Genomic DNA, 144,179 nt, shown 5'->3' with positions numbered 1-144,179 from the left:
GTGTGCAGAGCTATGTCGATCGGAAGACATTAAAATTCTAGAGCTAGAAGGAGACATTGGGGTACTCCTTAAAAACCATAACGTTTACCAATCTACTTTTGCAGGTACAAGCAAAGGAGTTAGGAAAAACACAAATATGAACCTAAACAAGCTATTTGATAAACCATATATTCCAAATACATCAAAAGATCCCATGTTTATACCCCCACAAATTACCACATACAGAGATAGTTTAAACCAAGACAAAAAGACCTACAACTACACAATCCAAATATATATAGAAAATATCTACAATTTACAAACCTTTTTAAATACTAACCCCAGAGCTATAAACATCTAAGAACCAGATACAAAGTATATAACCCAAAGATTGACCGGATACAATAAGCTAATTGCTTTACCTAAAACCAAACCAAGTCTAGTTAAAACTTGTTATGAATATGGACTACTCAGTACTGTATATACCTCTAACGAAAATGAGATATCCACTATACCGGAAACATATGAAGCATTTAGCATTTTTAAAATAATAACCAAAGGTACCTTATTTTTTATAAAAATTTACACGCAGCAGAGATATTATATGATGAAGTTAAAAAACCCATACAAGTTGTAAAGATAGGAATGATACGAGATATGATTATACCACAAGATATTATTCCACAACCAGAAATACCTAGAATTGAGATACCAAAATTTTATGCGAATAAGAGGATTATCGGACTATCTACAATTTTGCAAGAGCTAGCAAACACATACGCAACCAAAATTTCATATGGAGTTATTATTCAAGAAATCATGTACTAATATATTCAAATTCAAAGGAATTACGAGAAACAGATATGGAAACTATTAGGCAATGGATTCTGACGTTGCTCAAACCAGATACAGAACCTATCGCCAGAGCTATCAGAGAAAAATTTATTTCAGAAGAATTAGTAACCAGATATTGCAAGACAATTGGACATAAATATCCAGATCCTAAATGTTCAAAATGTAATGGAGGAGATAATGATATCCCAGAAGTTCAGCTAGAATAGAAGAAAAATCAACCAAGAAGATAAGAACGCCAGCTGGAAGATACAAGATAAGAAGCAATAATGGAGATATGGAAAAGCAGCAGATACAACAAAGAGAAGATATCAACGGAGTAATAATAGAAGACAAGCTATAAAATTGTGAAAGCGACATGTAAACTTTCACAATTTGCTTTACGTATATTATTGGAATCTTTTGTATAGGTTTTTGACTATTATTAGTCTAGGAATTAATAACTTTTGTCTTATTAGAAGACTTTTGTAAAGTAAAGTAGATTAGGTAGATAATTTTTTAAAAGACTTTTTAGAAACGTGTAAAAATAGGAATACTCTTGTAAAGTTTCAGTCTATAAATAAGATGAACCGAAGGCATTGCAAAGTAAGCCTTCATGAGTTGAAGCACAAATACTCTCTCTTATCCACAACAAATATTTTGCTTAGTTATTAAAAAATAGGTATATTTTAATGACAAAAGATATGGAGGAACAAAGCTTAGAAATATCAAACCTACCCAAACACGTATATTTATTTATGATTATGAATAGTTAAATTCATAATTTCCAACAATCATGGTATGATAAAATAAATTCATGTTGGTTACTTTATAGTAGAATTATTAGAAGAATAATATGTTAAGAAGTTTATTAGAAAAGTGGAAAAGGAGAAAAATCCCTAAGAACTATGCCATCCTAAAGGTGAAACCAATGAGGCAAGAAGCCGTGGTGGGGAGTAACCAGAGTAGAGGTGCTGTTTAAGGGAAAAGTATCCAGATTACCATGCTAATAGTGACCAAAGAACATGTTATTTAAGGATAATCTAGTATATAGTAATCTAAGATGACCATATTTTGTTATGTATATGATTGAAGGGAATATTTTAAAAATAGCAATTTTATGAAAATGAATAATTATTTATCTGATGTAATGGTAGATAAATTTAAAATACTTATTTTGTATGTGATTAAGGATATAGGAATAATAGATATAAGAAAAAATCATATTAGAAAAAATATTCGGTAAAGATTATATAGCTAGAATAAATTACATACCACACATACCTAATTACTCGTATAAATACTTACGTACACATCAACTATGATAAATCACATATATCTAGAATTTTGGAAAAAAGATATGAAAAAAAAAACAAATTTAGACAAATACATGGAAACTAACGATATAAAATATATAGAATTCCTTAATGAAAATATGCAAGAATTACTTAGACTAAAACAAACAACTAGAAAATATTATGAAAAAGCATTTAATCGAACTTAAATGACAGCTGATATTAAAATACTTGTTTTATATATACTTAGAAATATAGAAATTATAGACATAAAGAAAATAATATGGGAAAAATTACAAGATTATGAAGAGGAAGAATTATTAAATAGTATAGAAAACTTACACATATATTATGAGCATCAATATTACTTAGATTCAGATGGATACTATTCAGAATAAATAAATGTTAGAATATATAAAAAAAAAAATTAGAGAAAGGCAAAATTGGATATATGAAGAAGTTAATTATAGAAATCAACTTGAAATAGAAAAAAGACAACTAGAAGAAAAATTACTTAAAATGAAATTAACTTTAGAAAAAGAAGATACAGATAATGATTTATTTAATATATACAAAAAATTATTTAATACAAATGGAAAATTACCTATACATGAACAACAAATACTAGTTAATCAGATAAAGAACATAAACCTACGCATTGAATATAGCAAAGTTAGAATAAAATACTACACAGAAATTGCTAAAATTTCAATAGGATAAATTAATAAACTACACAAATTAATGAATACATCTTATGAAAAGAATAAATCATTAAAAGATATCGAAACTAAACTATATAGTTTATACCTAGAATACAAAAGATTATATAGTACTAACGAAGATCCTAAAACATTAGATAATTTAATTACGATAATATCCAATTTAGAATATGAATTAATAAAACATCTTAAGTCAAGAAGATAAAAATGAAAATTAAACCAACTAATAATATACACTTAATAATCTACTTAAAAATAAATACTTATTACTTAAAAACTATTTATTTCCTAGTAAAGTTACCGTGCCTAATCCGCACCCCCTATAAGAGATGATTTGCCATTATTCAGTTTGGCTGTTACCCAAATTGATAGGAACATTGTTGGTTCTTCAAGTAATGAAGTGGTGGGTTTTATTCCGGGTACTTTTGATAATATTTTTAAAAAATTTTGCGAAAATAGATCAAATCACTATAATAATCCCACAAAGATGAAGAAGATTTGAAAAGATTTTGTTGCTCGAACTGGCAAATAGACAGGCAAAGCAGTGAGGAAGAGATATAGAGAAGATGCTGAGTTCCCCCTCAGACGTGGTAAAAAATCTTCTAAATTTACAATTGATACATATGATATTTTAATAAGATTTGAATATATTTGATAATTTTGTTACATGACACTTTTTATACATTTTTATTGTTGGTAATTTTGTCCTATTTAAGTTATTTTGATAATTTATCGTTTGTGGTGATAGTTGTTACATTTGATACATTTTCAAGTATGTTATTTGAATTCTTGATTTCAAGAAGATTTGATACATTTGAAACATCTACTTTATACATTTGATACATCTGTTTTATATTTTTTCTGTCCAACAGTCAAGCAGCACACTACATGTATTAGAATTAAATTTTAATATTTTTTTCTGAAATAATTAATCAAAATTAACTAATAATTAGATACATATATATATTTATCAAGGACTGTGGACTCTTTGCTGCTTATACTGAATATCTAAGTGACGGAATTGGAATACCTACTTACTGCATTTTTTAAAATCAGATATGCATCGCTCTTATGGGAATATGAATTGAACAGAGCAATGAATAGATTTATTAGCAACAATCAAGACCTGTCTAAGTCTAAACATACATATATTCATTCAAACAAATAGTATTTGAGGAGTTGTGTTACTGATGGTTATGGTTATGATAGTTATATTTTGATGTTCACTTCATTTTTAGTTGTTTAGTACTGTTAGGATTATGATGATGGAATTTTGGCTACTTTTGTTCTTGTTTTCTTTATTTGTTACACAATATGGTGTTTTGTCACTTTTTTGTTTCACAATTAAATGCTGTTTTGCCATCACAATTAATGTCAATTGTTACTTTGTTTACTATTATATGTTTTGTAGCTTTATATGTATTATTATGTTGTAATATATATACATACATGCATATATATATATATATATATATATATATATATGTATGTATATAACATATTTTTTTAATTTATCAGTAACTTCAATATTATATATGTATCATATGTATCACTGCACTTTATGTTAACAAGTTACTTAACTTGTAGCATTGGATAATTTTCGACATTAATATTGCATTCCATTCAGTTAAATGACTGATAAGCAACTTTGCAGTTCATCATTTCATTTGTTACTGATATGCATCAAATATATGTTTCAAAAAAAAATCAAACATATGCATAAAAAAATGTATTAAAGTTCTTTAATTGCAATCATATGTACCGAAATAATATGTGTCAAAAAAATGTATCGAAGTTCTTTAACTGAAATCAGATGTATCAAAAATATGTATTAAACATTAGTTTCATTAAACTACAATTTAATAGAATAAATCAATATAAATCATTAACTAATGAACTGATATGTATCAAACACATGTATTAAACATACACATAGCATAACAACAAATTGTAGATAATAAAATACATATTTTTCATCAAGCTATTTAAACATAAAGATAGTATAACATTGTAGACAACTATCATTTGTAAATTAAAATATTATTGAGAAATTAAAACTTTAAATAGTATTCATAACAAGAAATTTCATATAAATTTCAAAGAAACCAAAACACCCTAATGTCGTAGCAAAACAAAAATAGTCAACATTGACACGATGAAGAAAATAAAAAGTAAGATGAAGAATTTGTGTAAAGATTTTAATTTTCAATGGAGTTTGATTTGAACAGATGAATGTTTTAATTTTCTATTGATTTTTACATTTTTTATGATTTCATTTTTGACGAAACGTGATTTACAATCCCCATTTAAGGAGATTTTGTTATTTTCTTATTTAGATAACAATTTTTTTTTCAAATGTATCAAAACACATATGTATCAAGGCTAGATATATGTATCAAAAAATAACAAAAGTGCTATATTTTGTAATTAGAAAAAGTTGTGTTAAAAATAGTTATTAACACCTCACAATGTGAATTAGATAAATTGAAAAATTGAGTTGTGGAAATACTAAGATTTTTAAGATGATTATTTTTTTGGTCCAACTTCTTTCATTTCAATACAATGTATTATTATTTATTAACCTGTTAAATCAAAACAAAAATTAAGATTGTTTATAGTTATCTTTCTATGCTCTTTTATCTTTGAAACGATTCGTCCGGATACGTATACTAGTAATATTTAATATTTAAAAAATAATACCCCCTCCATATATTTAACAGAAATAATTACCCCCTTATGCAATATTTTTTGTTGAGAATGTTTTAATGAATAATTTTCTTTCTTTGTTTTTTCTAGAATTAAAATATGAAAATATTTAACTTTTATCATTATTCCATTTATGTTTTCATTAAATAATATTTTTTTTTAGGATATAATAGTTACTTAGAATAATGTGTTAATAAATTTCAAGCTTTGTGGACAGACTCGTGACAACAAAAAATTTAAGTTTCCTTTGAGTTTGCATACATGATAAAACAAAAATATGTCACTGAAGATGGAATCATGTCCTTAAGTTTTGCATTATGTTGGTTGATTAATAGTCTAAATTATGATGTATTGTGAAGTAATTTTTAATCAATTTCTCAAAAAATTAAGATCTTTGATACTTATATTTATTTAAGGCTTCTTTTTTTTCTTTAATTATAAGCCATCACCAAGGTAACCTTGGTGTTGGGGGTTAGGCTTTGACCCCTATCATATCCATTTTTTTGAAGAGCATACAAAAGGAGGGAGACATGTACCTTACCTCAATAGAACAAGAGGAAGCTTGTTACCAAGATAACAATCTTCAAGGAAGAATTTAGCCTACACAATGACTCTTCCATAATTACACAAAAGACAAATTGACTTAGCTTACAAAGAAATTATCTTTATCAATCTCCTTCTAATACTAGAAAGTTGACATTTATCTAGTTGAAAGGATATCTTCACCTCTTTTGGAAGGTGTTGAAAAGAATAGTAGAAGGTACCCATTCAACTTGATGATGCCATTTTTTCAAAAGATCGGCCACTTAATTAGCCTCTCTAAAATAGTGGTGTATATGAGTATTATCAATGTTGCGCCTAATATCCCTAATGATATTTTTGAGTTTGATGGTGGAATTGTTCTCATTTTTTATCATATCCAAGATAACCAATGAATCCATTTCTATGTCCAAGTTGTTGATATTTTTCTGTTTGCACCATTGTATCGTATATCTAACAGTTTAGGCTTCTACCTAATTGTTGCTATCATAAAAAATATTAATTGAATAAGCCATAACAAGATCTTATTTTGCATCCTTAATGATACCCCCAGTACCATCTCTATGGTCATTGCTTAAGAAACTACCATCACTATTAAGTTAAAATCTTCCTTCAATAGGGTCTGGTCCAAGTTACAATTTTGCAGTTTACCACAGGCTCCACTCTCTATAATTTAATAGATAATTTAGAGGATTTGTGCTCATGTCTATTACCCAACGTTCTACAAAATAATTTTCATATGTAATTAGTTGCATTTTCTTCAATAAAGACATGTTACATAGTTTCATTCACGGGATCATTACAAAAGTAGCATGTTGAAGTTGTTTTTCTTCTTTATCTGTCAAATTTTCTCACTACGTCATTGAAGGAAAGTTTCTTAAAAAGAAGTCTCCAAGTTAGAAATGATATGATGCCATACATGATTGACCTCTATATTTCTTGTCTTGGTATGTCTAACCCGATTTCAAGTTGCATATTTGTCAAAGTTTCCATCTTGTGTGAGCTTTCAATAAGCATAATCTTTTTTGTCAAGTTGTCCAATATGTATGCCATTGATTTGTTGCATCATATATTCTGGTAACATATTTTTTAGTCTGATCAGATCCCATATACCATGCATAATATAATCCTTGATCTTAGCTCTTGGGTTTATAATATTGTCAGGGTATAAAGTAGGTAGGGGCCCTTTCTCAGTCTAATTATCCTACCAGATACTGCATTCACCTTTACTAATTCTCCAAATAATTTAGGTTATACCTTTTATTTGCATTTACAAGAGATTTTCATATGTGAGAATTACTAGAGTGTCATTTCCTGGCAATAGTGCGAGCTCTAATACAATATTTTGAAATCATAAAATTAGCCCAAAGTGAAGGTTGAGTTCTATATCTTCACCACCCTTTGATAGCCAAAGTGCAAGAAATGTCATGCATATTTCTAATACTAATACCTTCCTCTTCTTTAGGATAATAGGAGTTTATCACAGGACCTCCAGTGATACTTAAATCTATCGCCATTAGAACCCCAAAAAAATCTAGCAAAGTGTTTTTGAATAAGATTAATAGTACACTTGGGGAGTTAATGAAAGTGAGAATGTAAGTAGGAAGAGCTAGCATAACACTCTTGATCAGTACCACTTTGCCTCCATAAGTAAGCATTTTACCCTACCATCTATTCACCTTTTAACAATTTTGGTGAGTATGTTATTAAAGTAGCAAATCTTCTTCTTTCCTACATAGATAGGACAATCCAAGTACATGAAAGAAAATGATTTTTCCATGAAAATTGTACATTTTCTTAGCCTTTTGATCCTATAAGCACATGTCTTTGTGTTAGTCAAGAAAAAACTTAAAATAGGATTTACTTTTTGCCCAGGGGACTTCTCATATAACCTTATTTATTTCATAATCAACCTAACAGATTTACTATCACCACTTTTGAAAATAACAATATTATTTGCATAGGCTAGATAATTTTTGAGTGGTCTTCTATTGCTCATAGTAAAAGGAGTGAAATCATTATTATTTAAAATATTATTAAGACTTCTTGAAATAACATCAGCAACTAGAATAAATAAAGAAAGAAATAAGGGATCACCTTGCTTAAGTCCCTAAGTTGAAGAGAAAAAACCATTTCTTAGTTGAAGAAAAAAACATTCCAGGATCCATTAATCAGTATAGAGTACCATACATTTGAAATAAGATTACTTATAAGATTAATCCAGTAATCAAGGAAACCAAATTTTCTCATAATATCTTTTAGAAAATTCCATAAAAGTCAATCATAAGCTTTAACCATGTCTAGTTTGAGGACAAAATTACCACCACTGTTAGTTTTGAAAATGTTACGAACTATGTTTGTGCTAACATGACATTCTCTATGATAAGCTTACTAGAAACAAAACAATTTTGGTCAATAAAGGTCAGTCTAGGAAGTAAATGATTAAGCCTTCTAGAAATAATTTTAAAATTATTTTGTTTGAAAAGTTACTGGACTAATAGATCTCTAGTAAAACACCCTGGTTTCTAGACCTTAGAAAATTTCTTTGATTTTGGTTTCAGGAAACGTTACGACTTTGGATAATGAGTTATACACTTAGGTACGGGTAGTACGGTCCAGTCATATACTGACCAGTGTTGGTTGGTGAAATGGATTTTGGTTACAGAAATGGGTACAACTTGGTGGTACAAGTCATACTGATGGATATGGGTCATTTGGTTCTTTCACTTAATCTTAGACTTGGTAAATTAAATTGGATCTGAGTATGAGTGGCTTACCATAAGCGGTAATCTATGGTACGAGTCATACCTAGGACTCATATGGTGGTCAGTGATCAAACCTTCTAGGTTCTATTATGCCAGGGGTAAGATTTATGGGTACTAGTCATATACTTGAATACGACTTTAGTTTAGGTATGTTGCACCTTGGACAGTGTTGGGTGCAAGGAGGGAAAGCCTAGGGTACGAGAGGTGGGTACCACTCGTATAGGATTGGTAGGATTCATAAGAGTCAGTCGTACCCTATGACGGGAATTTAATGCAGTTTAAGTAAGGAAAATTTGGTCATTTATCCACTTATCCTAATAAGGTCCCATGACTTATATTGCTCTTTGGAGGTTATTTGCCCAATTATTCTATTCTTAAACACTTGGAAAACACTCGTAAATCCTCTCTAGAGTTCTTGGGAAAAGAAAGCTAGGGTTTCATCTTAAGGAGTAAATTGGGGCTTGTCTTGGTGATTTCTCGCCATCATCATTTTTGTTTAAGGCATGTTCTCTTCCCTTATTAATATTTCCAACTAAAGGAATGGTTTTATACCATGTTCTTATAATTTGAATGTTGTATGATTTGGGTTTTCAAATATGATTAGGGGTTTGGTTATAAATGCTTGGATATGGTTTTCCCATGTTTTTAATTATACTTTTATATGCACTAATAGTGGTTTTGGATAATTGGTTACATGGAAATGGTTCTTTGGTAATGTACTTTGGTTTTGTAAATACTATGCCCCCAATGTGTTTGATAAAATGCCTTTAATAATGTTTTCACTATAATATTAGTTTTTCAATGGAACTTATGCAAGGTTTAGACCTGGTAATGGAACCCTAAATGATATGAATGGTTTAAATAGTTTTAAATGGATTGGAAAGGCCTTGGTGGCTATGATTTTGGTTAATTAGAAATCATGTGGGGTACATCGTGGCTATGATTTTGGTTGAACGATGTGACTTTTCTTAGTCATATTATTTTTAGCGAGGGAGTCATCGTGGATTCACAAAAGGTAGTTGTGGTTAAAAGGTTGCCTAGACCCATGACTCCAACCAATATTCAGAGCTTTTGGGTTTGGCTGGGTATTATTGATAACTCTAAACTTACCCGACAATTTAAGTGGAAGGCGATTTTCATCAATATATTAACCCAATTTTTTAGTTGGGATCGAATCCATGAGGAACAATGTGAGTGGCGATTAAATTAGTTTGAAATGATAGATACTAGCGAAATTCAAACCAATAGTATAAGAACATAAAAATGGAGGGTTTGAAAGGTATCACGCTTATTTCTTTTTGTTTTTTTCGAGTACATATTCGGGGCTATGAATACTTCGAGTCTAAACAATTAGGCACTGATCTTGGTACTATGCTTTCCTAGGGGAAAAATTGCATGGAGACATGATAATTTAGTGCATGTTATAATTGATGATGATGTGGTAGGCTAGGTTGTAAGTCCTTGGTGTTAGTTTTTCAACATAGCCTCAAAGATTTCACTCATTGACTCTTCCAAGTACCTAACGAGTGTGTCCAATAAAGTCACCCAATACCTCAATTAGGAATCCCTATTTCTAGGATGATACCCAAGGAATAGTCAACTTCACATTCTCTCTTAAGTCTAAGATAGTGAAAATTTAGCAAACTATGCCAACAATTATCTACTATTGCTTTTGTTCCCACATCTCTCTTTCAAGGATGATGTTGGTTCCTAATATTCATCCAAACCCTTCTTTAGAAGATAGATTGAGCTTTCAAGAGCTTTGGATTTTCACCCACAAACCTATTTGAGTATTTGGGCTTCTCACCCATAAATCCCAACCAATTTAATCAAGCAACAATAGAACCCATCAATCAACACATTAACATATGCACAAATAAATAAAAACCCACATGCAATTGCACCCTATTCTAGCATAATCTTAAGAGGAAAATCTATCTACTCATAAGATAAATAAATAAGGATTTTACCTAAAATCTCTAATGATTTGATTTGACAAAATCTAAGTGAATGTTACTTCAAACTATGAGATCCAACAAATCTTCAATAGAAGTTCAATAATTCTTCACTTGGAAGTGACTCCAAAGTATTCCTCACCCAAAATTTATGCAATATTGTCTTCTAAGAAAATGGAGGATATAACCCTAGAACAATGTCTCAAAATTAGGGAAGATGGAATATATCCAGTAATAGGGCTTGAGTCTTTTTTTGTCAAATTTGGGATCGGCCACGTGCATTTACATTTCTTCCCATGGACTGCCTTTTTTCACTAGGCCGTGATCGCATAGGCTTGGCCGCGACTACGGTTACTGTGACCATGATTATCTCATGCGACTGTGGCAGGTTTACCTTATTGATTGACCGTGATTTCGGCCCTCATACATGACTGCGGTAACTGAGATTGTGTCTTCTCCAGGTCTTCAGCTGCACTTCTTTGCTTCCTTTTGATTATTTTTAGCTCCAACCCACATATTTCTATCTCATCAATTATGTGCCTGCAAAATGTGGATATGGGTGCATTCAATCACAATTATGTCTCATTTATTCATTCAAAACATGGTAATGTGCATGAATGTTGAGTGCAAATGAGTGGTAAAATCACCACTCATCAACACCCCCATCTTAAAGCTTTGTTTGTCCTCAAGAAACACTACCCTTTATCATGAGACATTATACTTTTATGCCCAATTTTCATTCCTCAAAGATCACAATGACTTAAGCTTAGTCACTACCACAAGTCGCTCATTGCACATAGGCTAAGCTATTCTTACTACACCCCTCATCATAAAATGTAATATCTAAGGATGCACAAGCCTTTAAAGAGAAACCAATATACAACAACCAATACTCTAAAAGTGACTCACTTCTAATCAAAACTAAGTTATACTCCATTTGCCTCATTGCTCAAAAGATGACAAAATCACCGACCTCAACTCATTCACATGCTTCCTCATAAGAAAAAAAATTTCCACACACCAAGCTACCAAATATGCAAAAAGAAATTTAAGTGCAAAAACTCTCTCCCTTATAAAATAACTCTCTATGTCAACAAGTGTCATACCATAGGCTTGCCCCTATTTTTAATCATCATTGCAAAGAAAGTAAATGGTTGAAGATCCCAAAGGACTTTTTGATCTTGTAATGTAGGTTCGGGTTAGGGTGGGATAACATTTGGGAACAACATATCTACACCCTTCCTTGAACATCTACATAGAACTATTTAATCCATTTTTTTTACTATGGGCCACTCCTGTTTGATCTTTTCTCTTTTTATATGCCTATTTTTTGCTTCATTTGTTCACCCACTTTCTTCTATATCTTTTTCTTACACTTTCATACAATTCTTTCCTTTGTTGGACCCTTTCTTTTTTCTATTAGTGCTTGTGAGTTTAGGCATTTCACTAAAAACTTTATGACCCCAAACTTACTTTTATCAATCTTCACCACCCCCAACTTACACTTTTAGCCTCAAGTTGCATTTTCAAGTTCAAGTAGGGTATGGTTCAAAAGAGGTACAAAAATAAGGGTTCATGGCTTGTAATGTGTGTGCCAAAGAAAGGTCCAAAGGCTCAAAGTGTGTAACTAGGGATTACACTTATTCATGGGTAGGATTTTAAGGCTAGAGTGGGCTTCCAATGTCACATAGATAGCCTAAGATCATTTCTCCAACCAAATATAATCAAAATTAGACTTGAAAGACTAATGAGGTAAGTTCTAGATAACACAAGTATACAAGAGATGAATGCAAATAGCTCCCCACACATGGCATGCAAAATTCACCAAGGAGGCTCAATTGCCCCTCCCGTTAGATACAAAATTGGAGTATCTATCCCTATTGACAAATCAAACATATGTGGAGTCACAAAAAGAGAAAGAGATTTGTTACAAGGCTGTTCACACCCATAACTTTGATTTTTGAAAAATTTTTGGATGGAGGGTTTGTTTGTTTTGCATTTGCACCACACTCAATTTGTTAACTTATGGCTACAACCAAAGCTTTAGCCTCATATTTTGGCTTGATATGGGCAAACCAATCATATGGCTACCCATACTTTTCCTGCGGTGCACAATGGGATCCTAAATTTACAATATCACCGGTACTCAAACTTCCCTTGCATGAGTGACTTAGATGCCATGGGTACGTAGAATTCCCCTGCATCTATGGATCAAAACCCAAACATGACGCTTTACCCTTAAGAATATTGTCACTTAATCTATCATAGAGCAAGGCTCGTCATGTATCTTCATAATCAAAATAAAACTAAAGTAAAAAAGAAAAATTAAAAATAAAACTACATCATAATCTATGAAAACATGGGTACCATCAGAGTACCCAAATATAGCATCCCAAAAACACAAAACAAAACATCATCCAACATACAAATATCCAGGAACATATGAAAATAATACAAATTCGGGGACACCCTCAATTACTAGGCTAGCAGTGTCCCAACTGGATAATCAATAAAGCATAGGCAAAATGTAAGGGTCCTCTCTTAATCTACATCAGGTTCTACTCTCTCCCACTGACTCTACACTATCACCACCAGTATCATCAGCTAACCAATCTACAAGGGCCTCATCATTACTCTTCACCCGAGGGGAAGGCAATCTATCATGGGGTTTTAGGACCTTCTATAGGACCTTTACTCCTTTCCATATCTTGCTAAAGAATTTGTCCCTCTTTTTCTCCCTCTTCTTTATATTCTTATGGGAGTCCATGAGGTCCCTATGTGATCTGGCTAAGGCTGAGTAGGCTCTCTCCAACATGGCAACAATGTCTTTCTGCTTTCTTTACTTCTCACGGTATATGTCATAATCTGATCGAGTCATATATGAGTGGTGATCAGTGGAGGAATCTCTTGGTCCTTGAGGTAATTTGGAGTAAATTAGGGCTTGTCTTGGTGAATTCTCTCCATCATCATTTTGGTTTAAGGCATGTTCTCTTCCCCCATTGTTAGTTCTAACTAAAGGCATAGTTTTATACAATGTTTTTTCTGATTTGAATGTTGTATCATTTTGGGTTTTCAAATATGATTTGGGGGTTTTGGTTATAAATGTTTAGTTATGGTTTTCCCATGTTTTAATTTTGTTTTTATTTGCATTAATAGTGGTTTGGGATAATTGGTTGCATGGGAATGGTTCTTTGGTAATGAACTTTGGTCTTGGAAATAGTACGCCCCCAATGTGTTTGATAAAATGCCTTTAATAATGGTTTCACTATAATATTGGTTTTTTCAATGGAACTTATGCATGGTTTAAACCTAGTAATGGAACCCTAAATGATATGAATGGTTTAAATTATTTTAAATAGATTGGAAAGGCCTTGGTGGCCATGGTTTTAGTTAATTGGAAATTATATGGGGTACATGGAAATCCCTTAAGGATAGGCTAAGGACAATACTTGCAAGTTATAATCGGTATGACTATACCACTATCTAATAGCCTTGGATAATAAATGGTTAATAGTTTGGTTGGTTATTTGGTAATGGTTTTAATTGGGCTTAAAAAAGAAATGTGTAGCAAAGTCGTGGAAGGTGGAGGTCCCAGGGGGATCTAAATTGGAAACTTTTATTTGCCGATGTGAGGTTTGGTCCTAATGACTGTGTGCATGATGTCACACTATATATTTTGGGGGATGTACTAGTCATCCCAGGTTTTCTTCCCTGGTCATGTGGATTTACGCACTAGGGCCCTTACAGCAGGAGGAGCTGAACCCATATAGCGTGTGGGTGGTTTAGGACGACAAAGCTACATTGCCTAGGTAATGGTTTTAATGGTATGCTATCCCGGCATAGTTATATCTATATATATATATGGTTGTGTGTCTATGGATGGTTTTTTCTTGGTTCTATAAATGGCATTATTTTATCCTTATCTTGAGTTTATGCTAGCATTCACTTGCTAAACCATCTTTGGGCATTGTATCCCCACGTGATGTAGGAACCGGCCTTTCCACTCCTCCTGCTTAGCGATTCAAACTTCGGAGTCAGCATTTGGATTGAAGTGGTGATCTTCCATCATTCTGAAAAGCTCTATTTTATGGATTTTATTTCATATTTTGACTTATTTATGGACTTTGGTTTTGGCTATGGTTGAAGGCATATCCCAACCAGATTTTGGTAATTTTTTTGGTAGAGGCTTGGTGGTAATGCTATGGGGTGGAATGGGAGGGGTTGGTAGTGGTGTCAGCCTTAACATTGGTTTTGGTATTGGGGCTGATACCAGTTAGTGATATTGTTAGGTGTTCCATCATATTTCATTTTAGGATTAATCATATTATAGTTGGATCTCATTTGATTATGGCCTGGTTTATGGCCCTTGGTTTGTCTTGGTGGTTTTGATGGTACGGTTTGGTGGACGGGATGATTTGGTAGGGATGGTCTAGGAATACTATCCTAAAGTCAATCCTTGTCTAGTTATGTTATCTTGTTATATGTTAGAAATTCAGCCAATTCAGGGCAGACGACTAAAGGCTGAGATTAGTAATGGGGGTGGCTTCTAATCCCGGTTGGTCCTGGGACGCAATTACGACAAGGCCCCCAGGTCGGGTTGGGTCGAGTTATCAAGTCTGAAGAAGAAGCAACATTATCAAATTTAGGAATTAGTGCCAAACAATTATGAGTACAAAGTTTTGTGCGACTTTTACCATTGAAGAAATAACAAACAAAATCAGTAACATCATTTTTAATAATAGTCCAACAAACCTGAAAAAAATTACATTATAACCATCAGGTCCTGCTGCACTTGTTGAGCTCATTACTGGACATTGCCTCTCTAATTTCTTCTTTATCAGGCATCTTTCTAAGTTCTTCATTATTCTCAGCATTGACCAATAAAGGTATATAATTCATTAAAAATTGGTCTGTGGAAGGTTGCTGTAGTATCACGTATTTCCCTAGCCTAGATTAACTCTTAGTATATGAGTGATCTAATATAATTTTTTTTAAATACTCAGTATTTTTCAGTTTATAGCCTGCCATTGTGTAGAAAATTGAATTAGCTTTCCAACGATATAAAATTCGCCTAAATTCGATAACCAGGTAAGAAGCTATGGCTATTTTAAAATTTTTAGTTTTTAAACTCCATCATTCATGCCAATAGCGCATTGCGGGGTATTTCTAAATGGCAAATATCATTTTCCAGTGAACCAATGTAATACCACCACATCGCGCCACCGGCCAATTTACAAATTGTCACTTTTCTAGTATTGCTCCGCGATAATGGCGCATTGTGGCAAGGCCCAGTTTTCCATCCAGTGAGGCACCACAATGGCGCTGCATCGTGCCACCAGCCTAGTTCCCAGTTTTCCACTTTCCAGTGAGCCGGTGCAATTGTACCGCTTCGCGTCGGGGTGAAAAATCGGGATTCCCAGCATCCGTTATTTATTTTCGAGGGTTGTTTGGTCAATTGTCAAAACCCCTAATCAGCCTAAACACGGGATTTATACCCTAAATAACCTAATACCTTATTATTCATTCACTTTTCTCATGATTTAAAATATTCTCTCAAGAGGCAAAAACCCTAGCTTCAAGAATCAAGGTCAATCCTCAAGAAATCCTCCAAGAACCTTCAAGAACTCTTCTTCTCAGGTATGTTAGGTGTTCATTCATGGATCCCTTTCACCTATGAAGTCCAAAAACCCTTTTTAAACATACAAGATCTCAGATTCAAGATTTTCATGTTTGAATTAGATTTAATTCATGTTCATCATATTAGTTGGGTTTCAATCCATGATTTAATTGTAAGTTTCATAAAAATTGAATAGCATGTGTGATGAATATGTTATTATCTTGATAAACCATTTAATTTTCAAATTGATTAATGTATCATGATGATCATGTATTGGCCATTATCATATAAGTAATCCATGCTCCCCAAGTGTTTGCTAAACTGCCTATGTGATGTAAATAGTGGAATCATGACATGTTATTATGTGGCCCTAATCATGTACAAGCTTATGTCCTACAAGTGTTTGACGAAATGCTTATGTGATTTGACTAGTAAAAGCATAACATATTAATATATGATCCCATTCATGCACAAGTTCATGTATATCAAGTGTTTGACAAAATATCTAAATGAGTGCATTGTTAGCAAGCAAGTATTGTTATGCCTTTATGATTATATTATGTCTTTCTTTTTATGCTATCGAGCCCTGGGGGTATTTTATACCCAATAATTTTGCTGTGTACCTAGAGCCAGTGTCAGTTATAGAATAGTATCAGTTATGTCCCAATCAGTAGAATCCAGTCAGTTACAGAACTCAGGAAAATTCAAAAAACTCAGTATCAGTCCAGTCCAGTTTCATATACTAAGCTCAGTGTCTTTTAGTTGGGAGTATGATTTCACACCAAGCGAGTGCAGGGATGACGGCTTCCTCGTCAAAGAGGCAGAGTTGTTAGTAGCAGTCCCTGTACTCCAGAACTACGTAGCCAGCGCAGGATGAGGAGTCACCCATCAAACTAGGCTTGACTACCTCCCAGGGTTCACCCGTTAGATTAGGCTTGGCTCCGCCCAGGTGTCACTTTTTAGTTAGGCTTGGCATCCTGGTATTTCCAGTATTAGTACCCATGGAACGGTATTAGCACCCTTCTAATTGAGGTTACAGGTTGGACCCCTATCAGTTCAAATTTGGGGCATGTCAGTTAGGTGATTACCTCTCATAGTTTCTGTTTCAATCTTAGTTTAGAATTCAGTTCAGTTCTACAGAATCAGGACTATCAGACACAGTCACTTAGTATTAATAATTTAGTTATCAGTTACTCAGTTATTAGAACTTAGTACTTAGCTTCAGAAAAACTCAGTTATAGTATACATATATGCATTGTATTACATACTCAGTATTTACAGTAGTTTCAATTATCCATGTACTCTTATATTCAGTTACTCTATATCATTCAGTCTGTTATTGTTCATGCATATGAACCCTTGTATTCATCCTTACCTTATCTACCAGACCATTACATTCCACATATTGACGTATACTCTTTCTTTGTGCTATGATGTCTCATATCATAGGTTTGGATGCTCAGGTTCCTAACTGTGCTTAGGCAGATCCATTCAGTAATCACAGATTTAGTAATGATTCCTCATCTATTAAGGATGTGCTTTTATTTTAGTATTTTAGTTTATCAGTAGTTCAGTAGTTGGAGTTAGTTGGAGGTTTGTCCCATCAACTCCCTATTCAGACAGTTCAGTTAGGGACTTTCAAACTAAACCAGTTCAGACAGTGTTTAGTTTTCATATGTTTCTACCAGATGTTATTATTTATTAGTATTTAGATTTTTAACCTTATGGAAATTTATCTTAATTCCATAGTTATTTTAGTATTATTATTCAGTGCTCACAGCAGATATCAGTTATGGGTTAGCTTGTGGTCCCTCAGGACTGTAAGCATTGTGTAACGCTCAGGGTGTACTCTCGGGGCATTAAAAACTTAGTATCAGAGCCTAAGGTTCAACAGTGTCCTAGGGAGTTTGAAAGTAGCGTCAAGTAGAGTCTTGGGCATGGGTGTGTAGCGCACCACACTTATGGACAAGAAGATATGAGATATTTTAGGAAAAGTTTTCCTTCTTTCAGTATTCATGTTGTGCGAGTGAACATGAGCTCAAGTTAAACTCTTAATCTAATGTTTTTCTTCCTTCTGATTATAGAACATGCCTCCCAAAAAGACTAACAAAAGGAGAATCAAAAATTAGTCAGCATCTCATCCCGTTCAGGCAGATCCCCTGCACGAGCATGTCTCCCATGCAGAATTCAGAGTTGCATTCACTACTTTAGCCAATTCCATCGAAGCACAAAATAAATGGCCAGCTATTGTTCAGGCCAACCCAGTGGCCAATACTGCTGCATCCAGGATTCATGACTTCATCCGAATGAATCCTCCCCTATTCTCAGGATCTAAGTCATAAGAGCATCCATAAGAGTTCTTCGATCAGGTTCAGAAAGTCATAGATATTATGGGAGTGACTTCTACTGAGAGTGTTGAGTTAGCTACCTATCAATTACAAGATATAGCTCATATGTTGTTTAAGGAGTGGAAGGTAGACAGGGTCATAGATGCAGAGCCTATAGAGTGGGAAGATTTTGCTTCTACTTTTCTAGATAAATTCTTTCCCTTAGAGCTGAGAGAAGCCAAGGTGTTAGAGTTCATCAATCTTAGGCAAGGCAGTATAAATGTAAAAGAGTATTCCTTAAGTTTATCCAGCTTCTAGGTATGCTCCCATATAATAGAAAATAGTAGGTCCAGAATGAGCAAGTTCGTGTTTGGGGTGACAGATAGTGCAGTTAAAGAGTGCAGAACTGTGATGTTGATTAAAAAGAAGGACATATCTAGACTTATGGTCTATGCTCAATAGATTGAGGAGCAAAATCTTAAGAAGAATGAGGCAGAGAATAAAATAACTAGAATACGTAGTTTTAATTTCATTCAGCCTAAGTCAGAGGGCAGTAACCAATCCAAGTTTTGGCCAAAGTTTTTAGTTCCAGCTCCATCCTTAGCTAGTGCTCCAGTACCAAAATTCAGGAATGATAGTCATGATAGGGCGGCAGGATTTAAAACCCAGGGTAGTGCAAGCAGTGTTCGTACCCATCTGCTTTGCGAAGAATATGGTAGACATCATCTAGGCATGAGTAGAGTTGGCAGTGATGTATTTTTTGGATGTGGTAAGACAGTCCATAGGATGCGGGAGTGTAGAGTAATAGATCAGAATGGAAGGGATTTGAGCCAATAGGGTAAGTACAATCGTCCTTCAGCTCAGTCCAGTTGCTCGAATCAGCAGGGTGCCACTTCCAGTTCTGCCAGTGGGCAACGCCCAAATAGGTTTTATGCACTACAGTTCAGACAAGACAATAAAGTTCTCCTGATGTGATCACTGGTACGTTATAGATCTTTCATTCACTTATTCATACCTTATTAGATCCAGGAGCTTCTCTATTTCTTATAACTCCTTGCATAGAATTCAACTTTAGGTTGGACTAGAAATCTTAATAGAACCTTTCTTAGTGCCTAACGCAGTAGGTAAATCATTTCTAAGTAGACGAGTATATAGAAATTGCTCGATTATAGTATTTTAGAAAATCCCTTCAGTTAATTTCAGTAATAGAGACATTCCATTACAGTTTCTTAATGAACCCATCTTTGAATAAAGGGGTATTACCTAAGTTTCAATTGATTTAAGTTTGAATCTCTAGATTGAAATAGTAGAAAGAGAAGTTGAGAATTCTAAGTTACTCAGTTTCCTCATGTTCCTCAGTCAGTCCTTACCTCAGATGCATAGTACTCTATAGTTTTAGTCCAGTTATTCAGGTTAAGTTCAATTCAATCTTACATGACCAGTATCTAGCTATCAGTCATCCAGTTAATCAAATAATTTAGTATGTTTACGCATTCATGATCAATACCCATGTGAATATTTTCAGTAGCCCCAAGTAAAATGCGGTATTGAAGTAGAAATTATAGTTAAGGGAATAGTTGAGAAATGTCGCTACGATGGCAAGCTAGTAATTTTAGTGCATGAATCTTGGTAACTCTATCTTAGATGATGTTTTGTAGGCCTCGCCCATATTAAAAAATTATAGCCAATAAGTGATTTATTATTCATATGTCATATTCATACCATGCTAAGATTTCCTTACTCCTTAAAGTCAGTAGAACTCTATAGAAAGAGTGTCAAGGAATGGTCCAAATAAGTATGAGTTAGTTCGTAAAGCCAGTAATTCAATTTAGCTGTCAGGCGGACAAGTTCCTACATCTTCCCCATCTTTCCACCAGTCGTACTATCCAAAAATTAATAAATATGACTACTCCAAGATAGAGAATCCTAGTGATTACGAATTCAGCTCAGTTCATGTATCATGCCTTAGTTTCATATCCTAAATATTCAATCACGATTCATTTGATAGGTGACCCATGCATCGTCTTAGCTTTTCCTCAGTATCTCAGCCATGTCAGAATTCTTCAAGGGACATAATTTCCTAAGGGAAAAATCCGCTATAACCACCAAACTTTTATGTCCTAAACCTTCCAGTTTCTCTTCACGTAACGAATCCAGCTTGGAGTAGTGGATACTCATAAGTTGACCCTCAAGTTCCAATATTAGTCGTAAGCCATGTATTCAGGGGTTCAGTTTAGTTCATGATATTCATTTCATATATCATGCTTCAAATTCAGTCATATTCTCATGTTCCCATTCATGTATGTTCAGTAAATAATCTCAGGTTCATCAGGATTCCCAGTTTAAGGTAGCAGCCTTCCTTATATTTACTCAATTTCCTTATATTCTCAGTAAACTTGGTATCCCTTACTATTACATAACCAGTCATGCATTCTTGAATCAGTTTAGTCATGTATTCCATGCATCAGATATGTATATTCAGTATGAAAAGTCAGCTTGTCAGTAGTTCAGTCATGTATTCCATGCATTAGATATGCATATTCAGTGTGTAAACTCAGTATATCAGTATTTCTCAGCTTAATCAGTCTCATTTAAGGGTGAGTATTCCCAAGGGGAAGATATTGTAATACCCTATATTTTCCTATCCTAGATTAACTTTCAGTACATGAGTAATCCAATATAAAATTTTCTAAATACTTAGTATTTTTTAGTTTAGAGTTTGCCATTGTGTAGGAAATTAAATTAGCTTTCCAATGATATAAAATTTGCCTAAATTCGATAACCGGGTAAGAAGTTATGGCTATTTTAAGTTTCAATCATTAAACGTCATCATTCAGGCCAGTAGCGAATCACGGATTATGTCTAAATGGCAATTTTCATTTTCCAGTGAGCCAACATGATACCACCGCGTCGCGCCACCAGCTAATTTCCCAATTGTAATTTTTCCAGTATTTCTCCGCAATATTAGCGCATTGCTCCAAGGCCTAATTTCTTATCCAATGAGGCACCGCGATGGTGCCGCATCACTCCACCAGCCCAGTTCCCAGTTGTCTACTTTCTAGTGAGTCGGCGTGATTGTACCGCGTTGCATAGAGGTGAAAAATTGAGATTCCTAACTTTTATTATTTAATTTCAGGGGCTGTTTGGTTAATTCTCAAAATCCCTAATCATCCTAAACAAGGTATTTATACCTTAAATAACCTAATACCTCATTATTCACTCATTTTTCTAAAGATTTAAAACATTCTCTCTCAAGAGGCAAAAACCCTAGCTTCAAGAATCAAGGTCAATCCTCAAGAAATCCTCTAAGAACCATCAAGAACTCTTCTTCTCAGGTATGTTAGGTGTTTATTCATGGGTCCCTTTCACCCATGAAGTCCAAGAACCCTTTTTAAACATACAAGGTCTCAGATTCATGATTTCCATGTTTGAATTAGATTTAATTTATTTTCATGATATTAGTTGGGTTTCAATCCATGATTTAATTGCAAGTTTCATAGGAATTGAATAACATGCGTGATGAATATGTGATTATCTTGATAAACCCTTGTATTTACAAATAAATTAATGTATCATGATGATTATATGTTGTCCATTATCATGTAAGTAATCCATGCTCCCCAAGTATTTTCTAAATTGCATATGTGATGTGAATAGTGCAATCATGACATGTTATTATGTGGTCCCAATCATGTAAAAGATTATGCCCTACAAGTGTTTGATAAAATGCTTATGTTATTTGACTAGTGAAAGCATGACATATTAATATGTGATCCCATTCATGCATAAGTTCATATATATCAAGTGTTTGACAAAGTGTCTAAATGAGTGTATTATTAGCAAGAAAGTATTGTTATGCCTTTATTATCATGTTGTGTCTTTCTTTTTACGCTATCGATTCCTGGGGGTATTTTATACCCAATAATTTATTTTGTACCTATAGCCAGTGTCAGTTACAGAATAGTATCAGTCATATCTCAATCAGTAGAATCCAGTCAATTACAGAACTCAAGAAACTCAAAAAACTCAGTATCAGTCTAGTCCAGTTTCATATACTCAGTTTAGCATCTTTCAGTTAGGAGTAGGATTTAGCACCGAGCAAGTGCAGGGATGACAACTTCCCCATCAAGAAGGCAGAGTCATTAGTAGCAGTCCCTGTACTCCAGAACAGTGTAGCCAGTTCAGGATAAGGAGTCACCCGTCAGATTAGGCTTGACTACCTCCCAGGGTCACCCGTTAGATTAGTCTTGGCTCTGCCCATGTGTTACCCGTCAGTTAGGCTTGGTATCCTAGTTTTTCCAGTGTTAGTACCCATGGCATAGTATTAGCACCCTTCCAACTGGGGTCACAGGTTAGACCCCTATCATCTTAGATTTGGGGCATATCGGTTAGATGATTACCTCCTACAGTCTCTGTTTCAGTCTCAGTTTAGAATTCAGTTCAGTTCTATAGAATCAGGACTGTCAGACATAGTCACTCAGTATCAGTAATTCAGTTATCAGTAACTTCAGATATCAGTTACTCAGTTATCAGAACTTACTACTTAGCTTCAAAAAATCTCAATTATAGTATACATATATGCATAGTATTACATACTCAGTATTATAGTAGTTTTAGTTATCCATATACTCTCATATTCAGTTACTCTATATCATTCAGCCAGTTATTATTCATGCATATGAACCTTTGCATTCAGCCTTATCTCATCTAGCATACCAGTACATTCCACGTACTGATGCATACTCTTTCTTTGCACTATGATGTCTCATATCATAGCTTCGGACACTCAAGTTCCCGATCGTGCTTAGGCATTCATAGATTTAGTAATGAGTTCTCATCTATCAAGGATATACTTTTTTTTTAGTTTATCCGTAGTTCAAAAGTTGGAGTTAGTTGGGGGCTTGTCCCATCTACTCCCTATTCAGACAGTTCTGTTAGAGGCTTTCAAACTAGACCAGTTCAGATAGTGTTTACTTTTTAGATGTTTCTACCAGATGTTATTATTTATCAGTATTTAGATTTTGAACCTTATGGCAGTTCAATTTAATTCTGTATTTATTTTAGTATTATTATTCAGTGCTCATAGCAGATATCAGTGATGGGTTAGCTTGTAGTCCCTTGAGACTGTAAGAACTGTGTGATGCCCAAGGTGTACTCTCGGGGCGTTACAGTTGCTCCATGTTGAACATGCTTTTGATATGCTTGATAGCAGCCTTTGCAATTTTTTCCTCTCCTTTCACCCACTTACCTTTATGATTTTTGATCCTGTGGGTACTTAACTTATTCCTTTTGACCCTCAGTATTCTATGAAAGAACTTATTATGGCAGTCACCATCCTCAAACTATTTCGTATGAGCTTTCTATCAGTAGGTTAAGTTTTGTATATTGAGCTATCTAACATATCCAACATGTCCCTTGTTAAGATCTTCCTTAACTTTTTCAGTGTTGTGCAGTAAGTTCCTTAAGTTCTTGGATTTTATCTTCCCAAAACCATACTCGATCATGGACATCTCCAATGGATTCTCTAGGCCACTGACCCAGTCTCTTATTGATAATTTTGCACTTACTTTGTAATCTCTACATACATTCCCAGTTATATCAATGTTCCATAATTCCTAGACAATACCAAGGAAGTTCTTGTGCTCTGTCCAAAAATTAAGGAACCTAAAATATTTAATATCATTCTTCTATTCAGTGTGACATTTCACAAGTAGAGGTCTATGATCAGAGCTAGTTATCACCAAATGTTTGACAGTATTGATGAAATTTTTTTTATCCGTTGATCATTAATTAAAACTATATCAAGTCTCTTTCAAATTCTCTTGCTTGTCCTTCTATTATTACACTAAGTAAACTTAGGACCTATGAATCCCACATCAGTCATCCCATATGTTTCCATGGTGCTAATGAAATCAAAACATCTTTCTTCTCTATGAATTTTGCCGCCCAGCTTTTCCTCTAGATCCATGATGTTATTGAAGTCTCCTCTAATACAGCATGATCCAGTAATTGTATTGTTAAGACTTTCCAAGTTATCCTATAAATCTATCCTCTCCTCGGGGGGCATTTAGCATAGATAGAGATAATAATAGTGTCATACATGCTCTTGTCAGTATATTGAATAGTCAAATGCTTCTCTTTATTAGCTAATACCTTGATATCATCTTAGTGGATCCATAAACACCAAATCTTGCCATTGGTATTGTCGAAACAGTGTTGAAACCCCAAAAAACTTTTATATGCTTTGATCTTGTCCACATTGACAAAAGGCTCCATAATTTCTACAAAACCACTTTGTTAATTTTGATAAGAAGTTTGAGTCTATGTATGGCCTTCTTGTACCTAACCCCTCTAATATTCCAGAAGATAGCACTAATCATAGAATACAAGTGATGGGGCTATTTGTTTATGATCTCTTCCTTTGGTAGATGATTTGAATATTTCCATGGTCTTTCTATTCTTTTCTTTGTGATAGATTCTTACTCTTTTCTGTTTTATGTCTTCTTTATTGTTTTGATTGTCTTTTTGTTCATTGCTTTGTTGAGGAATCTATGAGTTCTCTAAATTTTTGTCTCACTCATTTGTTCTATAGAAGTTGTCAATAGCTTCTTCTATCTGGATACCACTAAAATTATTAGGATCAGGTGGTTTTGTGGGCTGGTAAATAGACTGATCCACTTTAATATCCACAACCAATTGAATACCTTTTAGATTATTCAGTATTGTAGCTAAACTGATAGATGTTTCAATATTGTTCACCTCACACATATTATTTGTACGTTGTTAATAAACATCATTATCCTTACTATTTGGGGATTAGAAAGTCTAACATTTTCCTCACTACTAATTTCTTCCCCATGGGAATTGACAATTCTATCTTATTTGGTGCCTTTTTTTCATTCCACAATAGCATTGGTGTCTTCTAAGAAAATGTCATTACAATAAGATGTGTTAACCTGTTATTCATTTCTTTTGGTCTTTATTCTTTTCATATGCGGAATAGCATTTTTGAAAGACACCTTATTTTTCTTATTCAACATTTTTTTCTTAAAATTCTTCTTTTTATTTTGGTTACTGTTGGCAGATATTCTCTCCACAATAGAAAGAACCTCATCAACCTTGGTATTATTCTCCATAATAGGCTTGTTTTGGTTAGGTTCAACCAGGTAATCATCCTAATCATGCTTGGCATTTTCATTAAAACTTTTTTCATCAATCATGTTGTTCCCTTCAGACTGTTCTTCATTATTCAAATTCCCTTTTTCAACCCTTTCTTTTCAGCAATTCTTATCTTTTTCAACACCTTACAGTTAACCTTGTTATGTCCTAATTTCTCATAGTGTATTCAATATTTTGACATGTTCTCATACTCAATTTTTGGGGCATATTTTTTGAGAGGAGAGTTTTCATCTTTAATTCCCACCCATATACTATCAGGATGTTTCTTTAATACATTAACCTCTACTATGACCTTAGACATACTTAGTCTAGTCTGAATATTAATAGACGTATCGAGAACTAAAGAAGTACCTATTTGTATCACAACCTATTTGACGTATTTCTAGGTATGTATATGATAAGGAATAGAGAGAAGTAACATCGAGCAATAGGTAGATCTTTATCAAGTTTAAAGTCAGGTGTCCATTTCTGTAACCACATTGCATTCCTTCAATTTCTGTGACTCTCTTAAACTAAACTATATTGAAATTATCTTCATTGGTGAAATTTAGAAACATGTTGTAATTATCGAATACTCCAATCTTTGTTTGTCCATTCACATGGAAGAGCTCTTTGAATTTGAATCTAATTTTCTCAATTTAAGATATTGACTTTTGGAAATTTTCGACGATAGTGAGCCTAAATTCATCAGCCATAACTCTATAGTAATCCTTTGCCTTGAAAATAATGGTCAGCATCCCTCTATGGGTGGTTTGCCTTACCAAAATTGGTTCTCTGAGCTGCCGAGTTCCATTGATTTGTAGTTTTGAGGAAGTACCAACTGTATTAGCATATGAGGGTAAATTTGGATTATTAGGAGTTATGGAATTGATAGGCGGGAATTGTTCCTGGTCATGAATGGTTATGGGATCTCCATCCGATGGTACCATTCGGCATATCACATCAAAGATATAGTGGAGTTGTTGACAATGTATTCTAATAGGTCTTTGTACGGAAAGATTTTAAGAGAGAGAATTTTTTACTCGACTTTTTATCTCACTTATAAGACTACACTAGGTAATTCAATCCCTTTTGATCTAACCCACATCAAAAATCTTTCGAATGAAGAACAATAAAAATGTGAAATCTTATGTTTAAGGCATCTTTGTTTTGTAACAATTGAATGTACATGTTCATTGAGTTTGTATCTGTGTTATGGAGAATAAATCAAAAAAGAAATACTTTCTCTCTATTCTAGAACGACTATTAACGGTCAAATTTAGCCCATTTGATCCATGCTCAACCTTTATGAAGTCATTGAGAGGCCAGCTTCCAACGCATCCAATGAAGGATCTTGTAGGGATGGTACAAGCACTAGTAATGGTGAAAATCGGGAAAAACTCACATATGCTAACACCTGATAAGAAAAGGAAAAGATTATTACTATAAAAACCATGCACAATGATATTCCGACAATTATTTTCAAGGCTTTAGATTACTATGGTATTATGGTTGAAGAATGTATATACATTTTGGTGGGTCGATTTCTAAAGGCAAGACCACAGATTTATAAAATTAGGTAGAAATTCAAAGAGATGGTAAAGCTCAAAGGATCCTCTAAAATTGGAGTCTTCGACAACCACAATGTCTTCAAAGACTTGACAAATAAGGAAGATTTTAATAACGTATGTTTCCAAAGGGTGATTAAAATAGAAGGATTGCAGATGTGGCTACAAAAATGATCTCTAGATTTCAAGCCAGAGAAAGATCTTCCTATTGCTCCAATGTGGGTTCTCTTACCTGGTTTTCCTTTTCACAAACATACTTGGCACTATATAAAACAATTGCTAGTGCAGTAGGAACACCACTCACACTGTATGCTACTACTAGCTCTAGAACTAGTCCAAGTATGGACAATATACATGTAGAAGTTGACCTGCTAAAACCTTTACCATAACAACAGTGGGTAGCGCTAGAGTCTAAGGACTCACCTCTTAAAGGATATTTTCTGAATTTGGAATACGAAGGTAACCCAAAGTACTACAAATACTGCAAACAATTGAGACACAATACCACTAATTAAAAGGTACTGGAGAAAAGAAGAATGATTTGGAGAAAAATATGAATATTGTGGAGGGGAAAAAATTCATAGAAAAGAGAAGACTTGAAGATCAAAGAAAAACTATGATTTCTACCAATCACACCGACATAGGACAAGCACGGGAGACTCATGAATCAAGTGCCCCCAAAAGCTTGTGAAATGTATCGATAAGAATGTGCACCAAGAATCAAATGTAGTAAGATATAAATAGAAAAAGAAGAAAGAACAGAAACACAAAAAAAATGCCATGAAGAAAAGTAAGATTCTCCTAAAAAATATATCTCTATAGGAATTTGGGGGAAAACATAAAAATTCAAACCATGTTATTAAGGTTGTGAAAGATTTTGTTTTGGACACTAAGGCAGAGTTAACATCATTCAAATCCAGGACATATGAAATAATGAAAAAAGGATATGCTAACACAGAGTGGTTCAACAAAGGTAAGAAAGACTGTGGAGGATAAGGTGAGTAATTTTTGTCAAGATGGTGATAGTAATCATAATCGAGAAAAGACTAGAAGATAGAGGAAGGGAAGATTTCATCTCCCATAGAGAATTCTCAACCTTGCCTCCCTTCTATGTGAAAAATAAAAAATTGTCATGACCCGAACTAGGGCCTGTCCATGATGGATATCCCAAGTCCACCAAAGACCAGAGACCACCCCCTTTGCCAAGCCAATACAAAACATAACATCTAGCAGTGGCTTAATTCCAAACATACAACAAGATAGGAAAGTAATAAACTCAACGAAATCTAAGAATGTCAACAATAATACTCAATCCACAGTAATATCTACAAAGCCTCTACTAAATTGTAAACAATCTAAGTCCGTACATTCCCTCGACCTGACAATGACAATGACAATTATAATGTTAATGTGAACACTTTAGTTTTAGTTTATGAAAGAAAACCGATGGAATGATCAAGTCTTTCGGAGAATGGAGCTCACTAGTTCACCAAAAATGATTGACGAACTGAACTGATCTATCTAACACTACGCAGGAAAGTAGACTTGCCTTCGAGACCTGCATCGCATGGGAATACATCGTACTGATATAGTTAGTGGGTTGAACATGTAACTCAGGGATAAGGATAAGGTAATGACAATTCAAAATATAGCTCAACTTAATGTACATGGTCACATACATGTATGTATATAAATATACTTATATAAAATGCTAGGATATGGAACAAGGCTTAGCATGTATTTTAAAAATCTTAATCTTGGTTGTGTAGCATAACCGTCATAATAAGGCACCCACAGGCTATATGGGTCTAGCTCTCCCCCAACTGAAAGGGCTCTGTATGAAGCCGTACGAATCAGAGGATAATCATATGTACATATGCACCATAGGGGACTCGAACCTCCTTGCATATATCAAAGGTGACTAAAGCACCTAGTTATTTAACATGGGGGACTTGAACCACCCAATCAACTAATAAGGGGGACTCAAACCACCCAGTCAATTAGACCCTCACATCGATAACCGCAGTTTATAGTAATGGTCCTTCGAGACCTCCACTTTCATGACCCGACTACACATCCCTTTTTTAATCCCAATTAAAACACTTTTCACATATTCTTATTCATTAAACCACCATACACCTTTAGGCATACACTGTTGGTATCATCACACCAACTACACGTGCAAGGTAACATCATCATGCCATTTCAATGTCATTAACTTGGGAAAAATAACTCCCTATTTTCATTAATACAAGGTGGGGAAACACCGAATCCCTTTGTTCATTAAATCAAACCATCATATTTTAATAACCTTTTTACATCATGTAATTATTCCAAAAGTAGTGTATTCTAACTATACACATACTTAGAACCATTTACAAAAAATTAGGTTGAGGTTATTACCAATTCAATTGTCAATATTCATAAAATTTGGGAAAACTAAAGCCCCCTAGTTTATTCACCATGACCATGCACCCCATAAGTTTAAAACCATGTATAAAGCATGAACAATGCATAATAACTCATGGAAAATAATTTAAGAAACATTCATTCCAAAACCCTCAACCCATATCAAACCCTATGTTCAAATACAAATAAATAATAATATAATTTCACGCTTTAAGTAAACCAATTTTAAGGGTAGAGTAACATGCCTGAAATATCAAGAACTATAAAGAGAATTTTCCGTTGGAAACTCTAATTGATCAACTTTCAAGAAACCCTAAATATCTTGACCTTGGATAATTTAGAGAGTTTGAGAGGGGGTTTATGATTGATAAGGTTGTAAATAAGGGCCCCAAGTTGTTATATGTACGTGGGGTCTAAGTGGGTAAAGATAAAATATACAAAGTGCCCTTAATTAAAAGTTAAAAAATTATCAAAGTTACTACGGGACACTATACGACTCATAAGGATACATTATGACTCGTCACTACAAGTCGTAGTCAAGATAGTAACTGAAGGACCCTTCTCTGGTGACCCTATAATCCACACAATGTGACTCATTAGGAGACTCTATGACTCTTAGGGTCCTAGCTGTAACTAGGATAGAAACGCTTAGGGTACATACTAGCTTGGCTGTTGATGGGACCATACGACTCATTTAGACTCTTTACAACTCATTAGGATCCACTCATTATCAGGACAGTAACTTAGGCTTGTAATACCCCACACTTTTCCTAGCTTAAATTCGTTCCTAGAATGTTAAGAAATATCTTCCAAAATGAAGAATATTTATTTCGTGTGGAATTTTACAGATTTAGACAACCCATTGTGTGGAAAATTGAATAAGTTTTCCATCGATACCAAATTCACCCAAATTTGATACTCAGTTGAGGAGTTAGAGCATTTATTAAGTTGATAGTGTGCCACCTGGGCACTTCGCGCATCGCGGAGGTGGGTAAAATGATGATTTTCAAATTCTAATGGCCCTCCTCAATAGTCATGCATCGCGGAGAAGCCTAAATTCCTAATTTTCTCATTCTAGTTGACCGACGCAATATTGGTGCATCACGAAGAGAGCCAATTTCCCAGTTGTCGATTTCTAGTAGCCCAACGCGATGTTGGCGCATCGCGCCAGTGGTCAAAATGGAAAAACTATAGGGCACCACAATAGTTCTGTGTCACAGAGAAAGCCCAGTTTTCATTCATCATTTTCTAGTGAGCCATCGCGATAGTTACGTATCGTGGTGGCCAGCCAAATCGAGAAAATATACGTTTTCCAGTTCCATCTAAGAGTTTAAAAGGGATATTTTGGACAATTTCCAAGGCCCCAATCCGTCCAAAACACAAGATTAATCATATTCAAAGCACTTTGTGCTCATTATTCATCATTCTCTTCAAAAGCAAAACCCTAGAGCTCTAAAACCTCTTCTCCAATAAATCAAAATCCTCCATTGATTCTCTAAGAAAGCTTAAGATTGAGGATTTCCAAGGCTAGATAATCAAGAATCCATCTCCAAGAACTCAATTAGGAATTAATAATTCAAGTTTCTATATCTAATCATCTATCAATGTATGTGGGCTTTATGAACAAGGATCTTCTTCCATCCTTGTGCCCAAAACCAAGCTTTTACATTAAATTCATATGATTTTGAATGATATTACATGAGTTTTGCTTTAGGGTTCATACCCATTATTGTTATTTGCAAATTTATGACTTTCTGGGATATTTCAAAGATGAATTGCATGTCTATTTTCATACTTTCGTCCCTATTGTAGTAAATTACATATTTTGAGATGAATCATCATTGTTTTCATTATCAAGCATGATTATTATGATGTTTTGACATAAGATTGAAGCATGGGTTGTTACTCCAAGATTGAATATTATTATTTTAAGAAAGATGATGTTGTAAGAATCTTATTATCAGATTATTTACAGTTTTTCAGTAAAACTTTGATTTTTAATCATCGAATTAGATATGGAATCCACTTTTTAGATTATTATAGATTACAAAATTCAGATCAGCTTTATTTACAGATTTTATTAGATAAATGCATAATTGGTTTTAGATAAACCCTTATGCTAGTTTTAAAGTGAATTTACAATGAGATAGTGTAGCAAATTAAAGGGAGTAGTATTTAGTACCGAGTTGGGTATGATTCCAAGGTCTCATACCCCAAAACTACATATCACCATAGATTTGAGATTTCAGGTCCCACAGTGGGATGAGATAGTGATTACTTAAGTTGAGGTTATACTCCATGGAAAGAGTATAACACCTCTCCCCAACATGAGGTTTCTTTCTTAAAAGGACGAGATATTGGAATCTATGTAGCTCGCATGGTTTATGTCGGTTAGAATAACCTCTCTTGCAAAATAGTTTTTCCCTAATAGTAAAGCCTAACATAAAAGATTTATAAAAAATCTTTTAGAAAACTAAGTGTAAAGGCTCACAAAGTTTACTCAGATTATGCTTTATAGAAAGATAACAATTACAGACTTCAGATTTTAAATTTTAGATTTCAGAAGTGAGCTCTTTCTACACTTAGATAGTATGATTTACAAACAGAATACAAATATAGCTTTCAGAACTAATTGTTATGACTTACTAGATTTATAAAGTATGATTGATTTATTATTCATGATCTCAATATTGTAGATATTCTAGCTTATGTGAGTCATTTACATTTAGCATGCATTGTTTTATAAATCATGATGATGAGATGATGTTTTACTTATGCATTTCACCCCTATATACTCAGTACATCCTCAAAGTACTGATCCACATATATGTCTATGTGCTATAATGTCTCATAATATAGGTTCAGGTGCTCAGCATCAGCAGCGTGAGTAGTTCGAGCATCTTCATCTACATACTACAGTTGGTGAGTCCTCATAGGTCGGGGAATTGTTCACTCAGATTTTATATCTTATCAGTTTATGTAATTTAGTATTCTTTTCAGACAGTTCGTGTTAGCTGAGGGTTTGTCCCAGTGACTCTCTAGATGTTAGTAGTAGAGGCTAGTCAGACTACTGGTTGTGATTCAGCTTATTCAGTATTGATGTTTCATACATTATATTCAAATTATTCTTAGTTATTTCAGACAGTTTCCGTATTCAATATGACTTTTATGTATCTATTACCTTGATTATAAGATTTATATCTAGTAGAAGGCAGACAGGATTAGCTTAAGGCTACTCGTAGTCTTGAGCATCGTGTGACGTCTTTGGATCATATTTTGGGGCGTTACAAGGCTACCTTCACTGGACACCCTACAATTGGGGTTCTATGACCCATACAATGATACATTACGACTCGTAAGAAGAGTCATAGTCTGGACAGTGAGTTTAAAACTCAAAAAATTTTCAGGGACTAAAATTTGGAGTATTTTAAAAATCCATTAAAATTTTTATTGAACTCAAATATGAAGAAGGCAATTAAAGAAAAAATGGAGGTGACATGAAAGTAAATAATACTAAAAAGAAGGGATTAAGGAAACTTGTGGAAGCAAGGAAATTCAAGAGGAGGAAAAACAATATCCTAATAGCAATGATGAGGATGTTCAAAACTTTAATTAGGAATAAGATCAAAGAAAAAGAAAGAAATCTCAATCTAATACAGAAGAACAAAATGATGAAAAAAACAACAAAATGGAACAAAGAAGAGTCTTGACTAATTCCTTTTCTTTAGAGTCTAGAGGAAGAAATAAAATCAGAAATAAGGACAAACCTAATGGGATGAAGTCTGCAAAAAATAAGAAAAAAAAACAAAGACAAAGTGCCCCACCCCCTAAAATATCCTATGTTTAACACTATATTTTGGAATATTATAGGGTGAGGTCTATAAAATCCATTCATAGATTGAAAGTACATGTGAATAATAGAGCTACTTTTGTAGCAATATCAGAACCCTTCTTCCATCATAGCAAAATGAGGGCTATAAAAATTATCTTGATTTTCATCAGTGTATAACTAATAACAATGGTCAAATTTAGTGTTTTGGGAAAAATTATGATTATTTTTAAATTAAAGAAAACATATATCAACAAATTACCATCAAGTTTTAAAATAATCCCAGTGACACTGGCAATTTTGTGACAGTTGTATATGCCAAGTGCACTACCTTGGAGAGAATTTATCTTTGGGAAAGTACCAATGGTATGAGAAATACTATTAATGGTTCTTGGTGTATATGGGGTCACTTCAATGTTATTATGGACCAAGATAAAAAACTTGGGGGTAAACCTCACAAAACTTACAGTAACATGTAATTTAGAACTTATTTAGATAATCATAGTTTAACTGCGATATACAGGTCCAAAACATATGATGCAATGATTGAATTTCTTATAAGAGAGTTTGGAAGAGGTTGGATAGAGTTTTCGTTAATAATGACTGGACTCTCAAATTCTAAAATAATATTGTTGAACACCTACCTAGAATATGTTCTGATCATAGGCCCTTCTTTTAAAATTTAGTAAATATCAGAAAGAATATACCAGATTCTTGGGCTACTCAATATAATTTTATGGATATTATGAGTGAAGTATGGAAGAAGGAGGTAAAAGGTAATTCCATAGGGATTCTCAAGAATTAGAGGAGACATCTTAGTATATGGTCCTAACAGATCATTAGTGATATCAATGAGGATGTAAAGGAGTAGGATCCTAAGATAAAACTTTTTGAGAATTAGTATATGAGTAATTGCAATAGTCATAGTAGAGAAGAGCTAAATAAAGGTTATGATAAGTATGTCAGGTGACATAATATGCAGGATAATATAACACAAAACTCATATAAACTGCATCAAATATGGTGATAAAATACTAGGTATTTTCAGAGTGTTCTGAAGAATAAGAGGAGAGACTTCAGATTCATCATATCAAAGATCATAGTGATGAATAGATCCAGGGTAATGATGATATTCCAAAAGTTTCTATCAAACATTTTGAGAAACAATTCAACCTTAATCATAATTATAGGATCAATAGATTTTTAAATCTTATTCCTAGAGTGGTTACTGATGATAATAATACTTGGCTCACAAGAATGCTATCAAGGATGAAATTGAATAAGTTGTTTTTGATATGAGTAGTATGAGGTTTGTTTGTCCTAATAGCTTCAATAGAAAATTTTTCCGGGTTTGCTGGAATATTATATAGGAAAAGCTTGTGAATTTTGTTGAGAAATTCTTCAAAGGTAAGAATCTGACCAAGTTTTTAAATCATACTTGTCTTGCTCTCATTCTTAATATTGATAATCCTTGTCCTTTTTTGATCTTATGCCTATTAGCCTTAGTAATTTAACTAAAAATATTTTGTCTAAGATCATGGCTAATAGGCTCAATCCTGTTTTTCTAGTCTTATTTCTGAAAAACAAGGTGGATTTATCTCTAGTAGGCTTATCATAGACAATGTGATGATAGCTGAAGAGATTATCCATAATATTTCCATGAAAAACTTTAGGGGTAATGCTGCGATAAAACTTGACATGGCAAAAGCATATAACAAACTTTCTTGGAATTTCTTGAAGAAAGTTTTAAGAAGGCTTGGTTTTAATAATGTTTTGATTGATCTTATCTAGAGATCCATCTCCAATGTATGGTATTCTGTGATCATCAATGGGACTAGGCATGTTTTCTTCACTTAATCACATAATTAAAAATATAGAGATCCAATTACTCATGCACTTTTTGTTATTGCTACAGAGGTTCTTATAAAATCTCTTAACAGTCTCCTAGATTATCCAAATTTTATTCCTTTTTTTCATGCACAGAAATGGTCGTCTGACCACTCATTTGGTCTATGCTAATAACGTTGTCATCTTTAGTAGTGGAAAACATAAATCTATCAACTTAGTCATGAAGCAATTTAGAAAATATGATAGTATTTTTGGGCAAATGGTAATGCTTCCAAGAGTTATTTTGTCACTAGTCCCAATCCTTGTGCTCATAGAATAAACATGTTGATGTGCACCGGTTTCATGGAAAAATATTTTTCCTTCACTTATCTAGGTGGCCTATCTACACTAATAGAAAAAGGGTAAGCTATTTTGATAGAATAGTTACAAAAATCTTCAATAGATTGAATGGGTGGCAAGGCAAAATGCTCTCTTACGAGGGTAGAGAGGTTCTCATAAAGAGCGTTCGTTAAGCTCTTCCTGTACATATTCCTAGTGCTATATACCCTCTAAAGAAGATTCTTGAACTCATTGCTAAACATCTTGGAAACTTCTTTTGGGGTACTATTAATAGCAAAAAGAAATACCATTGGTGCTTTTGGGCAAGCTTTGTTTCCCCAAAGATGAATCTGGGATTGGTACAAGATTTAATAAAGTCATTTCTACCACTCTTGATTTAAATATATGGTGGAGATTTAGATTTTCTAATACCCAGTGGAAATAATTTCTAATAGTCAACTATTGTGATAAAAAGCATCCTGTGATGAAGAAATGGATTTCCAGAAACTCTAAACCTTAGAAACACCTCTTTAGGATAGTGTCACGACCCAAGACTAACCCCTAGTCATAACACGGATCTTGAAACCAAAAGTGATCCTAAGTTAACCCATGAACTAGCATATTGCTTGAGCAACTAATTTTAAATTGTATAAAAACTAAATTTACTGAGCAGAAACATGATCATAAGAAGGTTTGAATAAATAAAATACTTATAAAGTTTACAACATGATAAAACTGAAGAAAGAAACTTGAATTACATATCATGACTCTGACTAACTATCTATAAAGCCTCTACTATACTAGCTGTAGATAGTTGGGACATGCCTCCAACTACCACTAATCAATACATATGAATAATAAAAATACAACATAGTACATGAACTACAAATGACTGGAGTTCTCAAAATAGGAGAACTCATCACTTGTAGGATGAAGACTGGGAACTGTATGACGCTGGGTATGAGCTATATGGTACCTCCATTATGAAGGATGTAGCCACAAACTCATATATGTGGTCAGTATATTGGAATGTAATGAGTATATGGAGACATGGACTAAATTATGAAAATATTTAAAACATTTTTTAAGACTGGGGACATAAGTTATTTGCTCAAAACATATATTTAAAACATGGCTATACGTTAAATTGTAAGTCATAGTTAATCTAAAAACAAATTTGTAAGTTGGGAAATGGTAAAACATGAATACTGTATGTAGATCTCATGTAAAGATTAACATACTGTAAAATTTAACTGAGGATCATGTATGGATACCGATTATAAAAACATGAACATGTAAAATTGAGAATGCAAGACCAAGCATAAAAATGTACAAACATGATTTGAATAACTAGATAACTGAAATCTGAATAATTGAATAGCTGATGTCTGAATACTTGGTCATGTAAACATGAACTGACACACTCTAAATACTATAATGAGACTATAGTAGAAAACTATAACTGATATGGCACAGTCTGAGCTACCGAGGTCTAAGCTGTAACCCTAGTTGGAATGGTGTTGGTACCTTACTAGGGGTAACAACACATAGCTGACGATATGGATCCATAAGGCTGATGTCCCGAAGGACGAGAGTGACATGCCTAACTAACCGGGGACCCCTCAAAATCTATGGTGATTCCATAGGTTTGGAACATAGGTACTATTACTAACGATTCATACCTAACTATTAGGGGAGCCACCATCCCTACATTCACTCAGTGCTAGGAGTTACTCCCAACTAAATGACACTATTATTATTATCGATTTAATATGATATGATATGGTACTGTACTGATAAATGCCCAGCATAAACATAATAATTTGAATCTGATGGTAAAATCATGGTCTGACAGGCTTATTACTTAGAAATAGAAACATGTGAAACACATAGGTATCGGGTGTTCATAACCCTCCTGCACTGAATGATCAAAAAATATGATAACCAAGTTTAAAACAGTGGTGTGATATCATAGTTCAAAGACCCAAAACATAAGTCATTTCAATAATTGGGTGAAATATATGAACTTGAATATGGGGATGAGTTAAACTTGAGAAAACAACATATTCACATGATTTAACTTATAACTCGAAGATTTTGCATGGAATCACTTGAATAGAACATGAGTAATTGAAGTTTAAATCATGAAATAAACTAGTTTACATGGGAACACATGTTGACATGTCTTGAATTCACATTACTAAGAAAAACATAGATAAAAATTCATAAGTTGCATGAATAATTTTATAAAATAGGATAAAATTCATACTTTTAAACCAAAAAAGGGTTTTTTGGCTCAATGGGTGGAAGAAACCCATTGATGAATACCCACATACCTCAATTACTTAAATCGTTAAAGAAAACTTGGACTTGGAGCTTAAAGACTTGAATTCTTGGAGACAAAGTTGAATTGAATTTCTTGTTCTTGGGAAGAGAGGCTTGAATTGCTCGTTCTTGGAAAGGGAGAGGGTTTCTACATGAGTAATTTTGAGGATAATGGGAAAATAATACCCTTTTGAGTAATATAAGTCGTGTTTTGAATAACTAGGGTTAAGGGTAAAGGACCAAATCACCCCTTGGCCCTTTTAATCATGAAGCTGGAAACACAATGCCACCACATCATGGATCCTATCTCGGGGAATAGTGTAGCACCCAAAATCTTATACCCAGAATGATACACGGTGCTCATAACCCCAAAGGACCATAAGCTAATCCATGACTAATATTTGTACCTGTACACTACATAATATGACATAATAATGCAGAAACATAAACTGAAAAGCCATAAGGTTCAATACTGAACGTGATCTGAACAATACATCTGTGTGAGGTAATAAAATACCCAAAACTAAACTGAACATACTGAATTCTGAAACATGATAGTCTAGAAAGCCTCTAACTGAGTGACCTATCTGAGTAAAGAGTTGATAGGATATATCCCCAACTAACTCCAACTAATAAACTGATTAATGAGATAATAGGGAAATAATCATGTCCTTGAAAGATGAGGACTCGCTTCTAACTCTGTCTACAGATATCTAGAATCTATTGTTGCTCTGGAGCTTGTGTCTTTAAACCTATGGTATAAGACTCCATAGCACAAATACGTCAGTACTTTGAATGTACTGGTATGCATGTAAGGTAGGCTGAATGCATGGGGTTCATATGCATAAACAATAATAATAACTGACTAGCTATCATGAGCGTGAGAATACATGCATAAGACATAAAAACTGACACTAATACTGTGATAACATGATTATTGAATCTGAATATAACTAATAACATGAGTGACTGTATCTAACAGTTCTGAATCTGATGGAACTATCTGAGTTTCGTACTGTATCTGAGTTGACTGTATCTAACAGTCCTAAAATCTGAAGAACTATCTGAGTTCTATTACTGAGACTGATTGACTGTATCTGATAGTCATGATTCTGTAACATGAAACTGTGGAAAGTAGTTATCTAACATACATGCCCCTAATACGCCATTATGGTTGAGTTAGGGTCTAATCTGTAACCCTAATTGGAAGGGTGTCAATACTATACCACCGGTAAAGACAAGCTGTGGGCGACCTTTATCTGATAGCGTTCCCTATACAAGAATGGTGGGTCCCTTATCTGATAGTGCTTATCCACATCATCAACCCTCATCGACAGTGTTAATGTCTCAACCTATGCTGGCTACATAGTTCTGGAACACTAGGATAACTGCTAAAGATCACACCCTCATCTGATAGAGTGTGTTCCCATCCTTGGGTTCACTTGGTGCTAATTTCTACTCCCATCTGAATGGACACTGAACATGATTTACTGAACTGAACATGAGCTAAATTTTTGAATTTCCATTTTCTGATGGAATACTACTAATATCTGACCGCTGACTGAGGTCATGAGATCATGGAGATTTTATGAGTTATAAGACTGTCTGAAGTCTAAGGATCATAGCTTGACTGAGAGTATCGTGAAAACATGACATGGCTCTAGGCATACAGCTAGTGTTTCAGGTACGAGTATCCCCAGTACTCGATGGAAGGAAAACTGACCCATCATAACTTACTTGGACATATAGCTAACATCATAATCCATAATACATTTATAGAAGCATTTCATCAAAACATTTGATAGGCATAACTTGTACATACATGGGGATTTCACGGTATCATGCAAGTTAGGCATTTTTCCTTCATCTAGGCATTTAATCAAACATATTGTAGGCATGGTACATGTAAACATCATTGTACAATAATTAAACATCATGGTTTAATTCTAATTTCATCATTCAAGGGTTTAGTCATAGGTTTGCATGAATCTATATCTATAATAATTTAACCCACATAGAATTTATCACCCAACATGGAGTAGAATTTAATTTCTCATTATCCACATGAACAAGAGAAGCCCAATCATGAAATTCATAAGAAAATCCATAAACTTGAATTTAGAAAAGGGATTCTTGGGCTTCAAAGATGAAAGGAGTCCATGAATGAACACTATGCATACCTTAATTCGTAATTTTGAGAAGATTAACGGTGAAACCTTCTTGAAATTAGATCTTCTATGAAAACCCTAGCTTGTTCTTGAGAGAAACTAGTATATTTTAGGTAAAAAGTGGTTGAATCACATGTTAAAGGGCTTAAATAGGGGTGGGAAGTGGACCCTTTTAACCCTAGATGCGTCATTTAATTTCAATAAAATTTTCCCAAACTGAAACCCTATCGTGATGTGGCACTATCGCATCATGTCAGTGGAATTTAATAATTGGAAAAATGAGGGATGGCGCGACGCGGATCCATCACGTTTCCCCTTCTTTTGTGTCCTGGAACTTTGGTGTGACGCGGAGGAAATTGTGCTAAGACACTGTAAAAGGATAATTCAAAATTTAGGCTCTAGCGTGATGCGCCATAATCACGGACCCCTACTGGAATTTGCCAAATGCCATTTTCCTCTTGTGGAGAAGCACACCACTGACTAATATGGCACTTTTTTACGATAGGAACTTGAAATAGTCGTAACTTCTGACCTGGTTATCGGATTTGGGTGAATCATATATCAATGGAAAGCTTATTGAATTTCCCACATGACAAAAAGTGAAAATCTTGGTTATTCCTCATGAAATAACCATCATTCAATTTAGAAGTTAATATTAGATATTCTTGAGATGAAATTAGCTAGGAAAAGTATGAGGTATTACAATATCTCCTCCTTGAGATCATTCTTCCTCGAATAAGATGGACTGAGAGGGGGAGAAAAGACAACTAGCGTACATGATAAACATGAATAGCTAGAACATGATCTCATGACTAACACGGCTGATGAACTAAACATATAATACTGAACATGCATATCTGAAGCATATGTAACTAATTCATAAATGCATGACTGAGTGTTCTGAAGAACTAAGTTTCTCATAATGAGAATGCATGTCTGATGTATAATTACATAACTGTAATGATACGTACGTGCATGAATGAATATGCAATGGTTCTTGACACCAAGTTTCTAATGGGAACATGAGCATAAAGCTGCATACCAAGTTTATGATGAACACCAAACATGAAGCTGAGTAAGCTTACAGAGAACTGTTACCATGAGCTTGATTTGAGTTAGCGAAGAAGAGGTGAGGATACTTGGGGCACATGTCTGCCTCTGCTTCCTAAGTAGCTCCCTCGACAAACTAATTTCTCCAAAGAACCTTAACTAGAGGTACTTCTTTATTCCCAATCTATAAGTCTGATAGTCTAAGATTTTGACTGGAATCTCTTCATAAGAGAGAGTGTTCTGAACATCAATGCTCTGAATAGGAACTACAACTGATGGGTCACTTATGCACTTCTTGAGCAAAGAGACATGAAATACTGGATGAACTGCGACTAGATCTGAAGGAAATTCAAGCTTATAAGCTACCTTGCTGAATCGACTGAGAATCTTGAAGGGACCAATATATCGAGGACTGAGTTTCCCTTTATTATCGAAATGCTCCACTCCTTTCATGGGAGAGATGTTTAGGTAGACAGAGTCACCAATCTCAAACTTGAGATCTTTTCTATGAACATCTGCATAAGACTTTTGTCAGCTCTGAGCAGCCCAAAGTCGTTCTCTAATCAACTAAACTTTCTCTAACATGTCGAATACCAAGTCAGACCTATGACTGAGGCCTCACCAACTTCGAACCAACCAATTAGAGATCTACATCTCCTATCATAAAGACCTTTGAATGGAGCTATCTGAGTACTGGAATGATAGTTGTTGTTGTATAAAAACTTAATCAAAGGTAGGTGGTCATCCCAACTTTCCTTGAAATGAATTGCACACACCCTTAGCATATCTTCTAACGTCTGAATGGTTCTTTCTGCTTGATCATCTATCTGAGGATGAAAAGTTGTACTAAGATGAACTTGGGTACCAGACCTTTTTGGAATGCTTTCCAGAAATGAGAGGTGAACTGAGTACCTCTGTCTAAGATAATAGATAGTGGAACACCATGCAATCTGACCAACTCCCAGATATAGAGTTTGGCATAATCCTCGGCTGAATAAGAGGTATGAACTAGAAGGAAATGAGCTAATTTGGTCATTCTGTCTACAATGACCCATACTGAATCATATTGATGACGAGTTCGAGGCAAACCCATCACGAAGTCTATGATCACAACTTCCCACTTCCAAGTAGGAATACTAAACTCCTACATAGAACCACTAGGCTTTTGATGCTTTATCTTAACCTGCTGACATGTCGAGCACTTATCCACAAACTCTGTAATGTCTCTCTTCATCCCACTCCACTAATAGATTTCCCACAAGTCACGGTACATCTTTGTGTCCCCTAGACGAATAGAGTAGCGTGCACCATGTGCTTCTATAAGAATTCATTTCCTTAAGTCATCTACACCTAGAACACAAAGACGACCCTGACAACGAAGAACACTATCTCTCCCTTAGAAGAAAACCTCTATTTTCTAATTTTGACATGACTCTTTCAACTTGACAAGGCTGGGATCTCTATCTTGCTTTTCTTTTACCTTGGAAACTAGAGATGATTCTGAACTACTCTGAACCCATATATCACCCTCATCTATATCGACTAAGCGAATGCCTAGTCTGGTAAGCTGATGTACTTCCTAAGCTAACTTTTTCTTAGTGTCATCCACATGAGCAACACTACCTATAGACAGTCTACTGAGAGCATCGGCCACTACATTGGCCTTGCCCGGGTGATAGAGGATACTCATGTCATAATATTTTAAGAGCTCTAACCACCTTCTCTGATGAAGATTGAGGTCTTTCTGAGAAAAGACATACTGAAGACTCTTATAATCTGTGAAGACATCTACATGAACTCCGTACAGATAATGCCTTCAAATCTTCAAGGCAAAGACTACGACTGCTAACTCAAGATCATGAGTAGGATAACTCCTCTCATGGGGTTTAAGCTGTCTGGAGGCGTAGACAATGACCTTACCATGCTGCATGAGGACACAACCTAGACCCACTTTGGATGCATCATAATATACTACAAACCCATTGAACCATCTAGGAGAGCTAAGACTAGAGATGAGGTGAGTCGAGTCTTCAACTACTAAAAATTCTTCTCGCAAGGATCTGACCACTGAAACTTGACTTTCTTCAGAGTCAATCTAGACATAGGGGATGCAATAGAAGAAAATCCCTCAACAAACCATCTGTAATAGCTATCCAAACCCAAGAAACTCCTGATATTTGATGGAGATATAGGGCGAGGCCAATATCTTACTGTTTTGGTCTTTTGAGAATCCACTCTAATTCCATTACCAGAAATGATATAACCAAGGAATGCTAGTGACCTTATCCAAAATTTGCACTTACTGAATTTGGCGAATAGCTGATGATCTCTGAGAGTCTGAAGTACTATTTTGAGATGGTCTGCATGATCATGCTCACTACAGGAATAGATTAGAATATCATCTATGAAGACTATGATGAACATGTCCAAGTACTTCTTGAACACACGGTTCATCAAGTATATAAAAGCTTTTGGGGCATTGGTAAGACCAAAGGACATAACTAAGAATTTGATATGATCATACCGAGTACGGAAGCTATTTTTGAAATGTTACATTCTCTGACTCTGAGCTGATGATAGCCGGATCTGAGGTCTATCTTAGAGAAATAACCGGCTCTCTAAAGTTGGTTAAACAAGTCATCAATTTTTGGGAGAGGATACTTGTTCTTGATCGTGACCTTATTAAGTTGACGGTAGTCTACACACATCCTAAGAAAACCATCTTTCTTGTGCACAAATAATACTGGAGCACCCCGCAGGGAAATGTTGGGCCTGATGAATCCCTTATTTAAGAGATGCTTTAATTGTTCTTTCAGTTCTTTGAGTTCTGCTGGTGCCATTCTATATGGAGGCATAGAAATAAGATGAGTATCTGGAAGAAGATCAATGTCAAAGTCTATTTTTCTTTCGGGAGGAGTTCCTGGAAAATCTTCGGGAAAGACATGTGACTATTCATTCACTACTGGGACTGATTCAAGATTGGGAGTTCTATAACTAGTGTCCTTAACTCGAACAAGATGATATACACACTCTTTAGATATCAATTTCCTTGCTCAAAGTTAGGAAATAAGCTGACCTCTGAAAGTGGATACACTACCCTTCCACTCTAGGATGGGTTCATTCAGAAACTGAAATTGGACTATTCTATTTCTGGAATCGACTGTGGCATAGCAGGAATAAATCCAATCCATACCAAGAATGACATCAAAATCGTCATCTCTAATTTGACTAAGTCTACTGAAGTGACTTTCTGAGATATCATAACCGGGCAGTTCCTGTATACCCAACGGGCTATGATAATTTTACCCACTGGGGTAGAGACCGAAAAGGGCTCTTCTAGGATTTTGGGACCGATTCCAAAATTGCCTGCTATATAGGGAGTAATAAAAGACAAAGAAGCTTTTGGATATAGCAAAGCATAAACATAAACATGAAAGATCTGTAATGTACCAGTAACTACATTAGGAGAATTTTCCTGATCCTGTCGAGACTGAAGAGCATAGAGACAATTTGGGCGTTGCCTACTAGTAGCACTGGTGGTGGTACCCTGCTGATTCAGGTAACCTGACTAAACTAAGGAGTAGATATGACTCTGATAACCTGACTGAGGGTAGTCTCTGATTCTGTGGCCTGGCTTGCCACAACCAAAATAGACATCACTACCAACTCTGCAAGCACCCTTGTGGTTCTTACCACAAGTTTGACAAAGGGGATTAGTTCGAGCATTGCTAACACTGCCCTGAGACCTAGAGCCTGGCGCTCTATCTCTGTTACCCTTCCTGAACTTAGGAACTGGAGCACTGGCTGAAGAAGGAGCTGGAACTGATGACTTAGGAAAAAACTGGAAACGGTTTTCTCCTTCTGATTTAGGCTGAGCGAAGTTAAAACTACCTGTTTTCGCTCTATTATTCTTCTTCTCCCCCTACTTAATTTTCTTCTCCTCTATCTGCTAAGCATGAGTCATAATACTGGCTAAATTTATGTCACTGTTCAGTATGGTAGATCTGCACTCATTTACCATGCTATCATCTACCCTTGAAGCAAAATTACTCATCTTGGCTCTGTTGTCTGCAACTACATGAGGGGCATATCTGGCTATTTGAGTAAACTTAAGAGAATACTCTTTCACCATCATATTGCCCTACCTGAGGTTAATAAATTCTAGCACCTTAGCCTTCCTAAGCTCTTGGGGAAAGAATCTGTCTATGAATGTGATGACAAACTCCTCCTACTCTATAGGACCTGCATAATCTGACCTTTCTGACTTCCACTGTTTGAACCAAGTATGATCCACATCCTATAATTGATATGCATTTTGCTCAACACTCTAAACACTAGTCACCCCCATGATGTCTGTCACCTTCTGAACCAAATCAATGAATTCCTGTGGGTCCTCATCTACCTTAGACCCAAGGAAGGATGGAGGATTCATTTGGGTGAATTCCCGAATCCTAGCTGTGGTCAAATTGTCCACTGGTTTGGCTAGAATGATTGTTGGCCATTCATTTTGAGTGTCAACTAACTGAGCAAGAGTAGTGAATGCGTCCCTGAACTCCGCATCAGAAACATGATCGCCCAAAAGATCTTTGGGCTGAGGTTCTTACCACAAGTCTAACAAAGAAGATTAGTTTGGTCATTGCTAACACTGCCCTGAGACCTAGAGACTAGCGCTCTATCTCTATTACCCTTCCTGAACTTAGGAACTGGAGCACTGGCTGAATAAGGGGCTGGAACTAATGACTTAGGACAAAACTGGGAATGGTTTCCTCCTTCTAATTTAGGCTGAGCGAAGTTGAAACTACCTATTTTTGCTTTCTTATTCTGCTTCTCCCTCTGCTTAATTTTCTTCTTCTCTATCTATTGAGCATTAGTCATAAACCTGTCTAAAGTCATGTTACTGTTCAGCATAGCAGATCTTCACTCATTTACCATGATATTATTTACCCCTGAAGTGAACTTACTTATCTTGGCTCTGCTGTCTGCAACCACATGAGGGGCATAACTGGCTATTTGAGTAAACTTAAGAGAATACTCTTTCACCATCATATTACCCTTCCTGAGGTTGATGAATTCTAGTACCTTAACCTTCCTAAGCTCTTGGGGAAAGAATTTGTCTAAGAATGCGGTGACAAACTCCTCCTACTCTATAAGACCTGCATAATCTAACCTTTCTAACTTCCAGTGTTTAAACCAAGTATGAGCCACATCCTACTACTGATATGCAGCTAGCTCATCACTCTTAACAGTAGTCACCCCCATGATGTCTGTCACCTTCTAAACTATATCAATGAATTCCTGTGGGTGCTCATCTACCTTAGACCAGAAGAATGATAGAGGATTTATTCGGGTGAAGTCCCGAATCCTAGCTGTGGCTGAATTGGCCACTGGTTTGGCCGGAATGACTGTTGGCCATTCATTTTGAGTGGCAACTGACTGAGCAAGAGTAGTGAATACAGCCCTGAACTCCGCATGAGAAACATGATTGCCCAAAGGATCTTCAGGATGAGGGGCTGATTAATTTCTGTTTCTTCTTTTAGGAGGCATGTTCTATAGAAAAAAGGGGGAAACAAATTAGACTGAGAGATTGACTTGAGATTATTCTCACTGGCACAACATGAATATCGAAAGAAGGGAAACTGTTCCTAAAACATCTTATAGCCTTTTTCACATAAATGTGGCGCGCAACATACCCATGTACAAGACTCTACTAGATACAGCTTTCAGAATTCCTAGGACTCTATTGAACCTTAGGCTCTGATACTAAGTTTATAACACCCCAAATCTTATACCCAGAATGTTACACGGTGCTCATGACCCCGAAGGACCACAAGCTAACCCATGACTGATATTTGTACCTATACACTACATAATATGACATAATAATATGAAAACATGAATTGAAAGGCTATAAGGTTCAATACTGTACGTGATCTGAATGATATAACATCTGTGTGGGGTAATAAAATACCTAAAATAAAATAGAACATACTGAAGTCTGAAACATGATAGTCTAGAAAGCCTCTAACTGACTGAACTATCTGAATAAGGAGTTGATTGGATATATCCCTAAATAACTTCCACTAATAAACTAATTAATGAGATAATAGGGAAATAATCATTTCCTCAAAAGATGAGGACTTAATTCTAACTCTTTCTACGGATATCTGGAATCTACTGTTGCTCTGGAGCTCGTGTCTCTGAACCTATGGTATAAGACACCATAGCGCAAATGTGTTAGTACTTTGAATGTACTGGTATGCATATGAGGTAGGCTGAATGCATAGGGTTCATATGCATCAATAATAATAATAATAACTTACTAACTATCATGAGTATGAGAATACGTATATGAGACATAACAACTGACACTAATACTGTGATTACATAATTACTAAATCTAAATATAACTGATAACATGAGTTACTGTATCTGAAAGTCCTAAATCTGATGGAACTATCTGAGTTTCATACTATATTTGTATCTGACAGTCCTAAAATTTAAAGAACTATCTAAGTTCTATTACTGAGACTGATTGACTGTATCTGACACTCCTAATTCTGTAACATGAAACTATGGGAAGTATTTATCTAACCAAAATGCCCCTGATACGCCATTATGGCTGAGTTGGGGTCCAATCTGTAACCCCAATTGGGAGGGTGTTAATATCACGCCACTAGTAAGGACAAGCTTTGGGCGACCCTTATCTGATAGTGTCCTCTATAAGAGAATGGTGGGGCCCTTATCTGATAGTGATTATCCACCTCATCAACCCTTATCAACAGTGTTGATGTCTCAACCTATGCTGGCTACATAGTTCTAGAACACTAGGATGACTGCTAAAGATCGCACCCTCATCTGATAGAGTGTGTCCCCATCCTTGGGTTCACTCGGTGCTAATTTCTACTCCCATCTGAATGGAAACTGAACATGATTTAATGAACTGAACATGAGCTAAATTTTTGAATTTCCATTTTCTGACGGAATACTACTAATATCTGACAGCTGACTGAGGTCATGAGATCATGGAGATTTTATGAGTCATAAGACTGTCTGAAGTCTAAGGATTATAGCTTGACTGAGAGTATCGTGAAAACATGACATGGCTCTAGGCATACAACTAATGTTTCAGGTACGAGTATCCCCAGTACTCGATGGAAGGAAAACTGACCCATCATAACTTACTTGAACATATAGCTAACATCATAATCCATAATACATTTATAGAAGCATTTCATCAAAACATGTGATAGTCAAAACTTGTACATACATGGGGATTTCATGGTATCATGCTAGTTAGGCACTTTTCCTTCATCTAGGCATTTAATCAAGCATATTGTAGGCATGGTACATGTAAACATCATTGTACAATAATTAAACATCATGGTTCAATTCTAATTTCAACATTCAAGGGTTTAGTCATAGGTTTGTATGAATCTATATCTATAATATTTTAACCCACATAGAATTTATCACCTAACATGGAGTAGAATTTAATTTCTCATTATCCACATGAACAAGAGCAGCCCAATCATGAAATTCATAAGAAAATCCATAAACTTGAATTTAGAAAAGGGATTTTTGGACTTCATGGATGAAAGGAGTCCATGAATGAACACTATGCATACCTTAGTTCGTCATTTCGTGAAGACTGATGGTGAAACCTTCTTGAAATTAGATATTCTATGAAAACCCTAGCTTGTTCTTGAGAGAAACTTGAGAGAAACTAGTATATTTTGGGTGAAAAGTGGCTGAATCACATGTTAAAGGGCTTAAATAGGGGTGAGAAGTTGACCCTTTTAACCTTTGATGCATCATTTAATTTCAGTAAAATTTTCCCGAACTGAACCCCTAGAGCAACTCAATGCTATCGCACCGTGTCACTAGAATTTGACAATTGGAAAATAGAGGTATGGCATGATGTGGAACCATCGCATTGCCCCTTCTTTTGTGACCTGGAACTTTGGCGCGACGCGGAGAAAATCACGCTAAAACACTGGAAAAGGACAATTCTTAATTTGGGCCCAAGCGTGACACGCCATATTCGTGGACCTCTACTAGAATTTTCCAAATTCTATTTCCTTTTGTGGCGCGGCGCGCCACTGACTAATATGGCGCTATTTTATAATGGGAACTTGAAATAGTCGTAACTTCTGACTCGGTTATTGAATTTGGGTGAATCTTATATCGATGGAAATCTTATTGAATTTACCACATGATAAAAAGTAAAAATATTAAAAATTACTCATGGAATAGACATCATTCAATTTATGAGCTAATACTAGACATTCTTGAGATGAAATTAGCTAGGAAAAGTATGGGGTATTACAAATAGCTCTTATGGTGCGACCCCTATTTTGAGGGAATAGCCCTAATGGCACGACCCTTATTCTGGGCAAATAGACCTCATGGCACGACCCCTATTCTGTGGGAATAGCCCTCATGGTGCGGACCTATCACAGACCCTTACTATTTCTCACGGAAATGGTCATAACATTTTGCTTGGATATCGGATTAAGGCAAAATTGGTATTGTTGAAATGCTAATTCAATTATCTATAATTTGGTGGGTCTTTATATGACAAATTCAACATATATCAAAATATATATACATTCAAAGTTTACGCTTGTATTATCGAATGCCAAAATTTGGCCGAATCAAAGGATCTTAGCTCAACTTTGCTCTAAGTGATTCCTATGAAAAAATTTTACCTAATAAGAACTCTTCACAGTAGCATAATCATCATGACATATGTATTCAAATGCAACTCATGGGATTAGAGTTTACACTCATAGAAACAACGACTTGAAGTCTAGCACAAAAATGTAGGGTGTTACAGATAGAGATAAATATGATAGGCACTTATCCCAAAAAATCAATAATGGTAACTATAATCTTTGGTGTGATAATTGGACATGTATGGGTAATTTTGCTATTAAATGTCATGGTTTCGTGCCAGAGAATGGTCAAAATATGAAAGTGAGTGAGTATATTATTGATGGAGCTTGGATCATTTAGGGCCTCTACAAAAACCTACCTAGTCTCATAGCCCTATGTATTATCACTATTGAAATTGGTGATCCTACTAAAAATGATTATATTGTATGAAAGACACAAAAAATGGACATTACAACAATGGTACTGTATGGTCCATTACTACATCTCACAGGTTGAAGAACCATTTTCTTGATCATATCTGACACAATGCCATAACCTTTTAGATATCATTTCTAACTTGGAGGCTACTTAATAATAAACTTTCCTTCAAGGATGCTATTGCAAAATTTGGTAGACAAGGTTTTGCTACATTTCTTTACTATACAACCCCTCAAAATGAGATACCTTAATATGTTTTTGTAGAAGGCAATGCAGCTACTCACTTTTGGAAAAATTTTGGAGCGAAACTGGGTTTTACCCACCAAAACATCCATATTAGAGGTCTTCTTTAAGAATGGTGGAGCAAAGATACTAGTGACAAAGTCATTTAAACTACTTTCTAGTTCACTCCTATCATGATACTATGGGAAATTCAAAAGGCTTAGAGTTCATGCAGATTTGGAGATCTAAAGTTGTTTAACCCTTATATAATGGAGATTCAAATCCTATGGAATATCAGTACTGTAATCAATATTGCTTTCCCAAATCTGAATATTTATGGGGTTGGATACAGTACTATAAGGCTATAAAAAGGGCCAAGAATATTGTAAAATGTATTCTTGTATGATGGACTAAACCAATGTATGGTTTTGTCAAACTAAACACCGATGGAAGTTATATTGAAGAAGATAGAAGAGAAGGTATTGGGTGCATACTTAAAATTAAAAGTGGAAAATCAATCACGACATTTTCTCAGTATGTAGTCTGTAATAGCAATAATCAAGATGAAGCCCATGCAATTGAATTTGGTGCTAGGTGGTACTTAAATAATGGTCTTGACAAAATCCTTGTTGAAATTGATTCTCAAGTCATGTCTAAGATGTTGAAAGATGAAGCAATAGACACTAAATCTCAAATATATTATCAGTAAGATATCTAGAATACTTATTGTGTCTACTACTTAAATTTCTCATTGCTTTAGGAAAGCCAATCAGGTGGTTGACTATTTTGCAAAAATAGATTCTAAAAGTCAAAGAATTACCTTATATGTTTCTTAAATAAATATTCCTAGAGAATATAAGGGCCTAATTCAACATGATAAGCAGTAAATCCCCTCTTTCAGAAGGGAATATGCAATTTATTTATTAGATAATAGTTTTCTAGTAGTTTCTGATAAGAAGATTTGGCTACTTTCTATCTTTAAGATTGACTTACAATATATTTTGTAAAATTGAGGTAAGGTAACATATCCTCTCCTTTATTATAAGATATTTCTTATTTAATATGTATGGTAGAGGTCAAGCCAAAAACCCCAATACCATAGGCTCACAACCTAATTGTGATGATTTAAATTTTAAACAAAATCTATTTTAGAAATTTGAGTATTTCTAGTCCTGCTTCAGAGTTCAAAATAAGAAAATGATGAGGAGTAAAAGAACTGCATAAATAGAAAAATAGTATCAATATCTTAAAAAGATTTAGTTGTTAGGAAGGACCTCAAAAGAATTGGAGCATTTGACCCTTTTACATGAACTAAATCTAAGGAAGCATTAAAGTTCATATGTGTCATAAACTATGTCTTGAGAGAGAGGGATAGAAAGAGAAGGGGGAAGGATGAAGGGAGGGAGGGATGGAGAGAGATATCGATGTGATATAGGTAATATCGGTGTGCTTCTTTGTTAGAATTTTGGAGATGAAAGCTAAGCAACTGAAAAACAAAGAGTGTAAAAATATAGGATTTATGGGTCTAGTTTTATGCTCCAACGTTAGAAGTCTTGCTAAGTATATCAAAGATCAAGAGTTAATGTCTGAATATTTGAGTTGTTGCACATAAGACTCTGTTGATGCCATGATTAAGGTTAAATTTACTTTGGAGTAGTTTTGAAAGTATCATGAGAAAGCTAATTTCTATTCTGTTAGGTTCATTGAAGAAGAAGAGGACCAATTCCTTCTTGTAAAAGTTCAAAATCCATTTTAATTCTCCAGCAAAATTGATCATATTCATATTGGATGATCATGGAAAGAACAAGAAAACCATTAGAATTGATAAATGAAAATGTGAGCACATTTTGCAGTTCTTGAAAGAAAATGTTAAGTCATATTCAAATATCTAATGTGGATGGTAGTCTAGTCTTGTGATAAAATCCAGTGTTAAAGTATGGGTGTTTCTTCAATCCGCATCTAGTTTTAGAGAACTCCAAGTACTACATACTGTTTAAGAGTTTGATATAAAATTAATAGCATTACACAAGTTCAAAGACTATTATTTTTACAAAACTCACTTTGGAAGGTACATTTTTACATACCTGATGCTATATCACTTAATTTTATCAAAAGAAATTATAATAAATGAATGATATCTCCGTAAGTTAAAGTTTCTGTTGCTTAAGTTTGTCCACAAAGGTTGAAATTTATTAATACACTAGTTCTTGCACACATGTGTTGCACATGATATCCAATGTTAATAGCATCATAAAAAATATCTTAAATAGCTTGTTTAGTTTTCTAACTTTGTTTTCTATTTACATAATGACTGAAAGTAATAATAATCATTTTTTGTTTGTAAACACTATGAAGAAAATAATTAGAGCACTCAAGACATTATTTGGCACTCCCTATAAATACACAGTACCTCACTTTTATAGTCGTAGGTAGTTATAGTAAGTTAAATGGTATATATTGTTTGTTCATTTATAAATAAAACTAGATGGATAGGGTACGTGCTCAAAATGGGCCCAACTTATTAACTTACAAACTGATTAATTCTTGAATTCTTTGCATAGTCATTTGGTAATGAAAAATAAATAAAAAAGTAACCGACGGAGAAAAAAAACATAAAGCTTACATACCTCTTTACAAACGTATGTTAAAAAACATAACAAGGTAAAAGCATAAAAGATAACATAATAAAGATACATTAGCACAAATATGCATATTTGATTTTAATATTGACGCAGAAAAAAATTGTTAAGCTAATTCTCAAAATTTAAGACATCGCTAATTTAAGTATTGGACTCTATGACACTCGAGTCAAACTAGGACTAAATCAGAAGCACTACGGACCACATTTTGCCATCTACAATAGTCATTCCAATTTTAGCTTTCTTCAAAATAGCTGGCATTGTTCATGTTATAATCACTTATGTCACATTTGTGCTTTCTATCTTTAAACATCTCACAACTTCATGTTTGTACTCTACATGGCAATTAATCAATGGGTCAAGAGAAGAAAAGCAAGACTACATAGGGAACAAAAACTATTGGAGAAATCAAAAAATAGTAATAATTCTTTAAAAGCCTGCTAGACTAAATATTAAATTCATCAAAATTTAAAATTCTTAACTGAAACTACAGGCACAATTCCTTTATAAATCTTTGTTTGTGCAAAAGTATGAATTTGTTGAAATTAAAGGTCTAGAAAGAGACTTATGTAGTGGTACTGAATACTTCTAAAAAGTTCGCTACTACATAAGATGTATTCTTCTTCTTTGTTGACCATAGTAAGTAAATCACTTTGGCTTTTGAGTAAACTTTAGTAACTAATGCACGTAGCTAGAACAATATTGCCATTTTTCAACTTTAGCATCAGAACCACATTGCTCCAATGACACTATTATGGTTGAGCCATTAAACTTTGGCCATCTTTTTAATATGCACAAATTCACTCAATCACTTATTTTGATCCTTCAATCTAAAGTTCGGTGCACTTGTCCTGAGGAAATCTTAGTAGATCAGGTCGGCTAACTTGTTGGCAAGAGTTCGATTTTCATGCTGTAATTTCCTCCTCATTTTTCCTTCCCCTACCCCTAAATTTTAAAAAAATGAAAGAGGAACACTTGTCCTCCGAAACTGTTGGTTGCTAGATTAAATTTATGACCTAAGAAGATATTGTCTCAAAACAGATTTTCTTTTTAATTTACCATACAAAACTAACCGCAAAACTTTTCTAGACAAAACTAATTAAAGTGATTTCTTTTTTTAAAAAAATACACAACTAATGTGCAATTCAATTTTCCTGTGTTAATCAGTTGCAAATACTACTATCTATGTATAAGTCAATTTTCCAGTCTTAATATGCAGCTATAAATGCTACTTTATGTAATAGTCAATTTTATCCATAAGTGAGTATTATGATTGACTTCAACAGTATGACAGTGTGAATGTATCAAACACAAACTTGTGTATTAGTGTTCAGACTTATTATCAAACACCATATGTGCATCAGTGTGAAAATTATTTACCAACATAGCATTCGTATAAAATATACAATACGAAAACTAAAGTCCAAAATAAATGTTTTCAAAAATTTCAGAGAATCAAAATTTGTAAATGGATTGCATGCGTATTTTACCTTTTTAAAAACCGTAAAAGCTAAAAAAAATCTTCAACCAACGACTATGAAATCTGGTTAAGTTGTGGAGGTGGATTACAAAAACTTCAAGAACTAACAATCGCAGATATCATCGAAGTCTCATTATCAATAAATTGGTGAATTACACGAAGAAATATAGATGAAAACTTACCTAAACTAAAAAATAAAGTACATACCGAGAAAAATTGAAAAGCAGAGAATGGGAATCATCAACTCCAGTGGGTGACAAAGAGCGAAGAGAAGAAATAGAGGAGAAGATGAAAAGATTTAGGTAAAGATTCAGAGAGAGAAAATGAATAATGTAATATAATTGAGGATTAACCTATTTTCACAAACACAGAGACATGTATTAGGACATACTAAATGAGTTTACAGTTATTCAATTACCCATTAAATGAAGTCAAATCTATAGATCAACTTTTATTTATTTTTTTACAATTAGCCTGTGGAATGTTCGTCCTCTTATTGTTGGTTTATATATATGGTTGAAGTAATCATAATAAAGAACAAAGATGAACCGTGACAAGTAATAATAATTAAAAAAAAAATAGTCTTTTGAAGAAACCAATTCCGTCCCTTGCATAACTCGTGAATTTTGCTGATGTTACAAGTGAAAATTATGATTTTCATATATCATTCCCTGAATTTTGAAAGTAATGGGAGTTGAATTTGGCGATTACTTAATTCCGACATGTAACCATCAGCTCAACATACTCCACCATTTCTTATTTTCTTTTATTTGAAGCAAATTTTACTTTAAAAAAAAACAGAGGATAAAGAAATCAAAAAAGAAAAGAATAAAGAAAATATGTTCAACTAAATATCGTCCTTGAGGAAAATAAAAACTATTTGTTGCAAAGTATTTCTTGATGTTCTTTGGAATTCCCTATTACATATTTATTTTTTATATTAAATTAGCCTATATTTAATTACTAAGAGAAAAGACATAAAATCCCTCTGAACTTGTCCATAACTTACTTTAACACTTTAACTTACCGATAATTGTTTACCCCTCCAAATCTTTTTAAAGTGAATAAATACCACCTTAAAAATATAACACCACTTTCACAATGGAAAGTGTGTTATAAATGCGCCATATCATTACCACACCACATCATTGCTAGGTCAAAAATTAATTTTTAAAAAAATCACCCCACTAATTTTTTTATTATATCATAAAATAAAAAGAAAACACCCCTCCCCGCTAATCCCTTTGTTATTCAAGCCCTACCACCCTCTTTCAAAACGCCCTCCACCCCACCCTTTCTTCTGCGAGCCTTGCCACCCCCTTTCAAAACACTTTTCTGCCTTATCCTATTCTTGTTCGAGTCCACACTCTCTTTCTTCTTGTGCAAAACATCTATTTTCTTCCTAATCTTTCAAGTCCCCACACCCCTTACTCCTTCTCCAATTTAAAAACTTGAAAAAAATCAACTTATAATTCAATTATTTTTAAAAAAAAAAATCAATTTCTAGAAGAAATGCAATTCAACTTTCTTGACAATAATGCAGTCAACTTCTAGAACAAAAGCAATCTTTGAACTCACCTAATGTAAAATTATGCAAAGACTCACGTTTATGTCAGAAAATCCAAATGAGTATCTCTTAAACAACAAAATTCACCAAGAAAAAAACAATCAACTTTCAAAACAAATACAATCTTGAACTCAGAAAGTGAAATTACATAGAGAACTTATATTTTACTTACGGTAAGCCAAATGGATATCTCTGAAATAATGAATTCACCAAGAAGAAAGCAATCAACTTTCAATCAAGACAATCTTGAACTCACAGAAAGTGAAATTACATAGAGAACTTATATTTTACTTATGGTAAACCACATGGGTATCCCTACATAATAAATTCTCAAAAAAATAAGCAATCAACTTCCAAAACAAATACAATCTTGAACTCACAGAAAATGAAATTACATAAGAGAAAATGAAATTACATAAGAACTTATATTTTGCATATGGTAAACCAAATGGGTATCTATAAAACAATGAATTCGCCAAGAAAGAAAGCAATCAACTTCTGGAAGTCTTTCAATACTGAAATTGCAGATGAGGTTTGTGGGTTAGAAGAGGAAGAAAGGTGACTGGGAGATTGAAGAAAGAAAAATGGAGTGAATTTGCATCACGATTAAGAGGAAAAGGGAATTGAAGAAGAAGGGGGTGGATTAGGGCCTTTTTTTAGTTTTTATTAAAAATAAATAGATTAGTGGACCATTTTAATATTTTTTTGGGTTAAAAATGTGCCTTTATTTTTTTTTTAATTTTATGTCATGTCAGCCTTAGGAGTTGAAATTGATGCAATATAAAGTTGTTAAGAGGGTAAATAATTAATCGTAAAGTTAAAGGTTTAAAGTAAGTTGCGCAGACAAGTTTAAGGATAATTTGATGACTTTTTTCAATTACTAAAGAACTTTTCAAATTCTATAATTTTTTTGCATTCTGCTGGTGTAATCGTATGAATGAATCAGCCTTTAAACACTCATTAATTAATGTATAAAACATGTAACCTTAATCATTTATTGTAAAAGTTATCATTTATTCTCTTATTTTTTTAATGTAAATTATTAGCCCAATTAATTAAATAAATGTTAAGTTATCTTTTATTATGACATTTATAAGCAAAGAATGACTGAATTAAAAGTTAAAAGAATATGGAAAACCAAGTTAAGATAACAGAAAGTTAAATAATAGACGAAAGAAACAATTATTTCATTGAGTTTTCTTATAGGGAGAAGCAGTAATTTATAAATTAGTAAGGACTTTCCAGCTTTGTTGTTTATCAGTTAGTAATGAGACTATTCATAAAATTCCTCCTAAACTTGTCTTCAAAACTTACTTTGATGCTCAAACTTTACAAGTAATTATTTATTCTCCTAAATTCGTTTCAAGTAAATTTAATGTATCCTCTATTAGGACTCTTATTTATTTGTATCTATCTCTTATATAAGTTGTAACTATCCGTAGAGGATGATGTACTTATCTCTTTACAGATTTTCCATTATATATATATACAGAAGCAGGGCTCTATGGTTGCTGAGTCATTTCACAAATATATTCTCATGGTATCAGATAGCCAAAAATCCATCTAATTTTTTTCTCTAAAACATATGGCGTCTTCATCTTCTGCTACACCCGCCGTTTCTTCTAGTGTCCCATCCATTACACCCATCATTTCTTCTAGCACCCCATCTGCTACACCTGCCGTTTTTTCTAGTATCCCATTTGCTGCACATTTTGTTTCTATAACGACTCCTCAAGATTCTAGCAGTAAGTTTGGTAATCATACTGGTCATGGCCGAGGTCGCCTTTTTTCGTTCAGAGGTTGTGGCCGTGGTAGCAAAGGTCGTGGCTTTAACGGTCGTGGGCAGCAATCATAATTCAATTTTGGCAACCATAATACACGCACTAGCACAACTGGGCAGCCACAGTTAGGTACTGGTGGTAATTACCCTGTCTCCTATAATTCTCATTCTGTAAGTACTTATTCACCATACATGAGAGTGCTTGGTTCTCACCCTCTAGTTTTATTTGTCAAATTTATGGATCCCTCGAACATACTGCCTTGCAATGTACTAATAGGTTTAATCATGCTTTTATTGCTAATGATCTTCCTAAGTCTTTTGCAACCATGTCTGTTGGTGAAATGAATGATGCTACTTGGTACATAGCTTCTGCAACATCTGCTCACATGACTCCATCTGAAGGTAACCTTTTGCACAAAACGCCATACACTGGCCATAATCATGTTTTAGTTGGGGATGGAAAATTGCTCAATATTAGTAATATTGGTTATACCCAATTACCCTCTACTTCCCGTCCCCTTCAGTTGCGTTCTGTCTTTCATGTTTCTCAGTTAAAACATAACTTAATTTCAGTCAAAAAGTTATGTGATGATAATAATTGTGTTGTTAATTTTGACTCGTTTTCTATTTTTGTTAAGGACAAAGCCTCAGGTCAAACTCTCCTTCAGGAATCCAGTAAAAGTGATGTCTACCCTCTTTCATCCAAGTCATTATGCTCTCATCCTCAAGCTTTAGTTGTCGTACAACAATCAAGAGACATCTGGCATCGTCGTTTGGGTCACTGTGGAGCTTGGGTCTTAGATAGTCTTAGAGACAATCATTATATTCGTTTGCTTAACCTTTTTCAAAATAAGTGTGTTTCTTGTCGATTAGGAAAGGCACATCATTTGCCATTTCATTTAGTAGAACATCGTATCTCTTTTCCACTGGAGATTGTTCATTCTGACGTATGGCAGTCACCTATTTTATCTAATTTAGGTTATCAATATTATGTTATTTTCATTGACGATTTTTTCAGGTTCACATGGTCTTATCCCATGAAACATAAATCTAAAGTTTTTAACCATTTTTGTGCCTTTCAAAAAATTAGTGGAAAACATTTTCAACACTAAAATCAAAAGCTTTCAAAGAGATGAAGGTGGGGAGTTCGATAACAAAGCCATGGTCTCACACTTTTCTGATTCTGGTATTATTTTTTGTAAGTCATTTTCTGATACTCCCCAACAAAATAGGATAGCAAAAATAAAGCACCAACACATTCTTGAGATGGTGCAAACTATCCTCACAGATACCGCAATATCATCTAAGTTTTGGGTTGATGCTGCATTTTATGCAGTTTACACCATAAATAGGTTACCGTCCCCAGTTTTACAAGGAATTTCTCCATTTGAGAAACTTTTTCAAACTCTTCTAGATTATGATTTTCTCAAGATGTTTGGTTGTGAATGTTTTCCATACGTATTGTCTCGAAATTCAAATAAGCTTGAACCTCGTTCAATTCGTTGTGTTTTCTTAGGCTATGCTTCTAATTATAAAGGATATCATTGTTTGGATCCCAAAATAGGTCGTGTGTATATTGGTCGTCATGTCACTTTTCATGAATTAGACTTTTCTTATTCTGAGTTATCTTGTGATCCTTTTATATCTTCGTCTATTCAGTCTAACCCTCTTGTAGTCATTTCACCCTCATACCTACATATGTCAAATACGATTTCTTTTCCCTCTAGGACTTCTATAGACTCTTCTTCTTTAAGATCTTTAGACGTTTCTACTGACCCCATAATTCAGTTTCCTAATGGAACCTCTTTTGTTAAGACGTCTCCTGATAGTTCGAGTTCACACATGTCTCCTACTATTATTGCGATTTATCCTATGCAAACTCGCTCCAAATTTTAGAATTTCTAAGCCTAAAATGCTCTTCTCCCTAAGTTCAATCGTCTCTGACATCGAACCTTCATGTTTCTCTCAAGTAATAAAGAATTCAAAGTGGCAAGCAGCCATGGCCGATGAATTCAATTCTCTTTAGGCTGATCAAACTTGGGTTCTCATCCCTTATAATTCTAACATAAACTTGGTCAGTTGTAAATGGGTTTATCGCATTAAATATAATTCGGATGGTTCTGTTGAGTGATACAAAGCTCATTTTTTAGCATAGGGGTTTCACCAACAACCTGGTATTGACTAGTATAAGACATTTAGTCCCTTTGTTCGTTCGATAACAGTGTGTATTGTCCTTTCTCTTGCTATCTCTCTTTTATGGTTAATTTATCAATTAGATGTTAAAAATTCATTTTTACATAGTGTGCTTCGTGAAGAGGTGTTCATGAAACAGCCATCGAGCTTTGTTCATCCTGACTATCCTTATCACATTTGCAAACTAACCAAAGCCATTTATGGATTAAAACAAGCTCCTCAAGCTTAGTTTTACCATTTTAGTACATTTCTTCTGGCTCATGGGTTTATTTGTAGTAAATCAAATTCTTCTATTTTTATTCGTAAGTGTTTATCTGGTACTCTCATTTTATTACTCTATGTTGATGATATTATTCTTACTGGAAGTCATGTTTCTCTAGTTGATAATTTCATTCGGTGTCTTTCACGTCAATTTGCCATGAAATATCTTGGTGATTTTCATTACTTTCTTAGTTTCCATGCTACCCGTACATCTGATGGTCTTCATCTATCTCAACAAAAATATGTCTCTGATTTGTTGGTTAAGTTCCATATGCACACTTGCAATCCTGTTTGCACCCCATTTGTATCTCGAACTTTGCTTTCTCTTATGGATGGTGAGTTACTTTCAGGTCCTACTGAATATCGGAGCATGGTAGGTACACTTCAATATTTAAATTTGACTCATCCTGATATTGTTTATGCTGTAAGTGTTGTCTCACAGTTTATGCATTCTCCTCGTACTATTCATCTGTACTCTATGAAGCGTATTTTCAGCTACTTCCAGGGTACTATTACCCATGGTATTTTTCTCAAAGCATCTTCACCTGTTTCTACAATGGTTCCCTACTCTGATGCTGATTGGGATGGTTGCCTGAATAGTCGACGTTCCACTACTAGATTTGCTGTATTTTTTTGTGATAATCTTATCTCTTGGCGTGTAAAGAAGCAACCAACTGTCTCTAGATCCTCCACTGAAGCTGAAACTACTTGGATTAAGCATGTTCTTTCTAAGCTTGGTGTATTCCTTTGGGAACTAGTTCGTGTGATGTGTGATAATGTTAGCTCTACATATATGACTCGTAATCCCATGTTTCATTATCGCTCTAAACATATTAATGTAGATTTCCATTACGTTCATGATAAAGTTGCTCAAGGAGATCTTGTTGTTCAATATGTGCCCAGTTGCTTACAATTTGTTGATATCTTCACAAAAGGACTACCCTCATCTCAATTTTATTTTTTACGAGACAATCTGTCCATTATTTCTGTCCGTTCAGATTGAGGGGGTGTATTAGGACTCTTATTTATTTGTATCTATCTCTTGTATAAGTTATAATTATCCGTAGAGGATGATGTACTTATCTCTTTACAGATTTTCATTATATATATATACAGAGGCAGGGCTCTACGATTGTTGAGCCATTTCACAAATATATTCTCATCCTTTAACAAGAAAAGTGTTTTCACTCTCGCAAACTCGTGCGAAAAGGGGAAAAAGATATAAATAATTGTCCAAGTCATAATTTATTTATTCATTACTGTTTTTGTTCTTGCCCCACCATTCTCCTTCTTCACAACCACTATGCCACCTACCACATGTACAACCACCAGCCACCTTTTCCATTCTTCTTCCTCCATCACCATCCCTACTCCTACCTCTTCCATTCCACCATAATAAAGAATGGAAAATGCTAATTTTCTTTGCATAGGACAGAGAGCTCGTCGGAGGTGTCTATTATGGTTGTTAAAGAAAGTCTAATTGCTAAAACTCTAAGGGTGTTCAATTCATGGAGAAATACAATTTTCATGCCATATGTATTTGTTGTGGGTTTTATGGAGTCAGGCGATGGGTATTGACAACGGTGACATTATTGCTGGTAGTTCCATTCTCATACCCGCTTCCTCACAGTGATCCATCATTCAGTTTCATTCTTCACAACCATTTCAATCACCTATCACACTCTCTAATTTCATTACAAATTTATATTTGTAAGATTTTTGTGGCTCAATTTTTAGTTGATTAATAGGTGTCAATGATGGGTGTCGTGGAATTGATAGAGGTGGAGGAGAAAGTGAAGTTTTTAAATTACTTTAGCCATTTAAGTTCCTTTTAATAGTTTCAAGGGAACCTCCAAAATTTCAAGATAAAGCTTTGTAATTTTGTTTTGTTCATTTAATCATTAATATTGTAAAAATGATTTAGAGTGGAACATGTTAACTTCCTTCGGCGTTTTGATACCATTTTTTGAAATTTCAAAATAAGTATTGTGGCTGAAGCAATGAAGGTGAAACTATTATTGTCAATGAGTATTGTGGAGTTGATGAAAGTGAAGATGAAATCGCAATTGGTCATTGGTATTGTGAAGTTGAAGATTGCAACGATAGTGTTAGTCAGAACTTTCAGAATTTGATAGTGGTGAGGAGTAGTTGGTAGTGGGTTTCGTGGTTTCGACGGCGGTATTGTGAAGTATTAAGGCTGGTGGATGAAAAAGAAAAAAATTAAAAATATAATTTAAAAAATTAAAACGTGGAAGTGTGTGTAGAGCACATCCCATTATAAGTGTGGTTCTCTATTTTTTAAGGGGGTTTAAATTCAGTTGAAATGAAATTATGGGGATAAATAATTACATGTAAAGTTAGAATGCTAAAATAAGTTATGAATACATCAGGAGTTTCGTGATTCGGTCTTGGAACTAAATTAAATGAATACATGAATTCTCTATTACCACAATTAAATTATTTTCAATTTTTTTTTATTGGAGAAGGATAAAATGATTAATTAATTAGTGGAGGGGCATTTTGGTAATCCAACTTTGTACGTTGGAGCTTCTCACTTTTAGTATAATATGATATGATTATTTCAAGTAACTATTACATTCTAAACGAAAAATGTTATTTAATAGAAAAATAATGGAACAATAATAAAATCTAGTATATATTTTCATATTTTAGTTCTAGAAAGAAAGATCTTTATTCAAAAAAGAGAAAATATCATTGAAAAATATTGCATAACGGGGTTATCGTTCTGTTTCAATACATAAAGAAGATATTATTTTTCAAACCTTAAATATTAGAAGGATAAAGTGAAATTGACTCGCTTGAATATATAAACCAAAGTTTTAAATATAAAAATAAAATCCCATGTCTACTGCTCCGGAAGATAACACCAGTAATGGAAATTATATTAAAACATTACACATTTAAAATAAAGAGAAGAAAAATCAAAATACTTAATAAACATAATTCAACAATTATGTCAATATTTTATTTAATCTTCCCTAGAAGCTTCACTCCTTGTCCTTCTTAGATGACTCGAACTCACAAATTTAGGTTAGAAGTAAGGAACGTTTATCATCCGAGTAACTATAATTATGTAAATGGAATAACATTATTCTGTCATTTAAATAAACTAGCTTAATCGGACGTGTCTCACACGTGTAACGTTAGATTATTTAAAATTAAATAATTTTTTCTGTTGCGGAGATTTTTAATGAAGTGTAAAAAGTTCAAATCACTTTTCAAAGATCTTTCACATTTTAATATAATAATATATTTTAGTGTAAACACATATATATTTTACCACCAGAAGTTTCAAGTCGTTGATGGATCATCAATTTTGCATTGGTCATGCAGTATCTCTTTTCCTTGCTACCAGAGGCTAAAAGAGACACATCAATTTGAACCATATTTGTGATACGATTACTTTTTTTCTATATTTAAAATCAAATATTTACAAAATCATTGATTACATTCTTATTACCTACTTAATTTTTTTTAAAATTTGGTACTTCTTAATTTTTCTTATTCTAACGCTTTTATGTTTATTTTTATATTTCTTAAATTTTCTTAAAATCAAATTTAATTGATTTGAAATTCTTAAACTAATGAAAAAAATATTATTTTTCATTAATTCTGATGAATTCTAATAAGGAAAGATTTTACCATAAATATATTTAATTAATTTCAACTCTTAAATATTAGGAAAAATAGTGAAAAGACGATGCTGTCTAAAACAAAGATTTTTAGTGAAGGTCAAAAAGTTCAAACAATATTTTTAAGGCCCTTCACACTTTTAATATACTAGTTTAACTCGTACGTGTAACGTTTGATTATTTAAAATTAAATAATTTTATCTGTTGTAGAGATTTTTAATAAAGTGCAAAAGTTTAGATCAATTTTCAAAAATCTTTCACACTTTAATATATATGCATATATATATATATATATATATATATATATATATTTTACCACCAGAAGTTTCAAGTAGTTGACGAATCATCACTTTTGCATTTGTTATATAGTTCCGCTTTCCCTTATTGCCACAGGCTAAGATAGACGCATCAATTTAAGACATATTTGTGTCATGATTATTTTATCTAAAATTTACTATATACACTAGGTAATTTTACCTTATTACTTTAAATCCCATATTGGAAAAGTAATTACATAAATTCCAAAGTAATTACTTATATCCCATCTTTTTTTACTCTTTCTCTCTTTCTCTCTCTTTCCTATCCATTACACATATGCTTCTCCAGGTATTTTGCTCCCATTACACATTCGATTTTCTCTCAGTTATTGAAATTCTTTTTTCACGCCCCAAATCAAGCATCGTGTACTTAGAGGTTTCCCATTTGTAAGTTTTCAAGCATTAATTAAAGTTTATGATTTTCTTTATTAATTTTTTATTTTTTTCCAACTTTACCAAATCAGAATATTATTCGATTCTTGTTTGGCTGCGTGTTGGTTTTTATGAAATTGCCTTATTTTGCAATCCCATTCTAGTTTGATAGTTGATTTTTTTCATTTTTTTTTCATATAATACAAGTCAAATCTTTGAATTTCTTGTTTATAGTTGCAATTGCTTAATCAATATAGTATAAATTTGGTAATGGATTCTCGTCCTAACTTTAGTTTAGGACTTAGTCAGTTAGATGCTCAAGAATAAAATATTTTCGTTAGTTTTGTTCCTGACACATTTGATTATGAAGAACCCAATTTTGCAGGGAATCATTCTAAGCACCGAAACGATCTGATAACCATGAAGAAATTGAAGAAAGTGGCCAGTTCTAGTTCGAAGAAGTCAGCTTCTAAATCGACAAGTAAGAATAAGGTTGATTATTTTGGACTATCACGTCTTGCAAAGGTATAGATTTTATATTATTTGATTATACATTACTTTATTTATCAGACTAATGTATAATATAAGCTTTCTGCTTTATATTTCGTTATATTATACAATAAGAATATTTATTACATAAAAGAGGCAGTTATTGATTTAAGTGGAATTATACTTTGTGAATGTTTGAATATTGTAAAAGGTTACATTATACATTCTAATAATCTTGTTAATAATTTATATATAAGTTGAATATTTTTTATATGTATAATGTGATATTATACATTATGAAATATTATATTTTAATGTATAAGTTATAATATATCAGGTATTATACATTAGTTATTTTGGAAGACTTAATAACAATATAAAACTTTTGCTATATATTTCTTTATGGTATACATTAAGAAGTTCTTATTACATAAAAGAGGAATTTTATGTATTATTTGGTATTGTACAATTAGAAAGTTTTAATATTGTATAAGGTTATATTATACCTTCTGATAAGAATATGTCATACATGTTTAATGTTAATACTTAATATGTCTAGTATTATACTATACATTACTGCAAATATTTTCTTAAATGCATAATGTTAATACTTGATATGTATAGTATGACATTATACATTACTGGAGATATTTTCTTAAATGTATAAGGTACCCTCATACATGTGCAACTTGTGTACAATGTAATCTTTAACTTTTTGTATCTGTTTGTTGCTATCTTTCTCTCTCTAAGCTAGAGTATTCTTTTATTTTTTCAGAAAATAAAATACCGGATTGACAAAGTCCCGGGTCACCCATTGCATATGGATAGCTTATGTAACTGTGCTTTTGGCGAAGACATAAAGACGTATTTTAGAGAAGATGTTTTTAGGGCATTTAGAAATACAATTTTTAGGGTATTTTTTGACATGCTTCAGTGCAACTGGATAGGGAAAATATCAAAATATCTCATGATGCTAGCAATTCTGCAGGATAATAAGGATGAGATTCACGTATGGGTATAGGGAAATATCCTGAAGTTTACGATGCTTGAGTTGATCATTTTTATCGATCTTAAATGTATCGATAATATTGATAAGTATAAGTATTATTCATCGCTAAAATCAGCTCTGATGTCGAAGTATTTTCCCAACGCTGTAGGTGAAATACCTAGGTCAAAACTGATACAACAAGTGGAGATGAAAAATTTTGATAATTCTAAAGATATGCTAAACCTTGCGATATTATACTTTGTTCATACATTCCTTTTTTCTTAGCATCGTGAATCACCCTTCAGTTTAGCCCACTTCCAGATGGTTGAGGATGGCTGGTACAAAAACTTTCCATGGGGAAAGATTACATTTGACAAGTTTATGAACTCTTGGAGGTAGGATATTTTTATCGCAAATCAGTTATATTCTTTGGATGGCATGCCACACGTACTCAATGTTTGGATGTTTGAGTACTGCTTTGAGGTCGATTAAAAAATTATTTTTCGTTAGAGAAACATCATTCCAAGAATATTCAACTTGTCTGTGAAATAAATCAGGCCTAAGTATGAGTCCTTTATAGTTGGCATGTTCAGGAGGAAAGTCCAAGGATGAAAGATGATGAGAAATCTACACGTGCTCGTTCAGTACGTCATATGTCAGCTTCTTTTTCTAAAAATCAAGAGGATTCAACAGATAAGACATCAACTTAATTTGAACATGCTCATCAAGGAAAAATTGGTGTGTCTCCTGAACGTGACCAAGTCAATTCTGCTCATTCATCTACCACGACACCTAAAGGGACTTCTAAGTTAACTATAGACATGGAGGAGATAAAGACTTTACATCAACTACTTTGTAAGTTAAATTTCTTATTTGATAATTTTTAAAAAAAAATTGAGGTGTTTTTAATATTATATTTTTTTCTGTACGTTATAAGGTTGAAAAAAAATTACTGAGATAGTAACAGTAATTTTCAATATACCTGTTAAGGTCATTAAAGCTTTGAAGAAAGAAGAAAATAAAGAATCGCCGGTATAAAAGAATTCATTCATTTTCACATTTCTTTGATGAATTGTTCATACATGCGTATTGTTTATGTTATATAGGATGATAAAATGATTGATAAGGAATAAGATCGCGAAGAATAATCAAAAAAACAGGAAAGTCCATCTATGAAGAATTTATCGGTACTTTTTTGTTAATCGTGTTGGTTTGTTACTATAAATCTGCCTAACTACCATATGTAAACATATTTTTTTTCTATTATTAAACAGCATGAAGATGAGGACAAGGGTCCAGTGAATGAAATCACAAATGATGAATCAGTTGCAATTCAACTTGTGGGAACGAATATTCCAGCAAGTGTCAACGCACATACTGAATGTACAACAACAACATTTGGCGTTCAAAGTGGCCAAAAGGTATATTGAACAAATGTTATGTATATAAATGCTTAGTATTACCTATTGTTTGTAGATGTTCATGAATATCATTATACATATATATATATATGTAATGTATAATTAGTTGTGTAATACTATTCCTGAATCACCTTATATATATATATATATATATATATAACTATTATCTTTAGCCACTTCTATTTTGCTATGTATGATTAATATTATACATATATAGGTTACTTTGATGAAATATTTCATACCTACGTATTGTTATTTTATATAGGATGAGAAAATACTTGATAAGGAACAAGGTCGAGAAGAAGGATTAAACAAATAGGACAGTCCTGATATGAAAGATTTATCGGTATTTTTTTTGTCAATCATGTTGGATTTTTATAATAAATCTGTAACACATGTTATTATTAGAAAAATGGTCCTAATGTTCTCAGTTGATCATGTTTTTTGTCCTAATGCCTCATACATGTAATACCTATTTTTGTTAGAAACTTAACTGTAATACCATATCATATTGTTGTTATTGTTAGAAATTGAAGTTAATATTAGAATCAATAATAAAATATTGCATCATACATGGAGAATGATGTATAATACTTTATCATACATTTAGTGGCAGTCATTCATACATTAGTGTGATAAAATAGATACCTAATAGACCCTGAAGAATAGGCTTTATTATTTAACCACTTGTATTTTGCTATGTACGATTGATATTATACACATATAGATTATGTATAATTACATTTATACATTCATATGTAAGATTTATACATAGAAAATTAATATTACCGATATAAAAAATTTTATTCATTCAATTTTTTATTACTATGATGAAATGTTTCATACTGCGTATTGTAATTGTGATTTTTTTTACAAGGATAAATATTACGTATTACTGATTGTGTTTAGATATGAATGACTTACCTTATACATATATGATTTGTGTTTTGGTATGTATGATGCCCTTTATGTGTATACAGTTTATGTATAATTATATTTACGCATTCATATATTAGATTTATGCATAACAAATTCATACACGTGCATGTAGGATGTTGTCGGTGGCACAACAAAAGATTCAGTTTAAGACGTTGTTAATACACTCTTGATTTGTCAACACCTTCAACTATAAATTCATTGGATATTAGTACTCCAAATTTAATTACCGAGAGCCAATGAATGCTTTCGGACAGTCAGTTTTTACCTGATTTTCTTGATGCTTAAGTTAGAAAGCGTGCAACCATGAAAGCACCAGTAAAAAGCGCCAGAAAGAAGTCAAGGATTTTCAGGTCCCCGTACATCACAAAATTTGATTCAAGCTCTAAGGATGAGGGCAATTCTGATAATGAAGAGAAGCAGAAGTATGCTTTCAATGGTTGTACCAGTTACCAATAGTTTCCTAATGAATTGATGTTTGATTACTCTCAATAAGAGTTGTCTAATGAATTGATGTTTGATTACTCTCAGTGGCTTGCCGTAGGGTTATTGAAATATCATATTGGCAATTAAACTATAATTTTTTTGTTTATTTTGAGAATACAATTTCTGCATAAATATTTTGTGATGTTTATACCTTGTTAATTGTGCATAAAATAAATGAACAATTAGTATCTGAAAAATAGTTCAGGATTAGATTGTCCACAGTTGGACTTCGTCGTTGCACAGCCACAATCAAAATATTAATTCTACTTAATGTCGCAACGCAAAATATGCTAGAACGATGAGGTAAATTAAACTAACATTCTTCCTTATCATACATGTTGTTACTGTTGAAAAGTTAAATGTAACACCATATCATACATGTTGTTATTGTTAGAAGCTGAAGTTATTTATAGAATCTACAGTAAAATCTTGTATCATACATGAAAAATGATGTATTATAATGAATTAAAATCTGAAGTAATAATATTGAAGTTGGAATAATATAGATTATGCGGTAAAATATTATGTATAATACTTAGGTAAAATAATATAAAATCTGAAGTAAAAGCTTGCCTCATACATATAAATTGAAATTTAATATCAAAGAATCCATGTAGCACCTATTCTTGTTAGAAACTTAACTGTAATACCATATCATGTATGTTTTTATTGTTAGAAATTGAAGTTAATATTAGAATCGACAGTAAAATATTGAATCATACATAGAGAAGGATGTATAATACTTTATGATACATTTAGTGGCAGTCATTCATACATTAGTGTGATAAAATAGATACGTAATATAAACTGAAGAATAGGCTATATTGTTTGATTGTTTTTTATCTTTTACCTTATTATCACATGTAGCATTTATCACATCTTATTGTTAAAAGCTAAAGTTATTTATGAAATCTGCAGTAAAATCTTACATCATATATAGAAAATGATGTATTCTAATGAAGTAAATTCTGAAGTAATAATACTGAAGTTGAAATGATGTAGAATATGCATTAAAATATTATGTCTAATACTGAGGTAAAATGATATAGAATCTTGAGTAAAATCTTGCATCATACATGTAAACTAAAATTTAATACCTAAGATTCTATGTAGCACTTGTTTTTGTTAGAAACTTAAATGTAATATCACATCATACATATAGAAGGATGTATAATACTTTATCATACATTTAATGACAGTCATCATTACTGTGATTATTTTTTGTATTTTACCTTATTATCACATGTAGCATTTAGATGTGATCTTCTACCATTTGAGAAAGAAATTAAAGTTGCAGCTGTGTAATAATTATAGATATACAACAACCAGCTATTTCTTTAAAACATATATCGAGAAGACATATAGTCAATATTATCCAGATGATTCAACAGTTCAGATATCTACGCAAGAAAACTATGCAGAATTATATATTGTAGCTAAGAATGAAGGTGAAATTACAAACACAATTAATGAATTCTGTATTCCTATTGGATTAACATGGCATATGGTTGATGAGGTATATGTTTCAGTAAACTGTGGAAAAGAATTCACTGGGAGTTGGCTATAATTGTGTTGAAGGAGAGAATGATACGTGTGTATGACTCATTATCAAGTACAAGAAAAATGGAACCACCAAATAAAATACATAAGTTGGCAGTGATGCTGCCTACTTACTTGTCAGAAAGTTATTTTTTTTAAAAGACAGAGCGAACTGACTGGGCAACACTGGAAGCGTACAAAGACAAGCTTGATCTGCGCACTTAATTTATAAGTGAAAATTCATTTGATGTTGTGTACGTTCAAAACATACCACAACAAGTGTCTGCTAGTTTATAAGTGATTTTGGTTTATATTTTATTTACATGAATAATCATGTTATAATTATTGAACGGATTGTTATTACATCATATTTTTTTTAATCAGGAACTGTGGGATCTTTGTGGTTGTATATGCAAAAATATTAAGTGAAGGACTGCCAGTACAATCATGTGTTTTTGATGCTGAGAGTGAACATGCACGCTATACTTCATTACTTTGGCATTACGGAGTGATAAAGGCAAATCAAACGTACACAAGTGATAATGACGATCTTCCTCGTCCAAGGAATAGTTTTCTCCAATCAACTTATGAAAGTGCAATTGTTACTTTAGAGTAGTACCTTTTTATAATAGTCTGCATGGAAACATCTAATTTTTTTTTTAATAGTTGATATTAAATAGTTACAATACTTTTTATTTTTTTGGTGTTGAATTTTAATTTAGAATTATGGATGTCCTTAATCTTCTTATACATACATATCTTTTGAAGAAGTGTATTGCAATGACGTACAACATATTGTCTTGTTTCTATATAGTTTGGTAGATATCAAGTTTGTTGTACATTATGTTATATATAACGTATAAAAATAAATTACACATTAATGTATAATTGTAAATTTAACACATTATATTATTTTCAGTATGTAAATTCGTTTAACATCATACATATTAATAAAGTATAAAACTATATCATACATTTGTTACATACTGTTAAAGTATTTTACATTATTTGTGATTTTTTTCAATATTAAATGTACAATTAGTACGCACATAAGAGTAAGTTATACCAAAAAGAATTTATATCATACATACACACTTAAGTATAATACATTATCATACTTTTAACACATTAATGAATGTCAACTAAAATTTGAATAAAATACGATACCTGATTGTGCCTTTTATTTTGTTGTTTAAAAAAAATACTGTACATGTGGTCAGTTATAAAGGTAATGCAATATGATCTATATATAATGTAACACATTATATTATTTTCAGTATATAAATTCTTTTACAATTAAATAATACATTGAACATGTAACTCATACATTTACAGTTATGCATTACATAACATCAGACAAATTGTTAAAAGTTTATTACTGAATAGAAAATAAGAATAAGTTATACCAAAAATAATTTATATCATACATATATACTTAAGTATAATACATTATCACACACATAACACATTATTGAATGTCAACTAAAATTTGAATAAAATACGACACATAAATGTACCTTTTATTTTGTTGTTTTTAAGCATAAAACAAAACATGTGGTCAGTTGTAAAGATCATAAATAAGGCAATGCAATTTGATCTATGTATAATGTATAACATTGTTATGAAAATGTCAAACACTTATTAAGAATTAAACTTCAACTAACAATATAAAACATAATTCAAAATTATTCAAGAATGTTAACATAATCTAAGTAAAATGATTATTGAAACAACACCAAACTAAGCATCAACATATAAATAAACGGATTATCTTTGTCTCATTTTCTTTGGAAAGAAATCGCACATCCTTCGGTTGTGACCTGCACGTCTGCATTTATCGAAATAGTTTGAACTTGAAGTAAGTGATTCACTAGATTTCAAATGTCTTCCTTTCTTTGATCTATCCGGAGGTCTTTTGTATTTGGTTGGCACAACTTATTCATGATCAATAAATTGTGGAACATTTCAATCCTTCATGTCTTGCATTGGAACTATCGAGAGTTCATACATCTTGACAATGATGTTTGGCCTATACGCTCATAACGATCATAATCTTTTACATCAATATTTTTACTCTTTAACATGAAAATTGCGTGTGGGCAGAGTATTTCATCAATTTGATACTGGCCACAGTTGCACGTGCCACGATCAATATCAATAATGTACCTTCTTTTTTATTCATTTACACAGTAAAAATAACTACCAACTGTCTTAACCTGTTAAAAATGAATTATTTAATACAGATGCTAACATAAAAATTTATAATGAATAAAAAGGATATTTAATTACATAAATATTCTAATACATACCGTCATTCACAAAGCCTTATTCCTATTAAGAGTCAGAATTTCTTGAAATCTTCTTTCGAGTGTTGTGTTGGTATAAGATGCAATTTCACGGTTCTTATAATTTCATGCGGCAAATAAAATTCTAACTTCTTCAAGGAAACCTAGAATAGGAAGTTCTCTAGCCTCTACCAAGCAACCGTTAATACATTCGGCTATATTAGAGGTCATCATTCTACCTCTTTTAATAGGCAAGTCACATCGAGATCATTTTTCATAACCAGTTTCTTTCAAATATTTCTTAACCCTGCGATCAAGCTTACTAACTTTTGACACAATGTAATCAAAATCTTCTTTTCTATAAGTTTTAGTAGTGGAATGATAAAGATCACTAAGTCTATCTTTGATTTTTCTAAAATATGTGCAAATGTTTTTTCATAAATGTCAAATACATGCTAGATGGGGGACATTAGGATAAATAATGCTTACATCTTTTATGATACTCTCGTTTCGATTAGATACAACACAAATAATGTCCCATTCCCCAATGCTTCTCTAAACTGATGAAAAAAATTAAGTCCACGCATTGTCATTTTCCGAATTCACAACACCGTAAGCTAATGGAAGGATACATCCTAAATAAAAAAAAAATACAATCCAATACAATATGTGTAGGTCAATAATATAGGTACTGATTTTGCAAGTCTATAACTTATTATACACACAACAGCAATGTATAATCACTTCCAATACATAAAAAATACATAATAATCACAAACAAAAGTTTAAAAGTAATGAATAATACCTTCACCATCAAGAGTGTTTGTCGATACAAATGTTCCTTTGTATGGACCGCTTAAATGAGCACCATCAACAACTACAACAGGTTGGCAAAATTCGAAACCCCTTATCATGGAATGTAAGGCAATAAACAAGTATTTAAACTCATTATCTAATGTCTTATGCATCCGAATGTGTGATTCAAGATACACCTGGTTCAACATATATATATAAAGGGGCATTTTTCGATATCTATCAGCTAGTCTGTCTCTAAGCATCGCAATTACCTTCTCTTTTGTGCGCTAAGACATCATGTAGTTAATATCAACTCCATAAACAACCTTCATCTCTCCAATTATGTTCGCAGGTGTGTGTATTCTCTTATAATTAATTAATTTTTGTGCTGTAAATTCACTCACAAAAGCTATTGTCGGAATCAAGTTATCCAGTACTCTATCACTAAGCTTGCATGTATGTTTCGAATCAAATATTTTTATCTCAAAATTTTTTGAATGATTCATACAAGATGCCTTGAGGATCCATTTGCAGTCTATGTTATGACAGTGCAGTACATAGCTACATCAAATATAAACAGGTAGTCAATGTATTAATACAGATATAAAATTCACGATTTTAATTAAAATTTTGAAATTGCTCTATTACGATTTCATTATACATTCGTTCGAATGTATAAGTACATATTATACATTGTTAATACATCTTTCAACAAACATATAACATTGTCCAAACAACAATTCGTTCAAACACCTATTTCTAAAAAAACATACATTAAACCATCACCAAATAAAGATAATATTTCGGTTCATACCTTTGTTTGTCAGATCGTTTAACAAAGATGTTGAAGTCATTCAATATTGCTTATTTTTTCATTATCGATACCAGAGTTTGCTTATCCTTATAAAGATGATCAACCTTTATTTCGGTGTTCTTGCAATCAGTAATAAAATTTTTAACTTCAAATTTTGGAACGTATAATGAAGACTGATTTTGCATTTCAACGATCGTTAACGCAACAGTATCAGATTCACTACCTTCAATACACAGTACTGTCCCTGTTTCACTATCAAATTTGATATCCTTATTCGATTTTTCGAAAGTGAATATACACGACGGAAAATTAACAAACCCCAAATTTTTCTTCTTCAACTCAATGTAAACCCTCACTCCATTATCATTCCTTATGATAATTGAAGAATAATTACCATCAACAATGTATTTCACTTTAATTTTTTTACGAACTTTGTCAATATTCAATTCCATCGCGATCGCAGCAATCAATTTTAAAAAAGTTAATATTCTTTGAAACAATAATTGCATCACTTTTTTAGGATTGATAAATAATTTTTGACTCCCAGGCATCGAAATGACACAACAATATGGGGATGTTCATTTTTTTTCAAGAATTCAAGAAAGAAGACGACTGTTTTTTTTTTCAAGAACGCAATTCAACAATGAGGACAATTAACAGTAATGTTTAAGAGTTCTTTTGAATTTAAATTTCAGTTACTATATTTAATCATACACTACATAATTATTGGTAATTAATGGCGTTATTTAAGGGAATGAAAATTTTTATCTGATTACTCTTTCTAAGAATATAGGAAAATCTATTTTATCATACATCCCAACAATGTATAAGAAACTACCGAATGTATAAATATATTTTATAAAATAGGGAGAGAGAAAGTCTAAAGGAATTATATGTAAATACTTTCACTAAACACGAGATTTGTGTGTTTTTTAGTTATTATATATATATATATATATATATATATATATATATATATATATATTTAAAATCTTTCCTTAGTTTTAACGTCAAACTTTTACAAAATCATTGATTACATTTTTATTACGTACTTACAATTTTTTAAAATATGATACTTCTTAAACTTTTCTTATTCTAAGGGTTTTATATTTATTTCTAGATTTTCAAATCTTCTTAAAATCAAATTTAGTTGATTTATAATTCTTAAACTAATGAAAAAAATATTAGTTGTCATTAATTTTTATGACTTCTAATAAGGAAAGATTTTTATCACAAAAATATATTTAATTAATTTCAACTCTTAAATTAGGAAAAATAGTGAAATTCTAGCCTCTTCTAATAAAGAAAGATTTTAGCATAAATATATTTAATTAATTTTCAGATTTTAAATATTAGGAAAAAATAGTGAAAAGACAATTTTGTCTAAAGCAAAAACTTTTAACGAAGGACAAAAAGTTCAAACAATTTTTCTAAGACGCTTCACACTTTTAATATATTATAGATTATAGATAGATATACATTATAGATTATAGATATTGCACTCCCTTCGTCCTATTTTATGTGTTATATTTTGATCGAGTACGAAATTTAAGAAATAAAGAAAGATTTGATATGTTTACCATATTATCCCTATTAAAAAATGTAATATTATTATTTTTAATTAAGCAGGTGGACCAATAACGGTAAAAGTGAAATTGTGTGTTTAAATAATTACCAAATACAGACATGTGCCATTTTTTTAAGACGGATAAAAAAATGACAACATATAAAATGAAACGGAATAGAGGGAGTATCTATTTTAATGTTCGTAGCTATCTTATAAAACTTATTATTTTGATATAAAATTCTTTAGTTTATTAACAAGTACCTATGTTAAAACTAGTACTCCCTCTGTTTCAAAAAGAATGACATACTTTCCTTTTTAATCTGTTAAAAAAAGAATGATCCCTTTTCTTTTTTGGTAATACTTTAATTTCAACTTTTCACATGACATGTTTAGTACCACAAGATTAAAGTATATTTTGGTATATTTGATACAACTTTAATTTAAGACCACAAGATTCAAAAGTCTTTTTTATTTTCTTAATTTTTTTACCAAATATCAAAGTAGGTCATTCTTTTTTAAACGGAAAAAGTACTAATAAATTAGTTGAGTTAACGCCATGATTTTCGCTATATATATATATATATATATATGAACACAGTAGTTTCATCCGATAATCACCTTACCAAATTCGTAGTCGTTCACCACGACCATTTCCTAGAAAATATCGGTGTCAATATCCGTAATGAGTAAGGTGTAATTAACTTTGTAACTTCAATTTCATTAGCTGTCACGCCATTCACCTTTTTTCCGCCATTTATATTTACCCCAAACGAAACGTTGTAGAAGAAGCCGAGTATTTACCCAAAAAAAGAAGAAGCCGAGTAGGAAAAGAAACTTATTTTCCCCGCCATAACCGCTTCTTTTAACATACCTTGAAAATCTAATTTCACACACACAAACAGAGAGAGAGAAAGAGGGAGATATATCATATCTAGTCTAGTATATATACAATGATGAAGAGAAGTGGTGATGATGGTAATGGTGGAGTAGTTTATGCTTGTTTAGGTGTACTCTGTTGTGTACTGGTTGTATCTGTGATAGCAGTTGTATCCGTCAGGTTCTCCGTTTCCGGAAGCCCTTTCCGATCGTCGGTTTCTGCTCCAACTGTTTCCATCGTTGAGTTGGAGAAGAAGGCCATCGCCGCCACCGCCGTCGCTAATCGAAATCCATCACGAGCCATCGCTTCCGATCTTTCTTTCAGTCCCAACTCTTCCTTCTCTCGAAAATCTACCCTTGTTGTGAGTCAATTTCAATGCTTCTTAAATTTCATCGAAAATTACCCTTTGTTTTATTTTTCTACTTTTGTTTTTATCATAGAGCTTCCTTGAATGCTTTATTAGACATAAATGTCATCTATGCATAACCTTGATCAAAACTTTAGTTTTTTTTTAAATAGAAAAATCTTTTACAATGGTGAGTTGCTGGTAGAGCTGCATTCAAACGTTAATTTTGAAGCTTTTCAATTTGTGGAACTCTGTCACTTATCTTCATGGTGAGTCGTTGATAGTGCTGAATGGATATATATATATGATGAGTGCGATTCTGCAACTTTGGACAGAGGAAAGATGATAAAATACAGGAAGGACTGGCACGAGCAAGAGCGGCGATTCGAAAAGCTGCTGGTGTTGGAAACCTGTCTATGAACCCTGGTGGGATCTACCGCAATCCAGGCGCATTTTATCAGTAAGTCTCATTCAATTTCGTGAAATAAGTTTCTTATTTAACTGAAGCTCTAAAAGGAAGGAGCTCTTAACTACTGTCCTTCTAAGTTACTCACCAGCATACATTCCAAGCGCGTTCTCTTCTAATTTAATTGTTCCTTTTGATTTTTAAAAAAAACCACCTGATATATTACATACTACATGGTATATAATAAATCATTGATATGCTATTTTTCTTTTTCTAAAAAGGAAGAGCTGTGAGGGAGTATCTACTAAGTAGCTATGGAGTATAAGAATTGTAATTGACGCATAGTATGTGTAGTGCGCACACTCAATATTTCCTACAGGAGTCGCATGCACTTGATTGCCTTTGTGTGGAAAAGTCATTCATTGCGCCTTGTAGTTGTGGGTGCCGCCCCTTCAGTATCCTTTACAAACAAATTTGGATTTCCAATAATGCGGAATTAGTTGAAACGTTTTTTTACCTTTCTGTTTAGTTTCGTTTCGTTTTTTTCCGAGATTATTTAGATATTAGATATACACATACAAGTCCTTAAACAGATACGCGGTTAACTAGTTTGTCACGTTATTTCTCTACCATTTACTAGACTTCTTATATTTTCTCTCTCTTTTAACACACAAAAAAAGAAAGAGGAATGCTAACACTGAAACAGTTATTATTAAATGTCAATGAACCCTCCTTTAACATGATTATCATCAGCAAATTAAGCGAAGCTCACACCTTGGATAATTTTGTTAAGGAAGACATCACCCTTGATAGGAAGGTCTGCGAAGCTCACGCCTTGGATAATTTTGTTAAGGAGGACATGACTCTTAATAGGAAGGTGTGAAGAACGGAAATTAGGGTAGAGGGTTAGGAGGTGAGAGTGCGTTGGTAACAATAGGAGAGTATTCTTTATTTGTGTCAGAAGTTTCTTGTTTGTGGTGTTGAGTGATGTCTATGATTTCTATTAGATAGTTTTTAGTATTATCTTGTGACTGTAGTAGTTTTTTGCAAACTGTACTAGTGGGGTGCATTGACATAGGTATAATTATATAGAAAATATATGAAAATAGGTATAAAACATATAAAATCATTTACTATAACAAAAAGTTGATTCGGTGCATTGACATTTAGTTTGATTTTAAGGTTCTTCATTGGAAGGAGGCCTTAAGTTCGAATCTCATTGGGGTAATTTTTACCTTTTTCAGTTTTTAAATTTTTTAAGCACTCACTATCCTTAAATCCTGAGTCCGTCACTGTTTATATGCATTTATAATTTGTATTTGTTATACTGCTATCGGTCCTAAGCCCCGAGGGTCTATCGAAAACAGGTTCTCTACTTCATTTGAGGTAGTGGTATGGTCTACCCTCCCGAGATCTCACTATGTGGGAATATACTAGATATGTTGTTGTTGTATCTATATTACTATAAAAGTGGAAATTCTTGTTCCTTAAACTAAAAAGTTGAAAGACCGAAATACAGCTTATTATTATTATTATTATTATTATTATTATTATTATTATTATTATTATTATGTAACTCACAAATTTGTTATTGTATGTTTATATTTAAAGACAATATACTTAAATAGATAACTCACTTATATTGTGTCCTCTCTAAATAGCTTTTAGAAGGGTTTGTTTTATCGCAAGGACACAACTATTATATTAGTTTATTTATAATATCATTATTCAAATAACTATATATATATATATATATATATGGGCTTCTCCGTTCACTCTATTTGTCCATTTTAGATGGTGCACGTCCTAAGAAATGGTGATTGACATGAGTATTTTATTATAGTGCTTATATTAATTGATGTTTAGTATTATGTCTTGAAAAGTAATTTAGAGAATAAGTAATTAATGCTAAAATTAAATCATAAAAAAATAATTATTTTTTTTATTGATATGTTAAAAACGATAAGTAAAAGTGAACGAAGGGAGTAATAATTCGTTTTGACTTATGGAGGAATATATTATGCTTTTCACCAACAGTACTGAATATTTAAAAAAAAATTAAGCAAAAAGGGAAAATGAGATTAAAACAAAGACGAATCCCATATTTATTATGTATCTATACTTTTATAAAAGTGAGAAGGCAAAAACTAAAAGGTTGAAAGACCAATAGACTCTTTTATAAGGAGTAATATATATTTTTATCTATTAATTATAACAAGAAAAATATTGATTGACATCGTGTCTTCTCTAAATAATTGTTTTCTTCTGTAATAACTAGTTAATTTGGTATGTTTGAAGATTTGTTTTCCACAACTTTGAAATTGGACAAAAAGGTTTTGCTAGCCTTACAGAATTTTAATGGAAACAAAGAAGTATACTTTATTCCAACTTATATGACACACTTTCATTTTAATGGCTAAAAAATAATAAATTTTCTGTAATTTTGAAATATTATAAAGTCTTCCCATTCTTTTAACCTCCGTGCCCACCTTAGTAATTTCTCTCTTTAGTTTCTCAATACCCTATTTTTTTTTTCCATTGATACATTAATAATTAACCTACATAACTAAGAAAGTTTTAGCTATTCGCTATACTATTTTATATATTATTTCTTAAGAGGTGCATCAAGCTAATTAACTTGAACGAGTAAAGATGAACGGAACGAATGCTCTACGTTGAGAAGTGTGACAACAATAACAAGGAAAGTCGGTCTTATAAGCAATAAGCTGATGATGATGGTCAAATGGACCAAATAAGTTTATTCAGAAAAAAGCAATCCTAAATAATTAGGTTAAACAAATAAGATTTCATTGAGTTCCCAATAATGACTTAAAAGTTATGCTAATTGGTTTCCTATAGTATGCCTTGCCCTTCAAGAGTTTGGATTTCGCGTAACCAACACATATTTGATATAGTATAATTTTTTGATTGGGACTTAAGGTACATATGCTTTTTTTTTTGGTTCACTTTCATGGCTGTCGTAGTTATAATTTCGTAGCTATCATTGAACATGCTAGTGGACTTGAATATCATTTGTACATGTTCCAAATATATAATTTTTGCAGGAGTTACAAGGAAATGGAGAGGAGGTTCAAGGTGTATGTATATGAAGATGGGGACTTCATTATAGTCCATAATGGACCCTGTAAAAATATATATGCAAGTGAAGGAAGGTTCATCAGTGAGATGGAACATGTTAATAATAATTTCAGGACAAGGGACCCTCATTCAGCCCATGTTTACTTCATGCCTTTTAGTGTAACTTGGATGGTTAAATTTCTCTACGTACCTCTTTCATATGATATTGAACCTCTTAAAGAGTTCGTGTCTGATTATGTGCGACTTATATCAACAAAATACCCATTCTGGAATCGAAGCCATGGAGCTGATCATTTCATGCTTTCTTGCCATGACTGGGTGAGCTTTATTACTACTACTTTTTGAAGCAAAATTTTGTTTATGAAATGTACTTATTAATTAGCCAACATGTAATGACAGAGAAAATTAACAGCATACAGCTAGGACTTGTGGCACATGCTATATATATACTCACACATGGTCTGCTGCTACACTTATTTCAGGCACCTGTTGCTTCAAAAGGCAATGATTTACTATACAATACATCAGTCAGGGTTTTGTGTAATGCCAACACCTCAGAAGGCTTCAATCCTCAGAAGGATGTCAGTCTTCCTGAAATCTATCTTTACAATGGTGTAGTGTCCCCAAAGCTGCAGTCTCCTCCACCAGCCAACATTTCAAGGCCGTACCTTGGATTCTTTGCTGGTGGACTTCACGGCCATGTCCGGAAAACCCTCTTTGATCACTGGAAAGGCCGCGACTCTGATCTCCGTGTATACGAATACCTGCCTAAGGACATGGATTATCCCTCTGAAATGTTGCGGTCCAAGTTTTGCCTATGCCCTAGTGGGTATGAAGTGGCTAGCCCAAGAGTGGTTGAAGCCATGTACGCTGAATGTGTTCCTGTTATGTTATCAGATCATTATGTCTTCCCTTTTAGTGATGTGCTAAACTGGGAAGCATTCTCAGTTCAGGTTAACATTTCTGATATCCCAAGGCTAAAGGAGATCTTGGTGGCTGTTCCAGAAGACAAATACATGAAGCTCAAGGAAGGCTTGAGGGCTGTTAGGAAACATTTTGAACTAAACCGGCCTGCTCTGAGATTTGATATGTTCCATATGATATTACATTCTATATGGCTTAGGAGACTAAATTTAAGGTTCTAGAATAGGAACCTACTACCAAAGTATAAGTAACAAAACAAGGAATTGGGTGTGTGTGTGAACACAAGGGTTTATTTCAATGCCTTAAATTTGAGTTAGATTCTTTTGTCATATAGAATTTGTTTGTAGTCTTGCTTCAACAAGACAATGTAAATGAAAGCATTCTTGATCCATTTTTTCATTTCAGAATGGGAGACGTTATCTCTGTAGTATTCTACAAGATATATAATGTCCTTGAATTTTTGTCGAAATTAAAGTAAAATGTGCAAGGAATCGATTCAGTGTTTCATTTGCATATGATGTTTGGAAACCAGCATGCAAATTGATTTACAAGACACTTGTAATCAATCTCTAAACCAGCAAAAACTTGACATCACTAATATAATATAGCAACGAAGTTGCAGCGGATAATGGGAAAAATAGGTAAAGTTTCACTAGGGCAGGTTTGAAAGACACTGATTCTCATCAAGGGAATATCGAAGCAATCTTGTACAAAAAAGCTAAAATCATTGATGGAATCTCGAGGATCAAATGGACGGTAGCAGAAGTGGCTAGATGAATCAAGTGGAAAATCTACAATATTGTCACGCCTCAAATCCCTTGAGATGGACAGACACCCGATGCCCTAAAAGCCCGAGAGAATCAACTTATAACCTGTGCTTACCGTGCATATAACTATGACAATTATATAAAGCTTTGACAAGTATAGTTAAGAGCCCTGATAGAAAGACCAACGTAGATAGGATCAAAGTAGATGTACATGACTTGGTCGTTGGGGCCTCAACTACGAAAAGACAAGACACAATTGCGGTTTACTTCAACATTAGTCTATAAAGCCTCTAAGAGATAGACAACTTAGTTTAGGCTGGGATAGGACCCTGCCATACCCTTAACTATAATACAACATCAAAATATATGTTAACGACTCATAAAAGCCCCCAACCAATCTAGAGCTCACCAAAAGCTACTGAGTATCTTGTGCTTCTATTGGAGAGATCTACTAGATGGAGCACCTATGCCTACAACAAGAAATACAACGTCCCCATGAAGGACATCAATATGAAAGAATGTACAAAATATATGAGTCATAAAGTAACCATGTGTAAAATAAGAGCTCAAATTAAATCAAGTACAAATATTTAGGTAAGGATAAAAGACCACCTTTGCTTACTTGTGAAATTATGTACATTTGTTGTGGCTTTCCGAAGATTTGATGTGGACGTCTACATACCAATCTGTAGGACTCTACTCTACATTTGCTCTTGTACTTGTGAGAGTGGTAACATATACTCTGCTACGAACTGTCACAAAACCAACTAATCAGATTGTGCAGGCACCTACTCTGATCCACCAATATAGGAGAACCCTTACCACCCATTTCAAAATACGTGGGAAGTTATAAGTAATTATATTAAGGATTTCAAAATCTAATAACTTATACAATCTTTTATAATAAATTTATAAATGAAAACACTTTCCCCTATGACCTAGTTAGACAATATACAGGAGATCTAATAAGTAAAAGACAACACAAAGGACACAACTTCTACTGTAGGAATGAAATAACTAAAAGCCAATAGATATCAATATCCACGTCACTTGAGAAACATTAACCAATCCTGTAACCATATTATACCCCAAAAAGGGTGTAACAAGTGTAGCATCAGTACAAATAACAAGTACTGGTGGGCATCATCAATCGACCAAGGTTAAATCACATAATATATGATATAAAAACTCAAGATAAGTCATGTACATATAATGTGACAGTTTAAATTCCCTCAATTTACAATTCATATCATTCACTCAAATTGTGACACCCCGAAAATTCAAGCCAATGTTAGAATCATCTTTTAATTTCATGCAAGACCAAACCTCATGTTTTGGTAGTTTTATTAGTGATTAAGATGCATATTAAGGTCACAAATAGCTCCTAGCTTATAGGCAAGTGAAAACACCCCTTAGCGATTACGTTTTTGTGAAGAATATAACTATAGTTATCTTCAAACGAGCATAAATTTTGGTGTACTTAGAATTTTTTATCTCAAGATCCACCAATAGATATATAATTGAATTAACTTTCCAACGATTCCAATTTTTCCTTAATCTAATATCGGGTGAAAAGTTATAGCCATAATACTGAAGCACTGTCAAAGCTACCTAGACTACGACTCGTAATGTCTCATTACGGGTCGTTAGGAGGGAGTCGTAATTTGGACAGTAAATGCTGAAAATGGATTTCTGACTAAAACTCAATCCATGACTCATAGCCAAACCTTACTAGTCGTGACCTAAGTCATTGGGACGACTTCCAGACGTTTTTCAAATAATTCCTAAGATTTTTTTTGGTCTTTTCCCACTCTTTTAACCCCCAAAACTATGTCGTTTCACCCTCCAAACAACAATTATCAAGCATAAATATTACCCTAATGTATCATAACTTAGAAATCATTCATCATAGAGCAAAAAAAGGCGATTTCTTTCTTCCCAAAACTAATTAGGGTTCTTCAAGTTCAAGTTCAATCCTAAGAAAATTATCCAAGGCTTCTATATTCAGGTATATGGACTATTCATTATTGGGTTCCTTCCACCTATTGAGCCGAAAATTCTTTTTTTTTTGTTTAAGTATGAATTTTATACTATTTTGTGAAATTATCCATGCAAATTATGAATTTAATCCATGTATCTATTAGAAATTTGAATTCAAGCTTTGTCAATATGTGTTTCCATGTGAATTAAGTAATTTCATGTTTTAAATTTAATTTCCCATGTTATATTCCGTTGATTTCACGTTAAATCATCAAGTTATAAATTAAACCATGTGAAATTGTTATCCTCCCAAGTTTATTTCATCCCCATGTTCAAATTCATGTATTTTATCATTTAACTGAAATGTATTACGTTTTGGGTCCCTAAATTATGATCTCCTACCAGTGATTTAGATGGTATTACCATATTTTAAAAAATCATTCAGTGTTGGAGGGTTATGAACCCCCGATACCTATGTGTTTTTATATGTTTTCATTTTCAAGTTACAAGTAGTCAGATCATGTTCTTATTCTTATATCCAGACTAGCATATTCATGTATAACACTTATCAGTATAGTACCACATCATGTTAGACCCATAATAATACCAGTATCATTCAGTTGGGAGTAGGATTTATTATCGAGCGAACCTAGGGATGGGGTCTCACCCTTTAGTTAAGACTGAGTCCTTAGTAGCAGTCCCTAAGTTCTAGAACTACGTATCCAACATAGGATTATGAGATGTCACTTGCTAGTTTAGGACTACCACTCTCTTAAAGGTCACCCTCCAGTTTAGGATTGACTCCTTAGTTCTTTGGGACATCAACCTTGTATATCCATATCGTCAGTCATGTGTTAGTACCCATGGCAAGGTACTGATACCCTTCTAACTGGGGTTACAGGCTGGACCCTAATTTGCTCAGATTGGGATATGTCGGTTACATGATAGCTCCCACAGATTTAGTCAATACTCAGTCTATATTAGTTTAGGTTTGCTTGACCAAGTAATTAGATTTCAATTATTTAGCAGTTAGTTTTACAGATTATTTTAGTGCATGCCTTACTTGGTCTTTCATTCATCTTACATGTTCATGTTTTCATGCTCAATATCCATACATGATCCTCAGTTCAGTTTTACAGAATGTTCAGCTTTACTAAGATTTATATACAATATTCATATTTCTATCGCTTCACAACTTACAGAATTGTTTTTCAGCTCATGATTTATAAATTCACTATGACTTACAGTTTTCATGTATAGCCATGTTTTAAATGTACGTTTTAGTAAATAACTTATATCCTCAATTTTAAATCATATTTTAAATATTTCCATGACATACTTTGTACATTCCAACGTACTGACTACATATATGCATTTGTGGCTACATTCCTTCATGATATAGGTACCAGATATAGTCTATACACCAAGGTTAGAAAGTTCTTAGCATTCAACCGGCAGGTGATGTTGTAGTTTATATATTATACTATTATTATTCTTATGTATTGATTTGTGGTAGTAAGAGGAATGTCCTATCCACCTACAGTCAGTATAGTAAAGACTTCATAGATAGTCAGTTAGAGTCATGATATGTAATTCAAGTTCTTTCTTTAGTTTTATCATGTTGTAAACTTTATCAGTATTACATTCATTCAGATTTTCTCATGCTTATATTTCCGCTCAGCAAATTTAGCTTTTATTTACATTATAAATTAGTTGCTCAAGCAGTATCCCAGTACATAAGCTAGATTGAGATCACTTGTGGTTCTAAGAACCGTATTATGAATAGGGAGTAGTCTCGGCTCATGACACAAATATATCATTCTTTAGATTTCCAGCCTAGGTCAAATATGAGAGCACACTAACGACCGGTTAATATTGGACCTATTGATGAACGATCGACGATATCAGAAAGAAAACTCAGAGATCTTTAATCTACTGTTATTGAGACCCATAACTCTTTATATTTTATGAGGAGTGCTCGTTTGAAGTTTACTCTAGTTTAAGCTTAGGCCAAAACTCAATCGGTAAGGACAACTATAATTTAATTTTGTGCTAGGGGTATTGTATGACCTTAATTCAAAAATATTTCTCTCCCATACTAAATTGATCCTAACACTTATAAGGAATGAAATTCTTATGCCTTTACCATAGATATTTTTAGTAATGATGGAATGGATCGTTGCACCGATGAACTGCTTTTATTGTCTCTTCTAAAGAATTGCTCACTTGTGAAGCTTGTTGCGTATACTACTCTATCTTTGGACCTGCTGATTTCATACCAAGAGAAGTTTGGGTGATCTTTGTAATTTTGTTTCCCCACATAATATATATTCGTAATTCAAAGGGCATCCAGAGTAAGCGTTGTTCTTATCACACTTTTCACAAAATAATCACCTGAACCTATTATACCCGTTGAACTTAAACTGAACTTGGAGCTAATAAACTTTGCTTTATTAAGGCACAAAACTATCTAATATCATCCCAAATGTCTAATATATCATTCAACTCTAACTTACTCAATATTATGTATGTAAAAGTGAACACTCTATTGGGCTCTAAATAGTCTTGGTTAACCGTAGACATAAAAATAAGCAATGCCTCTTTCACCATAGCTCTTGGACAAAATTTTCCCTTGAGCTGTAGCATCTAATAAAGACTTCAAGTCTGACCTCAGTACTTTAATAAAATTTATTCCCAATAATCTTCTTGGATTGTTCGTGGTGTGGAGAATCTCTTAAGTATCCCTTGTATCTCTCCCATACTTGGGAAAGAGATTCAACATCTTTTTGAAAAAACCCATAAATCCTACCTCTAAGATCATTTTTTCTTTAAGATGGGAGAATATACTGAGAAACTTTTTAGACAAAGTATCACAAGATGTCCTGTCGTTTCATTCTGCAACCATTTCTTGGCTTTCATAATTAATGAGAAGGGGAACAATGTCAACTTTACATATTTATTTAAAACCTTTTGGTAGTGAAAGTTATCACTCAACTCAGTGCTTTTGTAGGTGTTTGTATGGTTCTTTATGCGGTTTTACCCTTATATTGACAAGTGTTCTTCACTAGTCACACCATGCCCTCTTTAAGCTTAAAATTTTCGGTGATATTTGGCTTTACAATAGTCTGGAGGCATTTTACTAATTTTTTATTACAAAGTTTAACAATGGAACATGTGGTGAAGGAGGGAGATGGAGTGTAGGTCTATTTTTTTAAAAGCTACACATATGGTGCAGGAGGGGGATGGACTGTAGGTCTATTCTTTTTAAAGCTAAACAAGGTCTAACATGCCTATTTATTACAAATCAAACTATCTTTACACAAGGAAATTAATGACCCATTATAGGTGCAAGATAACAAGGCCCAAAACCCAGCAGTAAGCCATATTTACAAAAAAACAAAAATCAAATAAGAAACAAAGAAAAATCCAGAAGATAAATAAACAATCTACAACCTTCATCCACCTCAAGCGTCACTGCCAAATTCATCTTCCCCAAATTGATGTAGATCGAATGACTAAGGAAATTATGATGTCTCTCACCCGGCTACACTAGAATCAATATCTGAAAAATAGAGTTTTGGGTGTTTTCACATTAGACATTTACATGTCTCACCAATGCTGTAAAATTAATTGAAGACTTCTTCAACTCAATTTACATTATATCTAAATCATTTAACCTAGATAAGTACTTGTATACTTTCTTTACTTTTGGCTTATTCGATTATGACTATCAATTTCTCCTTAGCTTATCTTCTTTGACAAGTTAAGTTTATCAAGGAGCTAATACTACTGTCTGAGGGAGAAGAAAATAAGGATCTATTTTTAGCTATATCAGGTATGGAATTTGCCTTACTATTTTAGAATCTTGTTCTTTTGTACCTGATGAGTGGGGAGTTTACAACTTAATCGCACTCATTTTTTGTGCACATTACATTGTTATGGATGAATAACTGAGACATAATTATAATTAGATGAACTAATATCCACTTCTTGAAGGTATAGAGTTAAAGGGTTGGAAAGATATGGATTGGAGCTCAAAATGATCAAAATGGGAGCAAGAAAGTATAGCTTAAGACCTGAAATAGAAGGGCCTTAGGTACCGTAATCGCGATCAGCTGGACGCGGTTGCAGAAGTCAAGGATGGTCAATCAATCGCGGTCATGGAGGTAAACCGCGGTCGCATAGTCGTGGTCGCAGCCAGACCTGCGCGATCACGGCCTAATGGAGGATTTCAGCCCAACGCCAAAACTATAATTGCACATACTAATCCCATTTTGACAAAATTAACTCAAACCCTATCATGATGGAACAATTCCATCTTCCTCAATTTTTTTAAGTTTAGTTTTGTGTAGTTTATAGCCTCCATTTTTAGAGAAGAAAATATTGTATAAATTTTGGGTGAAGAATACATTGGAGACTTTCTAAGTGGGAGATTTGCTCACTTCCATTGTTGATATTATGGGAGAACCAAGTTTGAAGTAACATTCACTTATATCTTCAACAATTCAATTGAATAGAGATTATGGGTATATCTATACTTATTTATCTTATGTGTAGCTAAATCTCCGTCTTGGGGTTATGTGTGAATAGAGGTTAAAGTGTGTATGGTTTGTTATTGTTAGCATCTATTTGGTAGTTCAAGTTTATGGGTTTTATCATTTCTATGCTATTTTGGTTGAGATTTGATAGGTGAAAGCCACAAATACCCACATGGGTTTGATGAGTGAAAGATTCAAGCTCTAGAAAGTTCAAGGCCATCTTTGAAAAAAGGGTTTTGGGTGAACTTTAGGAATTCATATGATCTTCGAAAAAGGAATGTGGAGACCAAAGCGATGATAAACAATTATATGTGCAGTGTGCTAAATTTTCACTATCTTAGACATAAGGGTGAATGTGAGGTTGACTATGCCATAGGTATCATCCTAGAAATAGGGATGCCTAGATTAAGGCTGTGGTTACAAATTATTGAACACACCTATTAGGTATTCGAAAGAATCAATAGGTGAAATTTTGGTATTTTGTCAAAAGACTAGCATCGAAATCTAGAACCAAGCCTACCCATATTTTGACTTACTAAATTGATGTTGATGACTAACTCCTAGATGTCACTCCCTTAGTAATTCATAATCCTAAGATTTGTGTTTAATTGATAAAACTATAATTATTCATAGCCCCAAATTTATACTAGAAAAACCCAAAAAAAAATATTAGTGTAGGACCCTATCTCCCCCATTTTATCTTTTTGCACCATTAGTTTGAATTTAACTTGTATCTATCATTTCGAATTAATTTGATTGCCACTCATATTGTTTCTCATTGATTCGACCCCCGCTGCAATGTAGGGTTAATGTATTGACGGTGACCGCCTTGTACTTAAATTGACGTGTAAGTTGAGCGTTATAAAAAATGGCGCCTTACCGGGGAACAATATGGCGTATTAAGTTAGTTTAGAATTTTAGTTATGTGCTTGAATTCAATCTTGTATACATTTGCTTGTGATTTTTTTTTTAGCAAGACGTCGAGTCCAATAGTTGTGACCCAAGGTTATAAGCAATTTTGGATCGGTTGAAAGTAATGGAGGAGGGACTAGAACACATTCATCAAGAATGGACAAGCATCAAGAAGGCGATAATGGAAGAAGAAGAAAAGATTGAAATTATCATTACCATGCCCATTACCCAAGAGGAGATATGTCAAGAAGAGAAACCAAGCTATGAAGATAAGCTTGGTAGCGAAGAATCCTCGGCGACTTCCAAACAATCCGGATCATATGAGGAAGGAGATGCCAAAATAAAAAAATAATACTAGAGTCAAATGAACAATCAACGTAAAAACCTTATAACGACTTTTACTCATTTCAGGATGATAATGCTTTGGAGGAAACGAACCCAAAGTTAGGTGTTGGACCTCATTCAACCCACTTTTCAACATTAGACTTATAAGATGTGATGAGGATCCATCCCTTTGAGCAAATGAAGGATTGTGGGGAGGTGGAGTCCAACTCTTATATTTTGGAATTGGTCATTCTGAAGGAGCACTTGGAACCCCATCCATCAAAGGCCAAGATGCTCAATTTCCGATTTACAAGGAATGACCTATTGATGTTCTTGCTTTTACCCAAGGAGAAAATTCAGAAGTTTGATGTAAAGTTGGGTGACAGCGCCCAAGTGCACACACAAGTGTACGTGGTCTTATCAAGTAGTAAAGTGGCCTAATGAAAGCCAAGTATTGATCCCACAAGGACTTGATTCAACAACAATTCTATTTTAGTCCACACTTTAGATTCAATTGACACAAGAGTAACTAAAAGTAGAGTTTGTAATTTATAACTAGAGAAAAGTAAACAATGCGTAAGTAAAGATCTTGAAACAATCAATAGGAGAAAACCCAAAGTTAGCGCACTTTCAGCAATCGTACTATGTTATTGAATTTCATTCTTTAACTTGCTTATCTTGGTTGTAGATTTGTAGGTTTAATTGCGTTATCATGGTCTCTCGACCTCTAATCCTTTACCTAAGTTGAAACTTACACCTACATTGTTGAGCGGGGATATAATAGTCCACTTAAGTTCTTTAAGCTATCATACTGCATATGAATCAAGTAAGGTATCTAAGTACATACCTATCCCGGACACTAATTTGCATTACTTATTTTATAAAGGAATACAAATCATACTTTGCTCATCTCCATATTCTATCCCCTATTCCTCCTCTTGAGATTAAAAGGTGGACAATTGATGTATTCTAAGGGTTGCGAATCCTTAAAATAGTTAAATCAAAGATGAACACACAATCAATAATGATAACCAAAGTTAAACTAATTCAATTCAAAACAATAGTACTCATGTTCTTGGCTTCAACCCCAAAAAAGGGCGTTTAGCCATGCATAGTCATAATTGTAATACAAGGTGGTAATTAATGATTAAAAACATGAATGAACTAAATTGAAATAATAAAAATATAAATATGATGTTGTATCAGCCCTTTGATCTCCAAAATATGCTCAAAGATAAGTAAAAATGTGATATAACGTGTATTTATAGTATAGGAGTAAGCCAAGTTCGTGTTGGAATTGAATTGCAGCAGTTTGTGAGCACGAGAATGGATGGCGCAATGCTCTAGCTATAGCCCCGCTCCAGTTGAGGCTAAGCCCTGGGTTGATTACTTCTCCAGGCAAGGTTGTGCCCTGCCCATTGCCCTGCTCCAAGTGGTGTATCGCGGGCAAATCACCTTAACCCTCTGGAAGTTGCTCTCTGAATTTTGGTTATGTATTGTTCCTCCAATCTTTCATCCCTTGACTTGGGGTGTATTTACCTTGGATTTCAAGCCTTTTCAACATAAAAAAATCATCATATTCATATCACAAATCATCCTACACAATCTGTAACACCCTAATTTTCTGAACCAAAATGCTACACGGTGCTCATGACCCCGAAGGACCACAAGCTAACCCATGACTGATATCTGTACCTATATACTGCATAATATATCATAAAATGCAGAAACATGAACATGAAAGGCCATAAGGTTTGAACTGAATAAACGTCTGATAACAAAATGTCTGAAAAAAGGTATAACAATACCAAACCAAGTCATAAATATTGAAAATAATGTGATTTAAATATCTAATCTAACATCTAGTTTGAAAGCCTCTAACTAAACTGAATAAGGAGTTGAAGGAACATGTCTCCAACTAACTCTATCTAGAAATTGAATAGTAAATATAGCAATAATCATATCGTCCTCGAATAAGAAAGACTCACTGCAAACTCTGAACACTAGAATGCTACTGTTGATCTGGAGCTTGTGCCTCTGAACCTATGGTGTAACATAAGAGAAAGCACCATAGCGCAAATACGTCAGTACGTTTGAATGTACTGAGTATACGAGTGAGGTAGGCTAAATGCAAAGGGTTATATGCATAAACAATGCTAACTAATATGAACGTGAGAATACATACATGCATAAACAACTATAACTGAACTCGTGATGATGCTGACTACTGAGTCTGAATACTGACGACATGACCTTACTGTTACTGAGGTACTGAATAAATTATTAACTATTTTTGATAGTTCAAATTATGAAGAACTGGTTTGAATGACTTTGTCTAACAGTCCTGAAATTGAATACTGTTAACGTGAGCTATGACAACTGATATAGCTGATATAACTGTAATAATCAGACTAATCGATATAACCGATACTGAGCGACTGTATCTGACAATCTAAGTTCTGATGGAACTATCTAAGTTTCGTTCTACTTGGAGTAACTAAATCTGAGATCAGTCCTATCTAGAGGGTAATCATGAGTATACTGATAACAAGGATGATTTGACTTAGTCTGAGATCAGTTCTATCTAGCAGGTGATCTTTAAATCTAATAATTCTGATATTGATTAATCATAGGTGAGATCAGTCCTAGCTAATGGGTGATCTTGAAGTCTATTTACAATGATAAACATTGACTGTATCTAACAGTACTGAATCTGTACTACTAAGCTGAGTTGACTGTGTCTGAAAGCCCTGATTCTGTAACTGAAACCGTGGGATGCGTTCATCTAACCGACATGCCCCAAGCTAAGCTGACTGGGGTCCAATCTTTGCCCTGACTGAAAGGGTGTCAGTACCGCACCACCAGTAAAGACATCTGCAGTGGAGTCAGTCCTAATATAGCAGGTGACTCCTGGGATCAGTCCTTTACATATAAATATGCTAACAGGTGATCCCTGAGTATGTCAGTCCTATCTAACGGGTGATATCTTATCCCTACGCTGGCAACATAGTTCTGGTAATTAGGGATTGCTTTTAGGGATCTCAGTCATATTCTAGTGGGTGAGCCCCCATCCCTAGGTTCACTTGGTGCTGAATCCTACTCCCATCTGAAAGATACTGAACAGAATATCTGGGCCAAACTAAATAACTTAACTGAACTATTTTGCTGAGCTGATACTGATTAACTGAACTGATACTAGTGGTATTGTTTAGCAGAGATAAAACTGAGTTTACTGGATTCTGATGACGGACGAAATATAATGAGTTCTGAGGACTGATTAAGAGTACTGAAGTTACTAAGATTTACTGTGATTACTGAAGTTACTGAGTACTGAGATTACCGAGAATACTGAACACTGAGATTACTGAGTTTTCCTTAGTCACATGACTGACTGATTTCTATAGATCATGGCTTGACTGAGAGTATCGTGAAAACATGACATGGCTCTAGGCACACAACTATATTTTTCAGGTACAAGTACCCCCAGGACTCGATGGAAGAAAACTGACACACATGACTGACTTGATCATAAGAGTAGAGTCCATAATCCACAATATCATAAATAAGGGATTTCACACTAAGCATGGTTCTCAACAGTCTATTTCATGGAAGGGAATTTCATACAACATGTATATACTTGCATAGCTTTCAATATCATGCTCATTACATATTACAACCACAATCCATAATATCATAACTTGGGGAATTTCATGAAGTACATGGGTATTCTACATCTTGTACATGAGTGGGTTTTGCAAGTAAGCATAGTATAATTCCATAAGACTAGTTCATGAGTAATCCAACAGTGTTCACAAGACACATTATCAATATGGATGACATTGAATCATAGAGGCCTATCATGAATCCTTCACTTAGTCACAATTTAGCTATAATACATGATTTCTAGTCTGTTAGGTATTTTATCAAACACCTTACATGCACTCTTTAAGGCATAGGTGTATTCACAAACTTACACCACTTTAATCTACCCAAATTCATGGGTTCCAACTATATAATCACAATCTTCCTGGAAGTTCATCAAATTCCCACTCTATAACACAAACCACAAATAACAACATGAATATAACCATATCACCCCAAAACATTCATGATTTTGTTATCAAAGATTGATTCTTGAACTCCACAAACGAAAGGGATCCGTGGATGAACAAAATCATGATTTTGTTATCAAAGAATATCAAAGATTGGACCTTCAAGCTTGATTATGGAACCCTAGTAGTTTTTCTCCTTCTTGTGCTCTTGGATAATAAACTTAAGATGTTAATAGGGTTATAATGTGATTAGAAGCTATAAATTTTGTGAGGTTAAGTATTGGGACGTGTAAGGAGTATTAAAAGACTTAATTATCCTCAAAATAACTCAAAAACTAAGTGTTTTTCATGGCTGAAATCATAAGAGTGCGTCGCACACCTCATTGCACATGCTAAGGTGAGCGCCGTACATCCTATCGCATAAGCTAAGGTATGCATCGCACATGATATTGCACACTTGAGGGTGTGCGCCACACAAACTGTCGCACACTAGTTCCAGTAGCCATGTGCGATTGTTTATGAGTCGCACTCCTACTTTGTAGGGCCATAACTTCTTGCTCAGGTGTCAGATTGTTATAAAATTGGAATCATTGAAAAGCTAATTCGATTCTCTACAATTTGGTGGGTTTAAATCTACCAAAATGTTACATATAAATCAAGTTATACTCATTCAAAGGTAACTCTTGTGGAATCACAAACTAAAACTTGATGGATCCTAAAAGCTATTAGCTTGCCTCACTCTGAGTGACACACATGAGCATGCTTAACACATCATAAGCTATCTTATCGCTAGGATACTCATTGTAAATCATGTACTCAAATATGAATCACAGGATATAAGGTTTCTTGCGTAGGAGAACTGATTCATTTCCTAGCTTGGGAACATACAGGGTATTACACAATCACACACCACAAATTAAGAGACAATCATAACACAATACTCATAACGATGAATCAAAACAAGAGCTAGGCCTAGTTAGTTCATGTTAATCTTCTACTTATTGTTCCAGCTGCACACTCAATAAAATTGAACTTCGCTAACTAAAAATAATTTATTACACTCATAATTACACATTAAAATCATTTGGAACACATTAAACACCATAGAATCAAACGAGAGCAACTAGACAAGCACCTAGCTCAAGCTAGTAAAACTAGTTTTCTCTAATGAACTCTAAATGACTCTTTGAAGTACAAACTTGTTTGAAAGTCACTTTGAACATTGTAAACACATTCTCTAACACTTTGATACACATTTATATCATTATCAACCCATGTAGCATACAAATCATCCTCAAAACAAGGCTAAAAAGACTACAATAGTGACACTAGAATGCATAAATACATCCAACATCACCACCCCACACTTAAAGCCTTGTTCATCATCGAACAACTCTTAACTATAATCATCATAAACTAAGGAGACTCTACACTTCTATTGCATGAAAGACACTCAAGATAGTACCACCATGACTACATAGATTGCAAGTTTCTACACTAAGCATGTTACAGACACAATTGAAAGCTTATGAACCTACTCCAAAATATCCTAGCCTCAAGAATTGATTCACATAGTTGGAAAACTCATGCTTATTATTCAATAAAGGACATCATATAAATCCCCTTTATTCATCAAACATGTGCCCCTCACAATAAGAGAGTTACCCATAATCACTCACAATTATGTCATTTATCACAATGGGTGCAAGAATCAAATTACACTCGCTCTCATAGAGACAAGTTACACATAATAAACCATAGGCTTACCCTTAGTGTAATGCTTCACTAATATCAGAATGATGAACTCAGGATCAATTAGGTCCTTTTCAGGTTGTAATGTAGGCTAAGGGATGACTAGGAGCTATTTGGGAATAGTGACTAACCTCTCTAAGAACTTTAATACACTATATTATACATTTAAAACAAATCTCCAAAAACCAATATACACCATTTTGTCTACCCTATTCTTTTGTTTTGCCCTATCTCTTTTAAGTATTTTCACAAACACACGATGGATGTATTGTATATTCCTTCAAGATTTAATTTTTCTCATTTTGTACAATCATGAAAATATTTCTAACACCATTTATATCACTCCAAACCATCACAAATCAAATATAAACACTAATAACTATTACCTTGAGGCATTAATTTTACCTTTTTCTTCTTTAATTTCTCAAACTCCTTACTAATTCAATTTTTCATTAAAGGACCTAGGAGCTTTTGGATCTAATTAAGGTCCATAAAAGAAGAGATTAGGCTGCTTATGCGGCTACCAAAGAAAATGCTAAAGGCTCAATAAGGGTTAACTAGGATAATGCACAAAGGGTAGGACAAATAGAGTGTATAAAACAAGGCTATCAAAGAAATGCCTAAATCATCTCCTAAACCCACACTCTTTATTTCGCTTTACACACACACTAGGCAAGTTCTAGACATCACATGCAATAAGAAATAAACATAAAAAAAAACCTTACATGCACATGGCACATGCTCAACTAATAGGATCATCATAAACTCCTAACCAAACGATGACATGAATTCAAATTTAAGCCAAAAAGTACAAGAGTGAAAAAATAAGCCTAAGAGTCTCAAAAGTAGAAATTCACTTATTCCACATGCTTTTACCAAACAAAACACTTGCACCATGTAATCAAAAATAGCACCAACAAGAATATCTTACACAAAATTTTTTTAAATTGAGCCAAAATTTAGGAATTTCCCCACCCCACACTTAAAAATCTACTTTGTCCCCAAAGTGAACTTAAATGTAAGAGATAGAAATACTCCTTGAGGCCTTTAGGCCTAGCAAGCAACATCTTTTTGCCTAAAGGAGGCCTATGGGACCCCATACTCAGTTTTTTTGCCACGCTCCAAGCTTAGGTTTACGGTACTCAGACTTTCCATAAACTGTGACTCAATCAAAAATAAAAACTACGTGACATAAAAACTAAAAAATAAAAATAAATCATACCTACTTAACTTGGGTTGCCTCCCAAGCAGCACCTGGTTTAGTGTCGCGGCTCGACCTAGCTTAACTCAACCATATTCCTTCCTTCTCTTTCCCACATTTGGCCTCCATCTTCTTATTCTCTTTACCTCTTTTGGGTGTGAATTTTCAAGAGAAATAGGTTTTTTCAACTTTAGCCTTTTCAGGCTCATCAACGTTCATCATGTTAGGCTTAGGGGATAGAAGTTTAGGTTGCTCAATCAGGTAGTCCAAAGAGGTCTTTGGTGGAATAACCACTCCACACTTGTCTCCTTCAATAACATCGATATTACATAAATCTTTATAATGGAATGCTATTTTGGGTGCCTTGTAAATATAAAAAACCACCTCTTCATCCTCTACCCTTATTTTGAGCGTGCCTTCTCTAACATCAATCAACGCTCTTTCAGTTTCTAAGAATGGATGCCCCAAGATGTTTAGAACCTTTTTGTTTGCTTCAAAATCAAGAATAATAAAGTCTGCAGGAATAATAAATTTACCAACCTTTATGAGGACATCCTCAATAATTCCTTCCGGATAGGCAATGGATCTGTCTGCTAACTGCAAAACCACCATGGTCGATCTAGGATTTCCCAAGCCCAAATATGTCAAACAAAGATAGGGGCATCATATTTATGCTCGTCCCTAAGTCACTCAGTGTGTGGACCACTCTACTCCTAATTTGGATCGGGAGAGTAAACTTCCCCCAATCTCTGAATTTCTTAGGGATTTTCTGTGTCATTATTGAGCTACACTCTTTAGTGAGTGTTATTGCCTCCACATCCTATAATTTTACCTTATTAGCAACCACATCTCTCAAGTACTTTGCATACTTAGGCATACCTTACAAAGCATCTAACAAAGGTAAGTTAATGTGAAATTCTTTGAATGTATCAAAGGACTTCTTAAACATTGCATCCTTTTTCGCTTTAATCTGCATCTGAGGGAAGGGTAGTGGTGATGCCTTCTTCACTTCTTGTTCAACAACTTTAGTCTTCAAGTACCCAAACTTTCTTGATTCTTCAGCAACTTTTTTGAAAACCTATGGAGTTACCCCTTCATTATCTACCTCCTTAGTGGCCTTTGAAGGTTTTCCTTGAATCTCTTTACCACTCCTAAAGGTGATTACCATAACTTATTTTGGATTCTCTGTATCAGCTGATAGACCACCTTGAGGCCTAGTATTCAATACTTTCTGCAACTTTCCAGTCTACAACTCTAAACTTCTCCAAGTAGCTTGTGAATTTTTTATGTCTGCAATCAACTGTGTTTGATTAGCTAGAAGCTATTTCAATATCTCTTCCATGTTGTTAGTTGATTGATTCCCTTATGCCTGAGGTTGCTGAATTTATTGTTGTGCATTTCACGACTGAGCCTGCCACTTCATGTTATAGGCATTAACATAATTTAGCCTTTGAGCATTGCCCACTTATATTATTAATTCCGAATTTGAAGCACACATGGCCACTGAATGGCCACTATTTTCACAAATCTCACACCAACCACTAGCTTGCTGAACTGCATTGATTGCTGATGTAGTCTGTGGAGCTCCCAATTTTAGGCTGCTGAACTGAGTGTTTATCATATTTTTCAATGCTGCAACCTAAGCTGATAAGGCAGTGAACTAGTCTACCTCCATTACACATACAATTCTTTTCGTGGCACTTCTAGCATCTGAATGCCACTCAGGATTTTCTTGTGCTATGTAGTTCAACTATGTGTACAACTCATCATAAGTCAATTCCAACACTTGACCACCTGCAGCTGAATCTAGAAAAATCTTTATATTGTGATCAAGTGCTTTTACAAAAGTATGAGAAAGTACCTCGTTGGACTATTGATGGTGTGGATAGTCCCTAAGAAGATCCTTAAATCGCTCCCAAGCATGATAGAGATTCTTGTCTGTCTTCTGTTTGAAATATACTATCTCACTGCAAAGTCTCCCAATCTTAATAGATGGGAAGAATCAAATAAGAAATTTTTTGGCCAAATTATCCCATGAAGTGATTAAATTTGTTGGTTCTGTAGCCAACCACTTTTTTGCTTCCCCCAACAGAGAAAAGAGAAAAATTGTCATCCTCACATAATCTTGATTTATGCCTGTCGGGATGAATGTATCATTAATTTCTAGAAAATTCCATAAGTGGACCTGTGGATCTTCATGTGAAAGCCTGGTGAACTGTCCACTGCATATCAGAAGTTGTACCATATTCTTCTAAGTTTGAAATTGCCTCCAGCTGCTGGGTTCTGAAATGGGGAGGTCAAATTGGTTGGAAGTAAGATTGCCACTTCTCTGACTATCCTGTGGGTTACTAGTTCATCAGCCATGATGACAGGATTCTCTTGGTTTTCTTGGATTTGTAGAAATTAAGGGAGAAGGTTTGCTTTTCTCCTTCTTTAAAGGAAAAGTTGCTCAGGTTCGGCGCTTGGTTCAACCAAGTCCTGATCCGTTTGCCAGCTTTTGTAAACTAATTCCTACAAAAAACAGAACCAAGACCAAGCGTAAAAACATCAAATAAATCTAAAAGTAAAACTAAAATAAAATGTTGCCAAATTTTAAGTACCTGGCAATGGCGCCAAAAACTTGACAGCGCATAAGCGCACATGCAAGTGTACGTGGTCTTATCAAGTAGTAAAGTGGCCTAATGAAAGCTAAGTATCGGTCCTACAGAGACTTTATTCAACAATAACTCTATTTTGGTTCACAATTTAGATTCATTTGATGCAAGTATAACCAAAAAGAGAGTTTGTAATTTATAACTAGAGAAAAGTAAACAATGATTAAGTAAAGATCTTGAAATAATTAATGGGAGAAAACCCAGGGTTAGAGCACTTTGAACAATCATACTACGTGATTGAGTTTCATTTGTTAACTTGCTTATCTTGGTTATAGGTTCGTAGGGTTAATTGTGTGATCATGGTCTCCCGACCTCTAATCCTTTACCTAGTTGAACCTTACAGCTACATCTTAAGCAGTGATGTAATAGTCCACTTAAGTTCTTTAAGCTATTATCCTACGTGTGAATCAAGTAAGGTATCTAAGTACATCCCTGTCCTAGACACTAATTTAGATTCCTTATTTCATAAATGAATACAAACCATACTTTGCTCATCTCCATATTCTATCCCCTATTCCCTCTTCTAAGATTAAAAGGTGGACAATTAATATATTCTAAGGGTCGCGAATTCTTAAAATAGTTAAATCAAAGATGAACCGACAATCGATAATGATAAGCAAAGTTAAATGTATTCAAATCAAAATAATAGTGCTCATGTTCTTGGCTTCAACCCCGAAAAAGGATATTTGGCCTCGCATAGTCATAATCGTAATCACAAGGTGGTAATTAGCGATTAAAAACATGAATGAACTAAATTGAAATATTAAAAACCTAAATATGAATTTGTAGCATCCCCTTGATCTCTGAAATATGCTCAAAGATATGTAAAAAGGTGATACAGCATGTATTTATAGTATAGGAGTAAGCCAAGTCCGTGTTGGAATTAAATTGCAGCAGTGTGTGAGCATGAGAATAGATGGGGCACCACCCTGGATATAGCCCCACCCCAGGTGAATCTGAGCCCTAGGTTGAGAACTGCTCCAGAAATGCTTGTGCCTTGCACATAGACTTGCCCTAAGTGGGGCATCGCGGGCAAATCACCTTGATCCTCTGGATGTTGGTCTTCGAATTTTGGTTAAGTATTGGTCCTCCAATATTTCATCCCTTGACTTGGGGTGTATTTCCCATGGATTAAAAGCCTTTTCAACATCAAAATATCATCATATTCAGGTCACAAAGCTTCCTACACAATCAAACACCACAAATTAAGAGACAATGACAACACAATACTCATAACGATGAATCAAAACAAGTGCCAAGCCTTGTTAGTTCATGTTAATCTTCAACTTATTATTCCAGCTGTACACTCAATAAAATTGAAATTTTCTCATTACCAACAAGTTATTCCACTCATAATTAAACATTAAAACCATTTGTAACACAATAAAAATAATGGAATCCAACGAGACCATCTAGACAAGCATCTAGATCAAGCTAGCAAAACTAGTTTTCTCGAATGAACTCTAAATGACTCTTTGTGGAAGTCACTTTTAACATTGTAAACACATGCTCTAACACTTTCATACATATTTATCTCATTATCAACCCATATTGCATACGAATCATCTTCAAAATAAGGCTATAAAGACTAGAATAGTGACACTAGAATGCATAAATACACCCAACATCATTGGGTAAAAGGTTCACGTTTTCAAAATGGAGAGATCGAAGCTTGCTTTCTATTTTACCACCGCTTCCAAGTTTCATCTTGGAAGATTTGAATTTTCTACCCCTCTGTCGCTCATTGTATATTGAACAAAATTTGGGACGAAGATTCAAATTTTCTAAGTAGAGACACAAAGGTAAGGAGTGAAGGCGTCGTGCTATGACATTAAACTAAGCACTTTATGGGATGCAATCTATCACGCCACAAAACATGGCACATATATTTTTGATTTATGCATAATAGAGTAGGTTTCTTTATTGTTTTATTTTATTGCATACATAATCTGTGAAGCATAGTGCTAAGGGAAATTTGAGTGACTTTGAAAAGGGAATATGTGAAATTGGCATGATTGAGATGACAAAAAAAGTAGTACAGGAAATCCAATTATTGGGTCTCAGTTACTACGACCGCAGTCTACGCCTCTGTAATTGTGGAGATCATGGGACCGCAATCGCGTAACTTAGATTGCAATCACGGTTGACTCAGATTAAAAATAGCATCTGAATGCCATGCACCTATGCACCTTATTTTCAATTTTTCTCATAATTTTCCTCAAATTAGTGGCATCGTAAGAGTTTCCAAGATTTTATTTCAAACCTTTTGCATCATTTACTTGGTATGTTATCTCAACTTCCTTACTTTTACTGTTATTGTAGGCTTGGGACATGTAGCTAGAAATGAGCTTGAAATAGTGTTATAATGTCAAAACTATGCTTATTTGTAATTATGATTGTGATTAGCAGCTGTAGGGTGTCTACACGTCATTTGGGAAAGTCTTAAGTACCCATGTTCTAACCTAGAATGGTTATAAATAATATGTATAGTAGGTATCCATTCATTGCCCAAATGATTCCAACATGAATTCCTTTAAGTTTGGGGCTGAAATCTTGCTATCTAGGCTTCGTTTATCTGATCATGATGTTGTACACCTAGTTGGAAGACAAAGTTGGTGTTAAGTTTATGTCTCTTGAGCAATGGCAGAATTGTTTACTGCGGTCTCAGGTATCACGATCGCAGTCCTGATGACCACGACCGCAGTAGGACGATCACAGTAAATGCTCTGTGATTGCCATACCTAAGGACAGCTGCCTATGGAAACCCAAATTTCTACACATCTCTTTTTACCCCAAAATCTCTTATAATAGTGCCATATGTACTTTTTTTGTTAATCTAGCATAAGTTTTTGCTTTGAAAATATTAAATGGTTCGAAGTGTGCTCCATACTAGTACTAAGCTACAAAATGGGAGGCTTAGACGAATATGAAGCCTTACTTCTGGAAAACCACTACCAGTATTACAAGAACCTCCCAAAGACTAAGCTACTCCTACAAAGAAGTATTTCTATGGACAGAGTCCTAGAAAAGTTTCCAGAATTCTTTGACAGACTTACTGCTGTTAGGGAACGTGCTCCAAGGTTATCTCAGGGATCAGAGGAGTGCTCTAGTGTCATCCACTCATATGCCTCTCGTTTTATTTATGAAATATACCAGGAGGAGCTAAAAACGAAAGTTGCCAGGGTTGCCAAATTGGAAAAACATATTCAACTTTGGCAATATCACACAGAGACCTCAGGGAGTCACAAGAAAGGATGGTGAAGAGGGAAAATAAGAGAAAACAATTCCTCACCAAGATGTGGGGAGGGGTAAAGGGCATCTTCAAGAGGCTCAAACCTAAAAAGCATCTACCCCTCAAGGGTCGAGAGTGATGATGAAGCCCCAGCTGAGTGGTTTGGTGCTGATAATAGTGGATATTATATAAAGTATTTTGGAGAAAGAAGTTCATGAGACTAATTTAGGGAGTATCTTCTACTCATCTTGCTGACTAGGCAGTGGGGCACGTCCAACTTTTCAGTTAGGGGTGCCTATACCTATATGTGCACTGCTGGAATATTTTTGGGTAGTGTTTAGAGGACACTCTAGATGATATTTTAATTTTATTTAGGGATGAAATTTTGGATATTTTTTTGTTGTTGAGATGTTTTATTTGGGCACTATGATGGTGCCCATGTTTTATTGATTAGCATGCTTTTCTTTGATTTTCGATATTCTTTTAATTTAATTCTATTTTGATTTTGGTGATGCACGACTAGCTTTGCCCTATAATGGATTGAGTGATGACATTCTTAAGGTAAAGCTTCATGTTTGGGTTTAAGGCATGGACACAGGGGAATTCTGAGTACCTATAGCACAAATATAAAGAATGCAAGGGAAGTTTGAGTACTTGTGGCACTTTATTTTGTTAAAATTGGGGTTACTTTATATACCATTGACGATGTCTGAGTAGCCATATGGTTAGCTTACCCATGTTGAGACTAAATATGAGACTAAGGCTTTGGTTGTAGCCATAGTTTAGCAAATTGAGCTTGGTGCTAATGCAAAATAAACACTCTTCCCCTTCCCCCCTTCCAAATTTTTTCAAAAATCAAGAGCATGGATATGAGCGACTTTATAATAAATCTTTTTCTCTTTTTGTGGCTCCGTATATTGTTGACTTGTAAATAATGTTAAATACTCCAATTTTGTCTCGTGGAAGGGACAATTGAACCTCCTTGATGACTTTTTGAATGCCATGAGTGGCGAGCTTTTTTTTCATTCATCTCTCATATACTTATGTTATCTAGAACTTGCCCTGTTGGTCTCTCAAGGCTAGTTTTGATTGTATGTAGTTAGATAAATCATCTTAGTCCATCCTTGTGATTTTGAAAGCCACCTTATCCAAAAAATCCTACCCAATTATGAATGTAACCCCTAGTTACCCACTTTGAGCCCTTAGACCTTTTTTCAGCAAATACATTACAAACTAAGAACCATTCTTTTTAACCCTCTTTTGAACCATACCCTCCTTAAACTTTAAAATGCAACTTGAGGCTAAAAGCTTAAGTTGGGGATGGTAAAGTTGATGGAACAAAGTTTGAGGTCACAAAGTATTAGTAGAATGCCAAGGTGACTAAGTGATGTAAACAAATGTTTAGAAAAAGAAAGGATCCAATAAAGGATAAAATTGTATGAAAGGTTCAAGAAAAAGAGATAAAAGAAGTAGTGAACAAAAAAAGTGAATGGTTGGCATGAGAAAAGAGAAAAAATAAAGAAGAGTCGACAATAGTCAAAATAAAGATTGAAAAGTATGATGTTGACATTTAAGGAAAGGAGTAGCCATGTTTTTCCCAAAAAATATCCTACCTTAACCCAAACCTACATTACAAGCTTATAAAGTCCTTTGAAATCTCCAACCATTTACTTTCTTTGTCGTGGTGATTGAAAAAAGGGGAAAGCCTATGGTATAACACTTATTGCAATGAGATTTCTTATGTGAGTAAGAGAGTTTGTGTACTTAAAATTCCTTATTGCATATTTTGTAGCTTGATGTGAGGAATTCACTTTCTTGTGAGGTCGGCAAGTAAAACAAGTTGAGGTGTGTAATTTTGTCACCCTCCGGCAAAGAAGTAAATATAGTATAACTTAGTTGTTGTCAAAGGGGAGTCACTTCTAGAGTATTAGTTTTTGTTGCTTGGTCGCTCCTTAGAATCCTATGTAGCCTTAGTCTTAGCATTTTATAAGGAGGGGTGTAGCGAAGTTAGCTTAGCCCATGTGCAATGAGTTATTTATGGTTGTGATTAAAGTTGAGGTCATTATGATCTTTAGGACATAAAGGTTGGGCTTAAATGATTGTGTCTCATGATAAGAGGTAGTGTTGCTTGAGGACAAGCAAACACTTTAAGTTGGGGGTGTTGATGAGTGGTGAGTTTACCACTCAATCACACTCATTTTTTGTACACATTACCTTGTTATGGATGAATAAATGAGAAATAATTGCGATTAAATGCACTAATATCCACTTCTTGCAGACATAAAGTTAAAGGGTTGGAAGGATGTGGATTGGAGCTCAAAATGATCAAAAAAGGAGAAAGAAAGTGCATCTTAAGACCAGAAATAGAAGGGCCTCAGGTACCGCGGTCGTGATCTGCTGACCGCGGTTGCGGAAGTCAAAGATGGTCAATCAATCACGGTCGTAGAGAAAAATCATGGTCACATAGCCGCGGCCACAGCCAGACCTGCGCGATCGCGGCCTAGCGGAGGATTTTAGCCTGAGGGCAAAACTGTAATTGTACATGTTGATCCCATTTTGATAAAATTAACTCAAACCCTATCATGATGAAATAATTATATTTTCCCCAATTTTTGAAGTTTAGTTTTATGTAGTTCATAGCCTCTATTTTTGGATAAGAAAATATTATATAAATTTTGGATGAAGAATACATTGGGGACTTTCTTTGTAAAAGATTTGCTCACTTCCCTTATTGATATTATGGGAGAACCAAGTTTGAAGTAACTTTCACTAAAATCTTCAACAATTCAATTGAATAGAGATTATGGGTTTATCTATGCTTATTAATCTTATGTGTAGCTAATTCTCCCTCTTAGGGTTATATGTGAATAGGGGTTAAAGTGTGTATGGGTTGTTATTATTATCATCTATTTGGTAGTTCATGTTTATGTGTTTTATCATGATATTCTATTTTGGTTGGGATTTGATGGGTGAAAGCCCTAAATACCCATATGGGTTTGATTAGTGAAAGCTCCAAAATCTAGAAAGTTCAAGGCCATCTTCTAAAAAAAGGTTTTGGGTGAACTTAGGAATTCATATCATCCTCGAAAGAGAGATGTGGAGACCAAAGCAATGATAAATAATTATGTGTGTAGTTTGCTAAATTTTCACTATCTTAGACATAAGGGTGAATGTGAGGTCGACTATGCCATAGGTATCATCCTAGACATAGGGATTCCTAGATTGAGGTTGTCATTACAAAATATTAAAAACACACCTATTAGGTATTCAAAAGAATCAATGGGTGAAAGTTTGGTGTTTTGTCAAAAGACTAGCATCGAAATCTAGAACCAAGCCTACCCATATTTTGACTTACTAAATTAATGTTTATGACTAACTCCCACATGTCACTCCCTTAGTAATACATAATCCCAAGATCCGTGTTTAATTTCTAAAACTCTAATTATTCATAGCCCCAAATTTATACTAGAAAAAACTCAAAAAGAAATATTAGTGTAGGACCCTATCTCCCCCATTTTATCTTTTTATACCATTTGTTTAAATTTTACTTGTATCTATTATTTCAAATTAATTTGATCACCACTCACATTGTTCCTAGTGGATTTGACCCCGGCTCCAAAGTTGGGTAAATATATTGACTTCAACTACCTTGTACTTAAATTGACTTGTAAGTTGAGCGTTATCAGCACCATACTTGTTTTATATGCAAAATTGTTGATAACCCATTTGTCGATGTCTGACTAATTTTTACGAATTACCTTATGATACTTAAATGGAATATGCATTATTATACTTTTAATCTTTGTCAAGGTTTGATGTTGATTCTTTATTAAGAGTAGACCTTTTTTCTGTATCATGGTTGTTCCTCTATGCTTGCTTGTATTCATATTTATGACTATTTAGTTCTGCTATCCCCTCTTCTGATTACTAAAGCTTTATTTTGGATCTTTTAAATTCTTAAGTTTGGTAAATGATATTTGTCCATGTTCAGTAGCACTTTAGCTTCCCTTGGTAACTGATGTTTATTTGATAAACTATTTTGTCTGTACCTACAAAATCGAAAATATAGTTAGCAAAAAAATCAACTAGCTTGTTATCTTATCTGTAGGTATTCTCCACCACCACTTTTACCCCTTCCAACAAAGATTTTATCCCTTTGATATCCTCTTCAATACACTAAGGTACATCCCAACCGTTGTCCAAAATGTTTTTTCACAGACAGGGAGTCAGTCTCTAAGCATGACAGAAGATAATTTTTGTGCAAATCAAATTATAATCCCAACCTTTATTCTATAAATTTAGCCATCCAATTTTTTTATCACCAAGTTTCCTACTTTCAATAAATACCATATTGCCTGAATCACTTTTGACACAAAAATCACCTGAACTAGGTCTAGGATTGCCTTTAGATGCTTTATTTTTGTTACATTTAAAAGCTTCCATCCTAGGAACCTCCTAATAAACCATATTGCACCTAACACTAGGTTATAGTCATAAAAAAAGTAACAATTTCAGCCCAGGAATCAGAGATGTTTGTCATCCAAGGATGCAAAAACTTAGCCATGTAGACTTTTTTTTGGTAATAATGCCATATAGACTAGGTTTCTAGTAATTCCATTCTCATGCTATCGGTAGACATCCTTTCTCTATATTTTATAGCATTTATCATCATCCAAATCTATCAAAATATAAACACAGGCACATCCTTATAGACCAAATTAAGTTTTGGAGCAGTTATAGTGTTTCACCACTTATAAATACAATCCTTGAACTGGAAAAATGGTCCTCAACTCCTGCTGTAGCTACAAAGTAATTCTATATCGATTTAGCTGTAAAATAATTAATAAAAAGGTGTTCTATACTCTCTTGAATCCCATCCCCACAGTAAAAACACTCTACATCATCACAAGTTCTATTTCTGATGAGAATTTTTCCAATAGGCAGCCTCTTCTTTCATAACCTCCACATAAAGAAAGACAGTTTAAAAGGAACATCTTTGACCCAAATTTTCTTAAAAATCAGTTGCACCTTTCCTCTTTGTCTTAAGCATTCCTAGGCAGAACCAACTATAAATTTCTTAGAACTATTCAACATCTACCAAGGTCTATTCTATTCCTCTGAATCATCCTCACAATTCACATTCATTGTTACATGATTGTATACCTCTTCATTGAAGGCTTATTGCTACAATTTTTTGTTCTATTGACCATTTGAGTACAATTTACTCACATCTTCTAATTTGTTCTCATTCTTACTACTAGTTGGTAAATAATAATGAAGTGCACCGACTGGAGTCCTATGGTTGGTAGATAATAATGAAGTGCACCGAATAGAGTCCAATTATCATCCAAACACTTGATTGACCACATTTAGGTTCCTGCTATACCTCTTGATCAAATATGTCTCTAGCCTCCAACATATACTTCCATGTTAAAGTGCCACCTTTCGATTCTACCATCAGAGGTCTCACATTCTTACAGTACTTGTTCCACATAAAGTTGTCTACAAACATTTTTGAGTTCTAAAGATCCACTACAACTTACCAAATAGTTCTTTAGACATATCAAATAAGTATCTAAAACTCAAACCTCCTCTGTAACACCTCGGAAAATGGGTTTCGAAGCGTCACACGGTGCTTGAGGCGACGAGTAGCTCCAAGCTAACCCTTTGAGCCATTTTAATTCAGTTCAACACAAATCAATGGGGTTTCCATAAATATCCCTTAAATATCAACAGAGTAATCATCATCCAAGAATAAAAGAATTTCAGAAAGATAACAAAATACGACCTGTTAGTCAACTCCCAACATCTATACTAGTCTGACAAGCCTCTAAGATAATCAATAAAACCAACGAGCCATTGAGACATTCCCCAAATGACACATACTCAGTTATCAAATGCAAACAATTCCATGAAAACAACATCAGACATTACATCCTCGGAACATGAGGACTCACCACAATAGAGGATGTAGAACAACATGCCCGAAGAATTACTATCGAACCTAGAACTGAGTACCTGAACCTACATTCTAAGAAAATGCAACCCACATCCGAAGATATGGGTCAGTACCATGGAAAGGAACCAAGTATATGGGGGTGTATGCAGTTGTATAAACATCATCATCATAAATATTTATAAAAAATATGTAGGATGTATGAAAGACTCATATAGCCGAAGAAAATCATCATAATCATGAGAGGATGAAACAAGTACAATAACATATGTGAGTCATCATATAATTTGTCAATCACTTTCAGTTCATCAAGAATATCAATTCTCATAATGTAAATATCATCTAAATCTTTCGAAAGAATAACTTTCACAATTTTACTTTCAAATCACTTCATTATTCATCATAGACACAAGGAAACACACACACACTGGGAGATCCTATAATCGACATAAACCATGTGAGCTACATGGAGTCCAACGTACAACCCATGTTGGGGAGAGCCTTCCTAGACTTGCCTTTGGAGTAGGACTTTCGATATCAAATCCACACAAACTAGTGATCACTATATAAATCAGCCTCAGGCTCACTCCTACGGGGGCACATAGTTCTAGGAAAGTAAGGTTGCTTTATACCTCCCACTCGGTGCTAAAGATTTCTCCCGGACTTAGATCAGATCATTTCAAAGATAATCCATAACAAAACAATTTTAGTAATATATAAATATACATCGGGAGCCATCATGCTTCCCATCTATCAAAAGGTCAAATCATTCAAAATATCTCAAATATTTAACATCAACGTGCTTATAACACACACTTTCTAAAAAAAACACAATTTCTAATGGGGATTCACGACTCAAATATCAAAATCATGATAAATATCATTCAAGATTCATGCTTTATATCTCTACACATATAAATTCATCTTTCAAAATCATAAACATCAAGATTTCATAATAATCATCATAAGATATGGGTTCATGCTTCAAATTCGTAAAATATCAAATAAAAATCATTCCTTTGTAAAGAAAATTACTTTTGGGCATAAAAACAAAAGAGAGTTCTTGTTGAAAAACCCCACATACCTTGAATGATGAACTTTAGATTGATACTCATTTTTGAGATGTTAATCGTGCCTTTGAATAATGGTTCTTGGAGTTCTTGAACTAGGAACTTGGAATCTTGAATAAATTTGCAGAATTAATGGTGAACTTTGGAGGTTCTTGAAGTTGGATGTAGGAGCTTAGGGTTTTCTTTTTGAGAGAATTTGATGAAATATAACATATAATGCTTTTAATAGGCTTTAATACAGGGTTTGGATGGATTTTGGGTGAGGGTAAATGACCAAAATGTGCCTAAAAATCAAATAATTCTCGAATCTATCCTTTGGTGGACTGTTTTGATAGTTTGAAGTAGATCAACCATAACGTTTTACTCCGATATCCAAATTGGATGAAATCAATTTCATTAGAAAAAGAACTCTCATATCTTTCCGTTGATATATAGTATCTCACCCAGATCATTGTGTACGAGGAGTTATGATTGTTTGAAGTTGATCCAAAAATTTACTTTTGATAGGCTGAAGTAGATTGACCATAACATTTTGCTTCGATAGACAAATTGGATAAAACTAATTTCATTGGAAAGAGGACTCACAGAGCTTTCCGTTGATATATAGTAGATCACCCAAATCTTTATGTACAAGGACTTATGATCATTTAAAGTTGGAGGAAAAATACGCCAAGCCTCAGTACTTTTTCCTGCATGTTTTACGGTTTATTACTATTCACGGTTCGATCAAAATGTTTGTAACTCGTCACTCAGGTGTCTATTTTGGATGATCCACATATCATTGGAAATCTTATTCGATACTCTACGCAATGGTGGATCATAATCTAAGACATTTCATACAAAAAATTTATAATTCATTCTAGAAGATAGAACCTAACACGTTTACGCACAAAATTTCAATTTACGCACAAAATTTCAATGAAAAATTTCCTGGGGTATTACATCCTCCCTCCTTAGGAATACAAATATCAGTCTAAGATACCTAATGCTTATTTCTACCAACCTTCTTGAAATTCCTCAAGAATCTTGCAAAGATTCAATGTATATCATAATAACATAATTAGGAGGATTAATAGCAAACAACAAGTAAATGGGGATGCTATTCAATACATTGTTAATTAATTAGCCTTACCACTAAAAGAAAGCATCTTCCCTTTCCAAGCTTGCAACTTGTTATGGATCTTCTTAATTAATTTTGAAAAATGTACCCTTGTTTTTTTTTTGCATAACCAATAGGGATACATAAATAGATTAAAGTCACTTTTTCTCTAACAAAACCAGTATGCTCTTCCACCTCTGTTATATGAGCATGAGTTGTCTTATGATATACAAGAAAAATAGTCTTTTCCTTATTAATCAATTTGTAAAATTGTGCCTCATAATTTTTTAAAGAACCCATCACTAACTATAAAGAGTTTTTGTCAGTAGTGATAAATATTATGGTATTATCGACATATGCTAAGTGATTAATGTTCCCACTCCACTTAGGCATACCATAATTCTTAAAATCTACCCCCTAAAAATAAGGAATTAAGAGTTCTAAATAAAACCTTTGCTAATAATATAAACAAGGCTAGAGATAAAGGCAGCCAACTGCTATTCTAGCCAACCCAATGGCTAATACCACCACAGTTAGGATTTGGGACTTTACCTAAATGAATCCTCCTTTCTTTTTAGGATCCAAGTCTGATGAGGATCCACAAGAGTTTCTTGACATGGTTCAAAAGGTAACACATATTATGGGTCAGAATTCTAGTAAGAGTGTGGAGTTGGCTGCTTACCAATTACAGGATGTATCTCACACTTGGTTTAAGTAGTAAAAGAGGGATAGAGGCGCAGATACAGGGCCTGTAGAATGGGAAGAGTTTGCTACCACATTCTTGGATAAGTTTTTCCCTTTGGATTTAAGGGAATATAAGGTTCAGGAGTTTATCAATTTAAAGTAAGGGACATAGGTGTGAAAGAGTATTCACTTAAGTTTACTTAGCTAGCCAGACATGCTTCTAATATGGTGTCTGATAACAGGTCTAGGATGAGTAAGTTTGTCTCTGGTGTAGCTGATAGTGCGGTTAAAAAGTGTATGACTGCAATATTGATTAAGGAGATGGACTTATCTAGGTTAATGGTCCATGGTCAGCATATTAAGGAGTAGAAGGCTAAGATAAGAGAAAGGGAGAATAAGAGGGCTAGAACAGGTAGTTTTAACTTTTCTCAACCGAGGTCAGAAGGTGATAACCATCCCTAATTCCATCAGAAATATTCATCTCTAGCTCTATTTTTAGCTAGTGTACTTGTGCCAAAGTTTAGAAATAATAATCAGGATAGGGCGCCAGGGTCTAAGTCCCAGGGCAGTGTGAACAATGGTCGTACTAATTCTCTTTTCTAAAAATATAGTAGAAATCATCAGGGTATGTGTAGAGCTGGTAGTTTTGTATGCATTAGCTATGGCAAGCCAGGCCACAATGTTAGGGATTTCCCAAAAAGTGGTCAGCAGGGTCAGTCCAGCCATTCCCCAGTTCCATTATATTGCCCGACTTAGCAGGGTATAGCTTCCAGTGGTCAGTGCTCGAATAGGCTATATGCACTCCAGTACTGACAAGATCAGGAAAATTCTCTTGATATGGTTACAGGTACATTACAAGTCTTTCATTTACATGTTTATGCTTTGTTAGATCTTGAGTCTTTAGTTTTATTTATAACCCCTTATATAACTGTCAACTTCGGAGTCAGTACCAAAACCTTAGCAGAACCCTTCTCAGTGTCTACCCCAACAGGTGTCTCTATTGTACCCAGGCAGGTATATAGGAACTTTTCGGTCATAATATCCCAGAAAGTCACTTTAGTTGATCTTGTAGAGTTAGAGATGACTGATTTTGATGTTATTCTCAATATGGATTGGCTCCACTCATGCTATGCTTAAGTTGACTATATAAATAGAGCCATTTAGTTTTAGTTCCTAGGTGAACCAGTTATTGAGTGGAAAGGTAGTACTTCACTGCTTAGGAGTCAGCTTGTTTCGTACCTTAGAGCGAGAAAAATGATATCCAAAGGGTGTATTTACAATCTTGTTTGAGTCAAATACTCTAATTCTGAGATTCTCAATCTCGAGTCAGTTTCAGTAGTGAGGGAATTTCCATATGTATTCCCCGAAGACCTTCCCAGAGTTTCTCCCAAAAGGGAATGCAATTTTGGTATAGATCTTCTTCCAGTTACCCATCCTATCTCTATTTTGACATCTAGAATAGCTCTATCTAAGCTTAGGGAATTGAAAGACCTTTTATACAAGGGATTCATCTGACCCAGTGTTTCCCCATGGGGTGCTCCAGTCATTTTCATGCGTAAGAAAGACGGTTCTCTCAGAATGTGCATTGATTATCGTCAGTTGAACAAAGTCACCATTAAGAATAAATATTTACTTCCCATAATGGATGACTTATTTTACCAACTTTTGGGTGCCATTTACTTCTCTAAGATAGACCTCCGATCTGGCTATCATCAACTTAGAGTCAGAGAATGTGACATTTTTAAAATAGTTTTTAGGACCCAGTATGGTCACTTTATATTTTGAGTTATGTCCTTTGGACTAAGAAATGCTCCATTAACTTTAATGGACTTGATGAACCGAGTGTTCAAATAGTATTTGGACATATTCGTCATAGTCTTTATTGATGATATTCTTGTCTATTCCCGTAGTGAAAATTATCATGCACACCATCGTAGAATAGTATTGCAGAATTTTAGAGCCCATCAGTTGTTTACTAAATTCAGTAAGTGAGAGTTTTAACTAAGATCAGTGGCATTTCTTGGCCATATTATGTCTGGTGATGGCATTAGAGTTGATCTTCAAAAGACCAAGGCAGTGAGAAACTAGCCTAGACCTATTTCTCCATTAGATATTAGGAGTTTCTTGGGTTTGGATGGCTATTACAGACAGTTTATTGAATGGTTTTCATCTATTGTGTCCCCTATGTTTAGATTGACTCAGAAGAATGTCAAATTTTAGTGGTTAGATTCCTGTAAGAAGAGATTTTAGGTGTTGAAGACTCGACTCAGCTCAGCCCTAGTCTTGACTTTGCCAGATGGTTTCGAGGGATTCATTATGTACTGTGATGCTTCCAGAGTTGGTCTTGGTTGTGTGTTGATGCAGAGAGGTAAGGTCATAACTTATGCCTCTAGACAACTTAAGCCCCATGAAAAGAATTACTCTACCCATGATCTTGAGTTAGCATTTGTTGTGTTTGCCTTGAAAATTTGGAGACATTATCTTTATGGGGTGCATGTTGATGTGTTCACGGATCATAAAAGCTTACAGTATGTATTTTTGCAGAAAGATCTGAATCTTCATCAGATAAGGTGCTTAGAATTATTGAAAAATAATGATATGAGTGTTTTGTATCACCCTAGAAAGGCCAATATAGTGGCATATACCCTTAGTAAATTGTCTATGAGTAGTGTTGCTCATGTTGCGGATGATAAGAAGAAGTTAGTCAGGGAGGTTCATTATCTTTCTAGAGTAGGTGTTCGTTTGATTGATTCAGACGAGGGTAGTGTATGAGTTCAAAATAGTTTAAAATCTTTATTGGTTGTTGAAGTGAAAGAAAATCAAGATAGGGATCCCAGTCTAGTTCAGTTGAAGGAGTCAGTCATATATCAGAAAGTAGAGGTTTTCTCCCAAGAAGGAGATAGTGTGTTGTGATGTCAGAGTAGGCTGTGTGTGTCGTGTGTTGATGGGTTAAGGTAGAGAATCCTTGCATAAGCACATGACGTGCATTTCTCTATTCATCCAGGATCTACTAAGATACACCGTGGTTTGTGGGAAATCTATTGGTGGAGTGGTATAATCAGGGACATTGCAGAGTTTGTGCTAAGTGCTCTCACTGTCAGGAGGTTCAGGTTGAGCACCAGAGGCCTAGTTGCAAGTGGGAAGAGGTGAACATGGATTTTGTGATAGGGTTGCCTTGTTCGCGTTGTCAACATGATTCGATATGAGTTATTATAGACAGAATGACCAAATCAATTTATTTTTTGCTAGTTCATACTTATTTTTCAGCCAAAGATTATTCCAAGTTCTATATTAGAGAGTTGGTTAGGTTGCATAGAGTCTCGTTGTCTATCATTTTAGCTAGAGGTACTTAGTATACCTCTCACTTTTGGAAAGCTTTTCAGAAGGGTCTTGGCATCTAAGTTTATTTTAGTATATCCTTTCACCCTCATACAGATTGTCAGACAGAGAGGACTATTCATACCTTAGAGGACATATTTATAGCATGTGTCATCAACTTTAAGGGTAGTTGGGATGATCATTTACCATTGATAGAATTTACCTACAATCACACTTATCACTCTAGTATTCAAATGGTTCTGTTTGAGGCTCTATATGGGGGGAGATATGGATCTCTTATTGGTTGGTTTGAGGTAGGTGAGACTGCGTTGATAGGGCCTGATTCAGTATTTGATGCGTTAGAGAAAGTTCAATAAGTCTGGGAGAGGCTTAAGACAGACTAAAGTCATCAGAAATCTTATGAAGATATGCATAGAAGAGATCTTGAGTTCACAGTAGGAGACTTTGTTTATTTGAAAATCTCTCCCATGAAGAGAGTGAAGAGAGTTGGAAAGAAGTGGAAACTCAGTCGCCGATATGTTGGCCCTTACAGGATCTTGAGTCATTATGAGAAGGTAGCGTACGAGTTTGAGTTGCCTACAGATTTGGCATTCGCTCATCCAGAGTTCCATGTTTCTCTGTTAAGTAAATGTATTGGTGATCCATCTGTAGTTGTTCCTTTAGAAAGCACAAACGTTCAGGATAGCCTTTCATATAAAGAAATCCTAGTTGAGATCCTAGATCGTCAGATTCGCAGACTAAGGAACAAAGAAGTTCCCTTGGTCAAAGTTCTTTGGTAGAATCAGTCCATTGAGGTAGACACTTAGGAAGAAGAAGCAGATATGCGAACCAAGTACCCTCCTCTTTTCTCTGCAAACTCAAAATCAGCTTAAGGTAACAATTTTCCCTAGATTGACTCTCTTCAGTTCTCATTTTTAGCTAAGTAATCCATTTTATGTCATTGCATGCATTCATGAATTTGTTCAGCCATTCATCATATTTCAGACTCAGTCATGTGGTCATTTCTCAATTATACGTATTCAGCATATGATCTCAGTTTCTTAGTATTCTCATCTTAATCAGTCTCATTTGAGGACGAATGTTCTCAAGGGGGGGATAGTTTAAGATCCCGTAAGATCTTATCTCAAACTTGCTTACTATTGCATGTTAAAGGGGTACAAGACTTAGAAAACTTCAATAAGTGTTATGACTTAGTCATTTACAAATCCCCTTAAACTTTGATGATTTTATTTTTTACCTTACAGGACTTAGAATGTCTATTTTAAAGTTGATTCATGATCAGAGGTGTCAAAGGTACATCTCGGGTAAGGTTCAGAATTTTTGGATGAGTGTAAGGGCATATTTGTAAGTTAAAATAGTAGCACCACTGGGATAAGCCTGCATCGTGCGCCCCAGTCCACTAGTAGGGATGCCCGTGGCAGAACTCGCGATGCGTGCTCCATCGCGGCCTCCATTAATTTCCAGATTCCAGTCACATTTTTCCAAGGGCATTTGGGTTTTTTCCCTTCACCCAATTAATTTATAACACAGGATTTAGGGTTCCAAAAGTATTATCTGCCATCTTTTACACAAAATTTCCTCTAGAGAAAGCAATCCTCTCTCAATAACAAACCCTAGCCTCTTCTAAATTCAAGCTCAAACTTTAAGAAAGCACCAAGAACCTTCACGAATTCTTCAATGAAGGTATGTGTGATATTCATTCATGGGTCCTTTTCACCCATGGAGCCCTAGAATCCATTTTCAAATTTGAAGCTATGATTTTTACATGTTATTATGAATTATCTTCTTGAAGTTATTATGAACTTTGATTACAAACTATGTTACCATGTGTTTTCATTAGAATTAGCCCTTGTCACATTTGAAGGATGATATTCGAATGATTAATCTTTAACCTATGATTTTTGTGTTGTAATTACGTTAGTATCACATGTTTTAACTATTCCCATGCTAAAGTCTATGAATATCAAGTGTTTGATGAAATGCTTAAATTATTGGGTTTTTTAATAATGATCCCTTTTTATGTTTTTGAAGCTTTAGCATGTGATCCTATTGTTATTGCTATTAAGTCATGGGGGTTAAGAATAATTGAATAGTTGTTTTACTTAGTCTCAGTATTTTCAGAATGTTTTCAGATATGTATGAGCACTATCAGTTCAGTTAGTTATGATAATCAGTTAAACTTATATCAGATCAGTAATCCGAGTCAGTTCAATTGAGAGTAGGATTTAGCACCGAGAGAACCCAGGGATGGGAGCTCACCTGTCAGTTGAGGGTGTGACTCTTAGTAGAAATCCCCGCGTTCCAGAACTATGTAGCAAGCGTAGATTTGAGATATTAACCTGCCAGTTGAGGGTTGTGACATATCTCACCAGGGCAACTGCCAGTAGAGGGTGACTCTCTAGCTCTTTGGGACCTTATTATAGTTGATCCATAAAACCAGTGTTAGTACCCTTGGCATGGTACTGATACCCTTTTAACTGGGATCACAGGTTGGACCCTAATTAGCTCTTTGGGGCATGTTGGTTAGATGATTGCTCCTGCAGTCTTAGTCCAGTATTCAGTTCAGAAATCAATTTAGTTTTGTTTGACCATAGCATATAGTTATTAATTATTCAGTTATCAGTATCTCAGTATTTCAGTTTACAGACTAATTTAGAATCAGGTTTAATGCTTGGTCATGCATTCTCAGATTTTACAGTTTTCATGCCTTTGAACTCAGTTATGTTATGCTATTCATTCAGTCATTATCTCATGTACATAAGCCTATGAATTTCAGCCTAACCTTATCTCACATATCAGTACATTCAAAGTACTTATCGCATATGTTTTCCTTACGCTATGATGTCTTTTATCATAGGTTTAGACGCTCAGTTTCCTATCCGTGCTTAGCTAGATCATCCTAGCAGCAGTTGTGGTGAGTCATCATTTATTAAGGATCGTTTATGCTTATTTTAGTACATCAATATTTAGTTTCAGTAGTTATTTAGAGTTAGTTGGGTCCTATCCCATCAACTCTTTGTTTTTCAGTCAGTCTTAGAAGCCTTCAGACATTTCAGACAGTCAGTTAGATCATCAGTTTTTATTAGTTTTAAGACAGTTGTTTTCAGACTTATGATTTAGAAATGTTCCAAGTTTTCAAACCTTATGGCATTTTTCAGTTAATTTCTACACATGTTTCTCTTGTTATCAATTTTATTCAGTGCTCACAGCAGGTACCAGCTCATGGGTTAGCTTGGGGTCATTTATAACTGTAAGCACTGTGTGGCATCTAGGGTGTACTCCCAGGGTGTTACAGTACCAATCCCACCCATTCCAACCCATAAAAGTACCACAAAGCCTCTAACCAAAAGAGTAATGAAATCCGATTGGAACATTTCCCTAGCCATAGCCAAAACTAATATCCAAAATAAAACCAAAATATCTAGAAATATTCATAACATGAAATGGATCCTTCCAAAAGGATGAAAGCTCACCACTTCAGTCCAAATCTTGATCCCGAGTTAATCACTATGTAGGAGGAGTATAATGGTCTGTTCCTGCAAAATGTGGGTATATAGCCGCCAGTAGAAGAGGTTAGCGAGTGAACACTAGCATGATCTCAGGGCAAGGATAAGAAAATTCCATTTATAAAACCAAGTAAAACCATCCATATGAACATACCAATACATATATATATAACCAATCCGGAAAAAGGACCGGGTTTAGCATGCCTTTAAACCTTTACCTAGGATGTGTAGCTTTGCCGTCCTAAACCACACATGGGCTATATGTGTTCAGATCCCCTTATTGAAAGGGACCCAATATGTGTAGTTACACGACTAGGAAAGTATCCCGTGGTATTACTAGTACATCCCCTAAATATAGTATGACCTCATGCACACGTTCACCAAGACCAACCTCATATCGGTAAATATGAGTTTCCAGTTTTGATCCCCCCCTGGGATCTCTACCTTCCACGACTTAGCTACACCTCCAGCCATTATTTCCCAATGCCAATTTCTAAATAACCAAACCATTATCCATTTATTAACCAAGGCCATTGATATTGGTATCATCATACCAACCCTTACTTGCAAGTATCATCCATAGCCAACCATTTATAGGTTTAGAGGGACTTTCAAGTGCCCTTATATTTACCATTTTAAACCTCTTGAGGGAATCCATGTTCCCCTCAAGCATAAACATTATCCATTTACCATTCCAATCCATTTAAACCATGCATAGTTACTTTACCAAGTTTTAAAACATGCAAGAGTTCTATTAAAAGTAGTCAATGCAATGAAAAAATCTTTATAAGCATTTTGTCAAACACATTGGGCGCATAGTATGATCAAACCAATTGCATTTACCATTAAACCATTCCCATGTAATTCAATTATCCAAAACCACCATTAATGCACATAAAAGCATAATTAAAACCATGAGAAACCATAACCAACCATTTAATATCAAAAATCCTAAATAATATTTGAAAACAAAAATCATACAATCAATGAAATCATGAAAACATTCATAAAAACCATGCCTTTAGTTGGAATTAACAATGATGGAAGAGAGCGTGCCTTAAACCAAGATGATGACGGAAAGAAATCACAAGACAAGCCCCAAATTGATCCTTTAGTTAAAACCCTAGCTTCCCTTGCCCAAAAGCACTTGAGAGAATTATGGAGTGTTATTGAAGAGTTTTTAAGTGTTAATAAATGGAATAATAGGGTAAATAACCTCCCAAATAGGTTAGAAGTTGTGGGACCCTATTAGGATAAGTGGAGAAATGTACATAATACCCCTACTTAAGTTGCACCAAAATCCCATCACAGGGATACGACTAACCCACACGAGTCATACCCTTTGATACGATTGGTATCCTCTACTCATATCCTGGCCTCAACCCTTGGATCAAACACTATCTAGTATACGACTAATCCAGCTAAGTCGTATTGATAACATACGATTCATACCTTAATTCGTACCCCTGACAGATTTACACCCAATGAAGATTTAGACTCTGTCCACCACACGAGTACTGGGTACGACTCATACCCTATCTTACGGCTCATGGTGAGCTGCTCGTACTAAGATCCAACTTAAGTAACCAGGTCTAAAATTAAGTTAAGGAACCAAACGATCTGTAACCACCAATATGACTCAAACCCTTAAGTCATACTCATTCCAATAACCAAAATTCATCCCACCAACCAATACTGGTCAGTATATGACTGGACCTTACCACTCGTACCCCAACATACAGCTCGTACCCCTGAGTTATATTAGGTCTATAGGCTAGAATTTTAGGAATTTTTCTAAGGTCCAACAACTAGGGTATTTCAAATAAGTGAATTGAACACAAAAAATTTATAGAGTTGAGAATCCAGAGGAAACATAATCCTAGTGTTCATCTTCTATTGGTTACAACTCAAAAGCATTCAAGATTTGGTTACTAGTTACTGATAATTCCAAATTCCCCCTATTTACTTTCAGCTCTACTCGTGAATTACATTAAGTTAAGCAAATGTTCAACATTTTTCCTGTGGGTTTGACTCCAACCTAGTTGGGTTACTATATTTGGCATCGACTGCAGCATACTTCTTTTGGGGGTTAGTTTTGGGCGACATCAATGTACACACAACACTATATCCTCTAGCAGTTTCATTTTTAAAACTTGGAGAGCCCTCTAATAAAGTTGGAAGGTTTGTTAGATTGGGCTTTGTTGGCAGCCTAACACGAGTCAATTCATAAACTTTTTTACTGACCCGTGGATTAAAAAAAATGTCTCCATTTGTTCTCTTATTCAAGGCCCTCTTTACTATCAGAAAAATAGGGAATTTTTAGCAAAATTTAGGAGCTCCAGGATGTGGGATTTTTCTCATCTATCTATTGGCCTCCCTCCTCCTGTTATGTCCTTAACTAAAGGTATTTACTTCCTACTTATGCGTTCTCCTTCAATCTCATTACTTAGGGGTTGACAAATATGGGCCTTTTACAGTAAAATCTTGCACCTTGGTCCTTGCTTCTCTAAATGTCTCATCTATAAGTTCGCTCTGCCCAGGCATAAGAGCGTGTTAACTTTGGTTGGATTTGGAAGCTTTCCATCGCTCCTAATTTCAAACACTTCCTTTGGTTACTAAACCATGAAAGAATACTAACTTCTAGTTATCTCTATTGCATTAACATTATTGATTCACCAGCGTGCAGACTTTGTGAAAGTTGCATAAGTAAACAAATGCTCATCTCTTTTTGTTCTGTCCCAAGATAATCACATGTTAGGAAAACCTTAGAATCAAAATGAGTCACACTCTTTAACCTCTATCTCTTTCCAACCGCTTTCACTAGTTGTATAGCTTTCTAAGGCTTCATCCTCAGACCCTCTCTAGGTTTACTTCCCTTATTCCCCTTAAGGTTTTCCTATGTTTTTCACTTTGGACTATCTGGGTAGAGTGAAATAAGTTTATATTTGAAGGAACACCCTTTTTCCCTTCTATAAATTATATCTCTCACCTTCCAAGTGAGTTTTGGTTCTTAAATGGACCTACAAGGTAGCAACGACTCACCATGTCAATGTACGTTAAGTGGAAACCATCTACAGTGCCTAATGTCACATTGATCATTGTGCAAATCATGCTTATTTATACACACTCATGTTGAGTCTTCTTTTAGCGTGCCAACATAACCTCCTGTCTTTTGAAATTAGCAAAGATTAGAAGCAGATACCCTATTTGTTGACTACTCAATCATGTTCTGACTCATAACTTATCTCTAATTATATGTGTATTCTTAATGCTCTGAATGATCTGATAGTGCATCATGTTTAGATAGAGCAGAATAAGCTAGTGGATACAATAGCGACGAATGCTAAAAGTGTAACTACTACTATGCTATTTTGCAAATCTCCACCATCGCATTGTGATATGTTGCGAATGGAGAAGAATGGATATTTAGCAATTAGGAGGGCGAAAACACCACTAGATTCACCCAAATCTATATTATATTAGTTCAACTAATAGTCAGGTTATACAACATAATGCTCCTACTGTGACTTCTATGTCTGTAGTGGCTATGCCACAAGTCCTGCCCCTATAAAATTAATATGTATATAATAAATCCTTTTAACCAAAAAATAATATGGAGTATATGAAATTTTTATTGTTAGACTTTTATATTTAGTTACCATACACAGTTAACAAAATAATGCCTACTTTTAAAAGAATTATCAACTGATCAAACAAAATATAAAGAACTTATTGCCTTGGGAATAAAACTAAAATACTTTTGGATAAAGATTAATAAAAAATGAAATTAGAAAGGAAAAACAAAAAGCAAATGCTCTTCTTTCATGTCTATACCTCTATTTTATCATATTTTGCAGCCTCACAGAACTGCGTCAGAGTTGCTACCTTTCTCCACATGCCATAGGAAATATTACCTTGCAGCTGCTATGCCTATATTCTATGCTCCATTCTATCAGCCCTTGCTCAAAATAATTTCAGATATTTCTTCTATGCTAGTTTGGGTACATGCATTTCAGGTGTATTTCATGTTAAGATGTTTGTGGATAGTAAAATTTGAGTCAAGAATATTAATCAAGACAGGAAAATATTATAAAAATTATAGTATTTTATTTCACAAGATGAGTGTTACAATCTCTATGAATCCTCTCATTATTCTTTTCGAATATAAATTCAAGGGTCGTCACACTTGATCTTGAATCTTGTTGAACTTAATGGATTTAATCTCGACTTACACTCAAATTCAAGGGCTTTGGAGCTTGATCTTGAATCTTGTGTTTTTGATAATTTAAAGAACTTGATGTTGATGAGTGAATTCATTTAACTTGATCTTGACTTGTGAGTTTGATGAACTTGATCTTGACTTGCACTTGAATTCACGTTCTTGGGGGCTTGATTGTTGAATCTTTTAGTCTTGATCTTGAATCTATGAACTTGTAGCTTATAGATAAATCTTCAGGGTTTGATCCACGAGCTCTCTTTTGTTTCTAGTTAGAATTCAGGTATTTTTCTAAATTATGGAAATCCCTATTTATAGTTGTGAAATAGAGGAGTTGTGATGAAGAAATTTTTTTTTCGACAAATCAAATTTAGGTGACATGGTGATATTTTATTAGTCGGAATATGTCACTAGTACACATGTCACATTTTTATTGGTCTTTGATTCCACTAGGCATGTTGTGTTATTTTGATACATGACACTAACTATTGGCTCTTTTACTTGACTTAGCAAGTCATGTCATTCAACATGTGACACAAATTGGGGCTCTAGAATAAGGTGACATCTTAGGCTTAGCAAAGTGTACTCTTCATTTGTAGTCTAAATTAATGGACTAGCACATTAAAAATTAAATTTTAGTAAATCTATAGTTATTGGACTTGAATAATTAATTTAATATATATTATTCATTTGGACTAATACATTTTGAGTTTAACATAATCTGAATTTTGTACGAATTTAAATCTAATAAAATTTCGTTGTTTATAAATGCCCCCTTCTTTAAGACTTTTGAATATTTCATCTTTTGAAGACTAGGCTTGAAGTATTAATTTGATGCTTTAATTACAATAATATTCATTTACGAAAAATATCATGAACTGATATACTCCTTTCATTCCATATTAGTTGGTCATTTAACCTTTTTACATGTATGTTAATGAGTCATAAATAAGAAGGGCGTTTTACTAGTTTGCCCTTCAAAAAGTTCTTGAGAATTTTCTTTACAAATAAGTGTGAACACTTTTAAAAAGAATTAATTTTTATGGTAATATTAAAAAAATATAATTAATTTTTATTGATTTAGTATAGTGGACAACTAATATGGGACAACTATCTTTAGTGAGATGATTAACTAATATGGAATATAGTGAGTATGTAATACCGAAAGGGAACTCTGATTTGAATTAAATATGCCCTCATATTTTGATCCTTTCTTCTTTTGTAAGATGATTAACTAATATGGAATAGGGTGAGTATGTAGAGAAAATTAAAGGAAATGTGTCATTTAAGTTTTGAATGAAAGATTGGTGACATTGACCAACTTAAAGGGTCAAACATAATTAGGAAAGTTAATTAAGTTAACTATGGACTAAATTAATATTTTAAAAACTTTCTAATCTTTTTAAAAATACAAATCAACCCACACCCACAAAACTCTCCTCTCTTTACAAATCAATGGTCTCTTCTCTCTTTCTCTTGATAATTTCTCTCTCTAACTTCTCCCAACCAACAACTTTCCAAATTTCTCCCTTCAATCTTCTACAACTTCAACCTCCAGCGACAAATAGTTTTGAGTTCTTGACCGTTCATTTTTTACTTTCAACCGTCAGCCGACGTGACAAAATTCTCCAACAACAACAACTTTGAGTTTTTCATCGTTTCTTTTTAATTTTCACAGGTAAAAAATTAGAGCTTTTTGGTTATGAAGAAAATGAGGAACTTAAGTTAACTTCTCTTCTAGTATAAGTTAACAATTTCAATATTTATTGCTTAAATTTGCAATGGAGACTCAAGAATACCCTAATTTGTGGTATTTCTTTTCTTCCCTTTACAAAGTGAAATATGATTTTGTATTATTATGTAGTTCTTATTGTCAAACATTGTTGTAAGAATAGCGAGAGTTCAATTTTAGTTTTTTTCTAGAGACATCTTTGTAACCAAATCTAACAAACAGATGTTGATTTGTTGGTTTGTTATTTTTTTTGATGTTTTTTGTTATTTGTGTTTGTACAGTATTGATGTTGTTGGTGAATATTTATGTTCTTAGTGTGTGTTACTTAGGTGATTTTAGTAAGTAAAATTAAAATTTTTAGTTGAGTTTCTCATCTGGGTGTATCTGCTACTGTTGATTTTTCAACAATAGACAAAACATGTAACGTGAATCCAACATATGAGTAAGTTCCAACAGATTATTCATCTGTTGCAATATGTTAGTCATCTATTGATTCAAATTAAGTCATTATTAGTAATAACTAAATTAAAATATGAATTAATAATTGGCCAATTTAATTTGAAACCACTCAAATTAAGCCATTATTAGTAACAACTAAATTGATAAGTTGTTAGTCTTGGTAAAAGTGGTGTATTGATAAGTTATGATTTGTTATTATTTTTCTTGAATAAATCTTGCTACTGATTTATTTTTCTCAACTAATGAACAATCTCTTGCAACAAATGAATAATCTGTTGTAATAGATGAATAATTTACTCCAAAAGATAAACCATCTATTGCAATAGATGAGCCATCTATTACAACAGATGAACCATATGTTGCAAAAATGAATCAATTATTCCAACAGACGAGTCATATATTGCAACAAAAGAGTCATTTGTTGCAACAGATGAACCATATGTTGCAACAGATAGATCATTTGTTGGAAGAAATCAAGGGTCATGACTTTTCGATCATTTAATTAAAAAAATGATTCGTAAATAAATAATATGAAAAAAAATGACAAACACAATTTTGTATCTATTTAATTTAAATAACCAAAATATTAAAAAGGTGAAAAATTATGACTTTTCACCTTTTTGTATATAAATCTATTTTTTTAATTTAAATAATCGAAAAGTCACCAAGTTTGATTTAATTAAGAGATATAATTATTAAAAAAGAGGTGAATAGTCGTGATTTTTTACCCAACACACTACACTACTCACTCATTCAATCTTTTATAAATAGGTCTCCTCAGCTCTATCTCATGCATAAAAATGCCATTACATCTTCAACCACTTCTCTTTCAAAAATAAATTTATTGTTCGTCCGTTGAGGTATGTTTCTTGTTCTAACATGAAAATTGTTAACATACATCTATTATCTAGTTAAGTTTGACATTTTTTTAGTAAGCTACTAGTTGGTAGTATATATGGCTTATTGTTTTACGTTATTTGTTCATGCATGTTTTAGATATGACTGATCCGTTTTGGTACATGGGGATTCTGCTTGACACCATACAAAAACATGAAAGGCTGATTTATTAACTCCAGTGAGAGTTGGGCACCACGAGAGCAAGGATTCTTGTAACATCCCAAAACCTGGTCCCGAGGCGTTACATGATGCTCAAGACTACGAGTAGCCTTAAGCTAACCCTGTTTGCCTGTTACCAAGTCTAAATCTCATAATGATAGGAAATATAGACATAGAAGTCATGATAAATACGAAAATATATCTGAAATAATTGAAAATAATCTATATATAATCTCTGAAAATCAAATATTGCAAGTCTGAATCAAATCTAGCAGTCTGACAAGCCTCTACTACTAATAACTAGAGAGCCACTAGGACAAACCCCCAGCTGAATCGAACTATCTGAAAAAATATTGAATCATCTAAGCTAAAAATTTGAATATCTAAGTCCCCAAACTATGAGGACTCACCAACTATCGGATGTAGATGGAGATGCTCGAACTACTCATGCTGCTGATGTTGAACACCTGAACCTACATTATGAGACAATATAGCATATAGACATATATGTGGATCAGTACTTTGAGGATGTACAGAGTATATAGAGGTGAAATTCATAATTAAAACATCATCTCATAATCATAATTTGTAAAATAATGCATGCTAAATATAAATGACTCACATAAGTTGGAATATCTAAAGAAAGGCTGAAATTGGTAATCATGAATAACAAATCATACTTTGTAAATCTACTGAGTCATAACATTTAGTTCTGAAAGCTATGCTAATACTCTGTCTTTAAATCATACTGTCTAAGTGTAGAAAAGACTTACTTCTATGTTTGAAATCTGAAAGCTGAAATATGTAACTAATATCTTTCTGCAAAGCATAATCTGAATAATATTGTGAGCCTTTACACTTAGTTTTCTAAAAACTTTTTTGTTAATCATTTACTTTAACTAGATGGGAGGTTCTCTTAATCGACGTAAACCATATGAGCTAACATGGAGTTCAACGTCTCGTTCCCCTAAGGAAAAAACCTCACAATGGGGAGAGGTGTCATACTCTTGCCAAGAAGTATAACCTAAGCTAAGTGATCACATCTGTAACTATCACCCATATTGGAATGGGAATAATCTCATAATATGTACCTACGTTGGCTACGTAGTTCTGTGAAAGATAGGGCACGCTAATCCCACACTTTCCGCTCAGTGCTAAATACTACTCCCTTTAAATTTTTAGGCTCATTTTGTTGGAAATCCAATTTAAAACTAGCACAAGGGTTTATTCTGAAACTAATTATGTGTCTATCTAATTAAATCTATAAATAAAGTTATTCTAAATTCTGTAATCTATATTAAATTCTGTAAAGTGGATTCCAAAACTGTAAGACCCCATAAAATCCTAATTCTAAAATTCGGCTCATTAAGCTTTACAAGCTCTAACACTTAGAATATTTTGCTAAGTTCTCAAGACTTAGTCTTATTTTTATACTTCCAAACTTTGGGGATTTATTTGGTGACCTTTCTCACCTCCGTTTTTTGATTTTCAAGTTGCGTTACAATCGGTCAAACTCTTATACATTTCGGGTGAGTTTCAGAATTTTTATAGTAGTGTAAGGGCATGTTTGGTTGCCCGAACCAGTAACTAAAGGCGTTTGAGCCGCGGAGCCCTCTTATAGCCTTTGTACGCAGTTTTTTTCAACATTTCAGGATCAACTTCAAATGACAATAACTACCAATATATAATAAACTGTGAGAGCTTCTATATATCAATGGAAATATCTTTGAGTCTTCTTTCCAATGAAATTAGTTTCATCCCATTTGGACATCTAAATAAAAAAGTTATGATCAATTTACTTCAACCTATCAGACAGCCAATTAGGGACAGATTTAACCTTAATTGTTCCTTAGGAGTATTTTGTTCATCTTCCACCCCTATATATACCCCAAACACGGGATTAAGGCTTATTTGCAGCAAAATATAGTCCTTTTCTCAAAATCCTCTCAAGAACACAAGCTAGGGTTTCAATTTGAAGACCCGAATCCCATTAATTTAAGAACATAACTCCTCATTTATCTTCAACACCAAAAGAAGGGTTTCTCTCAAGATCATAACCTATAACAAGAATCAAATCCTTCTTCAAGAATATATGATATTCAAGCTTTCAAACTCAAGAGCCAATTTATTTTCTCTCAAAGGAATAAGAACCCTAGTCAAGGAATCAAGAACATGTCTAAGAATTTCTTCAAGAATCTTTCACCTAAGGTATGCGTAGTGTTCATCCATGGATTCCTTTCATTCGTAGGAGTCCAAGAACCATACTTTAAATACTAAATTGTGATTGTCTTGTTGAGCTATGATCATGCACATGTTGGTGGTTATTGTTTATGCTTCAAGATGTTAATTTAGGGTGGTTCTCATGAAGTATGTGTGTTTGTAGTCAAAACTCATGAAATTGGGTGGTTTAAGATGACTAAATTATTAAGAACACCTATGCCATAAAGTGTGCATGTAAGGTGTTCGATGAAATGCCTAGAATAGGCATACTCATGTTTTCATGATTTAAGAGTGCTCAATTAACAAGTCCTTACTCCATGTTTTATGATTTCACGTGAATTCCATATTGTGTGAGTAAAGTTTGAATCTTTACATGTTGTTCATGATACCATGATATTTTGTGGATTCAATTGGTGGAATTGACTTGAATTATGGTGTTATGGTGTATAAAATTGATCATTAGACCTATGCCCTAAATAGTGCATGCAAGGTGTTCGTTAAAATGCCTAAGTGAAGAAGAATTGAGCACGTTGACCTATTTGTGATCTAAATGATGATTCCATGCCATATCTAGCATTTATGTTTCTTTTTGGTATTGTTATACTATGTTTTAAGATATGTATCAGTATTGAACCTTATGGCCTTATGGTTTATGTTTCCGCATATTTTATGAGATATTATGCAGTTTGTAAGTACAGATATCAGTCATGGGTTAGCTGGTGGTCCTTCAGGGTTATGAGCACCGTGTAGTATTTCGGTTCAGAAAATCGGAGCGTTACAAACTTGGTATCAGAGCCTAAGGTTCAATAGTGTCCTAGGAAGTCTGAAAGCTACATCAAGTAGAGTCTTGTACATGGGCGTGTTGTGCGCCACACTTATGTGCAGGAGGCTATGAGATGTTTTAGGAATAGTTTTCCTTCTTTCATGTCTCAAGATCGTGCTATAGCAAGTTTCTCTAAGGAAACCATGTAGATTCATATCATGAACCCCTCATGTTCACTTTACCTTACTTTCAAGGTAACAGAAATAGTGAAGTTCAAAGTCCTAAAGATAGGGCTTTCTCAGACAGTCCCTACAATCAGTTATGGGATTAGCCACAGACTCAAAAAATATCCCATCAGTTTATTATTGTTCCAAGGTCGTACAAATTTTATTCATGATCATGAGAAATTTTCTTGAACCCAGAAGTTTAGTAGTAGTGGAATTGGGATAGTATTATTCTATTTGATCAGATTATGTATTCATGGGGATTAGATCAGTAGGCTTGAACAGTACGAGATAAAAATTTAAGCTTATTGACTTGAAATTAAGCTTGAAGGCGTGAATGTGATATTAGCATTATATGAGGAAAAAGAATCAGATGATGTGTTTACTAAGACAGGCAGGTGTTGAACAGAATATAGGTATGTGATGGTAGATCAAGTACCTAATCCAGGCCCTCAGATTTCAGTAGTAGACCCAGTATGTATAGAAAACAGTAACGAAAGACAATTCCAGACCCATTCTCATTTCAGTGTGGAGTTTTTCACTTCAGCTATCATGAAACCAACTCAGGTAGTGCATACCAACTCTATGGTCATGAACCATGCTCATGTATCTCTTTTTCCATAATCATGTATGAATTCAATTTCCAACATAAGGAGTCCTTTTTACTCCGTAGTAAAATCATGTTCCATAAGCACAATCTACTTTCACGCACTTTCCATGGGATCATGTGCAGCTTTAGTTCCCAGTATAAGGGGTTCAGTTCCAGCTCCCTCAGTGTTATGTATCATGTCTCACGAGTACAGAAACTCTAGACTCAGGTCATGCAGCTCATGACTTATGTACGTATATCATGCTTTCTAGTATACTTAGCTTCCATGACTCATGCTATGCCCCTACAGATCAGATATATTTAGACTACATCATGTATATCCTCAGTTCAGACCTTATTGGTAATTCCAAACTATTGATATTTTATTCCTTAAGTTTTAGTTATGTGTCAAGTTTAGCTTGTATCTATTCATGTTTTAGGTCCTCCTGATTTACTCCTCCAGTTAGCTCTCCTTATGGAACAGTATAGTGATGAGCAGTTTTTTAGATAAGAGAAGATTGTTGCATGCTTACTTTGGATAAGGGTGTAGTTGTGAAGATAGACTTGAATGTCATGATAAATGTGCAAGTAAACGTCTAGAAAGGATTTGTATTTAGAAGTTGGAAAAGTACAAAGTGTAAGTGTACATTTAGATCCTTAACTTATGTCAATCCCCAGCATGTAGCCATCAAAAACTCAGTTGCCAACTCAATTATAGTTTCAGTATCTAGCACTCAGTGATCAGTGTTCAATCCTTGAATCCAGTACTTCTGTATCAATCTAAAACTCAGTTACAGTGATAGTTCAAAAATCAATATTCAGTAAAGGACTCAGACAGTTCTACAGAACCATGGCTTCAGTTACCAGTTACTTAGCCTCAGAATTCAGTACTTCTGTACTAGCTATAGTCTTAGTTATAATGTCATTTTTAGTTCAGTAACCAGATTTGAAACTCAGTTCAGTTCCAGACATGCTTGACCATAGCATTCAGGTTGTCAGTACTCAGTTATCAGTGTTTCAGTACCCCAATTTATAGAATACCTCAGAGCCATGTCGTACGCTTGGTCTCGCATTCATAAATAATACAGACTTCATGAATCCATGCTCAGATATCTCATTCTACTTAGTTAGTCCTTATCTCTTATGCATAAAACTCAAAAATCTCAGCCCAGCTATTCAGACTAAGTACAGTTTAACTTTTTAGATCTAGTATTCAGCTATCAGTTATTCAGTTAATCAGATAAGTTAGTATATTTATGCACTCATGTTCAGCTCAGTTGATATATCATGTCTCAGTTTTAGATCCTAGCTATTCATCCATGACTTAGGTGTCTTGCGCATCCCCTTAATTCCCCTCAATAGCTCATCCAAGTTAGTATTCTTTGAGGGACATAGTGTCCTAAGGGGCAGATACATCATACCCCCAAACGTTCATGACATAAACATACTGCTCTATTTTATTTTGATGAATCCAGTTTGGAGAAAGGGTACTTATAAGTTAACCCTCAAACTATAACTTCAGTCGTATTCCATGTTTTCAAGATTCAGTTCAGATCATGATATTCAGTTTATCTACCACGTCCCAGACTCAGTTATGTTCTCATATTTCCGATCATGCATATGGAGTAATTAATCTCAAACTTATCGGTATTTTCAGTTCAAGGTAATAGTTTTCCTTAAACTTACTCATTCTCATGTTCATATTTTAGTACCAAACTTGGTATTCAGTTCCATGTTCAGTTTTCAGTTCAAACTTGGTACCTTTACTATTGCATGTTCATGAGTAAGTTTAGTCATAAATTCACACATCAGATATGCATGATCAGCTCATCAATACTTTCAGTCATACATTCATGTATCATGTCAGTCATATAATCATGCATCAGATATGCATGGATCCACCTTATCAGTTAAGCATCAGATATGCATTCCAACTTGAGAAACTTAGCTCACCAGAACACTAAGTCCTACATTCATAAATCAGTTATACATGCATCAGATATGCATGTTTAGTATTATATATTCAGTTTATTAGTCACGTCAATCATGAAGTCATGTTCCATTTATTCATGTTCAGTTCATGCTCAGTTGTTCTTTTCCCCTCTCAGTCAGTTGCATTCGAGGATGAATGTTCCCAAGGGAGAGATATTGTAAGACCCCGTAAAATCCTAAGTCTAAAATTCAGCTCATTAAGCTTTACAAGCTCTAACACTTAGAATATTTTGCTAAGTTCTCAAGACTTAGTCTCATTTTTATACTTCCAAACTTTGGGGATTTATTTGGCAATCTTTTCGACCTTCGTTTTTTGATTTTCAAGTTGCGTTACGATTGGTCAAACTCTTAGTACATCCCGTGTGAGTTTCGGAATTTTTATAGTAGTTTAATGGCATGTTTGGTTGCCCAAACCAATAGTTAAAGGTGTTTGAGCCGCGGAGCCCTCTTATAGCCTTTGTACCCAGTTGTTTTAGCATTTCAGGGTCAACTTAAAACTATCATAACTCCTAATATATAATGAAATGTGAGAGCTTATATATATCAAAATAAAGATCTTTGAGTCTTCTTTCCAATTAAATTAGTTTCATCCCATTTGGACATCTAAATAAAAAGTTATGATCAATTTACTTTAGCCTATTAGACAGTCAATTAGGGACAGATTTGACCTTAATTGTTCCTTGGGGGTATTTTGGTCATCTTCCACCCCTATATATACCCCAAACACGGGATTAAGGCTTATTTGCATCAAAATATACTCCTCTTCTCAAAATCCTCTCAAGAACTCAAGCTAGGGTTTTAATTTGAAGACCCAAATCCCATCAATTGAAGAACATAACTCCTTATTTATCTTCAACATCAAAAGAAGGGTTTCTGTCAAGTTCATAACCTTTAACAAGAATCAAATCCTTCTTCAAGAATATATGATATTCAAGTTTTTCAAACTCAATAGCCAATTTATTTTCTCTCAAAGGAACAAGAACCCTAGTCAAGGAATCAAGAACATGTCTAAGAATTTCTTCAAGAATCTTTCACCTAAGGTATGCGTAGTGTTCATCCATGGATTCCTTTCATCCATGGGAGTCCAAGAACCATGATTTAAATACTATATTGTGATTGTCTTGTTGAGATATGGTCATGTACATGTTGATGGTTGTTGTTTATTCTTCAAGATGTTAATTTAGGGTGATTCTCATGAAGTATGTGTGCTTGTAGTTAAAACCCATGAAATTGGATGGTTTAAGATGACTAAATTATTAAAAACACCTATGCCAAAAAGTGTGCATGCAAGGTGTTCGATGAAATGCCTAGAATAGGCATAATCAAGTTTTCATGATTTAAGAGTGCTCAATTAACAAGTCCTTACTCCATGTTTTATGATTTCACGTGAATTCTATGTTGTGTGAATAAAGTTCGAATCTTTACATGTTGTTCATGATACCATGATATTTTGTGGATTTAATTGGTGGAATTGAGTTGAATTATGGTGTTATGGTGTATAAAATTGATCATTAGGGCTATGCCCTAAATATTGCATGCAAGGTGTTTGTTAAAATGCCTAAGTGAAAAAGAATTGAGCACTTTGACCTATTTGTGATCTAAATGATGATTCCATGCCATATCCATGTGCTTAAGTTGACTCTCATGCTAAAGCTATGCCTACCATTTGTTTGATAATGTGCCTCAACGAATAAATGATGATCAAGTACCTAGCCTTCATGTTCCAAGATTTTGCCATGTCTCTTAAGTTATGCCATGTCTACTTGATCAAAATGATTTCTATGCTATTAACATGCTATGAATATGTTGTTGGCTTGTCATGATATTAGAATTGACCATGATGCTAGCTATATAAAAAGTTTATGAAGACCACATGATTTATGAATTCCCCGTAGATGCTATATTATGAATTGTTAATGTTGCTCAGGTACTCTTGTATGTCAAGTCATGTCAGTTTCCTTTCATCGAGTCTTGGGGGTATTCGTACCTGAAAAATATAGTTATGTGCCTAGATCCATGTCATATTTTCACTATACTCTCAGTCAAGCCATGTTCAGTAGACTTTAGTCAGCTAACAGAACTCAGTAGCATTTAGTCAGTTAACAGAATTCAGTAGTGTTTGGCTAGTCATCGAAACTCAATAAACTCAGTCCATGTTCAGTTCAGTTAAATAGAACAATTAGTAACAGTTTTGTTAATTCTAGTATGAACTAGGAAATCAGTTCAGTATAATCAGTTCATGTCATTCATTTGGGAGTAGGATTCAGCACTGAGCGAACCCAAGGATGGGAACTCACTTGTCAGTAGAGGGTGTGATTCTTAGAAGCAGTCCTTGCGTTCTAGAACTATGTAGCCAACATAGGTTGAGACATCAATACCTATCAGTTGAGGGTAGATGAGGTGGCTTAACCTGTCAGATGAGGGTTCCCACCATTCTCATTAGAGTACCTGCCAGATGAGGGTCACTCACAGCTTGTCCTTACCAGTGGCGCGGTATTGACACCCTTCCAATTAGGGCAGAGATTGGACCCCAGCTTAGCTATTATATCATATTTGGGGCATGTCGGTTAGATAACTACTTCCCACAGTTTCAGTATCAGTCTCAGTAAAAGAACTCAGATAGTTCTTCAGGATATCAGGACTGTCAGATACAATCAACTCAGATACAGTAAGGAACTCAGCTAGTTCCATCAAATTTAGGACTTTTAGATATAGTCATTAATGCTATCAGTTATCAGAACTCATGTTATCAGATATATTAGCTATCAGAATTTAGTTATCATTCATGATATGTTATCAGTAAATATTTGTCATCAGTATTCATACTCAGTAGTCATGTTATCACGAGCTCAATTTCAGGACTGTTATATATGGCCAATCAAATCAGTTCTTCATAATTAGAACTATCAAAAACAATCATTCCTTTATCAGTAATATACTATCCATCTCCCAGTATTCAGTAATACAGTATCAGTTCCTCCCTTATTAGTGAATTACATATCAATATCAGTAAACTCAGTCATTTAGTATCTCAGCATCAGTAAACTCATGTTGTCAGTATTCAGACTCAATAGTCAGTATCACCACAAGTTTAGTTTCAGTTAAGTATCTATGTATGTATGTATGTATTCTCACGTTCATATCAGTTAGCATTGTTCATGCATATAAAACACTTTGCATTTAGCCTATCTCACTCGTATACTCAGTACATTCAGTTGTACTGACGCATTCACGCTATGGTGTTTTATTTGACACCATAGGTACAGAGGCACGAGTTTCAGAGAAGCAGTAGCATTGCAGATTTCAGCAGTCAGTGCTCCTTTTCAATTGAGGACAATATTATTATTACTTTATTATAGTATTTCAGATTAGTTTTTTAGTTCATGGAGCTAGTTGGAGACACGTTCCTTCAACTCCTTATTTAGTTCAGTTAGAGTCTTTCAGACTAGATATCAGATTAAATGTTCAAACTTCAGTATTTATATTTTTTTGGCATTGTTATACCATGTTTTTCAGATATGTATCAGTATTGAACCTTATGGACTTATAGTTTATGTTTCCACATATTTTATGAGATATTATGCAGTTTACAAGTACAGATATCAGTCATTGGTTAGCTGGTGGTCATTCGGGGTCATGAGCATCGTGTAGCATTTTGGTTTAGAAAATCAGTAAATAATCTGATCATAGGATGTTTAAAGCATCATCTTTCTTGAAACATCAACATATAAACTTGGGCTTACTAACCCATGGATCAAGTTCATGTCAACACATCATAATAATCATGCTTGATAATTAAAATAATGATAATTCATCTCAAAATCTGAAATTTACTGCAATAGGCATGAGAATATGAGAATAAACATGCAATTCATCTTCAAAATCTCTCAAAAACTCATAATTTTCAAATAACAATATTGGGTATGAACCCTAATTCAAAACTCATGTATAATCATTCAAAATCATATGAATTTTTAATTAAAAACTTATTTTTGGGCACAAGGATGGAAGACGATCCTTGTTCATAAACCCCGTATAACTTGATTGATGATTAGATTAAGAAACTTGAATTATTGACTCCTATTTGAGTTCTTGATTATCTTGTCTTGAGAATCCTCAATTTAGAGCTTTCTTGAAGAAACAATGGATGATCTTGATTTCTTGGAGAAGAAGATTTGGGGCTCTAGGGTTTTGCTTTAAGAGAAAAAAGATGAAAATAAGCATAAAGTGCTTGGAATATGCTTAATCTTATGTTTTGAACGGATTGGGGGCTTGGGAATTGTCCAAAATACCCCCTTTAAACTTTTAATCAAAACTGGAAAAGTAAGATTTTCTCGATTTACCATGCCACCGCGACGTGCTACTATCACGGTGACTTACTGGATAAGGGACAATTGGGATCTGGAAACATTCCGCAATGTGGAGCCATTGCGTTACGCTATAGAAATGTCATTTTGGCCATCACCGTGATGCACCATCATCACGGTGAGCCATCAAAAATTGACAGTTGGGAAATTAGACCTCTCCATGATATAATTTTATCATAAAGGTCCACTGAAATTTGAAAAATGAGGTTTTAACCTTCACCGCGATGCGGTGATTGCCCAGGTGACACATTGTATTACTAAAAATGCCATAACTCCTCAACCGAGTATCGGATTTGGGTAAAATTGGTATCGATGGAAAGTTTATTCAATTTCCCACATAATAAAGGGTCTAAATCTTATAAATTCTAAATGTAAAAAAGTTCATTCATTTTTTAAAGTTAACCCTTTACATTTTAGGAGGGAAATTAAGTTAGGAAAAAGTACGGGGTATTACAGTACTTCGTGAGATTCGAAGGCTGAGGGGTCTGCTGCCCACTGGATTTTTAATTGATAATTATTATTATTATTATTATTATTAGGTTATGTATTTTTTTTTATCATATGTAATTTATTTTATCGGATCAACATAGTGTTGTAAATGTTTTATATGTAATGAATGAGAAATGCCATATTTGATCGACTGAGTTTATTCTTATTTTTTTCATTCTGCCTATTTCTTTTTTCTTAAGATGTTGAAAAGTGTAGGTTTTTGAGCATTCGGGAGTGGAAAAAAAAATCAATTTCAAGAAAGAAAGTGTTTGTTGAGAGCAAAGTCATAGACTAAAATCAAATAACAACACAAGATTATTTACTATTACAACAAATTTAAAGATAGATTGATAACAAATGACCCATATGTTGCAACAAATGGGTAATCTATTGAAAATGAACAAGCAGATAAAGACATCTATTGCAACAGATTGATCATCTGTTGTAATAAATTAGTAATATGTTAAAAATGACCAAACAAATTAAGACATCTGTTACAAAAGATTGATCATCTATTACAACAGAGTTTTAATCTATTGGAAATGACCAAACATAAAAGTCCTATGTTGCAATAGATTGATCATCTATTGGAAATGACCAAACAGATAAAGCATTTGTTACAATAGATGAACAATCTGTTGTAACATATGTGTATATCTGTTTGATAATTTTTAATAGATAACTCATCTGTTACAACAGGTTAAATCTGTTGCAATAGGTTATACACTTAAATGATCATGTAATTACTATGAGATTAATTAAAATTGTAATTATTAAATCAATTTAGCGATTACTAATAATGACTTAATTTGAACCATTTCAAATAAAATTGGTCAATTGACCACTCTACTCAGGACAAACACACTAAGATAATCATGTAATTAATATGAGAATAATTGAAATTGTAAAATTAATTCATCTTTAATTTTAGTTAAATCAATGTAGTTATTACTAATAATATCTTAATTTGAATCATTTCAAATAAAATTGGTCAATTGACACTCTACTCAAGACGAATATACTTAGATGATCATGTAATTACTATGAAATTAATTTAAATTATAATTAAACTTATCAATTCATCTTTAATTATAGTTAAATCAATTTATTATTACTAATAATTTCTTAAGTTTAGTTATTTCAAATAAAATTGGTCAATTGATCATTCTACTCATGACAAATACACTTAGTTGATCATATAATTACTATAAAATTAATTGAAATTATATGTGAACTTATCAATTCATATTTAATTTAGTTAAAATCAATTAATTTATTACTAATAATGACTTAATTTGAATCATTTCAAATAAATTTAGTCAATTGATCACTCACCTCGAGATGAATACACTTAGTTAATCATGTAATTACTATGAGATTAATTGAAATTGTTAATGAACTTTTCAATTCATCTTTAATTTTAGTTAAATCAATTTAGTTATTACAAATAATGGCTTAATTTTATCTATTTCAAATAGAATTGGTCAATTGATCACTCTATTAATGATGAATACACTTAGTTGATCATTTAATTACTATGAGATTGATTAAAATTGAAAGTTCATCTTTAGTTCTAGTTAAATCAATTTAGTTATTACTAATAATTACTTAATTTGAATCATTTTAAATAAAATTGGTCAATTAATCACTCTACTCAGGACGAATAAACTTAGTTAATCATGTAATTACTATGAGATTAATTGAAATTGTAAGTGAACTCATCAATTCATCTTTAATTTTAGTTAAATCAATATAGTTATTACTAATAATGATTTAATTTGAATCATTTCAAATAAAATTGGTCAATTAATTATTCTACTCAGGATGAAACACTTAGTTGATAATGTAATTACAATGAGATTAATTGAAATATAATTATAACGCCCCGAATCTAGTACCCGATTCGCTACACGGTGCTCATAACCTCGAAGGACCACAAGCTAACCCATGACTGATATCCATACCCAAACACTGCATAACATACTATATAAATACAAAAACATGAACTGAAAGTCTATAACATTCAAAACTGATAAATCACCATAGCACATAACATCTGGGATGGGGTATAAATACCCAAAACAAAATTGTCTAAACATACTGTAGTCTTAAAAGCCTCTAAAACATGACTGTCTGAATAATGGAGTTGATGGGACATGTCCCCAACTAACTCCTACTAATAAATTAATTAATGAGATAATAACGTAATGGTCATGTCATTGAAAGATGAGGACTCACTGCTAACTCTGACTGTTGAGACTAGAATGTTACAGATGCTCTGGAGCTCGTGCTTCTAAACCTATGGTATAACACACCATAGCACAAATGCATCATTACGTTTGAATGTACTAGTATGCATGTGAGGTAGGATAAATGCAAAAGGGTTCACATGCATGAACTATATTAGCTGACTGCACAAATGAACATGAGAATACATGTATGACTACATAATAACTATAACTGAGTTCATGATAGCATGATTACTGAGTCTGAGTACTGATAACATGAGATACTGATATCTGTATAACTGACATAACTGATACTGAGCGACTGTATCTGACAGTCTAGTTTCTGATGGAACTAGCTGAGTTCCATACTATTCTGAGTTGACTGTATCAAATAGTCCTGGATTCTATAGAACTATCTGATTTCTAATACTTAGACTGAATGATCATATCTGACAGTCCTGATTCTGTAACATAAAATTATGGGAAGTAGTCATCTAACCGACATGCCCCTAATACACCATTATGGCTGAGTTGGGGTCCAATCTGTAACCCAATTGGAAGGGTGCCAATACCGCGACACTGGTAAGGAAAATCTGTGAGGAACCATCGTATAATGGGTAACTCTAGTGAGAACAATGGGAACCCTCATATTACAAGTTAAACCACCTCATCTACCCTCTTATAATAGGCTGTGATGTCTTAACCAATGTTGGCTACATAGTTCTGAAACACAAGGATTTCTTCTAAGAATCACATCCTCATATACAAGGTGAGTTCCCATCTTTGGGTTTGCTCTGTTCTAATTCCTACTCCCATCTGAATAGACACTGAACATGGATTACTGAACAGAACTGGACTGAATTAACTAAATTTCATTGACTGATGGAATAGTATTGAGATTACTCGATTACTGAGCTTCCCTGAGTCACATGACTGATTGAATTCTATGGATCATGGATTGAATAAGGATATCGTGAAAACATAACACTAAATCCAGGCACACAACTATATTTTTGGGTGTAAGTACCCCTAGGACTCGATGGTAAGAAACTGGCAAAACATGACATTCTTGAATATATGACCAATATCAATAATCCATAATTCATTGATTAAGGCATTTCATAAAATATTTGAACATGCATAAACTTGTACACAAATGGGGATTTCATCTTATCATACTAGTATAACACTTTTCTTTCACATAGGCATTTAATCAAACACATGGGGAGCATGCTTTGGTTATATAATCACCAACACATCTAATAATCATGGATACATCAATCAACTTGTAAATTGAAGGGACTTTATCATGGTTATTATGCAAATCATCATATACTAGGGTCAATCATTGGAATATGTACTTTAAAACATGAATCAAAACCTCACAACATCATGAACATAAATTTCAATTCAATTTGAAATATGAACATTCACAAAGACACAAATCTTATATTTTGAAAAGAGATTCTTGAGCTTCATGGGTGAAAGAGACCCATGAATGAACAAATGACATACCTGGGTGAGTGATTTCTTAAAAATTGGTGGAGGAAAACTTAAATTCTTGGCTTGAAAATCAATCACCTAGGGTTTGTTGTTCTTGGGAATTGATCCTTGAAAGAAATCCTAATTTATTTTTGTAGAAAAATAATGAAGTTATGAGCTATGGTCGGGTGTAATTAGGGGTTAAATTGGATGAAAAAGACCCAAATACCCTTTTAAAAGTGACTTTAAAATAACTGAACGGAATATGCGATGGTGGGTGCGATGGTCCATCGCTGGGTCGATGATCCGTTAGTCTTGATCATCGCACTTGGGTAGAATGGGGGTTCACTGTCTCCCTTGTGACGGCCTGAGCGACGGCCCGTCGCCAACTCGAAGGTTTGTCAGACTGAGCTGTCGCTCTTCGACAAAAGGTGGTCTCACTACCTCACTGCGATGGCTTGGGCGACAGTCCATTGTTAGCTCGACGGTCCATCGGCTCTCGTTGTTGCACTTAGGCGATTTTGACTGCCTTCTGTATTTCGGTCATAATTTTATACTCTAATACTTGATTTGGATGAAATTGGTATCGTTAGAAAGATAATTTAGTTTCCCACTTAACAAAAAGTTAAAATCTCAAAACTTCCACGTGTATAAAAGTGAATTCATCTTTCAAAGAAAATTTCTAATATTCTTGGGATGACTTTAAGCTAGGTAGAAGTACGAGGTATTACAATATCTCCCCCTTGAGAACATTCATCCTCAAATGAGATTGAGAGAGAGGGGAGAAGATAAACTAACGTACATATTGAACATGAATAACGGGAACATGATCTCATGACAGACATGACTGATAACTAAATATACATACTGGACATACGTATCTGATGCATGTGTAACTGATTCATTAATACATGACTGAGTGTTCTGATGAATTAAGGTCCTCATAATGAGAATGCATATATGATGCATAATTATTTGACTGAACTGATACATGAATGCATGACTGAATATTCAATGGTATTTAATACCAAGTTGATAATGAAATTCTAAACATGAAATGGATACCAAGCTTGTCACTGAAAACTGAACATGAAACTGAAAAGCTTAAGAATAACTGTTACCTTGAGCTAGATTTGAGTTTCCAGAGAAGAGATGAGGATACTTGGTCTGCATGTCTGCTTCTGCTTCCCAATTATCTCCCTCAATAGGCTAATTTCGCCAAACAAATTTTACTAAAGAGACTTCTTTGTTCCCCAGTCTACAAGTCTAGTAGTCAAGAATTTTGATTGGAATCTCTTCATAAGAGAGGTTGTTCTGAACATCTATGCTATGAATAGGGACTACGACTGCCAGGTCACCTATGCATTTCTTGAGAAGAGAGATATGGAAGACTGGATGAACGAAGGCTAGATCTGAAGGAAATTCTAGCTCATAGGCTACCTTGCCAAGACGACTGAGAATTTTAAAGGGACAGATATATTTGGGACTGAGCTTTCCCTTCTTGCTGAACCGCTTCACCCCTTTCATGGGAGATATCTTTAGATTGACATAGTCACCAATCTCGAACTTGAGATCCTTTCTACGAACATCTGCATAAGACTTATGTTGGCTCTGAGCAGCCCAGAGTCTTTCTCTAATTAACTAGACTTTTTCTAAGGCATCAAATACTAAGTCAGGCCCTATAACTGAGGCCTCACTAACTTTAAACCAATCAACAGAATATTTACACCTCCTACCATATAGAGCTTTGAATGGAGCCATTCAAATACTAAAATAATAGCAGTTGTTGTATGCAGACTCAATCAAAGGCAAGTTACCATCCCAACTACCCTTGAAATCAGTTGTACACACTCGCAGCATATCTTCTAAAGTATGAATGGTCCTTTCTGCTTGACCATCTATCTGTGGATGAAAACATGTATTGAGATGAACTTGGGTACCAAGACCCTTTTAGAATACTTTCTAGAAATAAGAGGTAAACTGGGTACCTCTGTCTGAGATAATAGATAACAGAACACCATATAATCTGACCAACTATCTGATGTAGAGTTTGGCATAATACTTAGCTAATTAAGAGGTATGGACTGGAAAGCTGATGGACTTCCTGAGCTAGATTCTTCTTACTATCTTTAACATGAGCAACATTACCCATAGACAGTCTACTGAGAGCATCGGTCACTATGTTGGCCTTGCTCGGATGATAAAGGACACTCATGTCTTAGTCTTTCAAGAGCTCTAACCACCTTTTTTGAAGAAGATTGAGATCTTTCTGAGAAAAGACATACTGAAGGCTCTTATGATCTGTGAACACATCTACATGAACACCACACAAGTAATGCCTCTAAATCTTTAAGGCCAAAACTATGGTTGCTAGCTCAAGATCATAAGTAGGATAACTCTTCATATGGGGTTTAAGTTGTCTGGAGGCGTAGGCTATGACCTTACCATGCTGCATGAGGATACAACCCAAACCTACTCTGGATGCATCATAATACACTACGAACCTATATGAGCCATTTGGAAGAGCTAAGACTGAAGCTGATGTGAGTCGATTCTTCAATTTCTAAAAACTCTTCTCGCAAGGATCTGACCACTAAAACTTGACCTTCTTCTAAGTCAATCTGGACATAGGGGATGCAATAGAAGAAAATTCCTCAACAAACTGCCTGTAATAGCTAGCCAAACCCAAGAAACTCCTAATATCTGATGGAGAGACAGGTCTGGTCTAGTTTCTTAATACTTTGGTCTTTTGAGGATCAAATCTAATACCATCACCAAAAATGATATGACCAAGGAATGCTACTGACCTTAGCAAAAATTTGCACTTGCTGAATTTGGCACATATTTGATTATCTCTGAGAGTCAGAAGTACAATTTTGAGATGGTTTGCATGATCATGCTCACTACGGGAATAGACCAAATATCCTCTATGAAGACTATAACAAACATATCCAAGTACTGTTTGAACACCCGGTTCATCAAGTCCATGAAAGCGGCTAGGGAATTAGTAAGACCAAAGGACATGACCAAGAATTCGAAGTGACCATACTGAGTATGGAAGGCTATTTTTGGAATGTCATATTCTCTGACTCTGAGCTGATGATAGCCGAATTTGAGGTCTATCTTAGAGAAATAACTGTCACCCTTAAGTAGGTCAAATAAGTCATCAATTCTGGGAAGTGGATACTTGTTCTTGATTGTGACTTTATTGAGCTAATGGTAATCTATGCATATTCTGAGAGAACCGTCTTTTTTGTGCATGAATAAGACTGGTGCACCCCACGAGGACACACTAGGTCTGATGAATCCCTTATCTAAGAGATCCTTTGATTGATCTTTC

The 144,179-nt window shown here is 34.0% G+C and overlaps 1 protein-coding gene, 2 non-coding genes and 1 pseudogene across 3 annotated transcripts; all 4 read left to right on the top strand.

The window, feature by feature from the left end:
- Positions 1-52,130: 52,130 nt before the first annotated feature.
- On the top strand, positions 52,131-52,614 carry LOC124886532 (annotated as a pseudogene).
- Positions 52,615-76,929: 24,315 nt separating this feature from the next.
- On the top strand, positions 76,930-82,425 carry LOC107856984 (probable glycosyltransferase At5g25310). Its single transcript, XM_016701941.2, has 4 exons — positions 76,930-77,542; positions 77,863-77,987; positions 80,999-81,350; positions 81,515-82,425. The coding sequence occupies exons 1-4, from the start codon at positions 77,255-77,257 to the stop codon at positions 82,175-82,177; spliced, it is 1,428 nt and encodes a 475-aa protein (XP_016557427.1). The 5' UTR covers positions 76,930-77,254; the 3' UTR covers positions 82,178-82,425.
- A 4,991-nt stretch (positions 82,426-87,416) lies between these two features.
- On the top strand, positions 87,417-87,522 carry LOC124886791. The gene has a single exon (XR_007044200.1). It is a non-coding gene; the product is annotated as a small nucleolar RNA R71 (small nucleolar RNA).
- An 11,831-nt stretch (positions 87,523-99,353) lies between these two features.
- Positions 99,354-99,458, top strand: LOC124886856. Its single transcript, XR_007044262.1, has one exon. It is a non-coding gene; the product is annotated as a small nucleolar RNA R71 (small nucleolar RNA).
- The last annotated feature ends 44,721 nt before the right edge of the window (positions 99,459-144,179 follow it).

The sequence above is a fragment of the Capsicum annuum genome, chromosome 8 (assembly GCF_002878395.1).
Source record: "Capsicum annuum cultivar UCD-10X-F1 chromosome 8, UCD10Xv1.1, whole genome shotgun sequence".
In the NCBI taxonomy this organism is placed as follows: Eukaryota; Viridiplantae; Streptophyta; class Magnoliopsida; order Solanales; family Solanaceae; genus Capsicum; species Capsicum annuum.
Note: the sequence above shows the minus strand (reverse complement) of the source record. Positions and strands in the feature narration are given on the sequence as shown.

What these genes read in the sequence shown, in the direction of transcription:
- LOC107856984 (XM_016701941.2), top strand. Translation starts at nt 77,255, where the DNA reads ATGATGAAGAGAAGTGGTGATGATGGTAATGGTGGAGTAGTTTATGCT. An exon ending in CTCGAAAATCTACCCTTGTT is followed by an intron (nt 77,543 to 77,862) that starts GTGAGTCAATTT and finishes AACTTTGGACAG; the next exon opens with AGGAAAGATGATAAAATACA. An exon ending in AATCCAGGCGCATTTTATCA is followed by an intron (nt 77,988 to 80,998) that starts GTAAGTCTCATT and finishes TAATTTTTGCAG; the next exon opens with GAGTTACAAGGAAATGGAGA.